Source organism: Desmodus rotundus, chromosome 6 (genome assembly GCF_022682495.2).
Source record: "Desmodus rotundus isolate HL8 chromosome 6, HLdesRot8A.1, whole genome shotgun sequence".
In the NCBI taxonomy this organism is placed as follows: Eukaryota; Metazoa; Chordata; class Mammalia; order Chiroptera; family Phyllostomidae; genus Desmodus; species Desmodus rotundus.
In genome coordinates, this window is record NC_071392.1 from 818,640 (window position 1) to 952,169 (window position 133,530).

At 63.8% G+C, this 133,530-nt stretch overlaps 1 protein-coding gene across 7 annotated transcripts; it reads right to left on the reverse strand.

Moving 5' to 3' along the window:
- Positions 1-8,651: 8,651 nt before the first annotated feature.
- On the reverse strand, positions 8,652-115,085 carry TNS3 (tensin 3). Of its 7 annotated transcripts, none has more exons than XM_053926990.2 (30): positions 114,814-114,962; positions 89,237-89,348; positions 83,952-83,989; positions 59,279-59,331; positions 57,665-57,836; positions 56,470-56,520; positions 55,168-55,290; positions 54,849-54,913; positions 52,672-52,755; positions 51,749-51,861; positions 51,454-51,514; positions 50,699-50,774; positions 47,017-47,146; positions 46,676-46,741; positions 45,714-45,818; positions 38,729-39,982; positions 36,263-36,435; positions 35,400-35,526; positions 35,226-35,309; positions 23,533-23,680; positions 22,774-23,417; positions 22,114-22,200; positions 19,865-19,996; positions 19,334-19,429; positions 18,781-18,858; positions 17,952-18,032; positions 12,166-12,334; positions 11,885-11,953; positions 11,768-11,794; positions 8,652-10,720 (listed from the first exon to the last, which is right to left on the reverse strand). In XM_053926990.2, the coding sequence occupies exons 5-30, from the start codon at positions 57,812-57,814 to the stop codon at positions 10,576-10,578; spliced, it is 4,338 nt and encodes a 1,445-aa protein (XP_053782965.1). In that variant the 5' UTR covers positions 57,815-57,836; positions 59,279-59,331; positions 83,952-83,989; positions 89,237-89,348; positions 114,814-114,962; the 3' UTR covers positions 8,652-10,575. The 7 variants fall into 7 exon arrangements, with proteins under 7 accessions (XP_053782965.1, XP_053782966.1, XP_053782968.1 ...); XM_053926991.2 differs by lacking the exon at positions 114,814-114,962 and adding an exon at positions 92,070-92,255; XM_053926993.2 differs by lacking the exon at positions 89,237-89,348 and having other exon boundaries at positions 114,814-115,085.
- Positions 115,086-133,530: the final 18,445 nt, after the last annotated feature.

The window sequence follows — 133,530 nt, forward strand, 5'->3', positions numbered from 1 at the left end:
CGCTTGGGGACCCGGCCGAGGACACGCCTCAGTTGCTGGCTTTCAGCTCTGGGGCTTTTTGCTGCAATTTGTTTCTGCCATAACCTCTGAGGGTCCGTTTATTCTGTGTTAAACACACTTAACCCTTGTGACTCTGCCGTACACGGTCTCCTCCACACTTCTGACTGACACTGGGCCCTTTCCCTGGTGTTTGAGTCTGTTTTTACTTCTCCCCATCAAAAAATATTCCTGTTTATTGATTTGAGAGAGATCAACTTGTCGTTCCAGTTACTGATCACTCATTGGCTGATTCCTGTTTGTGCCCTGAGTGGGGATCGAACCAGCAGCCTTGGGGTGTCGGGGGCAACGCTCCAACCAACTGGGCCACCAGCCAGGGCTCCATTTCTCAGATCACCTGTTCACAGAGATCAGCCTCGTCTCCACGTCTCCAGTTACTGTGCACTCACTTTAGCTTCTTCAGCCCCACAGGCGCTTTCCTCTGCCTTCCCGTTCTTTTTCTTTCACGACTGGTTTTTTGGGCCAGTTTTCTGTTGTGGCAGCTTTTGCTCCCGTTCCCTTGCTCTTAAGAAGTTTATTGAGCTGACCCTTATTTTAACTGGTCTTCCTTTTATCATTTATTCCCACGTTTCCACTTTTCGACTCAATGTTTAAAGGTTTTTGGCTGCAATGATTTTTTTCTCCATCTTCCGTTATTTTGACATTTCTCTTTACTGTTTACTCTCACATGTCCATCTGTCTGTCTCTGTGATGTGAAGGGCAGGCCAGGGCAGGGTGGGGACAGGGGTGGCTGGGGGACGTTGGCCGCGTTCCTCTTTGTCTGCGTCTTTATCAGCTTGCGTTTTCCCAGTCCTGTTGGGGCTCTTCCTAAATCCCGGATGTGGGCCCGCACGGACGCAGGGCAGGGTGGCTGTGACCACCCTGCCGGGGAAGAGGCCCCCAACAACAGTGAACAGTGTTCCTCACGTGGGCACGGGGACCGCGGCCCAGCGTGCCTGGCAGCGCCCCCACTGCAGAGCCTTCTGGAACGTGCAACCCGCTGACCTGAGGCCTCTCTTTCCCTCCAGCTGCCCGGGGCTGGGTCTGCACCAGGCCCCGGGAGCAGCCGCTGGTGCGTCGGGAACACCACGCAGGGGACTGGGTGAGAGGGAGCACGAGCCGGGGTCTCCAGTGCGGGCTGGTGGCGCCTCCGGGAGTCTCTCAAGTAGGTCAGTCCCCCCCCAACTCCGCCCCCTCTTGGCTCTCTGCTCCTTGCGTGGCCCACGTCCCAGCGCCCCTGTGCCCTCCGCCCCGTGCTGACCCAGTTCCAACCCGACTGCCGCCCAGCCCCGCTAGCAAAGTGAGCTGCGCTCCCTTGGTGTCCTGCACTCCGCGCAGCATCCACGGGGCAACCTGGCAACGGGCATTGGCAACGCGACAAGAAGGAAGATCGCCCCGCACCCTGATCTCCAGGATCCTTGTTCTGGTCCCTGGAAGGGTGCCTGGTCTCGGAGGCTGTGTGGCGGGGGCCGGGGCAGCCAGGCTCAGCCTTCCCACAGGCAGGGAACTGTGCACACGGTGAGAGCTGAGCTCGTGGCACCGCATCAGCCCCCTCTGGTCCGGGCTCATCTTCGGTGCAGCGGGAGCTGAGCGCAGTCCCTCCAGCTGGCGCCCTGCCCCTCCCAAGGCCTCACATGGCCACACGGTCACTCAGCAGTGCCCCGGCCGCCTGCGGGACCCACGGAGTCCGAGAGGAATGAGACGGAAGGCTCAGGCCTCCCCTCCTTGCAGCAGATTTTCACAGACCCCTGTTAACGAGCAGAGGTGGCCTTCGTCCACGTCCACGTGGGAACTTCGTGTGACCGAGGAGAGGAGCCATCCCGGCAGGAAGGAGGCAGGCCAAGGGGTGGGGGGAAATCACTTGTCATCACACCTCGAAATCAGGAGCTCCCATCTCATACCGTGTGTGACAAGAATTCCTGATAGATTCGAGAGCGAAACCTGGAATTTGCTAAAGCAGGGACTGTTTTTCTGGTGGGCAAAGGACTTGGCAATCACAGGACACTAAAATAAATGAAGGTGGGAATGAAAAGATAGATTGGACATTATAAGAATTTTAAGCATGTTTACAGACCATAAATAAAGTATTTTAAAATGTACTGAAATAATTTCCTATTCGCCTATCCCAAAATAAGGCGCTAATCATGTTGAGAAATCTCAAATAAAATTTGTTACAGCCTAATATTTTTTGAAACACACACACAATTACATGGAAACGGGCCGTCAGCAGAGCAGAAACTAAAGATGGTGATAAATACGGGGCGGTGCGGCTGGTCCCTCGTGTGCGGCCCCCGCCTGCCTCTCCCCTCGGAGCTGGCACCCGACGTCGCCGAGGGCTTACGAACGTCCGCTGCTCCCGCTTCATCCACGCTGCTTCTCCTGCGTCCGCGTTGGTCCCTTGGCAGAGACTGAGCGGGGTCCTGAGGGTGAAGCACCCTCGGGCACCGGGGCCCGAGGTACTCCGGGCCGTGGGATTCCCAGCTTCCGGAGGCTCCTGTCTGTCTGACCGAATGCGTTGAGGCCCTGAGTCCCTGTCCCTCACCTGCGTCTTTGTGACGCATCGATTCACGGCCAGATCGCCCTCCTGCTGTTCCCCCAGTAAATGTTTCCTAGGCAGAAACGCACACCGGAACACGCACAGGAAGAGCTTGTGGCGGGGCATTCACAGCGGTGAAGCGGCGATACCCAAGCAGCCGCAGGGGGCAGGCGGTCTCCGATGACCCAGGACTCACGGCCTTTACGTCCCGGCGAGCTTGTTGCCCAGATGCACAAGACTGGAGTGACGAGTGTGATTCCCAAGCTACCACGTCCCCGCCCACCCCATCTCTTGGAACGTGGATTCTTGGAGACGCCTGCTGCCCTACGGAAAGCCGAGTACCCTGAGGCCGCCATGGTGCGAGGGAGCCCGAGCAGCCCCTCCAAGGCCGCGTGGAGAGGAAACGGTCCCTGGCGCGCCCCGCTGTGGAAGCCGACCCCACCGAGGTGCCACACACGAGGGTGAACCTCCGTCGACACCCAGCCCTCTTGCCCCTCAGCTGACGTCAGTCCCAGTCACCAGCCCAACCGCACCAGAGACCCGGACTGAGAGCCCACCCCCGAGAGCCAGCCGCCCGACGAACCTGGGAGAGTTCACCTTTAACACGGCGTTGTGAGTTGGTAGGTGGTGGCAGCAGAAAAGCAGAATGACATGCCCCCCCCAGACAGGACGGCACGCAGCCTCTAAAACCATCGTGAGAACGAGTTTCCCGGCACCCAGAAAATGTGGGTGGAAAACCACCGGAGCCGAGGAAGCCGCACACTGGTTGTCAGAGCGGCATCACCCCACCTGCGCAGAGAAAAAGAGAGATTCAGGACAGACCCCCTGTCGTCGTGACAGCAGCAGTCTCCGGGAAGTGAGGTCCCCAGCGGCTTAGACTCCACCTCGTCCTGTAGTTGACAGCTTCAGCTGTCTGCAGCCAGCGTGCCTTTGGTTAGAGCACGGCGGCGGGGGGGGGGGGGGGGGGGGGGGGGGGAGGGGGGCGGGGGACGACTGTCTTTGTTTCCAATGCAGAATTAGAGACCCAAAGAAACATCGGGCGTTTCCGGCCTCAACGTCAGAGACATGCCTTCGTTCTTTCTAAAACTAGTCGTGGGACCGGCGGTCACGGCCTTCCTTCAGCTGTTTTGTCCAGCCCCTCCTTGCGGCCTTCCCATCCCTTGACCTTGTAGCACTCAGGGCCTGGGCCGGGGGCCCGCTCCAGGGACACAAGCCATGCCCTGGACCCCAGGCCCGGCCTGCCCTCCTGGCTTCCTCGGTCCCCAGCATGAGGCCCCCCGCCCCGGCTGCGTGCCCTGACACGGAGCCAGTCCTGAAAAGCCCCTGCGGCTCTGAGCCCAGAGCACACAATGACGAGGAGCCTCGGCCGCTGAGCCCCGGCCGTGGCTGCCGGCCATTCTCCAGAGACCACGCTGCCTGGTCACTCCGCTGGCACTGCCAGGAATGACCCACGCCTCCCACCACACTGCTCCTGGAAGGGACGCCAGGTGCCGCCGAGGCTCTGCCTCCAGAATAACAAGTGGCAGCTCTGGAGAAAGAGAGAAACCCGAACAGATCCCCGGTCTGTCCTGCTGTCTCAGTTTGGACGCCCTCGGGTGGGGAGAGTGGTGCCAGGCCCCACGCCTGGCAGGGCCACGCCCAGCTGGTGCGGTCTGACCCAGTGTGGGGCCAAAATCCCCTGGAAGGCCTTTGTCCCTGTGCAGGTATATTGGTGGCCACAGGCGATGACCCGGAAACAAGAACTGCGCGAACCGGTTGCCTGACGCGGGTCTGCTCACGAGAAAAGCAGGAGGAGAAGGAGACCGCCCTCTGCTTGGCCGTCCAGGCCCTGCGCCCAGCAAGGGGTGCACCGTGCTTTGCCGCTCACCGCAGCCTACGGGGCGGGCGCTGCTCTCACGTCGTTCAGCGGAAGCAGAGCCGCGGAGCCCCGTTAGCTCAGAGGGCTCCTCCGCCCGGGAGGTCTGCCCGGGAGGAGCCCCACGGCGAACGTGTGCCTCTGGCCTCCAGGAGGCCTGGGAGGGCGGGGACGGGCCGGCCGCAGTGCAGCCGCCCTGGTCCGCGCACTGATTCGTTCCGCCCAAGTGCGCTGCGGCCCCGGGGATCGTGCCCCTCGGCGTGTACCTGCTCAAACCCCGGGGGCGTGGGCGTCCGGGGCAGGTTCCCACGAGAGCCCCACAGCCGCCCGCCCTGTGACCTGGGTGGGGGGCGGGCAGGCCCCGCTTCCTTGCAGGGAAACCAGGGCGCAGAGCCCTTCTCGTGGGGCGGCCGTTGCAGCTCCACGAGATGAGAGCGCCCGGGGCATCCGGCAGGCGGCCGTGTCCTTCCCGCCCAGAAGCGCCACGCTGGGCCGCTGGGACCAAGCTCCGGAGCGACGGCTGTGGGGCCAAGGGACTGTGCTCACGTGCCGGTCACTTTCCGGACAGATCCTGGCACAGCCCGCCAACCCTCCTGGTCCCCGCGTTTGCCTCTGTTGGGATTCTAATGGCCATTCCCCAACTGTTGTGACAGTTGACCTCTTTTTGTTGATTTCCAGAGAATCCTTGTTAAAAAAAAAAAATGTCTAGGCAAGTTGCAGATATCCCAAACTAAAGTGATCTGTTATTTCCAAATTTGTTATTTGTAAATGTGCTTCCCCCCCTTCCTGAGCTCTTCTTGAGGGGTTGCAGGGCTCCAGACCCCCCAGCACTTGGGACGCAGTGAGGCTGTACACTTAACATTCTTCTTCAGTGATGGAGTTGAAGTAAACATCCGTGGACGCCAGGCCCAATGGCCAGTGGGGACAAAAGTGCACGGCCGTGGGGAGAGGCGTCCCCCCTCCGGCACGGCTCAGCGCTCGGAGATAAAAGTGACGGATGGGCCTGTCATCGCCCTTTGAGGGAGGACAGGGCTAGAGAGGCTTCATTCTGGCAGTTCCCTTGTTTACAGAAAAGGGAAGGAGAGTGTTTGGTAACTTCTCTGAAAAGCTACTAGGAATCTTGGCCTCCCCTCCAGCCCACGTGTGGTGCTGGCGTGGGCCCCCGTGAAGACCCTTGCCAGCCTGCCCTGGCCTGGGGGCTGCCCGCCGGAGCTGGGGGGCAGGGGCAGGCCTTGGAGGGACCGCGAGGCCCCACCCAGCCATCAGGCTTGGGTCTGCAGGCAGCATCGCCCTCCACCCCAGTGCTCCTGCTGCAGCCCATCGCGGGGCACCCCAGGCTCTGCAGGGGCAGCCTCTCCCACATCCCGGCTCCGTCCTGCAGCCCTGGCCCGGCCCTGCACCCCTCCTTCACAGCCGGCACCCCACCGCTCGATAGCCATTGTGGACGGACTGCGCCCCCCGCCCCACATTCCCAGGCGGAGTTTCCGTTTTAACGTCCCAGGGGGCAGTGTTGGGAGACAGGTCTTTGAAGAGGCGAGTAAGGGTGATGAAACCACTAGGGTGGGCCCTGATCTCATGGGACGGGGCCCTTAGAAGGGGAGACGAGACGGACACACGGGGGACGGCCCTGTGGGACGCGGGGGGCAGATGGCCGTCTATGCGCCCGGGAGAGGAGCCAGCCTGAGCTCAGACTGGTGGCCTCTGAGAGGTGTGCCCGAGGTCTTGGAGAATTGGTGGCCCGACCGTCAAACTGTCCCACGCCTACAGGCCGTGGCCTTTCCACTGCATGGTGCCACCACTCGAAGACCCATTTGTTCTCGGTCCCTGGTTTTTATGGAGGTGACAGATATGCACCACGCATTTCACCACCGTAACCACTTTAAGTGGGCAGCTCAGTGGCATCGTTTTCAGTATTCCAGCAGAACAGTATTCCACTGCGCCAACCCGTGGCTCAGGGTGGCTCCGGTCACCAGCCGGTGGGCAGGCGGGCTGCTGGCGCCCTCTGGCGGCTGTGGGCGGCGGCGCCGTGAACACTCGCGGGCGATGCTCACTGACACCTGTTCACTGTTCCTTGGAGCGCAGACCCAGGAGCGGGGCTGCGAGGAAATGCGAGGGTGACCTCGTCACACGGGGTCGTGGCGACGGCCGCACAACAATGTGAACTTATAAAAAGTCACTGGACGCACGTTTCGATTGAGTAAATTCTACAGCACGTACACCAAAACAATGAGAGACGTCCTTTTAAGAACGACGGTTTCATCACGTGGGCGTGCCGCATTTCACTAAGCTGGGGAACAGGTACGGGGTGACTATTTCACTATTTAAAGGCTTCAGCCACGATCTTTGTTCACAAAGCTGTACTCAGGTCCGTGTGTTAGTGGCTCTTTAGGGTGAATGCCCAGAAATGGGCACACACGTGTTACAAATCGAGGAGTTCGGGAAAGGCACTGAAATAGTGTGACTTGTTCGGCCTTGGAGGAGGCGAAGAAACACAGTTGTTGTGGGAACTATAAAAATAAAAGAGGGGATGAAGCCCGTCCCCTGAGTTCCTGGAAAAGCTATCTTCCAAGGTCATCGGATCGGGTGGCCCAGCGCTTCCAGGCCTAAAGTAAACAAAGGAGCTGGTCCAGAGCTCGCGGAGTCAAAACAGGACTTGCCCCCCTGCGACCCCGATGTCACTGCACGTGAGGTCTCTCCTTGCCTCCCGAAGGGATGGTCTCAGGTATTGCCGGGCAATGTTTACACCAAACTTCTCGGACGAGGCGACACCCTAGGACTCTCTGTCGGCGCTTGGGGGACAGAATAGCTGAGGGGCAAGTCGAGCTCAGCAAAAGTCCCCGTGGGACGACGAGCCCCACCTCCGGTGCCTGCCTGGTCACCGTGGGGTCCTCCCCTCCCCACTTTGCCCTTTGTGGGGCTGGGGACAGACAGGGCCAGGGCCACTGTGTTCCCTCCTGAGGACAGAGGCGGCCGTGCAGGAAGACGGGGGCGCCGGGGTCGCACAGCCGGCCCTTCCTGAGGCCGGCAGGGTGGGGCCAGACCGCTTCGCGGCAGCGCCCCCTGCGGGTGTTGCCCGCGAACGTTGGGACGCGACAGTGACCGGCGAGCTTGGGACCCGCGCCCCGCGCGCCCCCTGCCGGCCCGGACGCGCGCGCAGCCCCTACGGGCGGGCGGTCCTTAGACAAAGGGCTTTAACCCTGGGGCAGCGTCTGAAAATTCACAAAAAGGGAATCACCGATCGGTGCGGCACAACGGCCATTGCGCTGCCATTTCGGGCTTTTCTCTCGTCTCCTCCCAGTGCGTTCGTCTTCTGCAGCGTGGCGCAGCGAGGACGCGGTGGGGCAGGAACGCACTCCCACTCCCTCGGGGAACAGTGGGGCGGGCGCTCAGGGCGGCGTGGGGTCCCCAGGAGCCCGGAGAGCGCGGCTCCCGCCGCAAAACGAGGCTGCCTGGCTCCCCGCCCCGCGCGCCCCGCAGTTCGGCGCCTCGAGGCAGCAAGACGGACGGCCGCCAGGGGGCGGTGCTGCCCGCGCTCTCGGCTGCACTGCGCAGGCGCCTGGGGCCTGGCCACCCGCTCTGCTGGGACGTCCTGTCCAAACAGAGGGCCAAGTGCGGAAGGAGGGACGGTCCCACGGACGGTGTGCCGGGCAGAGACGCAGGGCCATGAGGAGGACACGGGTGGTGTCCACCAGGAAAGAAATACTGTAAAACCAAAATGAGGGGCACCTGTGAAGAGCCAACTCTGCCCTGTGTCCCAGCCCGTCTCCCAGAGTGTCACGCTCTGCAGGTGAGCGCCGGCCACCTGCTGTCACCGCCAAGTTCGTGCCAGCAGCTAAGCCCTAAACTGCGGGAGCTGCCAATGCGCTCACGACGACAGAAGCCAGCTCCAGGCTCTGCGGAGGCTGTGGCTGTGTGTGGTTGTCATCTGCACCCTGGGGGACCCGTGTGGGCCTGTCCCAGCCCAGGTGGCAGGAGGTGCTGGGAGACGCCCCGGGCTGGCAGCACTGGGCCGCTTGGACCTGAACTGTAGCTCATGGCATGGACTTGGCACCCAGGTGGCAGCCAACTGACGCCTGCCTCATTATCCCCATGAACACTGCCTTGCCAGGACCCAGGCCGCCTGACTTGGTGGTTGACACAGCGGGCTCCCCAGACAGACGCTCACACACACGCACACTTGTGCACACCCTCAGGCCTTACAGCCACAGAAGCAGATGCCTCTCGGAGGGTTACGAAGGTTAATACTTTATTATACTCTGAACAGAGATGGCGTTGGAGGAGCAGACAGTGACTATACAAAGGGCTTACAGAACCTTCATTTACACACTGGCTGTGCTCCTTACAACGGACCAGAAGCGGAAATGCCCGCTAGCAGTTATGGCAGATCAGGGGACGCGGGCTGTCTTTGACACTGAGGACATGGAGAGGCTCACAGGTGAGCACTGGAGGGACCCAGCGTAGGGTAGTGAGGGACCCTGGCTGTGACGCTTATGGCACACTTCTGGTGAGCACCCAGGGTGCCTGGGGGAAGGGTCTACCCCTGCGTGGAGCCGGGTGGGTGGTGGGGCTCACCCACAGCCTGGCGCCAAGGTCACGGGCATGTGGTCCCGTGTAATGCATGTGTAACACACAAAGAGCCCCGTCATACTAGCTTGTCAGAGCCAGGTGCTGGCTTCCTCAGGAGCCGTCTGCTTGGAGCAAACCTCCGGGGCCCTCGGCCACTGGGAGGACACGCTGTTGCCAGATGCCCGGCTTCTTGGCATCCAGGATGCGACTGCACGGGAGACCCAGGTCTCCGGGTCCTGGAGTCGTGCGTCTCAGCCCCACGCCCGCCTCCCTCTGCCTGAGAGATGAGGGGCCTGGCCTGCCTCTCTGGGTCAGACGTGGGTGTGAGCCACCTCGAGATGAAGCGTCTCCTGGGGACAGCACCAACCCGGTCCCCTCCCAGATTCTGACAGCGACAAGCCTCCACAGGGAGTAGGACGCGGGATGAGGAGATGCCGGCTGTGTGAGGGGCAAGGTCCGCCTTGGAGGACGCGACAGACGCTCGGCACAGAAAGGAGGCACTTGCAATCGGAACTGAGTGGCAAGCCCCCGCCCCTCCCAGTCCTGGCTCCTCGCCCCACACCCTAACCCACTGCACACGGAGTCCGCCCCACCGCAGCCTGCGGGCCATCACTGCCGACTCGGGGACAGAGGAGCTGGCGCTCGGGGTCTGAAGTGGAGAACCAGAGTTCAGGGTGAGCCACGGGCTGCCCCCACCTGTGACCACGGACAGGGCAGGTGACGGGCCACAGCCCTGCCACAGGTGTGCCAGCGCATGCAGTGTGGACTGTGGCTGAGGCGAGGTGGGGCCCAAGTCCCTGTGAGACTGAGATGCCCTCCGCCCGGCTCAGGGAGCCTGAAGCCCACGGGACCCTCCAGGAGCCCACAGGTGTGGACATGACAGACCAGAGGGGAGCTCCTGGAGCTCAGCGTGTCCCACCCTTCCAGAACCTTCCACTCTAGAAAGGATGTCACCTGAAGCCTGGAAATGACACCCCGATGGTCACCACACACAGGAGCCAGTCCGCAGTGTCACCCTCTCTCCTGGTGCCTTCGACATGCGGGGGGCAGTGGCTGCTGTGCTGAGACACCACACAGGCCGCAGTGACAAGTGTGATCACAAGTGACTTGGCAAAGAAACTACAAAGTACGTGGAAATGGCATTTTACTCCCGTTTTTGCCCTTTCTCCTCGCAGATGGTGCACCTTCGGATCCAACGGGACTGGAGGCTGGAGCCGTCGCCAGGCTGGCTGGGGCTCTCGGTCACAGCAGCCCCTGTCCTCACAGCTCATCCTGTCGTCCCCTTGTCCACGCCCCGCAGTCCGGGAAGGACCTGCACTAAGCCGCATCACACGTGCGTCCCTGTCCTGGGAGGCACACAGGACCCCGCGGTTCCTTGTGTGGTCCTGGGTGTGGAGCTGGGTGGGCCACCCAGTGCCCAACCAGAAAGGGCCGACCTGCAGACGGACCCGGTGCCGTCTGTCTCAGGAAAGGCGCAGGGCGTGGCGTGGTGCTCAGGAAGCTGAAGGAGCCGGAAGGTCAGAGCCACCGCAGGGACACGGTGGGGCCGCCCAGCCCTCTGGCATCTCCAGCTGCGAGGGGCTCAGATCTTCTTGGAGGAGCCAATCATGACCTTCGACACAAAGTTGACGATGGCGCTGGCGGGCTGCTCGGGGTCGTGCTCTGCGAACAGGTGGCACACGTTGTCCGAGGCGCTGCCCTGCTTCCGGGCCACGAACCCGAAGGCTCTGCAAAGACAGGTGGTCATAGCGTCCTGGCCCGTCTATCGAGGCCGTGAAGGCCAGAGCTCCGCTTCCTGATGCCGCCTCTGCCCCCTCCTCTGAGACCGTCGGGGCCCAGCGCCACGCGGACGGACACCTGCCCCCCTTCACAGGCAGGACCCTGTGCGTGAGCACGAGAGGTGGGGCGGTGGGGCCCTAGGGCTGGGCCCAAACCGCAGCACCGCCCCATGCCTGGTGCCGCCCTGCAGAAGCCCGTGGGGTGGGGTCCTGAGCCCCACCCCTGAGTCCTCAGGGAGTCGCAGCCCACGGGAGCTCAGGCCATGCGGGTGCCATCTCCCCATCGGCGGCTCCTGCGATCGAGAGGGATGCACTGCCACCCAGACATCACCCCCCACCCCCCATGGGGCCAGGTCCCTCCTTGGGGCTCACAGCCCATTGCCCTGCGTGCCGCCCGGAAGGCAGGAGGCAGCAGGCGCGGGGACTTCTCGGAAGAACCACAGCCATGGTCTGAGCAGGCGTCTGGGAGCCCAGGCCCAGGACAACGCCGCCATTGTCTGAGCCCCAGCCCCGGCGGAGGCTCCCTTCTCCCCCTCAGCGACGTGAAGGGGCTTTTTGTTGGAGTTTAGCGGCCCCCACACCACGGGAGGGAGCGGCCCAGGGCACTCGAGTCACCGATGGGGTCACACATTCCACGCGGTGGGGGCGCAGCCAGTTCTGCAGCCGAGCATGGGGCTCGGGAGGCCTCTGAGCCCTTTGTGAGAGCCCCAGACAAGGGGCTGTGAAGCGGGAGCCCTGGGAGAGGACACTGACCAGACATCGCCGAGGTCAACTGCAGGTGATGGGGCCGTCCCCCTGTGGGCGCGCACTCCCCCACCAGGGAAGGGCGGGAAATCCTGTCCCTCCGTGCTGACCCTGAGCGCCACCTCTCCCGGGGCCCGCGCCCGGCCCCACCCCCCAGTGCAGACCCAGCCCACTGGCTTCGCTGAGTCACTTCCTCAGGAGGACCCCTTGGGAGGGGGACAGGGACAGTGTGGGGTCGCGCTGGCAGCTCACCTGGAGCCCACGCCGTCCGCAACCCACCTGGCAAATTCAAGAGAATGGACATCAGGTTAGTTTCTTTAGGGACTGAGCAGGCGGGGCCGCACGCGAGCCGGGCCACGCAGTCCTTACTTCCTGCCCTGCGGGTCCAGCGCGCAGAAGATGACGCTGCTCACGGGGTAGTGCCTCCGGAAGAAGAGCCTGTGGGGACATGGGGGGTGACGATGGCGTGCGGGCGGTCCCCGCAAGGACGCCTCCTGGAGGCTTGCAGACCGGCGGGGCGTGCGCTCTGCGTGGCGGCAGACGCGAGAGGCCGGTGGCGGGCGTCCTGGGAGAGGTGGCGCGCGGACAGAAAAGCCACACGGGAACCGCCCGCCGCTGCCCAGACGGGGGCCCACACCAGCCGCACTCACTTCCTCTGGTTGTCCGTCAGGGTGATGCCCTGGGCCGACACCTTGAAGTGCACGACCGTGGACAGGGGCGGCGGCTGCTGGGCCAGGGTGAGGCTCAGGGCCTTCTGGATGGCCTGGTGGCCGGTGAGGGACTCCATCTCCACGGAGCTCAGGTACCACACGTTGCAGGCTGCGGGGCGGGGGGCGGGTGTCAGCATGTCTGCGGGATGCACAGCGGCCGCCGGCCCGTGCCAGGCGCATCGACACAAGCGCTCCTCGCCCGATTCCAAGGGTGGGGAGTGAGTGGCCCAGGTCGATGTGGACAACGGACCGGCCACCGGGCCACGGGGAGGCTCCCATGGTACCTTCTGTGCCCCGTGTCCTATGGGAGGCTGGGGCACCCCCTCAGCGTCACTGTGATCTGGGTGGGACAAGAGACCCCCCTCCACCAGGTGGAGGAAGGGGCACGCGGCCTGGACCTCAAATCACGGCCCCACCGCGGGCTCTGAGCCAGGTGGATGTCTGGGAGCAGCTGAGACTCGGGGCCGGTGGCCGCCCAGGGCCCCTGCCGGCAGGCCGGTGACACCGGTGCTTTCATGGAGCCGGGAGTCCACCAGGGCACGGCTCTCCCTGACCACTCGCCATGTTTATTGGATCAGAAGAGCCGACCGCACACGCTCAGTGATCTAGAGGTGTTGCTTTTGAGAAGGGACAAGGGACACACCCGTGACACGGAGGTGAAGACGTCAGCCACGTCACGTTACAGTGGGAAAAGCTGGCAACAAGTCATGTCCCGAACGGGAAGAGCGATTAAATCCCCCCACGGAGCACTGAGCCAACAGCCAGCGGTCACCACGGAAACCGCAGCCGTGTGGGAACCACGCACAGTCAGTGGGCAACGCAGGGTAAGACCCGTCTGTGCGGGGCTTCGAACCGGGAAATAAAAGGCACGTGTGCGCATGCGTGCGGACAGGCGCTGGACTGCCGCCTGGGAAGTGTAAGGCCGTTCGCTGTCATGAGGGTGAATGTCTGAGTTCTATTCCACGGTGGCTGCTGGGGCGGCCGCCGGGCAGTCATGGGAGGGAAGCGAAGGAAGCTCTGGTCTGATGTGTGGGGCCAACAAGGACCCATGGAGCTGGCACCACGTGAATCGGGTGCGCGTTGGCAGCCACAGGTGGCCAGGCCGGCATCCCGGCTTCCGGGTGGCGTCGCCGAGACCTCTGATGAACAGCCGGAGGCTGCGTCTGGGGCCCGCTCCCCACGGGGTGCGCCATGTCGGGCCGCCCCGAGCAGAGAGGTGCTGTCCCCAGCAAGGCCTGGGCAGCTCTGCGGAGCTCACTCCTCCCCCACAGCGCAGAGCCGGGCCTGGCCCAGACGCACCGCCCCCCTGGGGTGCTGTCATCCAAGGGGGGCTGAGGCCCGTGTGACACCACGCAGACAGCGCCATCGCCCCAGCATGGGGCGCTCTGTTCGGACGAAAGCGACCCGACCACATGGAGTGCGGTCCATGCTCTCCCGCCAGCCCCACCCTCGGACTGGGGGGTCGTGAGGCAGCAACACAGAATTCAAAGAAGAAAATAATTCGGGAGGGTGGCCTCCCAGCAGGTCCAAGGTCCTGAGACGCCAGAGACAAGCTGGATGGACAGCCGGCCCCAGGGAGCCAGGCCGCACGTCGCACCGACCGCTTCTCAGCCCTGACGGCGCGCCCCACGGCCTGCTCCAAAGCCACGGTGACGTCATCACTCAAATGAGGGGCCGTCATTTGGGGTCCACATGTGGCTGGTAGGCCCACGACTGAGTCATTGTCCCTTTCTCTCCTGCATCTTCCTTTTTTAGCTTGAAGAACGTGTATTACTTCATACGGAAAACACACTTTACAGTCGGCTAAACCACAACCCTGAGCCCCGCGGGCAGTCGGCCAGAAGTCTGGGGAGAGGCCTCTTTGCAGGGCTGTGCCGCATCCCGCCGCCTCAGCGACAGCCCCTTCAAGAACCGAGGCTGCCGACGCCAAAAGGAGGGCTTGGGGGTCGGCGCAGACCCACACCCGGGGCCCAACGAAAGGGGCCACACCGGGGAGACTCAGAAGTAGTGCGGCCTCATGCTCCAGGCTGCCCCGCCCCGCCCATCTTCCTGACTCAGCCCCGACCTCACCACGAGGAAACGGCCCGGCAGAACCCCGAGGACCGGCGCAGACCCAGGAGCTGGGGGTTCTGAGTGAATCGGGACAACGGAGGAGTTTAGTTTAAGAATATCCCCCTCAGTCTCCTATGGGGGCCTCCAGTCTCCTTTGGGGCTGGGCGGCCGGGGAGTGAGGCCACCGGCTCTGTGCCTGTGGGGGAGCTTGGGGACAACGTTAGGCTCCTCTGTTGAAACAGGAATGAGCCGGCGAGCCCAGCATGCCAAGGTCGCGGGGCTGAGCGCGTGCCTCTGCTGAGGGCGACGGGCCGGGGCCGCGACGGGCCGGGGCCTCAACGTCCTGCTGCAGGGGGTGGCGGCCCCGCGGTTCCGGCCCCAGTCCTGTGTCCTGATTCGCTTGTTTGTCTTGTCAGCCACGACAGCATCTAGACAGTCTCACGCCCCAGGTGTGTTTTACAGCAGAGAGATTCTAAGGGGACGCGAGCGGCACAGAGTCATAATGTGACCTCCCCTGTGATCACCCAGCTCAGGTGGCTAAGTCAGACCCCCGGCTCTGACTGAAGTCTTTTCCCTTGAGAGGCCCGCCTTGCAGAGAAATGAAACATTTGGAGTTATTAATAATATGTGCCTTATATTATACAAAAAGATGATGAAGTGACTCGAAAATGGTAAACCAGAATAGAACAAGAAACGTTAGTACCCAAACACAAAGCCTTCGAGGAGCCCTGTGGCCCAGGGGCCACCGACTAGAGGCCGGGGCAGTGAGCTTGTCCCTGGCCTGGGGACCAGCCCTCCCAAGGGGGCTGCGCAGGGGAAAGCTGGCGTTTTCCATGAAGGCAGAGTGGCAGGAATGCAACGGCAGCTTCTGTGGCCACGGTCTCCGTCCACGTCCTGGTCGCCTGGTCCTGCTGACGCTGTGCGGGGGGAGAGCGCATCACCACCCACTCCCGGACGGACACAGGTCTCCCGTGAAAGCGCAGTGCGCACAGCCACCTCTCCAGAAGGCGGGGCCACTCCCTGCCTCACGCCGCCTTGGCTGGCGGGAGCCTTCGCAGGGGTGCTCCGTCTGGGCAGCAGGGACCTGTGTTGTGCTGAGGTCCACAGAGCTGAGTGACCGGCCAGAGGTCAAAACCCTGAGGCAGGGCCTGGCCTGGAAGCCAGTGCCGACACCACCACAGGCCCCAGCACCCCTGGGCGAACTCCTTGGCTCTGCCCTGGCCACGAGGAGCTGACCCTTTTGAGGGAAGGCTGACCGGAGACGAGCGCACAGAAGGGGCCGCTCCAGCCCGGTCCTGTCCCCCTTTTGGCCCCCACCTCCGCCACACCCGACGGCGAATGTTGACACCTGTGCAAGAGACTCCCAAAGGGGACTCAGGGCTTCCGAGCTGTCCCCACCTGCTGCGTCCCTCGTAAACTGGGCCACGGGGCCAGCATCTGATGCTACCAAGCGACCAGACCTGACCCTGAGCAGCGGTCACAGCAAGGACACGGGCTGCATGCACAGAAGTCCGCTGCTCCTACACACCAGCGGAGACCACAGCACGCACACTAGCGCCCCCACACCCAGGGGTAAATCCAAGAGCACACGCAGGAGACCTGTGTGGGAGAAATGGCAAAACCGACAAAACCACCAAAGGCCAAACAAGTGGAGAGAGACTCCATGTGGCCCCGGTGCCGGCCCTTCCCACCGACCTGCGGTCAGCCCACGCGATCCCAGCGCAGCTGCAGCGGGTTATCGGGCAGGGAGTGACCAGCAGGTCCTGAGTTTAGGAGGAGCCAGAAGACCCAGGATGGCTGCACGGCATCGAAGGAGAGGAACGGGGAGGAGGGCCGACCCCACGGGACTCTCAGACTTACAGAAGCAGGTCAGTGCGGCGTTGGTGAGAGAGGAGGCACAGGGGTCGGGGGAGGGGACAGGGAGCCCAGAACTGGACCCCCGAGAATACAGACAGTAGGCTGGTCTCCGACAAAGGGGCAGAGATGGTCTTTTCAACATGGTGCCGGAGCCACCGGTGCCCACATGCAGAAAATACGTCTCGACACAGACCTCACCCCCTCTCAAAAATCGACTCAAAATGGATTGCAGACCTAAGTACAAAATGCAGAACTCTAAAACTCCTCGAAGACGACACGGCAGAAAACCCAGATGACCTTGGGCTTAGCGATAGCTTCTTAGATAACACCACCCAAGCCCCGACCCAAAAAGAAAGAATTGGTGAACTGGTCGCATTAAAGTGGGAAATTCCTGCTCTGCAAGAGACACCGTCCAGAGAAAGAAGACAAGCCACAGACCAGGAGAAAGTATGTGCAAAAGACACACGCGATAGAGGACTTTTATCAGAAATACACAAAGAACTCTTAAAACTGAACAGTAAGAAAACAAACCACCCAATTTTTTAAAAAGACGACTTCAGACCTTACAGACGCCTCACCAAGGAAGATGTAAAGGTGGCGAACAAGCCCGTGAAAAGATGCTCCACCCCAGATGTTGTCGGGAAAGCACACACCCCAACAACAAGGAGACCCCCCCAGAGCACAGCGCAGAACGGCCACAGTCCGACGGCCCGACTGCGTGCGACGCAGGAGGACGCAGCCGGCAGGGCTCTCCCTCCCCGCTGGCCGGGGGCAGACGGCGCGGCCACGTCCGAAGGCGGCCGGAGGCTTCTTACAGAATCAAGCATGCTCGCGCCCTGAGGCCCAGCAGCCACGCTCCTCGGCACTCGCCCCGTCGAGCTGAAAGCTGAGGTCCACGCAAAACCCTACGGGGTGTTCGCAGCCGCTCTGGCCGCAGCTGCCAAACCGTGGAGGCGACCGAGACGCCCTGTGGTAGGTGACGGGTAAAGAAACTGCGGTCAGGGCAGATGTGGGGTGTTACTTAGCCCTGGAAAAAACGGGCTGTGAACCAGGACACGGAGGGACACTGAATGAGGCTTACGACGTAAAAGAAGCCCGTCGGAAAGGCCACGCACAGCGGGATCCCTACCCCACGCCGCTCTGGGAAGGCCGCACAGTGGACGGCAGTGCGGTCAGTGTTTGCTGGGGCTGAGGGAGGGACCACTGCCGACACCGCGACGGGGGTCCCTGTTACTCCACATCTGTCCCAACCCTGAGAATGCACACCTCCAGGAGGGACCCCAACAGAAACCGCGGGCCCTGGGTGACCGTGACGCGCCAGCGCAGGTTTGTGGACTGTGTCAAACGTCCCACCTGGGGGGGTGTTGGTGGGAGGGGGTGGGGAGTCTGTGCATCTGGGGCCGGGACACACAGGGGAACTCGATGATTTCTGCTCAGTTCTGCTGGGAACCTGAAACTGCTCTAAAAATAAAGACCGTCAGTAACAGTAAGCGCCCGGAGAGCCGGCACGCGGATGGGGGCACACTGACCAGAGGGCTCACGGGGTCACGCCTCGTGACCACTCACACCGCCGCCGCCGGGGCCTGTCCCCCCATCCCGTCTCTGTCCGACCCCCAAACCGGACACCGGACTCGGCACATCCCGCTGAACTTGTTCCTGTCTGTGTCGGAGGGGCATCTGCACCCTGAGGCACGGCCCTCCCACCAGCCACACACGCAGGGCGTCTCCAAACACACAGAAGGAAAGGCCGGGGGGTGGGGTGCGACCCGACCCCGCCGCTGCCCGCGACCAGGGCGAGGACCTGAGCCGGGACTGACCTGCCCCCTGCTTCAGCAGCTCGGCCGCGGAGTTGGCCGCCGTCTGGGGAGAGCTGTCCGCTGCTGCTTCCTCCAGCGGATCTGCAGGAAGGAACAAGGGAGCAGGAGGCTGAGTGCGGGTCGCCGGGGAGGACAGCGGGAACCGCTTTGCAGAGCCGGGAGTTGGCTCAGCAACGAGGGTCCAGCCCAGAGACGCGCCCACCCCTTTCTGAGCCAGAGCTGGGAGGACCGGGCCAGCCAACATCCTCTGGACCTCTGTGTGAACCCAGGTGACGTGATGGACGGGAGGCGAGCGACGCTGACCGGGACTTGGACGACGTGTCCTTCTGGGACAGAAGGCCCTGGGACACACGGGGGGCAGGGGCTCCCGACACACTGCCCCGTCACGCGGTGGGTGTGTTCACTGGCCATTTTCTGCTGTGGGTGTTCTCAGGCCACCCTGAAGGCAGAGGGGAGGCTCAGGCAGCACCTGAGCTCAGCAACGTCAGCACTTCGCCAACTGCGCAGAATCACCAAGACAAGCGTCGGGGACCCTGAGGGCCTCTTGGTGCTGGCACCTGATTTGTTTGGGCTACAGGACCCCTCGCAAAGCCCAGGGTGGGACAGTGTGATCAAGGATGTGGGTGCAGCGAGGCCACCTCTCTGGTCCCTGACTCGGGCCCACTGGGCAGCACCCTCCCGGCTTCACCCGCAGAGAACAGGGAGGACGTGCCTCCTGGCCCGGCTGTCCCCACCGAGCCTTTACGGAGCTGACCCTGAGTGCCCGACACGCCACAGGGGAGGGGAGACCCTCTGAGAGCCAAGGTGGCCCGGGGACCTGGCTTCATACCTCTGTCGGGAATGAGCAGCTTGCAGGGCAAGGCCAAGGGCGTGATGGAATGCTGGCACACCAAGGCTGTCAGGCTCCCTGCGGAATGCGAGCGCAGACAAAGGTTAGCAGGGCCCCGCAGATGGTGTCGCTCGGCAGGCCGGCCAGCTGGGGGCCGCGCCAAGGAAGAGCCAGTTCTCCCAGCAGCTGACACGCTGCACCGTCAAGGGACTGTGTGCAAAACCTCAGCCAAGCTGGGGAAGGTTGGGGATGGGGCCATGACGGCCCCCAGTACACGTGTGTCATTACCGCTCTGTGTGAGTGATGCTGACAGCGGCGCCACCCAGGCCTTGCCAGGGGCCTCCCGCAGCGTGGGGCGCCGCACTCACCGCCCCACCCGCCCGCCTGCCTGCGCAGGGGCCCAGCACTGCTTTTCAGGAGGATTTCGTGTCCGGATTGCATGAGCTCAGGGCAGATCAGGGCAGAGGCACGTCAGACATGGGGACTGAAGGACACGGCTGGCGTGAAGCTCACGGGTGTGCGGGCCCCATCCTCGGGCCCCGCAGCCACTCACCGAAGTAGGGCTCGTTGGAGCAGCCTTTCAGCCGCACGCCCTTCGAGGTGCACTCGATCAGGAAGTGCCGGACCAGCTCGTTGGCCAGATCTCCCGCTGTGGTTGGACAGTTAACGGAAAGAAAAAGAATTTTTAAAAACCGAGCACGAGGGAGGATGGGAGTGAGGGTGGCAGTCGGTGCAAGGAGAGGCTGCTCGGTGATGGAGGCGACCGTGCCCGTGCCCATGCACGCAGCGAGCCCTTCATTCGAGACAAGAGGGACACGGGCGGCCAGCGCAGGGCACGGTCGCCGTGGGGCCGGAGGGGAACCAGCACGCCTGGCGGCACTGTCCCCACCCGGACAGCGAGAGGGTTGCCCAAAGCAGCAAGGGCAGGACACTTCTGCAGAGTCCACCCTCCGGAATGAGGGTGGTGCCAGTGACGCGCAGCGGCAGAGTGAGCCCCACGAACACCCGTGAGTGCTGCTCTGGGCAGGGCAGGCACAGAACCGAGAGGCATGGGGCGCGTGAGAGGGCGGCCCTGGGCACCCACCTTTCTTGTTCAGCTGCAGGACGGAAGGCGGGGGGGTGGCCACCTTCATGGCCAGGCCATAGGCGCCTCGGAAGGAGTGGCTGTCTCGGACGATGAACGCCCCGGGCTCCTTGTCCTTCAGCATGGCGATGGCTGGGGGGGCAGAGAGGCGTGAGGGCCTGCTGGGGGCACGCGTGTTCCCACACAAGCCAATAAAGTGCCCGCCTCCTTTGCACACTGGGCCAGTTGTGACACAGGTGGCGGAGCTTCAAGTCACAAAAAGAAGGCCCATTCTCGGGCCCAGGGCTTCAGGGCCGCCCAGGGAAGGCTGGTCTCCCCTTGAGAGCCTGTCCCGAGAAGCTGGGCGGCCCGGGAGTGAGGCCGCCAGCTCCGTGCCCATGGGGGCACTTGGGGACAACGTCAGACTCCTCGTGTTGAATGAGCCAGTGAGCCCAGCCTGCTGAGGTCACGGGACTGAGCGTGTGCCTGTGCCAAGGGCGACGGGCTGGGGCCTCAGTGTCCTGCTGCAGGGGGTGGGGGACAGAGCCGTCCTCGGCCCCCCTCTTCCCATCGCCTCTGGGGATGGTGGGACAGGCCAAGTCCTCAGGGACTGCAGCTGGGGCAGCTGTGTCCGGTTCTGCTCGACTGCAGCCTGTCCCCTTAGAAGCTCCCCGGGGGACACCGGCCGTCCCCTCAGTGACAGGGGACAGGTGTTGCTCCAAGGGAGACTCAGCATTTTCTCTCCCGTGTCTTCCTGAAATGTCACTGACGCTTTGACTCGGAAGGCACATCCCCACAGTTAGGTCACATCCAAGCCCAAGCCCACAGGCAGCGCCCTGCCGCACGGTGACACAGGCACGAAGAGGTGACGTGGGCACGCCTGCGGGACATGTGTCTCTGTGGCCTCGTCCTCACAAAGGAACCTCTCTGCTGTGCGCTAGGATGGCAGACGGCGGGGGCTCCCCCAGGCACCGGCTCCCCCACCCACGGCATCCCCATCCTAGTCAGTCACCTGCCTGCGGCCACCCATGCCCACTTCCCACGAGCCATCCCGGCAGAGGAGGGGCAGTCTGGCCGGCCCAGCCCCCGGTCTACAAGCTGCCCTGGTGGAAGACGGGGTCCACACGGAAGTGTCTAGAACACGGTGCTTGACTAGCATGAGTCAGAGCCCGTGCTGCTGGTGGAGGGCCGAGGCTGCCACCCCAGCCGTGGGGGTCCTCCCACCCGGGACAGGGAGGGGTGGGCCTGGAGCCCGGATGTGCAGTGCTCGCTCAGCCACAAAGGCCGATTCAGGGGGTGAGAAGTCCCAGGGCCTCGGACCACCCCCGTATTAAGTGACAACAGTGCCATTGAGCCCGTGGGGGAAAGCACATTCTTGCCGTGTTTATCACCGACTTAGCCGAACACAAGGATTCCAGTGAGGAAGCTGGCAGAGCTGTTTGTGGCCACCTGCCTCCGTGCGCAAGCATTTCTGGGAAACCCCGAGTTTGAGACCGAGGCACAGAGGGGCCTGGCATGGCCTGGGGGCCTCGGTGGCTGGGGTACCTACCCTCACCAAGCTAAGCCGTGACACCCCCTTCTCAGCCGCCACCGGAAAGCCCCTAAGAAACTTAATTTCTGGTGCCTTAGCTGCGCCTCCGAGGCTCTTGGCCAGTCACACGCCACCCTCTGAGTGACACCCGGGACAGACAGCCCCCACGTGGCTGAGTCACAGCCTCTCCCAGAAGAGCGGCCCCGTGAGTCGGGCCAGCAGGCTGTGGGGACCATTGAGGGAATGACTACTCATCAGCCCGGGGGGACCCCGTCTCAGCTCCTTTGTGGACGCCTCGTTTGCTCACGTTCCCGTAAAAAGTGACCGGTGACTGAGCTGGTCGAAGTCACGGGTGACTTCACTTCCCCAGGTGCCTGAGGCCGCCCCAGATATGGGTGGCACAGGTGGGAGCTGGCCAGGCCCTCAACGCAGGTGTGCGCCCAAAGCGACACTGGGGGACGCTGTCCTTCCTCCTGACCCCCGGCCCCGACTGCTGGGGAGCGTCTCCTGCCACGGCCTGCAGTCGTCACTGGTCAGGCCTCGAGCTGGGCTGGTGGAAGTCTCTGGAAACCATGCCCTGCATGCTGGAAGAAGCACGGCGGTGCCCGTTCCCTGGCAGCTCCTCCCGAGGACCCAGCTTCGGACGCAGCGCTCCTAGATGTCTAACAGGGCGCAGGCCTGCTCCGAGTGCTCCGTCCCGGGCACGCCCCCACGGCCCCCGGCCCCACCTGCCACGCACCTTGCTCTCGGGAGATGTCCGCCTTGTACCAGAACTTGGAGGTGTCCTGCACGAAACTCACCGACATGTGCTTGTCGCCTGGGTCACCTGCCGACCGGAATGCGAGCCACGGCTGTGAGGGGTGCTGTTTACCACGGGCTCACTGCCCAGGGGACTGAGGGTCGGAGGCCCCCGGGGCGCGGACGGGTGTCTGGGGAAGGGTGCTCTTTGGCGGGGGGCGGGGGGCAGGAGACAGAGCAGTGTAGCACCCAGAGGGATGTCTCTGCGGACATCCTGGAGCCGTGGCCTCAGCCAGCACAGGGCGAGGCCGCGCTTCACAGTGCGGGGACCTTCCTCTTGTAAATGGTTCATGATTAAGTTTCAAATGAAGTCATTTAATTCAAAAGACAAAGGTATTTCTGGAGGGCACTGGTTCCCAGTGGACGGAGGAACACCTGCGTTTTGGTGGTCGGGGTGCAGCCCATGTGGACAGATGCAGAAACCGAGGGGGCAGAAGAGCCGGGTCGGCGCCCCGGCCCAGGAGGTGGGCAAAGCCTGAGTCGCTCGGACGAGTCTCTGAGGTGCGCCACAGTAGAGGCTGTGCTGGCTCCCAGGCCCTGTGTGACCCCGGGGGTCCCTCCCGAGGGGACACAGGGGCCCCCCACGGGGAGATGCACGTACCCAGAGAAAGGGCTGTGGCCTCAGGCGGCCGGGAGAAGTCCGGGAGTACGTTCGGGAAGGGGATGCTCACGGTGCTCCCACTGCGGGGGCTGGAGAAGCCGCTGGAGGAGGGCGAGGCGGAGCCGCAGGAGCGGTCCCCCTCGGACGCCCGCTTCTTCTCGGGGAGGGGCGGCTGCCCAGGGAGGGGCGGGCCTGGGCCCTGCAGGACGGGGCTGTGGTGGCCGCTGTGCCCAGGCGACACCGTGAGAAAGCTGTGGGGCAGGAAGCCATTGTCGACAGCCACTGCGGCTGCCCTCGGGGTGCCGAGGGGCTGGGGCGCTCCCTGGGAGCTGGCCAGTGGGGCCCCTGGGTCCTCCCCAGGGGGCAGGCCAGTTCCCACGGAGCTTCCCACAGGAGCTCTGCTGAAGCCCAGGAAGGCCTGGCTGCCTGGGGGGCACAGAGCTTCTGGGGGCTCCGCCAGTGACAGCGAGTGGCTATGCAGAGAGGCCTGGAGGTCGGCAGGCAGGAGACGCGGCCGCCCGGGGCCAGGGCTGTCCTGGAACTCTCCGGTGCTGAGGAGGCTTCCTGAGGGCCGGCTGCTCCCCAGTGGGGCCATTGTGGGTTTGGGGCTGGTGTCTGCCCACTGGAGCTCAGCAGACAGGGGGCTGTTAGGGAGACAAACCAGTCAGAGCAGACCCAAGGCAGCACGGGAGTAAAACACAGCCCGGGCCACGGGCACCCCGCTCCCAGGGCCACGGCCAGGAACAGGCCCCTACCAACCTGTCCCTCTTGGAGCCGGGGCTGCTGCTGGTGCTGGCGCAGGAGGACACGAAGGCCCGCGGGAAGGGTGGTGCCGAGGGCCTGGGTCCCACGGGGCTCTCTGACATCCCCACGGAGTGACTGAGGACCTCGGGGCAGCCTCGGGGCTCTGCAGCAAGACACGAGAGCAGAGGGACCCGGTCACTCCCTCGTCTGAGAGGAACGGTGTCACTTCCTGCTGCTGAAGCAGGTGCCCGGTCCCACCAGGTGCAGGCCACCTGCTGTACGCGCCACGCTCGGGTTCCTGATGTTGTTGCCCCATCGGCAGCTCCCAACACGGAAGCGTGAGCTCCTGTCCTCTCTGTGCAAGCCGGGGAAGGCCTGCGACCCCGGAGGGGGCACGGTGCCACCCCCCGAAGACCAGTTCACCCTGAGTGACTGGCTCCGTGTTGACGACCGGGATGCTCATCACTCTGGCAGCTGTGGGCGCCGGCTGGGAGGGCACGTAGCCCCCACGTGCCTGTGGTGCTCACCTGGCTCACACCTGAGGCCCGCCCCGTGCTTCCCAGGAACACCTGCCACCTCCAGGTGGCCCTGCCCACTGGCGCGGGGGATGAGAGCGTGGGCCTGGGACACCTGCCGGTGTGACGCCCGGCCCCCATGCTCCACGGAATCCACACGCTCCCCCGACGAGAGGCCCCTCTGCCCTGGCCCAGCGACTGCGTGGGTTCTGGGTGTTTTGCAGTCTGCCTTTTTTTTTTTTTTAAGTAAGCTTTGAGAACGGACAGACCCACCACAGTCAGGCGCATACCATGGGGGGTGGTTCTGCTGTAAACCACGGGCAGACCCACCAGTGGTAGAGGCAGGACATCGAGGAAACTCCACGTCCCTCGGGGCCTCGGTCCCGGGCCAGGGATGGCGCGGCGGAACATGCGGCCATTGCTCCCCAGCCACAGACTGTGCCTCTGGGGAGCCCGAGGAATCCTGGCTGCTCAGAACCCCAAGGTCAGGGCTCTGGGGGGGATCAAAGCTGGGGTTCAGAGCTACCCAGGCAGCCAGGACTTGAAGGGCCAAGGGCTCAGGGAACAGGGGTAAGACAAGGGGTGAGACACCAGGGCACTGTCCCCGGGACACGTCCGACTCCTAAGCTCAGGCGGCGAGCAAGGCCGGGAACCGGGAACAAGGCGCCGCCGAGGGGCCAGAGGCAAGCCTGGGTTTGGGCGCCCGGCGTGGTGGGGCTGGGACAAACCTCAGGAGCTCAGGTGCTCACCTGGGGGGGGGCCTCCGGCAACACTGCCAGGGTCCAGGTGAGGCCCCGCAGGGCCCAGAGCAGGTCAGCCCTGATGGGCCTAAGTCTGCCGGAGAGAACATCACGTCCGCTCTGGGGGCACATTCCTCCAGGGCCTGCCTCCCCGTCAGTCCGTCCATCTGCTTTCCTACTTGTCGACCCACCTATCACTTACCTGTCGTCTCTCCACCCACCCACCTGTCCATCCGTCCTTCAGTCCTTGTGTAGGAGCCTCTGCCCCTCCCTCCCATCCTGCAGAGCCCGGATGCCCCCCAAGTGGGGCAAGAGCTCTGCCCCTCGCCCCGTCGCCCGTCCCTGGAGACGGCAGGCACAGCGCTCTCAGCAGCAGCTGCCAGTTCACAGCTCAGCGCCGTTCCTGGGGCTCGCCGAGGTTGTTCCCTCCCTGGCCCGGCACTTCGCCCTTCTTCCCAGAAGCAGGCAGTTGAGGACCTGGGCATAGAGACACAGGCTTCCTGGCCCCTTGTCCCGCCAGCCCAGGCCCCAGGTTCTCAGAGACGCACGCAGATCACGGCCTGTGCCACACACCCAGCGGGAGTGTGGCCTCGGGGTGGAGGGGGGACCGGGGCACGCCCTTCACTCTCAGAGACGCAGGCGCCGGCCACTGTCCCTGCTGTGGGGGTTCCCGTTCCCTGTTTCCAGACGCGTGCTTGCCTCAGAGCAGGCAGAGGGTAGGGTGGCTGGGTTTTGCACACTTGCTGTTCAGTTAAACTAGGGGTGAAGTTTCTAGAAGAACAACTGTCCATGGCCCTAGAGCCTGTCCCGGGGGTCAGGCCTCTTTTCTCAGCTCTGGACCCAGCAGGAGGCCCAGGGGCGATCGGCACAGGGCTCAGATGAGGTTGCCAGGCTGTGAGGGGCTCCTGCAGGTGTCACTCGTGGAAGCTGCCTGCTGCATGAGGCTTCCACGCGTCTCCACCCTGGATGCCACTGTGGGCACACTGGTCCTCCCCAAGTCCACGAGGGGCTCCGGGGTCGTCACACAGCTCCCTGGGCCACGGCCCCCACTGGGACGAGCATCAGCAGTGTCGGGGGGAGGAAGCCTACATACCCCGGCATGTGAGAGCCCGGCCTGGCCAGGGCCCAGCAGATGCTTCTCTCGGCGCCCCCCACACAGCTGCCCACCCCTCCTGTTCTCCCACTCCGGCCGCCACCGAGGCAAGGGGCAGCCTGTGGGACCCGGCTTTCCCGGTGCCAGCTGGCGCCCCAGCCTGTGGGATGAGGGTGCCCTGGCCCTCCTGGCGGCTGGCTTCCCCTTCCTGCACTTCCTGTCCCCAGAGCGGGTGGGTGCGGGCGGGCCGCCGGCTGTTCCTCCAGGCCTATTTTTACGCTCACGATGCAGGAGGCCCGTGGGGGCCGGATGACAGCGCCACCGCCGAGTGCTGTTCACAGGGCTGGACGTGAACAGGAAGAAGGGGACCCGGGGGCTCCGGGTCCTCAGAGCCCGCGGCCCCGCCCGAGGCCCGGGACCTGCGCACAGGGAGCAGCCCGAGGGTGCAAACGGGGGCGGGGCCCCGGCCTCAGGTTTGTCCCGGTGGGTCGGGCACTCACTGGCGAAAGTTAGCGTCTGTGACCTTTAACCGAAAAAACAAAAACAAAACCCACCATTGCCCTGCCTTCCCGGCGACACAAAAAGCCTGACAAAGGCATAGAAATTACTCACTCCTGCATCAACTACAGTGAATAATTACAAGTGGCCATTAGCTTCTTACGTAACCTTTAACTAGACATAAAACCAATCTGGCTGAGGCCAAGATCACACTTGCTTGTCCAGAGGAAGAAACTGTGGTTGTTATTTACCTAAGAAGTCGGCCTCGACCTTTGACCCATAACACGCAGGCCTACTTTATCCCTAAAAACTTGGGAGTGACTGTCTTTCTCCTTTTCCCCGCCCTTCCTCCCGTCTGTCACCCTCATCTGTCTGTCACATCTGTGCGTCCTCTCCAGGCCTGCACCCTCCCTCCCGGTCGCCCCGGGGCTGGGCAGTCCCTTAGAAAGGCCGCCTTCACCACTTGAGAGCTTCCTGCACAGCGAGACTGCCCCGTGCTTTGGTCTCTCTCTTTCTCACTGTATTTTAGGGCGGAAGCTTGGGGCTCCGGGACGCAGAGCCCCAACCATCTGTCTCAGTCCTGGGCCACAGGCCACGCTCCCCCTGGGGCCCTCAGCACCTCCTCTGACAGCCCCGTCGAGGAAACCCAGGGGAGAGGGTGTCGGGGTCCGCTTGGCTCGGCACCCCTCTCCCCGCCGCTCCCTCTCCCCTGCCCCCCCCCCCCCCCCCCCCCCCCCCCCCCGTGCCAGGGCGCTTTGCTCCGTCTCCCTGTCCCAGGTTGCTCATCTCCGCTCCAGAGATTCGCTTTACGGTGACCACGAGGTTCACACAAAACCTCCTGGAGATAAAATACTCCTTTTTCTGCTGGTCGGCTCTAAGTTGAAAGTGTTATTCTTTAAAAAGCGGGGCTTCACATGGGAGGTTCTGTAGCAGTTTTTTTAGGGAGTCCTCATTTTATAATTCTTTTGGGAACTGCCGCGGAACAGCAGGGCATTGTGTAACCGGCCTTCCGGAAAGCCAAGGAAAGAGGGGCTGGCAGCCCCACGAATGAGAACCAATTAGTGAAAACCCTGCAAGTCTGGAAGAGCAAGCGCCGCGGCTCCAATGAAAATCAGAGTCCGCATTTCCGGCCACTGATGCTCCGCAAACACAGAGGAAGCAGCGGCCGGCCCCGTGGGCGCAAACACGCACTTCTCGGCCTCCAGCTCTCTCTCATAAACCCTTCCCTCCAAACCAGGCACCTCGGCTGCGTCCAGGGAGCCGACTCGCCGTCCCCAGTGGGGGGCGCCCGGCCAGCGCAGGACTGAGGGTCCCAACTGCCGCCCCTTCCCTTTCACCCAGCGACAGGGAAGACCTAGGAGACGCCGACAAAACAGGACCATCGGGACCCTGAGGGGATCCGTCCCTTCTCTCTGCTGAGGTCTGACTCGCACCCCTGGCAGAGGACACGCTCCCTCCCATTCAGCGGTGCCACGTCGGGAGTGCTAAGGTGGATGCAGGGGACAGTCCCGTCCCTCGTGGCGGCCGTGCCCAGCAGTTCCACACTTCAGCTGCACCGAGCCAGCCCCCAGCACCCCGGGAGCCTGCGCCTGCTGTTTTCAAGGCATTTCCACTCCCCCGCCGGGGCTCTTGCCCACAGCGTGCCTCCCCCAGGACCGCCACAGCACCCTGGAACGCGGGACGTGCTCGGGCGGCTCACTGCGCCATGGGCCACGGCCAGTGTTCTACGCTGGACTCTCCCAGTGCGAGCCCAGAGATTCAGAGATTCAGGACACTTGCCTTTTCTTCAGGAAAGGCAAGCGTCCATCCTAAACGGCCAACACATGGCTGATAACGACCACCCTCTAGGTCCCTGGTCTGGGTGTGAGCACCACCGCAGACACGCTGCAAAGAAAAGGCTCCGCCCTGCCTTCCCGACTTGGGCTCGAGCAAAACCTTGGTCCCTGTCGCTCTGGCCACCCCCACCCCCGCCCCGCTGGCTCTGCCAGTCCCTTGCCACCCCGATTCTTTACCCCTTTATGCAGCGCCACAGGGACAAGGTGCTGGCGGGACTGAAGCTCGGTGAAACCCGAGGTGGCGCCGGGAAGCTCTGACACCTTGAGGACGTTGCCTTCCCACCCAGGAACGTGACTTTCCCTCCACTGGCTTGTGCCTTTCTGGAGGTGCCCGCCCTGAGGGGTGCGGCTCTGTGGGCTGGGCGTCCTCCCACAAACCCAAAGGTCACCGGTCCGATTCCTGGTCAGGGCACAGGCCCAGGCGGCAAGTTCAGTCCCAGTTGGGGCACGTGTAAGAGGCAACTGTTGGACGTTTCTCTCCCTCTCCTTCTCCCTCCCTTCCTCTCTCTCTAAAATAAATGAATAAAGTCTTTGTAAAAACACAGCGAGGGAACCTGAGGGCAGAGTGCCCGTACCGGCCCCAACGCAGGAGCCACCCGCCCAGAGTGCACGCTCCCCTCGCGGCTGCAGGAGCGGCCGCAGCAGCCCAGGCGCTCTGACTCGCAGGGGCTCTGACACGCGCTGAAACCCTGGCCCCAGTGTGTCACTTGCTTCACAGGGAGAAGAGTAACAGAGATCGGAGAGACAGCCGCTTCTGGCTGAGCCCCTCGCAGGCCTCACCCGGCCTGATCCCCACCCAAGGGTGCCCACGCGCCCATGGTGGCCCCCACTCTGAGAGGCCAGGTGAAGAAACCTGTGCAGAGGCCGACTCAGCTCCACAAGCTGGGGAGCTGTACGGCCCCCAGGAGACACCCCGGCCCCGAGTTCGTGAGCACGGCAGGAGGCACGTGGACGGACACCACCTCCCTGCAGCTGCAGGGAAACCGGGGGGGCTGGGGGGAGCTCACGGGCTCTCAGCTGGAAGGAGGTGACCCCCAACTGCTGGGGCCCGTCTTCCAGCCCCCACGCTGCTTTTCACAACGCACTGTTGTGGGGTTCCCGCTCTCTCTCCCTGTTATTCGTCCCCATCTTTCCAGTGAAACCACACACTGTTCCCAGCCACAGGTCCCGCCCACGCCACCCTCAGAGCTGGCTCTGTGGGTGGGTGGGGGGCTCACCTCGGAGAGGTCAGAGGTGAGATGCAAGGAAGGACCAAAACTCTCTCCCTTCCGGAAGCTCTGCAGACATATGTCAGCAGGTCGTTCTGGGGCCGGAGGTCTTGTGTGGAGCCCTCCCGCTGGCCCTGCCGTGGGGGCCGGGGGGCAGCAGCTGCTCAGTTTGAACCCCCCACTTGGCTTCTGGCCCCTGGTTTTAGCGTCTTCAGGAGGCGGCGCAGGAGCAGGCGCCCAGGGGTCAGTGCAGCCACCGGACGGGCAGCACCGCTGTGCCGAGGAGCAGGCGCGTTTTCCTGCATTTTCTCGGTTTCAGCAAAAGAATGTGCCGCACCGGGGATCAGCAGCCCGGAAGGCCACACGTCTGCCAGCCGGGGTTTCCTTGCCCCGCGGCCTCGGCACGGAGAAGCGTGGAGTTGTGCCCCGCAGTCTCTGGGACCGGGCCGCCCCCACGTGACCGGGAGGCTGGGAAGAGTCGCCCTCCTCCCCATCTTGTCCCCCAGCTTCCTGGCTCTCCACCCTACAGCCCCGCTCGTCCCACCCCCTGCGTCCCCTCCCCCACCACCCCGAGATCAGGTTTCAGCTTCGGCACCCGATCAGCCAGCAGCTGCTGGCTCAGGACTAAGTGCGGCTCACCTGGGTCCCCCGGGGGTGGCTCCATCCGCAGAAGGGCCTGAGACGTCGTGGGCCGGGCGGAGGCGCTCCGCGGGTTGTCCCCAGCGGCGTCCCACACCCACCCGGGCAGGGCCACTCTGGATCCCGGCGTCTTGGGGGAGCTGGGGCGGGGCGCTGGGCGGCCACCTCCCTGGAGGCCCATTCAGAGGGCGGCCGGAGAACCGGTTGGGGGGTGGGGGGGGGAGTCTGGACCGCTGGCGCAGCCTGGGGCTGCGGTGGGCGGGCCGGCCCAGTCAGTGCCTCCAGGCAGCGGCTCCGCCTCGCTGGGCTGCGTGGTTTGCTTCCTTTTCATTCCTTCCCCCCTTTTCCTTCCCTCCCTTTAGTCTCTTGTAAACTCCTGGCTGAAACCCTCCGACACTGTCAGTCCCGGGCCAGCGTCTCCCAAAGGACAAGCAGTTGGTACAGGGGAGGTGGCCACTCCTGGGAAGACACCCAAACTGGCCTGGGATGGCCGCCTCCCCAGAAGTCGGACCTGATTCCCTGGGATCCCACACGCACACGGGAGAAGCCTCCAGCAGCCACCAGAGCCCCTGGTCAGCTCTGCAGCCAGCCAGCTGGGGTCCACACCCTGTCCCTCCCCCCAGGATGGGGGCCTTGCCTGCATCTGGCGCCGGGCACCAGCCCTGAGGCCCCTCCCTCCAGCCCTGCCCAGGAGTGCAGAGGACAAGCCTGCTGTCACAGCCCACTCAACCCTGCGGGTCCCTCCCCACCCAGGTGGGCTCCACCCGGCCCACAGACCCGCCTCTCCAAACCCTCAGCCCATGCCACCGCCTGGCGGCTCTCAACACGCCCTGGCCCTGCCTGCCCTCCTCTCCTGTTCCTCCCTCTGTTTGAAAGGCCGACTGGTGAAGAACTCCTGAGCAGCCTTCAAAGCCCACTGCAAGCGGCCTCACGCTTTTAGAGGACTTGGGGCACCGGGAGGGGGTGCTCCCATCCTCGTGGCCTGCAACCTGACGGGGACACGTCTGTGTGGCAGAGAGGTGGGGCGGTCCCTGGGCCACCTTCACGGTGGGAGCCCAGAGTGGACAGCACGTCCCCCCGTGCGGAGCCACCATACTCACCCCTCGCCGCTCCTGCCTCATGGGCTGGGCACAGTCCCACTCCACCGTCAAACCCTAACACCCTCCTGCAAGAGCAGGCCCCACGCCCACCGCTCCCAGACATCCCCTTCTAGTCCACAGGCCAGAGCTGCCTCCAGCACATCGGAAATGAGACCGGGCGCAGGCTTCCACACGGGCTGCCAGCAGCCCCGTGCAATCTGCCACCCACTCGTCACTTGGGGGGCGGCTGACAGGCACATGCCCCTCACAGAAGACACGGCGCCCGGAGCCCTCGGCCACCTCTAGGCTGCAGGCCAGAAAGATCCTGGTCCCTCCCCTGAGGTCGCGCAGGGCGCTTCCCCTGCACTGTTTACGCGTCTGTGTCTCGGGGCAGAGAGGGTCTACCGGAAATGCAGGCTCAGCGGAGGGTGGCCCGGCCTTTCCCACGGCCCATAGCCCCTGGACAGAGAGGAAGGGGAGTGCTGAGCAGCCAGGCCCAGGAAGCTCTGGGACAGACGGACAGATGGTGCTCCCAGGGCGGGCCCTGCCTCTCCTTGGCGGGGCTGCAGCCTCATGGAGGAAGAAGGGAAGGGAGGGGAGAGGAGGGAGAAGGAAGATGGGCAGAGGCCTCAGGAAGGCCTGTGGTCTGGGGTGTGACAGGGTGGGGAGCTATGGGGGGCTGGGGGAGGGGTGCCACTGAGGCAGAACTGTTGGCCAAGGTACCTGCAGAGGGAGGGTTTGGCGTTCCCAGGGGCTGCCCCTTCCTGGCCCCCACCACCTGACAGTCTGACGCAGCCTCCCCGCCCCCAGAAGCCCCACGGTCTGTGGGGTCCTGGTGTGGCCCGTGCTCCGTCACCTCCCCATGCCTGCCTGCCTGGGGGACCTCGGTGAAAGGGCACCCAGGCTCCCCTAACCCGGGGCTGGCACGGGGCACACTCAGCACTTAGCACAGGGCCGGGCGTGGGAGCTGGGGCCTCTCGTGCGCGTGCCGGGGGAGACAGGCTTCTCCCGTGCCCGCTGGAGGAAGGGGTCCGGGACAGGGGCCTCCCGTGACCGGCATCTGTGACTTCAGCAAGAGCTCCGCAGCCCCAGAGGAATCTGAGGAAGTCCCCCAAAGGCCAGGGATCAGACAGGAGCCTGGGGGCCACTCTGACGCCCCACCGCCACTTTCCTGGGGGCCGTGCACCCCCTGCAGAGAATTCTGAACAGACAGAAGCCACCCCACGGCCTCCGCTCCGCTCTGACCACACAGGGGCCCAGCCGCACGCTCCTCACGGAACCAAAGCCCAGCAGCAGGTCACACACACCTCCGTCCTTGTGACCCACCAGGTCACCACAGCGCCTGACCGAGCATGCACTGGCAAAAAGGGCTTCCTCTGTCCACACTGGGGAGCTCCCATTCCTCTGGCTTTTCGTTTCTCACCAGCCCCTCTTCCTGGACTTGTGGACGTGTGTAAGTGTGCGTGTGTGTGAGTGTGCACACATATAAATGTGTGTAAGTGTGCGAGCGTGCATGTGCGTGGTGTGCATGTGTGCAAGTGCGTGAGCACCCGTGTAAGTACTTGGAAAGCCAGGTGCCATGACCAGGCACAACCATGAACACACGCATGTGTGTGCGCACCGTCAGGGGTCTGTGAGACCTCGAACTCGAGGAGCCCGAAGAGAAACGGGTGCTTCTTCACCGGCCCGGGCGCGTGTCAAGGAGGCTCCCTCACCTGGGGCCACCGGGCCACACCGTGAGCACCCCAAAGGCCCCGACCAGGCGGGGCCGCAGACAGCAACAAAGGATGAGAACCAGGTGACACGTCTACACCCCACGTCCCCCAGTGACTGGGGACGCCTGACCCTTCTCAGGTCTCACCACCCAGACTCTCCCCAAGTGGCTGCAGCACAGCGTGGTGCTTGGAGCCGGCGGGCGGGGCGAGGGGCACTGAGAGGGAGGGGGGGCGCACTGCCCACAGGGCTGGGGCGCTGCGGGCCTTGGGAAGGAACGTGGACCCTGCGAGGCGCTGACGGGCTCTTCCAGAAGGGAAACACCCCGAGTTTTAGACACCAGGACACCTGCACACCCTCAAATCCCCCCAGGGCCCTGGACCGTCCCGACCGCCACCCCATCCTCCCCAGGAACAAGCACCAACCAAGGATCCGTGGGGATCCTGCCCCCCATGGTCCCGACCTGCACCTGGCTGACCGAGTCTCTGCCCCAGGACAGAGCGCCATCTCGAGAAACAGCGTGGTTTTAGCGGCTTCGCTGAGGACAGAGCTCTGGGATTTACAAGCTGCCCCTCACGTCTTTGTGTGCACGAGGGGACATCTCCCTTCATTTCTGACTGTCCCCCAGGGCTGCACGCACAGCCCTGCCGTTTTCACTCAAGTTTACAAGACGTTTCAAGATGCAGAGCTCTGGCCCCTGTGCCTGTCACCCCTGGCCGGGGCCCACTGCCTGCCCCCCCACCCCCCCACCCCCGCCCCGCAACCCGCCTGCAGGACCCGCACCCACGACAAGCGCTGACACCTGCTGGCCACACAGGGGAAAGACGGTTCGGTGCTGAGATTCCAGAAGAGCCCACCAGAGGGGCCGCAGGAGCTGGTAGATAAACCAGAGGCACAGAAGTCCCTCTAGGCCCAAAGCAAGCAAACGGCACATGGCCTTCGCCTACGTCGGGAAACGGCCACTCGGGGGGTGGGGGTGGGGGGGGGACGCAGCCGGGTGGCCGAGGTGTCAGGTCTCAGGCTGTCCTCTGGTGCTCTCTGAGCGGTATCTGCTGGCCGCGACGGCTGACCGCATGCCCACGGGCCCAGGCTGCCCGCAGACTCCACCTGCCCACCTCTGCTGCTCCTTTTCAAATACGGTTCGAAGCGGCCCACTCTCCCATGCCGTGTGTGACCTGGTGGGGGCGCAGCAGGCTCCACGCCAGCCGCTTCGGGCCCCCGCTCACCCCTGTGCTTCCTTTGCACAGACACAGGTGGGCTGAATATGAACACGCCGTGTCATGCACGCACTGGACTCGCCTCTCAGCTTCTGCAGATGCAAAGCCATTGAGGATGTCTGCGCACATCACACGTGCCACCCCTGCCTGGGCTTTCAGTCCCGGTGCAAACGTTCTCGTTAGAAGCTCACAGAAATTCCAACGGGGAAGCGAGCCGGGCCCAGGAAGGAAGGTGGGTGCGAGTGGGTGGAAGCGCTGCAGTGTATCGAGCTTCGAGGAATGACGGTTTCAAACCCAAACCGAAGGGAACAAACGCGAAGTGTCCCTCGCAGCACTCTCCCCCCCCCACCCCGGGCACCCGTGGGTTCCCCTCTGCTTCCCGCCTCTGGCAAACTCTGCCCGTTTCACCCTCTGAAAGCAGCTCCCAGGGCCTGGTCTGGACTCGGGACGGCACCAGCCTCACCAAGTAAGTTGGGCTGCGTGCCCTTCTGCTTTCTGGGGGGACTGTGTGGCCTTTCTTTCGTTCTCCTGTAGGTGTCGGTGAGAGCCCTGCCGGGAAGCCACCTGCATGCTCCTGGCCTCGCACCTGCCGCAGGGCCTCCAGCTCATCCCCAGTGCTGGATGGGAGGTGGGGCCGAGCCACCTGGGCAGACAGGTGTTCCTGTGACCCGCCCACCGCCTGCCTCCGCTCTTGCCTGTGCCCGTGAAGGGCCTGGCCTTGCTGCCGTGGGACCCGGCTGGGTTCCGGTCCAGGCCCATCCCATTCAAATCAGCCACCAGCCAAGGTTGCTCTTGGGGACGGGGTGGGTGGGTGGATGGAGACGAGCCCGTTTGCTTCCATCGAAACGCTGAGCTACAGAAGAGCGGACCCTTGGGAACCGACCCGTTGCCCATGGCCTGCCCACACTGCATGGGCAGGTGCAGCCGCACCGCCCCCCGCCCCTTGGGTCTGTCCCCCCATCGAAGAAAGGCAGCAGCCTAACCACCACAGTCTGTGCACAAAGTGGCGTCTACGGCCCTTGAACCACGAAAGAGGCTGCTCGCTCGGCAGACGGACGGCCCCGCCAGGCGGAGACACATGGTCTGCGTGTCCCTCCTGCTGCCCCGAGCCACGCTCACTCCTGAGGCCGAGACGGGGCACACGACCCAGGAGAAGAGGTGGACTGCTTACCACGAGCCGCTCTGCACAGACTGCCGGCGCTTCCCGTCTGTGGCCCGGGCAGGCTGAAGGCAGGGTGATGCGGGGGCGTCGTCACTGGAAAAGACAGCAGAGCGGGCGGCTGTCCCAGGGTCCTCCCTGAGGGCAGGCCGGGGACTCGAGGGGCGAGCTCCGCTTCTTTCTCACCGTAGGGGGTCTGTGGGGACACCGGGAACGCCGGTGTGGCCGGCGAGGACTCACTGCTGCTCTTGCTTGGAGAGAAGACCCCACCATCAACCCTGTCGAGGTCTGGGGGGTACCCGGTCATCACCGTCTGAAAGTGACACGGGGGGGTCAGGGGAAGGCCACCCCAGAGTAGCTCGCTGAGCGTGGGGACAGGGAGCATGGCAGCCGCCCACGCAGCACAGGTGAGGAACCCTCGCGACCTGCACACGGTCACAGGTGCGTGAAAACGCCTCACGCGTGAAACACGGGAGGACAGCCACAGATGCTCGTGCAGGTGTGCTTGTGTTAGGACCGAGGGTGACTCTTCTGGTTTGTCCTGGGTCCCCACCTCTCCACCCCGAGACTCAGCGAAACCTGAATTTGACAGGGCTCCTGGTCTGGGGATTTGCCGGCCTGTCTGCCTTCCGTTCTGGGTGAAAGCTTCACTGTACTTCCTGGCAGATGCTTGCTCCGTGTGTCCCCGGGGTCCCTCGCCCACGAGGTCCCATGTCCATGCTGACCTCTGCGCCCAGCTTCCCTCTGTGGCCCTTGAAGACTGGGTGGGGGTCCGGGCTGCCTGATGACTTTGGGGAGTCTGTTCACCTCTGCTGCCGCTGACCTCCCACTGACCCCCCCTCCCGCAAGCCCTGACCTCACACAAGTCCGCTGCTCTGCTTCTCAGCCACACTCACGGGTCAGAGCAGAGGCTCAGGTGGCCGTGTGGCCTGGAGTCGCCCAGACCCAGCAGACGACACACCTGCCTCTCAGGTGGAGCCCTGTCTGTGTGATGACGGGTGTGGGGGCCCTGCTCTCGGGGACGGGGCTCTGGGCAGGCGTGGCCGTACCTCTTTGGCATCGGTTGGAGACAGGTAAGGAACCAGGCTCGGAGCCTGCTCCACACCCGGGGGCTTCCCCCACGCACACCTGGAGAAGGCCAGCTGCCCCCCAGCATCGTTGTCATACTGCCCGAGGCTCAGCTTCCGGAACCTTCTGCGCAGCGGCTCGTCCCCCGAGGGGCCTGCGAGGAGAGATGCGTGGGGCTGCCTTTGAAATTCCTCGGACACCCGGTCTTCCGGTCCTGCTCAGGCCCCCCACCTCTCAGTGGCTGCGGTGTTTGCACTCGCGACCCAGGGCCGCCCACTGGCAGGGCTGCCTCCAGCGGATGACGCTGTGGGTGGGTGTGCGCGCGGCCTCAGTACCGAAGCCGGGGGCCGTGACTCCCAGGCCCGTCCCTGACCTCTATCCCGACGTGGAGGTCTCCTTGCCACCCCCAGCCCTGTGTGAGAGGAATCAGGCCTTCCCCTACCCCAAGTGTCCCTCGGGGCCTCTGTGCAGACCAGCCAGTGCCCCTGGGCCAGCGTCAGGAAACAAGCCACCCACCCCGAGGCCAGCATCCTCGAAGCCGACCCTCAGACCTCCAAGGGGCGGCTCCCCAGCCTCCCAAACAAAGAATCGCCTTGCGGCCCCGCGGCCCCGCCGGGTTTCTGCTCCAAAGCACCGAGGACAGGTGTGCACAGCAGGACCTGTGCGTGAACCCTCGGAACAGCACCATCGGGGGCCAGAGGGTGGAAGCAGCGCGACCGCCCAGCCACCCAACAGACGGGCACGGCCCTAAACCGGGACGGAGCCCGGACGGGCAGCGCTGCTCTGAAGCCGGGAGAGCGTGTCGCTCAGAGAAAGAGGCAGACTTGGGTGGCCATGTGTCACGTGATTCTGTTCATGGGAAATACCCGGGGTGGAGACAGACAGCAGAGGAGGCTGTGGGTGCCAGGCGTCTCCGGGGAAGGTGAGGACGTCCTGGACCCGACGGGGTGAAGGCTGCATGGTGGCGTGTGCCCTTTACAGCGGGGACAACGGCCAGTGTCCCAGTACGTGCCTGCTGGAGGCCCGCCCAGGCTCAGGGCCCATGGTATCCTGCGTCTCAGCTCGGTAGCTCCCAGCCCAGCACTGAGTTGGCGCGGGAGCCCCCGGGGGGCGCGGGGGCTCAGGGCCCAAGGCCGCGAGCCCTACCGCTAGCTCAGCTGTTTGCTGCCCAGGGTCAGCTGTGGCACCGGCTTCCCGATAGGAGGTCATTTCCAAATTCCAAAAAAGTCTTGCAGACCAGTGTCCAGTTTGCTGATGCTGCTGCGGCACTAAAAGCAGGAGGAACCCCTCTAAGGCCTACGATTCCCCTGAAAGCGAATGCAATGGCCCCAAAAGCACTCGAGCGAAGTCACGCAGTAACAGCCAAACCCGCTGAACTCTGCTGGCTTGTTCTTCGTGTGCTCAGGTCCCTTTTCTTACAAAGCGTCATCAACTTGTTTTTATAACACGAGCAACTAAAGACGGTCTGAGAGCGAAACTGAAGTTCCCGTAACGACAGCGGAAACTTCGTGAAGCAATTTAAGGACGGCCCCCCGAGGCACAGCACCCGAAGTCACCACACTCTCAGCCCCAGGGGGACCTCTGGGTCCAGGCCCTGCCAGAGCAGAGCAGGTAGGCTCCACGGCCACAGACCTCAGCAGCCTTGAATGCCCGACCCGGGCGCATCTTCTCTGTGTAGAACCTTCTAGATGCACATTCTCCCTGTGGCCTTCGCACACTGGCCATTGACCCACGGCCCCCAACCTGACACGGCAGCCCTCTGCCCGCGGACGTCCGTACAGGCCAGGCCAGCCAGCTCTCCGGGCCCTCAGCCTCGTGCCTCCACAAGACAGAGGGCCACAGACCGACCCTGACACGGGCCCATGTCCACACCGCCCTGTACCCGTCATCACAGCCTGTCCTGCACTCGGAGGTCCCTGCCCGTCCGCCACAGCACCCCTGGCACCCCCAGGATGAGCACCTGGGCAGAAAGGCCCGGCCTGGCGGCCCCCACCCCCCCATCCCACATCCCAGGGGCAAGGGCCGTGCAGCCCACCTCCCGAGCCAGCGCGGCCCCCTGCTGCAGGGGTGCACATGGGCCCCCAGCAGCTGTACCCCCGCTGTGCTGGGCCCTGGAGCTGGGCCTCAAGGCCTGGACTCCACCACTGCACCCCCCAGCCCCATCTGCTGAACCTGCCCCTCCTCCCCTCCCATCGTCTCTCTGCACCCCCACCCTCCACCCGCTGGCACAGCCCTCTGTCCTGTACTCTGCCATGGGCCCCCTGCGTGGCCAGTTCAGGGACACCTCGCACACCAGGGCTGTGCAGTTACCTCCCTGTCCCATGAGGCTGCGCCCGGGGCCAGCTCTCCACCCTGCTCCTCCTCCAGCAAAGGACCTGCGTGCTGCTCTAGCGCTCTGCTATGGAACGTGGGCACAGTAGGTGCGTCCCCGTGAAACGCCAGCTCACCTTGCTGCGCGGGGCCCCGGCCGGGGTCCTCTCCTCGGTCCTGCAGGCGGCTGCTTGCCCGGAGCCCGCCTCCCACGCCGTCCAGGGCTGCAGGGCCATTGGCCTGGCCGCCCAGCGTGCTCAAGTGGGTGGGGAGGGGCTCGAAGGTGGGGTCCAGCTCCAAGATCAGCCTGTTGAGCTGCTCAATGGACTGGTCGATGTCCAGGGTGGGCGAGCCTGGGGAGGGGTCTGGGCTGGGCCCTGGGCCTGTCCCATTCATGATGCTGCCATCTGGGAACCTGGCTTTCAACGCTTTGCTGGGAGGGGGCCGCTGGGTGTCGGGCGGAAGTGACCCAGGGCCTGTGCCCCTCTGTGTGGGCGCCCTGCTGCTGGCCCCGTGGGTGAGGGTGACCAGGAGCCTGGGCTGGGCCTGCGCCAGGCGGGAACCGTCCGCTGGGCCGCGGCCGACAAGCCGGGCCTCCCCATCGAGGGCGAAGCCATACTGGTGGGCGGCCACCATCTGCTGCTGCCGCACCCAGGTCTGCGTGGAGTAGCCGCTCTGCTCATAGGCCTGTGTCTGTGCGGACGCGCAGGGCGTCCCCAGCACGGGCTGCCGCTGCTTGGGCTCGCAGCTCCCGAAAGCCTCCCGCTCACACGGGGGCCCCACGCCGAGGCCCAGGTCCGGGGCCAGAGCGCCGTGTTGGTCTTCGCCGGAGCTGCTGCCGAAGCCCTCGGACAGCAGCGAGTTGTGGCTGCTCTGGGGGCAGGCGAAGGGGCCCGAGGGGGCCGACGGGGGCCCCTCCGAGGAGGACAGGGTCCCGACGCTGTCCGCACTGCGCAGGTCATGGCCGGGCAGCTCGTCGTCCAGGATGTCCGTCTCCCGGTCCTTGGGCGCCGCGTCTCCGTTCGCGTGGACCTGGGCCGGCACGACGTGGCGCGTCCCGCTGAGCTGGCTGCGAGCCTCAGTCATATCCTTCAGGGGGCTTCCGGAATCGTCCAGGCCAAAGCCGCTGAGCAGCTGATCCAGCTCAGCCTTCTCCTGGGCGCTCAGGCCCCTCTTGGGCCCCGGAGCCAGGTGCTCCTCGGTCCTGTCGGTCCTCACGGAGGCGGTGGAGTGGCCCGAGTCGCTGCTGACCGACAGGGTGTGGTCGCTGTGGTCTGGGCTGCTGGCGGTGGGGGCGGCCGGGGCCCCGCCCGGGACGCTGGGATCCGAGGCGCTCTTCTTCCTCACCTTGGCGTAGAGACTGCCGTCCACCGGGCCCTGCGTGTGCGGCACTGCGGGAGAGAACAGGGGAGGGCGGTCAGGCAAGGGTGACGGCTTCGGGCCCTGGGGTCGGCGTGGCCCCATCTACGCCAAGAGGTGAATTTGCAACAGATCACTCACAGTAATTAGGGGCCAACACGCCTCTAGGGTCCCCTAATTCTGTGTGCCTGAACGGCAACGAAAAGCAATTCCCAGGACCAGCTGCAGGCCCTTGCTGCCTTTCCACCGTGTCGCGCAGAGCGGGCCGCTGGGGCTCACGTGCCGTGAGGGCACCCGGGTGATCCCATCTCAGTCTGAACGCTGAGCTCTCTCAGCATGTAAACCCCCAGGACCCGAGAACGAACCGGCATGTCGGTCGGGCCAGGGTGGCCTCCCTCCACCCGCATCGGTGCCTCCCGAGCCTCTGCTGAGGCCAGGCAGCGAGTTCTTCCGACTCAGCGACACAGGACCACACACACACCTGCTCGCGTCTGAGTGTGTCGCTTGATGGAAACAGGAAGGGCAGGGACCCGCCCCGGGTCTTCCTGCAGTGTCTCCGGGCCAGAAGGGGCCGACGCGAGTGCGGCAGGGCTGGGACACCGAAGCAGACCCCCAAACCACATCTCCCCCCGCTGCCCGTCAGGAGGCACAGCGAGGCGGGAGCTGCGGGTCGGGGCTCCTCCTGCCGCTCTGCACACAGTCACTTTGACCAACTGTCTGCCCTGTGGGGATCACAGTCCCCACGACACGGAGGGGGTCACACAGCACCAGGCCGGGGCGGGCAGCCAGAGGACTGGCCGTGGCCACAGCTGGGGAGCCCGAGAACCCGACAGATCACTCGCTGCAAAGACCGTGAGAGTGTGACATCCACACACCCTCACACAGCCTGCTGTCCTCCCTGCTGCTCCTGAAGGGGCTCCTTGTCCCAGGCAGAGCCAGGTGTTCTGCGGCTGCTGGGTGGACGGTGGCAGTTTTCCGTCCCTTCCCTGGGCTGAAGCGGGTGCCGCGGGCTGTGCGCTGTCTCTGCCATCAGTGCCAATCAGCTCCTTCCCCCATGCCCAGAGCCCCCGCCCATCCTGCCCCACCTTGGGACGGGCTGCTTCTCCACCCATGGCCCGCTGGCCACTGACAGTCACTGTGCCCCCGGCAGCCCCTTGTGGACACTCTCTGGATGACTCCCTCACTGGGCTACCCAGCCACGCCACTCAGCACCTCACAACGTCCCTCCAAGCGGAGGCATGGACTGAAACAGTCCCCGCAACTCCCCGTGGCCACAGAGGGCAACCACAACGGCGCCGTCCCTGGAGAAGTGCCCAGGACAAGAGGGAGGAGACGCCTTCACCCGCCCCTGCGTCCAGCAGTCTGAGCAGACGCAGCCCCACAGGCCCGAGCCCACCTGGCGCTGGGGTGGGGGTCAGGGACCCGCAGGGGATGTGCAGAGGGAAGGGCCCTTCTTGCAGGACGGGGAGCGAACCCCTGGGACTGCGCACCCAGCGGAGCGAATGCGGCTGCGTGTCGGTCGCGGCTCCATGCGCTCAGGGTCGTGAGGTCGGGCCCGAGACCACAGGGCCCCTGTTCCTCGGCGTGTGCCCGGCGGCCCGGTCATCGACCACGGGGGCCCTGCAGGGCGCAGAGGGCATGGCAGGTGGACCGTGCCTTCCTGCAGCACTTCCTGCAGCACCTTGTACAGACACACCTGTCCGCCTGACCCCGGAGTGCACCCGCGTGTGAAAACAGTGGCCGCGAACTCATGACAGAGGAGACACGCGGGGGACTGAGCCCGCCCTGCTGGCGCTCCTCCCTCCCCGCACCCTGCTCCCGCCCTCTTCCAGGACCTGCCAGACCCCTGGATGGTCACCGTGTCCTCAGGGCGACTGTCTTGGTCCCTTGTGCCTCCCTTGTGGCCTAAGCTTGCTGGCCTTTTCCATTCAAACTGCTATTTTCAACCTTTTTCTGTTCCCATTTCCTAAACTCGACCTTCTAAGGAGAAGAGGCCAGTGTCTCTGGTGAACAGCTGGTTGGGCCCCACACATCCCACAGCTGCCGGCGGCACACGGGCTGAAGGCCGTCACCTGAGAGTGACTTAGCTGCGTGTCTTCACTCTCCTTCTCGACTTTCTGGCACAATCCACCTGGGCTGCGGCCTGGCTTGGCCACAGCCGGCTGACCTGGGTGAGTTACTGGATGCTTGGTGCCTCACCTTCCTTATCTGCAGAGAAGTCACCTGGCCAGCGGCTGTCCCCAAGGGCTGCCCCGGGGCACTGTGTCCGTGCAGGGACCCAGAGACTGGGGAACAGGAACGGACTTCCAAAACCTCACCCAGGTTCCACAGGCCGCTGTGCTGATTCAGAGGCCCCGGCAGCCCGTCCGTCCTTTCTTCACACCCGGGCCCGCCACCACCCCGCCACCGGGTCTGCTGTCACTCGGCTGCAACAGGGCCCCTCTGCATGGTGCTAATTACAGACTCCCCTGCTTCTATAGCAGATTACTCCCCGCTGCAGAGAGAGCCCGGGGCGGCGAGCTGCCTGCACTCGGGCCTCTGAGAATCTGCAAACACCGGACGTTGGGTGACAGACGGTGACGGACATGTCTAGGGTTAGAGGACAGGAGCCCTCTGCTTCACTTTCTCTTTATTCTTTTTTTGGGGGGAGGTCAAAGACAGTGATAAGCCACTAAGTCCCCAAGGGAGTAAGCACGGCCCGCACCCCTGGACAGACAAGCCCTCTGCTCTCCCCCGAGGAGTTCCAGGAACGCCTCCGTGCTGCAGGCAGCGCCCCTTCCCCTTCGGGTGCAGCTGGGCGCCCCAACAGAAAGGACGCAGAGCCCTCTGAGCTGCAGGCGGGTGGCCCCAGGGTGCTGGCACCAGCACGCCTGCCTGCCGGGGGGCCGCTGAGAACCCCCGCCTTTGGAGCCAAGCTGCGCTCTTGGCGAATGTTTTCCAGAGACGAGCAGGCTCTAAATTCTTGGAGAAACACAGATCAGGAAAGAAAAATAGAGGAAGCGGAGGAGTGAGGCGTTCCAACCAGAAGCACATGTCTCCTGGGCAGGGACACGCCCCACTGCGGGACCCAGCTTCGGGGAGGCTGCAGTGCTCCCGGCGGCCCCGGGCTCGGCTCTGGAATGCGGCGGGGATTCAGCATGGGCGGTGGCCAGCGTGTCCTGGACGCAGTGACCACCCAGATAGCCCACACGATCGTGATTTCGGCCAGCACGGGCCCTGTCCCTCGCCCCACACGTCCAGGCACTGCCCCCGCCCGTGGGTCCTCTGGGACACACCTCATTTGAACATTCCGGTCCTCTGCCCGGAGCAGAGGCAGCGACACCGCCGACCCAGACTGCCAGCCCCCAGGCCCACTCGTCCCTCCCTCCACCGGTCTGCGGTCACTCAGCTCCCGCCCGCCCCGCCCGCCCCCAGCACTCCTGCCTTCGGGAAGCTGCGTCTGCTGAGCAGCTCCGACCGTGGCTCTGTTGCAGGTCTTTGTGGGTTTGCAGAAGCTACACACACGCACACGGGCACGCTCCGGCTTACCTTTTTTCCACCCCACCCCACAGCTCCTTCAGTGTAGGACTGTGGGACCCGACTTTGCAGGAAGGGGAAAAGCATCCCGGGCTGGGCGTGCCTCCCTGAGGCCCCACCCCGCCCCCTGCGAGCACAGAAGGTGGAGGACTCGGTTGGCTAAGAGCAGGGGATGTTGACTCCGCCAAAAAGGCCAGAGCGGTGTAAACACAGGGGTGGGGCTTGCTGCAGCCAGGTTTGCTGGAGTCTGGACTCGGAGGCCCAGGAGGCGGAGGAAGGACCTCTCAGGGCAGGGCCGGCAGCCAGGCCTCCAGCCCACTCGGTCCACAGCCCACTGCCTGCTCAGAGCTCTGGCCGGGCCTCTCCGCCTCCTCCCCCTGCTGCTGGGCCCTTCGCGCTCCGCGGGGTGAGCGGCATGCGGCGTTTCCTGCACAAGCTCTTCCCACCTCCCTTTTCCTTTGACTCAGAGCCACATCCCCCCAGGCAGGAGGCCTGGGTCTCCAGCACCCCGCACACCTTCCACAGGGAAGAGCACGGGGCAAAGGCCTGTCCGGGCAACGGACGAGAGGGAGGGCAGAGGACCGTGCACCCGCGTGGGGCGGGGGTTGCACTGTGGGGGGGGCACTGGCACGGGTGTCCTGGCCCGACGCGCTCAGCCTTCGGGCTCCGAGTACCAGACGCGTGACTGACATTGCTGCTTTCCTGTGCTGTGGACGCTGCCAGGGAGGCTGCGCCCGGCTTGGCAGAAACGCAGCCGCAGCGAGGAGCCCACAGTGTGTCTCCCACTAGGAAGGACGGCAAGGGTCTCCACGCAGGACACGGCAGGAAGCCAGTGTCCCCAGAGAGTGTGCCTGCCAGGAGGGACGGGACAGTGGAGAAGGGCTGGGCCGAGGGCAGCGGCCGGACCCCACCCAGGACGGCGTGCAGAGAGCCCGGGCCCGGGCCTGAGGGGGGTGGGGGGCAGGGAAAGGCAGCGTCTGCCCTGAGGCAACATGGCTGAGGCCCTGGCTGAGCGGTGCCCGCTGGGGCCTGACCTCTGGGGCGGAGGTGCCCCATGCCCTTGTGCAAGGACCCAACCTGGGGAGCGCTGGCCCGGGGACAGCTAAGGGTACCGGGAAGGGGCTCGCCAAGCTGCCCGGCCCCACGCCTCGAGGCGTGAGGAGTTTGGAGAGTCGGGGGAGGGGATTTGGGAAGGAGACATCTTCCATCGAGGGACACGGGGCACCTTCTAGAAGGTGGCGGCCTGGACACCAACGAAGCTGAGGGTCTGCGGGGCTTGGGCGGCCGTGAAGGTGGCTTTGTAGTGACAGTGAGAACGCAGGACAGATCACGTGCGTTTCGGGGACCCTCTGCTGGGACCCGGTGTGCTCAGGGACCCAGGCATTCAGGAGTCGGGCAGGTGCCCACATGGGGAGGTCACACAGCACCTTGAAACCACGCCCACGCTGCCCAGGACCATCTGTGGCGTCAAAAATGCTGCCAGAAGCCCAGGGGGGACGAGGATCCACGTGACTCCTGGAACGTACAATCAGTGACCCCAATACGGGCCACCGACGTCCCTTCCTGCCCTGGAAGCGCAGGAGCCTTGGAAATGAGCGTGGTCGCTCCCCCCCCCAGACACAGGTTCCTGGCTATGTGATGTCAGGAGGGAGTTCGGGGGATAGAAGATGTGTTGACTGTCTCTCCCTCAAACTGGGGACGAGAGGGACCACCCGTGGTCTTACAGGCCTGGGGGCACCATAAGCCCCCACTGCCATCAGCCTCCAGCGGCCCTCCCCTCCTTCGCCTCGACCCGACCCACACTGTTGGCTCCAAGGGCGAGCTGAGCAGGAGCCTGGGCGAGAGGCCCTCCCAGAAACAGACATGAGGCGGCCACAACACCAGGACTGCAGGCCGACAGGCGGATGGACAAAAGGCCGAATGAACACCTGCTGCCCACGGGGCCGGCCCCATCCTACACCTGGTGACCGTGTTTGACGGGAGGGGACGGGAGGTGGGAGCCAGCCCCTAGCAAGGAGCAGCTATGACATTGGGCAGGGAAACTCCCAGGTGACAGCTTCACCGACTGGCCACCGCCCACAATGGCTCTGCCACGAGCCGCACCGGCCCCGACGCCCCAGGCCTGGTCCCACGAGCATCCCAGACGGCCAGGGGGCGGGCCGCCCCTCCAGAGAGACAGCCGGTTCCTGGCACTGGGGGGACACTTTGGACACAGACATGTCACCGAGGCAAGACAGCCCAACGCACCTTCACCGTCGGCGCTCAGGTTCTCGTAGGAGTCCCAGCGGATCAGCGGGTCGGCCGTGTTGAAGTCCACGCTCACCCCGTGGTCGTTGCGCAGGTGCTCGCAGCCTGCGGGGGGCGGGGCAGGGGGACACCTGGTGTCAGTCTGGCCGAGCCGGCAGCGTGTGCCCGAGGCTGAGCGCAGAGAGCCCGAAAGGCGAGCGCTGCCCTCCCCCCACTGCGGGGCTCCGGGCTCCGAGGGCCACGTCCACACACAACGTCATCCAGGGCCTTTCCCAGAGCCGGCCCAGCCTCAGGGCGGCTCAGAGCCCACGGGCCTGGTGCTCCTCCGTGACTCCGAGCACGGAGGTGGGGGCTTATTTCACACAGCCAGGGAAACAGAGTCAGGCCCTGGCCAGTGTGGCTCAGTGGTTTGAGCGCTGGCCTGAGAATCAATGGGTCACTGGTTCGATTCCCAGTCAGGCACATGTCTGGGTTGCGGGCCAGGTCCCCAGTGGGGGCCACGTGAGAAACAACCACATTGATGTTTCTTCCCCTCTCTTTCTCCCTCCCTCCCCATCTCTCTCGAAATAAATTTTAAAGTCTTAAAAAAAAAAACCCTGAGTTAGAATGTTCATGCACAGGGATCTCGGGGACAGAAATGAGCCACAAGCCTCGATGATGAAGGGCTGATGCCTCTCAAAATGTTTTCAGAAAAAAGGAGAATCTATTTTAAGCGCTAATGTTTGCAGACTAAATAAATTCTAATCTTCTTTAGGCATGTCCAATTGTTCATCAAGGAGAAGAGGAAACATCCAGCGCGAAGGAGGGACAGAACTTCAGGGGCCAAGGCCCGGCCCCGTCCCCCCCCACCCCGTGCCTGACACCCTGTGGTGGAAAACTTCCCCATTGTGGGCAAAGGCAGGAGACAGGACAGAGCCCCAGACACACCGTCACCAACCCGGCCGGCGTCCGCCCTGACCCACCTTGAATCCGCTCGGGGGTGGCCGAGAACACCAACTCGACCTTCCCATTGGCAGGGAAGCGGCCATCTGCAACAGAAGCCCCTGTCAGCCCATGAGGAGGTGAGGAGCCGGCACAGCAGGGACAGCCAGAGTCCCCGCGGGCTGACCGGGGCGGTGCCCCCGTGAGGGAAGCGTCGGTGGTTCGCTGTCCCTCCAGCACGTGTTTTTGCTGGATCGACTGTCAGTCTTTCCTGAGATGGGCCATCACCCTGCCCCCTGGGTAGTGAGCGGGCGGGGCAGGGGGTACAGGGAAACTCGGGGGGCCCACAGGCACCCCGCCCGCCCATGCGGCGGGCCCTCACCGCTGCAGGCGCCATCCAGGTCCTCCTTCCCGAACACGAGGCTGCGGCCCTGCACGGCCCCCGTGTGGAACTGCAGCCGGAACACGACGTCGCGGGTGGCGGAGCGGTACTTCTTGTGGTAGCACTTCACCTGCGGCGAGGACAAGCGTGGCAGCTGTGGGGACAGCCCCTCCTGGGGTGGCTCCGAGGGGGGTGCACAGGACGGCTCTCGGAGGAGGGGCTGCTGGTCCTCCCCCCCCCATTCCTGGAACCCCGGTGCCCAACGTCATAGTCCGCAGCCCTCCAACGGGCCACGCCAACGCTGCAGACCACCGGAAGGGGGTCTCCTTCGGGGCAACCGCCAAAGGGAACCCTGTAGCTCTTTGCTAAACCCGGACGGCGGGCTGTGAGGATGGTTTTCTGTCGTGGACACTGTGTTCCGACCCAGGGCCTTTCCGGTTTTCACAAGAAAAGCAGGTATGCTTTTGTGTGGGCCACGATGTAGGGACAGATGGGATGGGGGCAGTGAGAGACACAGAGAGAGAGGAGGACAGGGGAGGGGGCGGGGCAGAGACAGGGAGGCTGGCCCGGCTGTGCACACACCCTGGGGTGGTCGTTAGAGACCAGCCTCGGAGTCACCAGGGACGCCGTTGAACTCAGGCCCCTTCGGGGGCCCCCAGGGGTCCCTGGCCCGGGAAAGCAGAGCGTGGTGGGTGCGCCCTCCCTGGTGGGGAACAGGAGGCGGGGGCCGGGGGCTTTCAGAAGCAGTGACCTTCCCAAAAGACCCGCCCTGGACAGAGACGGGCTTACAATGCTGTGTGGTCACTGAGGTCCGTGACAGCAGCTGTCCCAAGTGGCCCAGCGACCCGGGGAGGCCGGTGGGGAGCCTCTGAGCCACGGCCCAGAGGAGCTTTCACCCACAAGGGAGGGCGAACCCGGGGGCCTACCTCTGGGCCATCGGCCAGGATGCAGACCGATGGGAGTGGGAAAATGCACACCAGCCGGCGGGCGTGTCCCGTAGTGACAGTCGAGCTGAGCCGTCACCACGGGACGTAGACCCGGGCCCAGCTGGGGCCCCCGCCCAGGGCCTCTGCAGCCACAGAACAGGAGTTTGGCAGAGTCGCGCAATTCCCACTTGCTCGCCTCCCTCACCTCTCTGGGGGCCTCTGACTCCGCAGGAGACCTGGCCAAGGACCGTCCCTTGGGTCCCTCCAGGATGTGCTGTGTCCCTCACCCTCCGGGTGCCCCTCATCCCGAAGGGCCCCTGCCGACTGTTCAGCAAGGCCCCCACTCCACGCTGCAGAGGAGACCCCACACAGAGGTCCCCCATCGGCAAAGGATGAAGGGAACCACCTCCATGTCTGCTGCTCCCCACTGGCGCCTGGGACGTGGGGCCCCAGGGGGGGACGACAAGAACAGGAAGTGGGGTCCAGGCTCGTGGCCATGCAGCTCCCCAAACTTTATAAACACCGAGGAAAACAAAGGCTTTAAGAAACGACAGGCTGAGAGGGAGGCAGCCCCAGGGCAGCCCACGAGAGGGACCCTGGAGAGCCGTCAGTCCCGGGGACCCAGGCAGCGCAGGACGCCACACCGCCACCCTTTCCTGCTGAGTCCCTCCCTCTGCTGGGTCACCCCAGGAAGAGTCCCCGGCCGGCCCCAGTCCCAGGGTCCCCTGGCTCCCGGCCTGTCACCAGTGCCCAGCGTAGCTGCTATAGCAGGTCACCAATGATCCCGTGGCCTGCTGGGACACACGCCCAGTGTCCCAGCCTCGCTCCCCACCACGAGCTCGCCTGCCCATGCCCCGGAGCAAACCCTGCACTCTCGGTGACCACGGCCTGCCTGTCCCCTGCACCTCGGTTTCCCCCAGGTGAGCACGCACACAGCGGCCGCGCTCCTGCGTGAAGGGGTTCTGACTCAGGCGATGCTGATCTGGTGTTTACGGAGGCTTGTACGTGAGCAGCCTGCTTACTCCTCAGGCTGCGCAGGGGAGTTTTTCCTTCAAACCTCTGTCAGCAACGGAAGAGCACTCAGGCTGGGAGTCAATGTTTGGGAACGAGCCCCAGGGCCACCTGCCCCAGAGTGCCCAGGGCTGCTCCCTCCCCAGACCAGCTGCAGCCACAGCAGGGGCCAAGGCCCAGGCAGGTCCGGGAGACTGGGGACAGTACGTGAGAGACACACACACAGAGGCACAACAGCACAGGACGTGGTGGGGGCCCTACAACCACCTGCCTTGGAGCAAAGTGCAGAGCCAGAGGGAAGGACCCGCCGCTCCCCTGGTCCTGCACAAGGGCCTCGGGAAACCACACACAAAGGCACTATTTGTTCACACAGACTCCTGGGGGAGGTGGCCCTCCACCTGGGGTCTGGTCAGAGAGCCCCTCGGCCTCGAGCACAAGCTGCAGTGGCCACAGCAGGGGCAGCAAGACCAGGCACGCAGGACGGGGTGTGTTTCCCGGGCGAGCGGGCTCTGGACGCCTGCCAGGCTGTGACGGGCCTGCCCTGTACATTCCTCCCCAGGTTACATAACCCTGGTGTGTTTACCGAACACCTGAAGCCCCGCCCTTCCTGAGGGCAGACTGCAGGCCGACCTTGAGTGCCCGCTCATCGCAAGGCGGTGGGTCGCACGTGCAGGGGGGGTGGGGGGAGAGCCGAGCTCCGACAGTGGCACATGGGCAGCTGTCACCTGCCTCCCCAGCAGCGGCACCTCCACTGGCCCTGAGCTGGAGGATGACAAGCACAGCCCCCCCCGCCCCCAGTAAATTTCCAAGCCGGTGAGGGTGGACACAGCCACAGCTCCCGTGGCCCCACCCGCAGAACCCCGTTAGGGTGCAGCAGATGTACCTGTGTGCAAGGCGGACTCTCAGCAGAGCCACGAAGGGGAGGCCACAGAGCACAGGAGGCCGTCGGGGAGGCCCACGACCAAGGACGCTGGGCAGCCTTGGGGCTGCCGCCCATCCCCCAGAGGCCAACACTGCACAGAGGGGCCGGGGCCTGAGGAGCGGTGGGCGGAGCTACAGAAGCCTCACCAGCAGCTCAGGACCTTTCCTGAGGCAGAACTGTTGCCGAGTCCTTGATGAGAAATGAGAGGCTGCACATCTGAACCTTGGCACAGAACAGGCCCTGAGCCTCCTTCCCCACCCGCCGCCTTCCCAGCGCCGTGCCCTGGGGCTCACCAGGCTACCCGCTGAGCTTGGGGGAGCAATGCACGTGTGTGCCTGGCAGGTCACCGACCGGCACCAGGAGTGGCTGGACCGGGTCTGGGTAGCAGCGCCCTGCCTCTCAGAGGCTTAGCAGAGCAGACCAACCCCTGGCAGGGGACTCGCCCCACCACTCGCACAGGGACCTCTGCCAACATCAGAGAACATTCCTGGCATTTTTTTCTGGTGTGTGGAGCCCCGAGGTCATTTTCAGGAGAAACCACAGCCCTGGGATTCCGAGTCGCACCCCCAGTCCCGTCCTCCTTGGACTCACTGGAACTGTCCACCCACCCAGGATCCTGCAGCTCACCCTCCGGGGCAGGCACACCAAGCTCCCCTGGCCCCACAGACCTCCGCCTGCAGCTCCCCAAAGGCTGGAGCCGGAGCTCCCGGGAGTGGAGTCTGTGTGGGACCCACCGGCCCTGGAGCACACGCCGCGTGATGCCGGGACAGACCCCGGCAGCGATGCTGGTTGACAGGGCGGAGGGGTGGGGCCGGGCACTCACCATGATGTCCCCTTTCAGGAGCTGGGCCGGCTCGATGGCAATGTAGATCCGACTCTGGTTTTCCGGGCTGATGTTGCTTTGGACCAAATGAGGAGATGCGTCGTTACATCCCCCCAGGGTTTACGGGGAGAACACGATCCCAGAAAAGTAACCCGAGAACTGGAACCTCCGGAGGTACACAGACACCTGGAGGGGCCCAGGGTCCAGCTCCTGAGGCTCCCCGTGATAGTGAGGGGAAAAAGTGAAAGCTGCCGGGCCAGCCAGGTGCTGACGACATCGGCCACCCCGGGGTGCGCGGCCGCGGGCTCTGTGGGCAGCGGGGGGAACAGCTGTCGCCTGGGATGGGGGCGTCGTGAGCCCAGAACCACGACAGAGGCTGCCGAGCGGCCACACGGTGGGGAGAATGTTCTTCACTTCCCCTCACTTCCCGTTACTGCCCGTAAAAAAATGCTTAGTAGCCCAACACCAAAAAAGCCCCAAACTTCATAAAGTTCTAAGAACGTGCATCTCTTCCTCTGAAGTGCAAAGGAGCCGAAGGCCAACGGCAAACGACTCTGTCACGGGGCTGGACGTGCCTCCTTCCTGACCTCACGGGGCTCCCTCCGCCCCCAGGCCCGTGGGCCACGCCCCACGGTGACACTGTCACAGCCAGCCAGACGGTGGGATGGCAGCGAGGCCAGAGCGCCTGCCGGCTGGGGGTTCCCTGCTTCCCCCCATCGCGCCCGCCCCCCGCCCCAGGAGGCCCACGCACTTACTAGATGCCTGAGGTGTGGACGGGCTGCATGGCCTGGTACAGCTTGAGGAAGGGCCGGCACGCTGCGAGGGCGAGGCGGGGGCGTGAGACAGGAGCCCCGAGCTGCCGTCCAGCATGGGGAGGCAGCCTCGGCGAGCACAGCAGCGGAAGGGACACTGCGGTCCCTCACAGTCCTGCCCCCGATGAGCAAGCAGCCCCGCCCCACGCAGACGGCTCTGTCCAGTCAGGGACCGAGAGGGCGCAGGCCTGCCCGGTGTGGGGACAGGGCTCTTGACACGGCCGCGTGGGGCACTCACCTCCGCCAGCGTCGAAGGTCGGGGTGCCGTGCAGGACGACAAAGTGCAGGAACAGGGGTGCGGCGTTCATCTTCACCGTCCCTGCCAGCAGCCCGCTCAGAAACTGGACGTACCTGTCGAGCACAGCCAGCTGAGCGCCAGGGCACGCGCCGTGGCTCCCGAACCCCAGCGGGACGGAGAGGGAGACGAGCGCCAGGCACACGCCGCCTCCTGCGTCCAGGACGACCGCAGGCCCTGCCTGTGCGTGCGGCCGCCAGAGAGACGTGTCTGCACGGGGACTTTTCCTCCCGGGGGCCGGCGCCCGAGGTGGCAGGTGGCGGCAGGGACCTCAGACAGGGTGCAGCCGGCCACCTGCCCTGAGGCTGCCTGGCCTCAGCCGCCCCTCCTCCCCGAGAGCCTGACCGCACACAGAGGGGCGCCCCGTGGTGCCTGCTGTCCTGTGTGCGTCCAGCACATCTTCCGTGACTGCGAGGAGCCCGGCAGTGGCCCAGGCCACTGCCCCCAGTCAAGGGTGGGCCGCCTCCCACCTCCAGCCACCAGCAGGCTCAGCCTCACTTATGCTAAAAACAAGAAAAATCTGTGGTTTACGCCTGCGATTCACACACTGGGGTCCATTGTTCCAGGCTGCTGGGTTTGTGCAGCACACGACGGCAGCGGGTCCTGCCACGGGGACCTGCGGGCTCACGGCTGCGGAGGACGATCTCAGCCGAGCCCCGAGCCACCTCGGTGTTGCCACCACCATCCCGGGAAGGGTACAGCCACCCCCGTGAAGGGGCGTCTCTCCTGACCAGAGGCGCCCAGCCTGGCCACAGCAGGGAGAGGGGCTCACCGCTGCACCCACGACCCCGCCCTCCTGTGCTGCCCGTAAGTTCGCACACGAGAAGCCTCGCTCGCCTCCCACCTGGGCCTGGAGACGTGCCTACCGTTTCTGGGACGGCTGCATCAAGGCCGAGACTTTGTCATCATAGTACTTCTTCATCGCGAACCTGTCGAGGGCCTGGTCGGCGCTGGGGAGGCAAGAGAGGCAGAGAGAGTGTTAGGTCCCCTCGGACGCCGCTGGGGCCCGGGTGCCCACGAGGAGCTCCATTTTTCCTGCACCGGTAGGGTCCACTTCAGCATCTCCTCTCGGACCCCAGTCTTCCACAGACACACGCCGAGGCCGCAGTGGACACCGGGAGGCAGGGTCCCGTTCCTGCAGGACACGGCAGCCACGGCACTCAGCTGTGCCACACGTGTGGCTACCGGGAGTCCCTGCCAGCCCGTCCCCATAGGCAGGCGCCGGCCGGGCCCCTGAACAGGGAGTCTGGTGCCGGGGGGCTCTGGCAGAGCCTGGCGGAGTTCGGGACGTGACGTCTGACCCCGAGCCCGCGCCACACCCTGCGGGGCAGCGCTCGTGTCTGGCGGGAGCGCCATCATCCGCGTTAGTGCTATTCAGACTCCACCTGTAGCTCCAACCCCGTCTTCCCCAGGGTGCATCTTCCTTTACGTTGCTGATTCTTCCTGCCGTGACCAAGGTTTCTGTTTTGATCCTGGGGCAACGTTTGTGACCAAGGCCTCCCGGGGATGATCCCCGGAGACAGCGTCTGAAGAGACCATCGCAGGGACAGTCAGACGGTGGCAGCTCGTCACAGTGGGGTTGCTGCAGTTCTGACGAAGCCTGGAAGCAACTTGGAGAGGCAGCACAGCACGGGGGGGAGGGCGACGTCTTCAATGGCTGCCGGTGCAACGCAGAAGAGGGTGGGAACTCAGCAACGCGGGTCACGAACCACTGTGCCTTCACTGTGCCACCGAGAAGGGCCTGATCCGGCCGTTCCTGCGGGTGCTGAGCACCAGCCCCGTCCCAGGGCCTCAAAGCAATGGGCCGATGAATGCCGTGAGCGCCCGTGTCACAGGCAGAGGTGGAGGTGGGAGGGTCGCGGAGACAGCCTGGACGTGCGGCGGAGGGGGCATGCCTCGACTGCCCGGGAAGGCGGCATTTAGGGCGCGTGTCGGTAACGTGGGAGAAAGCTGTCCGTCTCCACGCCTTGGAGACCTCCAGGCCGGCCTGAGGGCACAGCCAAGGCTCCAGACAGAGCTGCGGGGCTGCGCAGGCATGCAGGAACATGGGTGCTGTGTGGAGCCCCACAGGGGACCTGGTCTCCATCCAAATGCCTCCGACTCCGCTGAGGGACCCGATGGGACCAGAACTGGCACAGACACAGGGCGCTTTATCCCGGAGAAGGGTCTGCCTTTCACCGGGGGGTTGGGTTTCCTCCCTGGCAGGCTCGAGCTCCCAGTTTGCTCCCAGAGAAAACACTCCGAAAGTCAGGTTTCACCCGCGGTGCCGTGCGGGCGAGGAAGGGGCTGTCGGCTCCCAGGAACAGGCTCGTGTTTCCTCAGGACGGAGCAGCTCCGGCCGCACGGAGTGGCCATTGAGACACGTGGACCCGGACAAGGCCCAGCCCGAGGACGGTGCTTGTCGCCGGACATCGGGGTGAGCGTGGGTGCTCTGGGAGGTGTGCCGGGCGCTCTGCATGCTGGCTCAGAGCCCGCCTGGCCCGCACGGCCCGAGCTCGCTGACTCCCATGGACGGCTGACCCGCGCTCCGTGTTGGCAGCTCAGCGTCTGAGGACTTCTCCACATCCGAGAAGTGGGCCAGACCAGGCTCCGCTCTTGGTCAGGAGAGCTGGAGCAAGCCGCTGACCCCGTCCAGCCTCAGGTCCCCCCCACCCGCCTCGAGCGGGAGGCTTGACAATTGTCTGCTGCTGACTCGAGGGGCCCGAGGGGCAAGAGGACGCAAAGCGCTTCCCAGTGCCAGAGACACGTGCACCCCAGCGACAGGGCCATTTCTCTTCGAGGGGTGAGCGGTTTCCATGGAGACTGCACCATGCCCGCTTTGGATAGCGCATTTGGGCTGTCCTGAGAGAGGGGCGCTGCACTCCCGGCATTCCCAAGGCCTCCGCAAGGCCGTCGGAGCGCGGCCCCGCCTCGGCGTGCGCCCCTGGGAGGCGTCCATCTCACGCAGCACGGCCCCTGCTGGAGCCGGGTTCCCTGGGACTCGCAGGCCCCGCGCCACACCACCCCCCATCCTGGGTCCCAGGTGCGCTGCCGCCGCCCCTACCTGGCGGAGACGTTGGTGAAGTGCATGTAGGAGGAGATGACGACTCCGATGCGCCCTTTCCCGCCCTGCGGACACAGAAGAGGAGCCAGTCCCCTCGGCGCCCGCGGCAGAGATGGCTTCGCCGGGCCGGGGGCTCACTCGGGGACGGGGATGGGAGGACGGAGAGCCCCTGCAGACCGCCCCCCCACCCCGGAGGGAACAGCTGCAGAGGCAGCCGGCGGGCTCGCGGCGTCCCAGTGAGGCCAGGAAAGGCCCTTCGCGAGGCTCAGGCCACCCAGGGGACGGAGCCCCGCCCGGGGCCCCAGGGCAAGGGGCTCACCCTGCAGTGGATGACGACCACGTGCTGGGGGTCGCTGTTCAGCCAGGACTCCTGGGCCTTGCAGATGGTGCACACCTTGTCCAGGGGCGGTGCGTGCAGCTCGGGCCAGCCCACGTCCAGGGTCTGCAGGGACAGGGCTCCCTCAGCTCCCATCCCGGCCCGGGGGTGCCCCACAGGAGGGCTGCCTCCATGACGTGTGGCGCTCGAGGGCGCAGACCCAGCAGCTCGGGCCAGGAAGGGAAACACAAGGACCCCGTCGCCCCGGAGACTTCTGCCCCAGTCTTATCTGCTGCCCTGAGCTCACCGCAGATCCCAGGAAGGGCTCCCAGGAGCCGCAGGGCTGCGAGATGGGGGGCGGGCGGGCTGGCTGCTGCCCTCGCTCCTGCACTCTCAGGCCCTGTTTGGGACATTACAGCCAGCCTTTCCCCCCAGGACCCAGGCACAGACGAGCCCTCAGGGGCCCCCGCTGGGGACACAGGCACTCCTCAGGGGGAGGGACGCCTCCCAGCCGGGTCCACAGGAGGAAGGACAGTGGGTGTCCAGCACCAACCGGTCCTGAGTCACTTCCCCTTTTCCTCTCTTTCGGGGGTGGGGATGGAGAGGGAGACAGACCTCTATCTTACTATAAAAGCACTAGAAATAGTGTAAAATGATGGAAGGTTCCAGAAAATGGCTGGGAAGCAGAGTCACAGAACCCGAAAGGCACGCAGTGGTGACGGGCGCCCCAGGCCTCCGGCACAGTCAGAGCCGAGACACTCGTGCCGTCCAGCCTCCTCCTGCCTTTGTCCGCCAGCGGACGGGCGGCTCACCAGGCTGCAGCCTCTCGGTCCTGAGGGCTGCGGGCCAGTCCGACAGCCTGAAACACCTCCCCTCCGCCCCTCACAGCCACCAGGGGGCAGAGGGGAGCCCCGGGCGGGACAGCGCCCTGTGTCCGATGGTGACAGGCATGCCAGGGCTGCGCCTGTGCCCGGGAGGGTGAGTGCCTCTGGAGACCGCACTCCCGCCGGCTTCCCGGCCTGGGCGTCTCACTCTCAGCTGCGCAGATGTCACCACTGGCGGGGACGGGACCAGAGGCCCAGGAATCTCTCTGCATTATTTTCACAATTTCCTGTGTATCTACAGTTCTTTTAAACTCAAAAAAACTCAGTTTGAAAAGGAACCAGCGGACGCGAACAGTTCCTGACACCCGCAGCCACGTGAGGAAAGGCCTCAGGGGACCTCGGCGCCCGCGGGACCAGCTTCCCCGTGGTGCCCCGGACTCGGGGTGCAGAGGGCTGCGGGCCTAGCTTGGGGTTCGCCTACCTTGGGGTTCAGCTTCGTGAGGTCGTATCTCTTTTCCGACAGGTTCAGCACCTGCAGGGGGGAGGCGAGAAGCTGTCAGACAAGCCGCAGTCCTGGGGTCGGAGAGAAAACAGCAGCACTTCTACCCGCAGTTGCCCTCCAGGTGCGACACAGAGGACTGACGTGTGTATCACTGTCAGGAAGTAAAACACAAGACAAGCCCGCCCGGGTGGCTCGGCCGTGTCTGGGGATCCTGCAGGCGTCCCGAGCCCACGGCCCGCTGTCAGAGGACACCATTCGGATGTGGTGGGACAGAGAAGTGCCCCGGGGCCTTCACTCAGGGTGTTACGGGGCAAACACATGTCACGCAAGGTTTTTAAAAAGGTCCTTGTCCCTATGTCTCTGAACCCAGCGAGGTCCGACCCAGAGGAAAGGGGAAGCTCCAGATTGCAGCCCCTGCTGTTCAGGCCCAAGAGCTCCCCATGTGGAGGGGACTCAGAGTGGTCCCCGCCTCAGTGAGAAAGGGAGACGCCCCCAAGACCCCGAGGACTGGCTGCGACAATCCCGGGGGCATCCACACACTGTCCCCCCTGTGGGGCGGGGGCACCAGGGGCCAGGGAGCTGCCTCCACTCCACACAGACGGCGCTGTGAGTCAGCGCAGGCGTCACCTCGTGCTGCTCGCTTAGTCATCTGAGGGCCGATAAGGATGACAATGAGGCCTTGTCGGCAAAGATTAGCGGCTTTGCTGCAGATAAGGAGGGCTCACACACCGGTCAGGGTGGGGATGGGATTTCAATAGGCAGCAAGGGGGGGCTGGGCCCCTCTGCGTGGTGGCACCTGGGCGCACGGGGAGGACATGCCGAGGACCTGACTGAAACGGCGGCCCTGCCTGTGGAACGCCCACCCTGCCCTCGGCTGGCCCGTGAGGAGGGAACTGGCCGTCCCCTGCAAGGCGGAAGACCAGCTGCCTTCCCTGCGGACACCAGGACCCTCCACAGCACTGGGGAGTGGGCAGCAGGACGCAGGTCACCGTGCCTCCGCCCAGGCCCCCAAGCCCCAGGGTCTGATCACTGAGACCTGCAGGTGCGCTGCACCCCCGCCGCAGCGCATGAGCCCCCAGACGCTGGGCACACGCAGGTCTCAGCACACTCGGGGTCTTCTGGCCACGCCCACGCTCACGGTCCCCTCACCGTCCCCAGGCTCTGCTCTGCTCACCAGGTAGTTGTCCCCGTGCTTGGACCTCAGCATGCGCGTCACCTCCTGCAGGTTGCGCAGGTAGGACTCCTCGGAGCAGCCCGTGGGGAAGGCCACCGCGATGATGCGCTCGGTGACGTAGGTGAGGTCCAGCTCATGACCGTCCTCCATGGCGGGGCTCAGCGCTGCCGGCCTAGGACACAGGGCCGGCCGGCTTTAGGCCCGGCAGCAGAGGACAGCGTGGAGGGCGTGGCTCACGGGCCCACGCGGACCCTGAGCCCAGGTGCTGGGGGGCCCGTGTCTGCATGTGAAGTGTGGTCTCGTCATGGACGCCCTAGCCCACTGTCCCTCACACTCACGGCTGGGACCACGCACTCCCGGCAGCGAATAAGCAGAAGGTCCCTGGCCGTGTGCAGGGTACCCTTCCTGCAGGGACACGTGGGGCCCTCACTGTCGGGTTGGCCCCAGGCAGCTGAGAACAAGCTCGCCAGTCGGAGCACAGGCCGAGGCTGGGAGAGTTGGTGCCCTGCAGATGGCAGGTGTGGGGAGGGGGAGGGCCCTCAAACCAGGGAAGAGGCCGGCTGCCCCTAGGACTGGGAAGGAATTCATTGGCTGTGGGAAGGGCTGGGGCAGGTGTCACCTGAGAGGAGGGCACAGGTGTGAGGACAGGGTGTGGGGGAGGGGGCAGGGCAGGACGCCAAGCACCTCCAGCCAAGAGTGTGCTGGGGGACCAGGCCCGTGGGTGGCGTCCAGGATGGAAGGGGAAGAGCCCAGGCGAGGTCACCCCCAGATGAGACAGGCAGTGGTGAAACCGCGCACCGCACGGGGTGCGGGACGTCGGGGCGAGGGATGACGGGGGTGGCCGTTCAGGTCCCTCAGGACCGTTGCTACCAGCTTCGGGGACCTGTGGCTGCTGCTGATTCGTTTACTACCCTGGTTATCTGTGTCGGTCCTCATTTTGGGAAAACTCAACAACATACGAAACGGTTGAACAGCCCACCACGCGCCCACCCTCTCTGCGGCCGACCCTCCCCACCCACTGCTGAAGAAATCCCAGGTGCCGATCGCTTCGTTTCCAGACACTTCTGTGTTTGTTTCTGGCAGAGAGAGACGCCCTTTAGAGGGGCTACGATGCCAGCACCTCGCCTGGAAGAGGCGGTGCCACCGATAATCCAACACCATAAACTTACTTTTGAAGCTAATTTGTTCAAATCAGGGTGCAAACCACTACGAGCATTTTCCCCTCTAACCTCACGTACCAGACATGGGTGCAGAAGAGTTTGATTGCTCTTCGATTCCAAGCCCAATGCTTCTGATGTAAACTAAATACTGCGCCCCCTCCACCGTCACGGTCTCCGAGGGGCGGTCCACGCGCCAGCTCTGGGGGAGCCCGCTGCCCTGCCCGAGCCAAGCCTGGGGGCCCTCAAGACTACACTCTCACAGCCGCCCCGTCGCACGACCTGGGCTCCCAGGGCCGGGAGGCCGCACCGGACACGCCGAGGTAGCACGGCGTGCATCGCCTTTGGGCGTTCGCTTCGAAAATCAAAGCAGGAGGGCAGGTTACTGCAGAGCAGACTGACCGCAGGCCCCGGCCTCTCCGGCACACGCGGCCAGGCGAGGGTGGCGGACACTCACCTGGACGGCCTGTCGCAGCAGGGAGCAGTGGACGGCGAGGCACCCCCCGGAGCCTGCGGGTGACAAAGCACAGGTCACTCTGGCGTCTCCCGCCCTGGAGGCCCACAGCTCGCAACGCCGGCGGGGAGGCCGGCGGCTGCTGCTCCCTGGTTTACTCCTGGACGGGCGGTCTGCCCATCATGGAGTCTCAGCTCCGGGGGCAGCGTCTGGAGCCCACGAACCGGCAGCGGGCCGGTTCCACAGAGGGCGTAGGCGCTGGTCTCTGAACGCAGGAGCGGCTCGGTCAGCGTCAGCTGCTGGTAGATACGTGAGGGAACCGGTTCGGACGTTGGGAGAATTCTGTCCCTGCCCTTACTGACAGCCTGTCCCGCAGGGAAGAAAGCTTCAGGTTGCACAACCCTTCCCTGGGCGGATGTGCAAGTGTGCGTGTGTATGAGACACACTTAAGCCACACCAACCGCATTATTCCAGGAGACGACTCCAGCAACCTATGAGTCAGACTTATCCCCACGGGGAAACCGAGGCTCATGGAGGTGTGGAGTGCTGTCCAGCACGGCAGAGGCAGGGAGACCCCTCAGCTCCCTGACACCCCTCCCCTCTCTACCGACTTCTGGGAGCAGCTCCACCCTCATCCCCTGCTGGAAGCCGAGCTCCGGGGCCTGCTCTGTGGACAGCCAGGCGGGCACAGCCGGTGGGGGACACTGGGTCATGTGGACAGGGTGCCCAAAGCCTGCCTTGGTGGACAGAGCCCCTTCTCAGATGGGACCCGACATTGGCCTGCACCTGGTGTCCACCCACCCCGGGCCCCAGCTCAACGGGGCTCCCACAGAAGGGACAGAGAGTGAACACCCCGGCTATCTCAGGGGTCAGGAAGGCAGACCTCTTCCTGAATCGCGACAACACAACTCCTCAGCCGACAGCAAACCGCAGAGGCTACCATCTCAGCCTCTGCTCCTGGGGTGACCCGGACGGCCCCTCCCCCACCTGCCGGGTGAGTGAGGGCGGGGGCGGGGCAGGGGTGGGGGATCCACACTGGAGAGCTGGCCTCCCCTGGCCGGACACGGCCTCTGGTCGTCTCGTGGGCTCGGAGGTGCTCGAACCGACTGGGATGATGCCATCCGAGCCCTGACCGGTGCTCTCAGGACAGAGGCCACCTTCCCTGCAGCCGCGGCCTCACACCCATGCAGTCACCAGGGTCTCCACACCCACTAGCCGACTGCCCCCAGGCCCTGCCCCCAAACTTGAAGGGCTCCGACTAGACCAACTCCAAACACTGAGACGGTTCGGGCAGCAAAGACTACCCCGGCCGGCCGGCACGGCTCAGTAAGTTGGGCCCCGTTCCGCAAAGCGGAAGGTCACTGGTTCGATTCCCAGTCGGGGTGCAGAGAAGAGGCGACCAGTCAGCGTTTCTGTCTCACATTGGTGTTCTTCTCTGTCCCTCTCTCTCTCCCTCCCTACCCCTCTCTCTAAAAGTAAAAAAATAAACAGAATCTTTAAAAGCTGGAAAAGACGAAACACACACACAGATTGTAAGTGCTAGTGAGATGTGAACGGATCCAACGTTTCAGAGGTCAGCTCGCCGGCCACACAGAGAGCACTCAGACGACTGAGGAGTTGTCCCGAGGGAAGGACCAGGGAAGCGTGTGCTGTGGACATGAGCCCCTGCGGCCACCTGCCAGCAGAGGACAGTGGCCCGAGGTGTGCGTGCCACCACACTCCACTTCTGTGAACAGACACGGCGCCGGGGGCAGCTTGCAGGGCGTCAGCCACGGGCAGGAGGCAGGCTGCGCAGGGGAACGGGCTCACTTTTCACAGACCGTCTGGCTGCTGCTCAGGCTGCCCGGCCCACACCTGTCACACTGTGACCCTCAGCAGGGACCCCATCTCTGCATCACCAGGGCGAGGCAGCCTCCCCAGAGGCCAGCGGGTGGCTCCGGAGCACTGGAGGAGGCTGCCGGTGTCTCTGAGGGGCAGGCACTGTCCCTGACGGCCATACCCTTTCAGAGGGCCCTGGGAGGCGGGCTGGGGGTCGCGCCTGCGGGAGCAGAGGCCACCAGGGTGGCTGTCCAGCAACACCCCGGGTGCCACGCTCTGTCAGGTCAAGTCCTCGCTCTGGGTGCAGGAACACAAACTCTGCCGGTCAGCGGGCGCGTGCCTCAGCAGGGTGGCCGAGGGTCAGAGCAGGCCTGCAGGGGCAAAGGCCTCACTCCACCTCCACAACCTACCGTCACGTGACCTCCGGGAACTGAGCGCTGGGTAACAGGAACTGCGAACGCCCGAGGAAGTGCCCGGTGGGGGTCACACAGTGTCACACGCCAAGGGACAGGGCGGTCGCTTCGTCCCGAAGACGCGGATACGCAGGCCTCGCCTGGGGGTGCAGCCCGCAGGCCGACGGGAGTCCCCAGGTCCACTGCTATGGGCTGAGGGGCAGGGCCCCGGCCTGGCCCACGAGGGTGCGGGGGAGCCAGCCCTGCCCCGCAGCTGTCCTCCTCGTCCCCACAACATGAGGCCTCGTCCAGGGCCTCTGCTCCTGCCCACCCGTGCGAGCCTCACCTGGCCGACTCCTCCCCATCCTCCACCCCTGGCTGGGACAGCATCCCCCAGCAGAGCCCTGCCCCGTCTACACACCCCGAGGCCCTGGTCTTTGCTCTTCTCCCCTCCCCTGAGGGTGAGTTTACTGATGTTCAGAGCGAAAGGGAGTGGGGGAGAGAGAGAGAAACATCAATCGGCTGCCTCCCATACACACCCCGACCGGAAATCGAACCCACAACCCAAGTATGTGCGCCAACCAGGGATCAAACCCCGCAACCTTCTAGTGTACGAGACGACACTCCGACCAGCTGAGCCCCGGGCCGGGGCCCCCCTGCCTTGGTCTTCTTCATGCACAGAAAGGACTGCGTGCTCGGCCTCCTGTCTCCACTCTGCGTACCCTGAGAGGACACCGCCTGTCTGGACCCCGTCGGCCCCTCAGCCCCTGGAGCCGCGTCCGCCCAGAACTCGCGCCTGCAGGGTGGAGGGAGGGACCCACCGACCGAGGACGCCTGTGTCGAACATTTTGCAATAAATACCCAGTTAGCTTTCCTCTCCGGGTAACAGAAAGCCACCCAAGTGGCTTACACGGACTTGCCCTCTAACAGGAGGACGAGAAGCAAGGCTGTGACAAATCTGTGGGGTGAGGGGAGGGTCTTCTTTGAGAAGAAGCATCCAGGGAACAGAGCGTCAGCGTCAGGCACCACGGAGACACCACCCCCGGCCGGCTCCCACCTGCGCACACGTGGGTTCTGCTCCCTGACGGGGTGGGGCTCAGCCGCTGTGCCCGCCAGGGTTTGGCTACAGCCCACGAGTTCTGGCTGTAGTCTCCTAGCCTCCCCACCTCCCGGAGTCGGGCGCTGGAGCCGGCAGTCCCAGGCTCACAGCCGACCTCTGCCAGGCCACCCCTCGCTCCTGCTCACCTGGGGAAGGGCAGCACCGGATCCCCGGGCCGGAGGGGCTGGCGGCTGGCCCCTGCCGCCCGCCCGCCCCCGTGCTTTCTGGCTTTTGGGTGAGAAGCAAAGAAAGACCTCTGGCAGGTGCCATCCCCGGAATCTGGGCAAGGCCCAGGGGCGCGAGGAGGACGCCAGCTTCCCGGAGCCACTGGGCTGGGTGCTGCTGTCAGTGTGCCGGCCGGCCGGGACGCCAAGGGAACAGTCGCGCTGACTGGAACAAAGGCGAGTTGCGAAACCTGGGCCGGACTGATGAGGAAGCACGCTGCCTGGGGCCTGGGGCCTGGTGGGGGCCGGGCTGTGGGCTCGGGGACAGGTCAGCTGGAATGCCTCTGCCCCGGCAGATGCAGGCGGGCGCGGGCAGGGTGGCACATGCGCCCGCCGTGGAATTCCAAGGCCTGGGATCGAAGCCGCCACCCCCATCCCCCAAACTGTCCAACCAGGGAGTTCACTCGACCTCCTTGTGACTCAGTCCCCTCGGCTGGGAAGCGGGCTGCTGCAGGGCTCAGTAAGGACACCCGCGGGCAGGGCCAAGCACCTGGCCTGTCGTACACGCTAAGTACACACCAGCCAGGAACTCCATCACTGTGTTTGGGGGCCTGGCGGGGACGGGCCCTGAACGTTGGCTTCCCCGCATCCACCCTGAATGTGGGACCAGCTGAGACGGCACCGTCCACAGCCAGGGGAGGAGGACAGACAGGGAGCGTGAGTTTCCAAAGCCAGGGGCCAGCCCCACACCTTCCCTCCCAGCACAAGCACCAGGGACACGTTCACGCCCAGGACTGCCGAACTCGAGCTGTTTGCTCTTAACACCGAGCGGTGACTGAGGAGCACGAGTTACCAGCAAGCTGTCAGACGGAGCCAGGAAATCGAACGACCTCACTCTGCCCCAGAGCTCAGCCGGGAGCCAGGGGTGTTTGGACCCAGACGTGCCTGTGCGCATGTGTCACCCAACCCTGGGAGTTCTGAGCCATGTGGAAGGAGCTGCTGGTGACGGCACGCCAGTGGGGAGGAAGGGACCTGTCCCCAGAGCTTTTGCAATCAAGTCTGACATCCCTGGAGAGACTGGTGGGGCAGTGGCTGCCCGGGGACGCAGGTGGTGGGGACAGCATCAGGGCGGCACTGGTTGGGGGGGCTGTTACTGCCCCTTGGGCAGAGCAGAGGAGGAGCAGCTGACAGAGCCAGGGACGAGAGCACCTGAACTCACTGCGCAGGGAAGTGGCCGTGGTGGCCACTCCCTCCTCCTGCTGCACTCCTCCCCTGCCTTCAGCCCAGCACCTCCTCCCTGCACTGGCCTGACGTGGCCATGGCCAAAGGAGCAGGCCAACCAGTGGGACTGCCAGCCCCGCGTGGGGAGGGGAGCTCAGGGACAGCTGGGTGCAGGCGGGCGCTGGGGTCCCCAGGAAAGACTTCACAGAGCAGGGGCCGAGCGGCTGTGCCCTCCCCAAGGTGCAGACATGGGGGCACACTCGGGTTGTCCTGTCTCCCCAAGTCCCCCCAGGACAGACACCTGCTGCGCGTTCCCGCGTGGGCAGGTGCTCAGCCTGTACCTCAGAGCCTGCAGGGTACCTGGTGCCCCGCTGCCCGCCTCCCTCCTCTGTCCTTTCTAAGTGATGCAGAACCAGGAAAGAAACACAAAAACAAGGCCAGCGAGTGGAACCAGCCGGAACAGGAGGCGGGGGAGGGCTGTCCAGCTCTGCTCACTCCAAAAGCACCACGTGCTCCCCAGCTCCCAGATGCCTGGGCACCTCAACTGGAGGGGGTGGGGACAACGGTGGCCTCACAGGTGCCCCTACCTGTGTGAGGCTGGTGTAATCGGTCACCTGACACTCAGGTCACACTAAGAGGGAAGGACAGCAGCCAGGAGGAGCCACCAGAACCAGACCTGTCTCCCCTTGTCCCTCACGCACCCAGAAGCTGGGACAGGAGGCCCTTGCTGGGTTGGCTCCTCTCAGCACAGGTGTGCAGCTCAGGTCCACAGGCCCGGCTCACGGCTGCACCTGTCACCCTCACCAGCCCAGGCTGCACGGAAGGTTCTCGCCCGGCTCCTGAAGGTCACAGTGCAGTTTGGCCGAGTGCAGACCAGAAAGTGATCTTATTGTAGACGGTTCAGACACTAGAGAAACACACCCAAAGAGGGACTCAGCCACCCACACCGCCCCACCCCCAGGCACCCCAGGGAGCGGCTTCCTGACTGCCCCGCGCACACTGACCGAAACAGACCTGCACCAGGGGGCCACAGCCGCTCACCGCAGTTTAAACAGCACCGTGCCGCCCAGTGCCAGGCGGAAGGGTGGTGTCCCCTGCACCTGAATGCTATCTGGTCTCCAGCACCCTTCGGGGCTGCCACTGGGGACACACCTGCACTGTCATCTGCTCTGGGATCTGGTCACGAGAACCTCCGGGCCCATCTCCTGGGAGGGAGAGCCTGTCCTTTCCAGGACCCGCGAACTAGGCTCAGACGGGAGCCAAGGTCCCGAAGGTGGGCAAGCTCATTTGGTCCTTTTCCATCTAAGAGCAACTGGCCGCTTCCCAAGAAGGCGTCACCTCGGCACAGTTCAAGAGGGGCTTCAGGTGTGTGTGTGGCTCTGAAACCAACGTCCCAAAGACTGGGAACACACAGACGATGTGCCTCAGCTCCTCTCCACACGCAGCCCCCTCCCCGGGTCAGTGCCGGACCACTGATGGAACACAGTACAGCCCAAAATGGGAACCCGGTAACAAGAGAGTCACACCCCCACGCCCCCACACACGATCCAAGTCTGGTGCTCCAGGGGCCTCAGGGCAGGAGTTTGTAGACAGACAGAGGTGTTCGCCCCCTGGCCCCGGCCAGCCCCCGGCTCTGTCTCCCTGCAGGAAAGGAGGGCCGACGGGCAGCTGGACACAGCAGGTGGGAGGCGCACAGGTGCAGAGCGAAAAGGGGCCCCACGTGAGAAGTCAGCTGTCCTTTCTGACACGGGACATCCACCCCTTTGCGCTGTTCCTGCATCAGGCCAGTTTCAGATCCACTAAAGCAGATCGAGGACCGTCTCTGAGCTACAGGCGGACCAGGAGGTCTCAGGTGCAAGCCTGGGTCGTGTCCTCCACAGCCTGGGCCACCACGCAGTCTGCAGCGGCCTCCGTGAGAAAGTGAGCCACCGAACCAGCAACCGCAGCAGCTACTGTCCCAGCACTTCCTCTGTGGGGACCCGCTGTGGCTGTGTGGGCACATGTCTCCCACATCTGGGAGACTTGTGGTGAGAGAGACAGAGGCAGACAGAGAGAACTGTGAGTGTGGCCTTGAACGCTGCCCGGCGCAGGGTCACGTTCAAGAGCGGACAGACGCGTGCTGACGGAAAGGTGAAAGCCACAGGAGAGCGGCAGGGCTTACCGCCTGCCTGCAGCTCCACTCCGCCCGGCCCTCGGTTCTTGCCAAAGTCTCAGGGGAACCGCCCGGCGGGCCTCCCCGCCGCGGTCCAGCCCACACGCTCTGGAAGAGCACGCCTGCTGCCCAGCCTGCTCACCGGACGCTCCACGGTCCTCCCAGGTGCTCCGTCACCCTGGAAGCCGACCAAGAGCCCACGTATGTGCTCCCAAGCCTGTTCACGCCAGAAGTGCCGGCTGCTACCAGAGTCTGCAGGACACTGTGCACACCAACGGGGCGTGAGCCTGGGAAGAAAGGGCTCCGCTGTCGCCGTGGGCACAGACCCAGGCCCCAAGAGCCCGGGGCTCCGCCCTGAAGCAAGGTCTGGAGACAGACGCCACACGGGCAAGTGCGGGCGGTGGGCGTGTCAGGTCAGCTCCTCGGCCGCCGCAGCCTCTCACAACGGCTCGAGGAAGCCCAGACGGGGAATTCTAGAGGGTTCACTGCGGGTACGGGTTGTGCAAGAGCAGGGCAGGGGAACCCCAGCCCCGGGACTGAACCCAAAGGCAGATGGTGACTGTTGTGTCTTCAGACACAATGAAGTGCTGAAGTTTAGCGTGAAAGAAACCCGTTCTAGGATGCTGAACGTTAGCTGACACCTCAGTAACCACCTCTAAACCCCGATCATTTTTCAACGTCAGGCTCGATGGAAGGGGCCCGCAAATAGGGGGCTGGTGCCGTGCGAGCGCCTGCCACCCTCATCACTGGTGTCACCTAAGGGGACAGTAACGGTCCCAGCAACGCCCACCCCCACTACACTGACCCAGAGCCCCATGTGGTCCCTCACCATCTCTCCAGGCTCTCACACCAGCCCCTGAGCTGGGACCCCCCGACATCCCCCCTTTGGCAAAGGGGCCTGAGGACCAGGCCGGTCGAGGTGAGGCCTGGCGCCCAAAGTCACACAGCTGGCGAGTGGCTGAGCTGGGTCCCAGAGCCTGACTTCAACTCCTCCACGGTGGCCGTCAACATCTCAGCCTCCCCCGTGCCCAGGAGCCAGCCTCCACCAGCCCTCTGCCAGGGTCCTCCCGCTAGGCCCCCTGCTCCCCGCCTCCCAGGCTCGGACGAGAACTGTGCACCAGTCACCGGAAGGCGGTCGGAACGTAGGCCTGGGTCTGCCCTCTGTGACAGACAAGTCGGGGGGAGAGTTCTTACCCAGGTGGTAACAAGGGAGCAGTCTGAAGACCCCTAATCAGCACCTAATCGATCCCTAATTGATCCTCAGTCCGTGCCTAACCAACCCCAAATCAACACCAAATCAATTCCCAGTCAATCACTCATCAAACCTAGTCCATGCCTGACTGACCCCCGACCAAGCAGCATCTAGTCAGCCGCAGTCACGGTGTTCCCAGGGGTCCCCGAGGGCACAGACAGCGTCTCGCGCTGACGAGCACCACGAGACCGCCGTGTCCAACAGCGAAATCGTCAACGAGGCACCAAATCACAGAAGCAAGAGCGGCACTAACGGCGCCTCACAAAGGGCACTTGTCACGACTCGTCTGGGCGCCAACAAGGGTCTAACCCCAGCGGGCGACCTGCCCACGTCCCGAGCACACGTGAGCGACCCTGTGCTGGCCTGGGGTCGCAGACACACGGCAGGGAAACCCGCAAACACCGGATCCACAGCCGGGGAGGGTCCGCTACAGCGTCAGCTCCGTAAACCTGTAGATGGCTCCATCTTTGACTCACTGGGCACCTGAGAAGTATCTGGAAAGCTTCCCAGTCCTAACGTCCCCACGAAAACCTGCCACCTAACACCACGAAAAGAACACCAACCGCAGCCCCAGGCGGTCCCACTGCTGCGTACGTCTCTCGGCCCCGTCACACCGAGGACACCAGCGCAAATGGTGTCCAGGCCTTGGCAAATGCAGGTGTCAGGGCCGCGGCCCCCCTTCCAGGGACAGGCTGTCTCCCAGAGACGCATCTCCACCTGACATGCCCCCATGCCCCCCCCCCCGGTCATCCTGCCCGGCTCCGGGACACCGAAGGTGTTCCAGACAGAGTCTGCAGGACTCGGGGCCCACCCAGGAGCGGGACAAGAAGACCACGTGGCCATCCCACCCGCACGGGGCAGAGGAGGGGGAAGCAGCAGGAAAGCAGAGGCTGCTCCCTTTGAGAGCAAGCTGACGGCAGTGAAGCACCCAAACCCTCGAGGCTGCAGCGTCCCCACCTGTCCCTATGCCTCGCTCCCACACGCTGCCAGGACGGCCAGAGGACCCTGCCCAGGAGGAAACCTCCATCATGCACAGGGTGTCTGCACTTCAGCTGGCACCCTAATCACCTGGGCGGCTTACAGAAAGGGAGGTCTGCCCTGGCTGGCGTGGCTCAGTGGATTGAGCACCGGCCTGTGAACCAAAGGGTCGCCGGTTTGATTCCCAGTCAGTGTACATGCCTGGGTTGTGGGCCAGGTCCCCAGTGGGGGGCACACAAGAGGCAACCACACATTGACGTTTCTCTCCCTCTTTCTCCCTCCCTTCCCCACTCCCTAAAAATAAATAAATACTTTTAAAAAAAGAAAGAAAAGGGAGGTCTGCCCTCCCTCCAAAATTTCTGATTCGACAGGTCTGGGGTGGGGACAGGGAACCTGTGTTGTCAATGCCCCAGGTTTATGCTGAGGTGGGACCACACTTTGAGAACCACTGACCGGAACTAGGCTGCTGGGTTTTCACTAAAGGCCTGTTCCCACCCGGTGAGACACGGGTCTCATTCCAGCAGCCATTGGTATCACTTTCAGCCCCTCAATCTCCCGGGCACCTTCCGAAACACCACTGCAGCAACAGTGTCAGCTTCTACTTGAATAGCCCCAAGGACAGGGAACTCACTACACCTCAAACATATCCAAGTCTATTTTTAGCTCCCAATTTTTTGAAGCTTTCTGTGATATTGCATCAAAGTGCATCCTGCGCTCACGAGACTGGTGAGCCTTGGCCCGGTTTCTTCCCGTGAGCAAACAACCACATTACAGTTATCGTCGGGGAGGGCAGTGCAGTTTCCCAAGGAGACAGCAGGACGCACTTGGCTGGTTTGAAACCAGCCTTCCGGCAAAATGATTGTTGAGAACAGGCTTTGTGGAGCAAATGTTGCCATTTTAGAAAACAATGTGTCAAGTCTGCGTCAGTACTGATGAACTCAGCTGGTTTTCCTGAGACACTTCACCCAGCAGACACGTGTCTCTCCAGGTGTCAACAGTGTGGAAGCTGCCCTGCCCTGGGGGTGGGCCTGGGGCCTGGGCCCCAGGTCATGGCGGACAACTGGGGGGCCCTGGTTGGGCTTTCGGACGGACTGTCTGGTGATTTGAGTCCAGACCCAAACAGAGGCAGTGTCCCTTAACCCATCTCTTCAGCTTGTGAATGGCACAGGCTGTCTCCCCTTGTCTTGCAGTGCATTTGTTTGGAAATGCTGGGGTGCTTCCGCCCACAGAAACCGCCCCCCCCCCCCCCCCCGCCCTGTTCTGGGATTTGGTGAGCCTGGGATCATCTCAGGCCGCTCTGGGCCTGTGTCTCCCGATCCCTCCCGGCACCGGCCCACGTCCACGTCTGGGTTTGGTGTTACTCCCCCAGTGTCTGGTCTGGCCTCGGCCTCGGGGCAGCCTGTCCTTCCCGTAAGGCCCCCATGACCCTGCCAGCTTCCTTTTCTGACCATGGAGGGGTCAGAGGGTCAAGGCCAAGAGTGAGCTGAAACTTGATATTCTAATTCTATCACTTTCTCAGCATTTGTCAGTAGGAACTCCTCATTACAGAAAACTTTCCCCATCAATGTTTAACCCTGAGGTACACTTAGTACAAGAAAACAAGGTTAAATGCTTGATCGCTTCTCCTTACTCACCAGTTTCAGAACGAGCTAGTTCCCCAGCATCTCCCAGAGGTGACTAAGGCAGTTTTGCTGGGGTTTTTTTTAGTAAGCACTTTTTAAAGTCTATTATACAGATCAGAAAATGACATCGCTGTTCCTTGGTCCAGGCCTTGTCCACACTCCGAGCTCAGCCCCGGAGCCAGGGGGCCAGGCCACTGAGCTCCGCATGCTCCTAGGCACCTGGGAGGGGCCCGTGGGGATGGCCCCTGGTCACCACTGTCGAGACAGCAGTTGACACCGGAGGCCCAGAGCCACACGGTTCTCCTGGTCTTTCTGACTGGCTGAGTCTCCAAATGGGACACGGTTTCCACTAAGGACAAAGTTCCCTCTTTTTAAAATTTGCTTAAAGATTTATTTATTTTTAGAGAGGGGAAGGGACAGAGAAAGAGAAAGTGAGGGAGAGAAGCATCCGTGTGAGAGAGAAACAATGATCAGTTGCCTCTACGCCCCTAACCCGGGATGTGGCCTGCAACCCAGGCGTGCGCCCTGACTGGGAATCGAACCGGCGGCCCTTTGGTTCACAGGCGGGTGCTCAGTCCACAAGCCACACCAGGCAGGGCAGTTTCCTTTCGTTTTTATACAGAACTGTTTCCTTACCCCGGGGGGAAAGTGTGTGTCGTAGGTGACCCTGTTTCAAATGCCAAGGAGGGTCCCTGAGATGTGCAGACAGTCGACTGACCGCCAGGTTTGGGGAGGGCGGTGCCCGCGGCCTGGCCACTCCCCCCCCAGCACACGTCCCCATCTGGAGGTGAGAAAGAGTGAGGTCTGAGAGCGGGAGGGGCCGGGAGGAGCCTGAGTCCAGAACCCCGGACTCCCGAACTGCAGGCCGGCCACCCTGTCCACGCCATCATTCGCTGTCAGAGACTCAGACCATGGCGGGCGGTGGCGGGGGGGTGGGGGGGGGGGAGACATGCTGCCGTGTCCCTTTTGTGGGTAGGAAGAGGCACTCAGGGTTTGAACGCTGTGTGGACCCGCGGCCACCTCACAGTGCGCTGACTTCGCGGGATCAGGGCCGTGAGAACAAGCGCTGGATTTTCCGTCGGTGCTCAGCCCTCCACCACCGAGCACAGCGACCACGGCCTTCCAGGGCCGCCCTGAGCCCATGGGTGCTGCACCCTCTGCACCCCTGCAGGCTGCCACCTCGAACCGGGGAGCAGGCTGGCTTCAGCCACCCCAGAGGGCCTGGGTGCGGTGGTCTCTAGGGTCAACAGCAGCCCCCAGGCCATGTAAGGCATGTGGCCAAGACGGTGGTGAGAACTCTGAACCGTGGATGTGCCGGAGACGACCTCTGACGCAAGGATGGGTACAGAGCCGGCGAGTCCCCCCGGGGGGAGCGATATCCATAAGCCAGGCTTCTAGCCCCCTCACCCCACCCCTGCTCCAGCACCACCTGACACCAGGTGACCCGGCCGCTGCCATCGAATCCTGGCTGCAAAGTGGAGGTGGGTTGTGGGAGGCTCAGCAAGGCGGGGCGTCTCTTTCACCTGTGGGGGGTTTTCCCTTCTCAGCAGGTCACACAGAAGGAAACTGGAGCCGGAGTTCCCGCAAAGGGGAACCAAAGGCTGCCGGCACCTCCCACCACACGGTGTTTCCCGGAACCCTTCACCCGCCAGCACTGATGAAAGACCGAGGCAGGATGTTGCTGCAGGCGTGGGAGGGGTGGTTAATCTGTGCAGGAGGTTGGCCTGTGGCTAGAAAGGGTGGGGCAACTCCAGTTTCCTGGGAAACCTAGGCCCAGCCAGGGTTAGGGCCCCTTCCTGTAGCCTGGGAGCCAGGAACCAGCTCCGGGAACTGGCCTGGGCTCTGACCGGGGTCCGGCCTGGGTCCTGCCTGTCCCTAGAAGGATGGGAAGGGGGTCCCTGACTTCACGCCAGTCCAGGGCCCGCCAGTCAGCACGGAGGGCTCTGTAGGGACTCCCTCGGGGGTTCTGGGTGCTGGAGACCCCCTTACCCCGCCCACCCACACGCCAGTACACACCCAAGTCTCCTCTACACGGTTTCCAAGAGCAGTGTCCCCTGCCCCGTGCGGTCAGAGACCCGACCCAGCACGTGGTCTGAGGCATCTGCTGGGCTGGTGAGGAGAGAGGCTCCAGACCAGCGCCCACGTCTACGTCCCTTCTCCACAAGCACCATTTCGGGTTTTTGTCTGAAAAGCCAACTATGATTCTAAGGAAGCAGCCGGACACCTGCCCTTCTCCCTCCGGACTTCTTGGGCTCCATTCAAGAGAAAGCTGCACGGGCCAGACGACCTCGAAGGGGATGTGGGGGGCGGGGCGCACTCACCTGGGCTCCTTCAGGATGGGTGCTTCACATTGCCGCCCCGCAGGCCCTGCAGCTTAACTGGGACCCCTGACCTCACACAGGACCCCGAGAACGGACAAAAGGACAGCACCCGGGTCACTGAGAAGTGGGGCTGAGCAACGAGCCCCAGCACCCCTGCCCAGGACAGCAGCCTGCTCCGAGCTGCCCTCAAGGGGCTGCTGGGGACTGGACCACAGTGCGGGGGAGCCCCGGGAACAGGAACCCCGGCCACATCTCTCCTCACCCTCAGCTAAACGCCTCACTCTTCCCCCATGTCGAGACACCCAGGACACCCCTGAACCGGCCGGCGTGGGTGCCCACGCAGACGCATTGGCTGGGGGTGAGGGCCTGAGGCCACCCCTGAGCAGACACCCTCTGGCCCCACAGCCCTGGCCTACCACCTGCCCTCCTTTCCAGCGGTGGGACCTTTGGCGTGTCCCTGCCTCCTGCACCTCAGCATGCTCGCCCCCCCAACCCCCCTCCCCAGCCCCCCACGTGTCCCGCTAAAGCAGGGGTGCTCCGTGGGGTCCTGGGCATGCACGCACACACGGTGCGTACATGTACCCACACCGTGCATGCGCGCGCGCACACACACACACCCCCAGACACGTGCACAAACACCAAGGGGCAGCCAGCAGAACCCGGCTTGGATGATCCGGCCATGGCGGAGTAACCTGAGACCCGGTGCCACCTTGCCCGGAAACCACCACTGTCCTCGCTGTAACTAAACAGCAGCAGCGAAGCCGCACGAGTTCAGGAAGCTCTGACTCAAGTTTCAGAAGCCGTTCTTAGACAGCCTCTCCTCCAGGCCGAGAAACCACAACGCCGGGGGAAACGGCCACGTGCGCACGCCACTGCCAGGTGAGGGCTCGCACCTGCGTCCCAGGCTGCGCGGCACCGCCCTGCCCACTCCCACACATGGCCACTGGAAGGCGGGGACAGGGCCTCCTTCAAGGACGGAGGCGACTCCGAAACAGCGAACTTCTCAGACACGGCGCCTCCGCCCGGCTGGCCACTCCCAGGTACGCCCTGGACCCAGGCCACCTGAGCCTCGCGGGAGCGCTGGCCGTGTGGGTGTTCACACAGGTGGGCTCGACAGCGACCCGGCGAGAGCCCCACCTGCGCCTGGGAACGGGTCTCCACTGGCGCACAGGTCAGGGCCAGAGCTCTCGGACGGCACATGAAAGGCTGAGATAAGGCAGAAAAACAAACACCCCAGCGCCTCGGGCCTCGGTCCGACCACTGCGTCCTAAACAGGCCCAGCCTCCCACCCAGGGCTGCCTGCCAGCCACCGGCTCCATCTGGCGGCTTCTCGGTGTCCGCCGGGTCTCCAGACGGGGGTGGGGGGAACGAGGGCCCCCACGAGCACATGCGTGCTCTGGGCCTGACCAGACCGGTTCCCTCCCTCCAGACCGCGAGAGGACGGCGAGGCTTTCCGGGCCACACGTTTCCTCCGTGCACCACGGCGCAGGGAGCTGCCACCTGCTGCTTCACCCAGCCTCACGGCAGCCACGAGGGGCCTGACCTGACTGCAGCCCACGCGTGTGACCACGGTCACGTCCATCTTGTCTGTGTGAGACACACATGTGGTGCACATACATGTCAATCTGCAGAAAGGGCTGGAACACACGTGTGGCTGCCATAAGGAACCGGACCCCCGCCCTTACCTCTAAAGAGCATGGTGACGCTCGGCTCAGCCACCCACAGACCGCGTCCCACAGAGCCGTGTGAGTGGGACCCAAACTGGCGGTGAGCCCCCGGCTGTCTTGTCTAAGTGTGGCGCCCATGTGGCAGCCACAGGAAGCCACAGGCCCCAGCGCAGCGGCACTGAGGGTGTGGGGTCCAATTCCCTCAGCAACAGCCCCCGGCCCCCAGAGCATGGCTGCGGTTCGGCATGTCCCGGCGGGGCGACCCTGCGGGACTCCCCAGCACAGCTTCCCACCGGCCGTCTCCTCCGTCCTCACAGAGTAGGGGCCTCCAGCGACAAGGGAGCTCGGAGCCGGCCTGCATGTGTCCCGGTGGGCGGACGAGACGCAGGCGGACGAGATGCAGGCGGTGCGCCCCAGGCCTTTGCCAGGGCCCCTCATGGGGCACTTCGGTCTGTGCGTCACTGAGGCCCCGCACCCCATGCTGGAGCCACCACAACAGACGGAAGCAGCAATTGGCACATGGCCAAGGGCCCAGGGCTGCTGTCCCTCGAGTGTCCTGTCGCCCAGGTGTTATGAGGTGCCGGCAGACGGCGCTGCCCCGGGAATTCAGGAGGGCCCACGGTGCAGGAGTTCAAGAGCAGAGATGCGGGCTCTCTGGCACCGGTCAGAGGGCTCACAGCATTCTGCAGAGCAGGGGTGTCCCTGCCGGGGAGATGTCCCCTGAGCAGGATGGAGCAGAGCAGCATCCAGGCAGAGGGCAGGACCCGGAGTTGCTGGAGGGACAGACGCACTCCAAACCCACTGCCACCCACAGCCTCAGGTGGGCAAGGGCGCAGGCCGCCTGCTCCGAGCCTGGGAAGCAGATGAGCCCCCCGACCACGGATAAACGAGAAGGCAGAGGGAAGTGAAGGGAGCAGGGCAGACAGGGGGACAGTGTATAGCTCAGGCAGCCCTGGGGCCGGGGTGCGGTGGCCCAGGGACACCCGAAGTCCATTCCCCAGGTCGTTTGCTCCCTGGGAGCAGCACCGCCGTGGGGGAGGTCCTCCCACTCACAGCCCCGACGTCACCTCACGAAGATGTTCTCGTGCTAAACGAGGCACCAAGGCCCAGAAACACCCTCCCAGGGTCTGACCATGGGGTGCGGCATGCCCGCTGGTGTCCTCTCGAGCTCCAGGGACGGAACATGAGGACCTGTCCTGCACAGGGGACCCTGACTTAAAAATGCGGCAGAAGGAGCCTGAGAAGCAGCAGCCACAGAGCCGCATGCTCTCCACAGCCGAGCGCCCGGCGCCGCTGACCCTGGGGCGTCACCTTGTCTCTCAGCCCTGGGCTCCTCCCCTCTCAGCTGGTGGCAGACATCCAACCAAGCGTCCTAGGTGGGACAGGTGCTCCGTGGGGGTGGCAAAGGAAGAAACAGAGGTTGGGTCTCGGGTGGCCTGGCTGGGACCCACCCACCCGCACCTCTGAGTCCCCAGGTCACGTGTGGAGTGTGGGTGTCGTGCCATTGTCCAAACTGCTGGGCCCAGGGTGCCGGAAGGTTCTCGGCTGAGGCAGGGCCAGGAGAGGAAGACTTCTGCATGTCCTGCCCCAAGGAGTGACAGCATGGAGCCACAGCTCCGGGAGACAGAGGCGGTCCTTCCTGGGGGCGGGGAAGGATGGGACACGGAGTGCAGGGGACGAGGCGGCCAGGCTGCCCACATCCATCTGACCGCTCCCTCCTGCAGCAGCCAGCCTGCAGGCAGCACCCCACCCCGGGGTCTGGGGGAGAGCCACACTCAGCAGAGCAGCCAGGGAGCCGGGGAGGGAGCCGCAGCCACTGCAGAGAAGAGCAGGCCGCCAGAGACGGGGCGCAGGACGGCAGGGAGGACCCCCACCAGACCGTGGGTTCTGTGTGCAGCACAGCCAGGGCCGACGGCGTGGAGCCACGTCCACTTTGGGGTGCGGGGAGATGCCCGACAGACACCCTGGGGGAGGTGGCGGGCACACCTGGGCTCCCCCCACTCGGGAGGGGCAGGGAAGGGCAACCCACAGTGAGTCACTCCCACTGCAACTGGACAAGACGGCGATCAGCGTTGGGCCGTCCCCGCAGTGCACGGAGCCATCCAGTGCCCTCCCAGCCACCAGACCGTCCCTAAAACAAGGCTCGACCGTCCTCTCCAGGAGGCAAAGAAACACCCAGACGGCCCATGACATTCAGGCGACATTTCCACTTAGAAAGCCGCCGAGCCAAACAAAAAGTGCCGTTCCCGACGTCAGTCCAAGGGAAAGGTGCACCCGTCGGGCCTCCTGCTGCGAAGCCAGGCGGTGTCCTAACAGGCACTTCCCCCACTCTTGTCACCAATGTGTGGACGCCTGGCCTCTCGCCTCACAGAGAAGGAGGCTCGGGCTCAGGCAGCTGAGTCCCTGAAGGGCAGCGACCCCGAAGGCGGTTCCCACATTGCGTGCACGTGGCAGGGCAGGCGGTCAGGGGCCCGTGAGCACCCGTGACTAGAATCGGGGCTCGGACGGGGACAGGGCCCTCGGTGGGACATCACGACGGAGCGAGGCCCCCCACGCCAAGGCCGATGCTGACCACGTTCTGGCCGCCCAGTCCTACCACCAAGGGAGGCAAGGTGTACACTGTGTCAAGGCCCCATCCTTTTGGGCCGTTTAATGAGACCATGCGGCCCCCACCCCGTCCCAGGGAGATGGCCGCCGCTCCCACAGAGAACTTCACACCCTCAGTTCCCAAGAACCACGGACCCAGCTTTGGCGGTAGGGCCCAGGCAAGCCCTGCCCCCCGCGCGGTGTGCAGAGTGGGGTGCTCTGCCCGGGACCCCAGGCTGCCCATGCCTCCCAGACACACCCAGGCCCCCCGTCCTCGACAACACGGACCGCCACCTCCAGGGCCACGTCCACACGTGGAACTGGGCGCAGCATCTCAGCGAGGCCGCGTCACACGGGCAGGGGTGGTGGGAAGCTGTCCCCCGGGCGCTGCCGCTGCCCTCAAAGCCCAGGAGACACACTCACATGCACCAGGTGGACCAAGGCGACAGAGAGGAAGACCCAGCTCCCAGTGCGCCCGGAGGCCCTGACCTGCCGTGGGACCTCGGGCTTGCATCACGCAGGACCTCGGCTCCTCCACCTCAGAGCCGAGGTCACAGAAACAAGGGGCGCCCAGGGCACTGGGCAGGCTCGCCACCCACAGGGACGCCTGGCTGTCCCTGAGGAGGAAGGGCTGCTGGCAGTGAGGGGCCGGCAGGACTCAGCCCCCCCGCTCTCCTCCCGGACACCTGCAGCCCAGAGTCCTCACATCCTCAGAGACCCCTGCGACGAGCGGAGCCCGGCGCGGGAAAGCCCCAGGGCCTGACTAGCTGTCCTTGCCGGCTGCAGTGGGCGGCAGCACGGCCGTGGTGACTATTTATAACTCCCTGCTTATTTTACTAAGTTCCTCAAGGAAGATGACACACGGTCACTCACTCGTCTGGGACCTGTTATTACTGCTCCAGGACTCTGACTCATGCCCGTCTGGGGCAGGGGCAGTCTCTGCGGGGCCCGACCCCCCCGCTGACACCCACGCAGCAGCCGCTCTCGCTCTCCGCCTGCTTCACGGCTTGTGGGTCCTCGTCTGCGTGTCCTCAGATCCACAAGGGCAGTGAGTGAAGTGGGACGTGGACGAGCGCACAGAACAGAGAAAACGGGTTGAGAAAGCAGACGGCTTTGGAAGCAGAGGGAGTTGGCAGTGGACAGGGACCCGTGGTTAGTGGGGCGCTGAGATTGGCTGCAGCCCCTGTGCTGCGCCCCCCGGCCACCTGTGCCCGGGGGCGGGGGGTCACGAAATGTATGATGCACTGGCGAGAAACGTGGGAGGAGTCAGAGCCCCTGCCCCACGGTCTCGCTCGGCCCCAGAGAGAAATGCGCGGCCACGCCAGGCACAGACACCGAGGAGCCTCAAATGCACGCTCGACAGAGAAGCCAGTGTGCACGGCCTACAGTCCCTGTGAGTCCCGCTCTGCGGCTCTGCGGGAAAGACAGAGCAGAGGCAGCCAAGGCCAGTGGTGACCGGGGAGCAGAGGGGAGGACGGGCAAACAGTGAGCTGCACGCAGGGTGCTCGGGGCCGAGGAAAACTCTGTGTTACGCTGCAGCGGGGGACAAACATCGCCGTGCACTCCTGCAAACACAGAGAACGCGCCTAACCCTGAAGCAAACAGGATGGCGGCTAGTAACAACGTATCGGCAACCGTGTCTGAGAGAGGCTTCGGCGAGCTGCTCAGTTTCCCTAAAGTCAAGCGTATGGTTACTTTCTAACTCATTGTCTGGGGCACACGCTTGCTGAGAGCAAACGGAAGCCCTGTGAGGTGCCAGGACCAGGAGGGTGCAGTCAGAGCCAGGCACCCCCCCCCAGCGCCCCATGTCCCCCTGCGGCCACATGGGGGGCAGAGGCACTGCCTCTGCGTCCTGGCCCACGGTGTCCCCCAGAGAACCAGCGTGCTCTGTGGGGCCCCCAACACATCACATGGAGCTGGCCACATCCCCGCCCCATCAGCCAACCTCGTGCCAGCCGGGCCATTTGGCCCCCCGCATCCACTGCGCACCTCCCTGGCCAGGCAGCCCGTCCCTCGCAGTGATAAACAAGACCTACACATGCTTGGGAGGGGCGGTCCCCACCAGGAGCTGCAGGACTGCGGCCTGCCTGAGGGAGAGGGACCTGGGGCACGGCACTGCGTCCCCAGCTCGGCCACTCTGCCTCTGTGTCCCCGGACCTGACCGCAGCCCCCGCGTCGGTCTGCACGTGCGCTGTGCTGAGACACAGACGCTGACATCAGAGGAGAGACCTCCCGTTAGAGCCAATTTGCCCTGAAAACGCACGAGAGCCACGCCAGAGTAAGGGGACGGTCCGGGGGACAAGACACCTGCCGGCCAAGAGATAGCAGGGCTCACACCAAGAGCTGTGACACCTCACCGATGGCAGCAAGGGGACACAGCGGCCTGGTCCCAGGAGGGAGACCACGTGGAGCTAGGCTGGCGCGTCCTGTTTCCGCCCCCCCAGAGAGAGGGGGCGGCTGACCGCAGTGCAATGGGTCTGTGAGGAGGGCCAGGACGCACGCCTGTCGTTACTGGGTCGTCCCGTCAGGAATGCGGGTGGCCAGGCACCGGGACCCCCGGCTGTAGGTCCTGGCTCTCAGTGTGCCTCCGGCTGACCCGAGGGGTGGAGTACACGGCTTCTGCTGACACCCTGCACCCAAGCTGGCACCCACACAGGCCCGGGCCCTCTGCCATGGCCGGACACCTGCCCCTCTGACTGTGGCCCACTGCCCCTCTCCCCTGGAGCGGCACCTCCAGATCGTGGAGACACTCGGTGACCCCCGGGGGCAGCGGTGGGGTCAGGCCAGGTTCGCAGCTGCTGACTGCTTTCTCCCCGCTCCAGCCGGCTCTGCCCCCAGATTCACAGGGCTATGGCCCCCGCTGTGTTCAGTGGACAAGAGGAAATGCCCTGGGGCATGTCCAGGCCAGCTCGGCCTTCCTCCCCAGCAGGACTCTGGGGCTCTACAGGCGCCCCCCCTCTCCCCACGGAGCTGTAGACCAGCACTCAGCCACACCGTGGGCAGGGGACACCGCCGGCCACGGCCCGACACGCAGGCTGCCACAGAGCCCAGCGCACCCGGCCCTGGGTCGGGCGGGATCCCTCGCCGAGCACCCTCCCTGCTCTGTGAGGAAGGTCGGTGTGCACACGCAGAGACAGCCAGGCCCCTGCCCCCACAGGGCACACTCACAGAGCTGATGTCACAGCAGGGCCCAGCGCCGTGTCTGCGGGTCCTTCACCCGGGCTCTCATCCCAACTAGAGAGCGCAGCCTGCGGGGGCCGCCGCACAGGCAGGTCCAGGAAGGACAGGGGACTCCGCTGGGTCCAAACTCCATGTGCCTCCCCTGGGGGGAGTGGCTCCTCTCTCAGCAGAAGGAGCCCCCGGGGAGAGGGTTGAGGAGAGGTCACAACGGGGCCGAGGCAGGCAGGCAGAGCTGCACCCGCTGGGGAGCAGGAAGGCCCCCGAGGCCGACAGGCCTGGGCCAGAGCCGCTTTATGGCCTTGTGGAGGCTCCGCACGCACGGGGCCGTCACGGTTGCCAAGGACGAGCACAAACAAACAGGCCGCACCCACGGCACCTGCCGACGTGGCACCTGCAGCCGCCGCTGCCAGCAACCGGTCCCCGGGGCCGCAGGTGCACAGGCGAGCGGGATGGGACGGGGCAGAGGAGGCCCGCAGCCCAGGGTGACCGAGCCGGGAGTGGGGGTGCGGGTGCCAGTGTGGGTGTGTGTGGGCATGTCCGGCAGCGTGTGTGAGTCGGCAGGAGTGGAGTTATGAGTGTGCATGTGGCTGAGTGTGTCCTCCATGCTCAGGGGCCCCCAGGGCTGAGGCTCGTTCTGCAGGAGCAAGACGCGCCTCTCACCGCCTGACCGAGTCCCCTCCCACTGTGAAGGGGACGTCCTGGGGTGAGACCGCAGCTCGGCTCTGCGTGCACGTCACAGCGCCGGCAGCTCTCACTGGAAGGCCCCCCGCACAGGCGATCGGAATGCCCCCCCATCCACGTAGAGGCCTGCCTCGCTCAGCACACCCCCCTTCTCGTTACAGAGAAAGCGTAACGAGCACACCTGCAGTTTGGGGCGCCGGTGCTGGGAGGGGCCGGGTGGGAGCGCTGCACTTCCTCCGGTTCTGCCCTCGGTTTGGGGTGACTCCCTTGAGTCCCAGCAGCCTGTCACCTGGGACGGTGGCGAGAGGAGCACGGCCTCTGGGGGCTGTGGCCCTGAGCACGTGCGGGGTCGTCCCTCAAGAGTCGGGCTGACTGTGGCTACTCCTAGTGGGTGCCGCCTGCCAGCCCTGGGCCAGGACCTCACGTCACCCCAAACCACCTGGGCTTCGGCTGAGGTTGTCCTGCCTGTGGGGACAGAGTCTGGGACCCCGAGCTTCCAGCAACTGCACACAAATTATCAGACTTCCCTAAACCAAAATAAGGAAGATCCCCACAAAGAGGAGCTAAAAGCATGCCATCTACAGGTGGATGGCGGGAAGTGCTGCTCACCCACCTCACACCTGAAGAAACTGCGGCTCCCGGTGCTGAACTTGCCGCAGACCAGCCCGTGTTGGGGTACTCCCAGATCTCTGCCTCTGGACCCCCCAACAGCACAGCCTCACCGAGGAGACATGCTGCCTGGGGGCCAGCAAGAGCGTGGTGACCTTGGCCCACACTCTAGCATCCAGCCCACAGACTGGTCTCGCGCCCGGCCCCCAGCCACGGGCAGCCCGGTCTCTGCAGGAAGGCTCTCTCCCCGATGGCTGCTCCCCAGACGGCATCCCCCCGGGCCTGGTCAGGCGCCTCCGACGGTGGCTGCTGCCCAGAGGGCAGTGACAAAAGCATGTCACCAGACGCTAGCGTGCTCTGAGGAGCTAGCTGGTTCACCCTTTCCTTCGATGTTCCCACCAGGCCTGGGGACCATCACAGAGAGGACCCAAGGCAGCACCAGCCCAGGGAGGCAGGGCCTGGACCGCGTCCGACGCGAGGCCAGGGCTTCACCGTCTCCGAGAAATCTGGCCCGTTGGCGCTCAGGGAGGCACTGACCATGGACCCAGCCGTGTGGCAGCGTCTCAGCTGCACCCACACCGGTCTCCAGGGGCAGCCGAGGGTTTGCGGCCCTCCGTCCCCCAGCGGCAGCGACAGGGTTCCGGAATAGGGTCTCTGTTACAGCTGGTGGCACTCTCCCTGGCCACCCAAAGCTGCATTGCCGAGAAACACGCACAGGGTCACGTCTCCCGACTGCGATTCGGTGACAGTAAAAGCTCATCTGCCGCTCAGCGAACCGCCGGCTTCTGCAGCCAGGAGCGCCACTCTCAGCGACAGCTCGGACCTCCGAAACGTCTCGGAGCCCAAGAACGCAACCCCTCAGTGGCTGGCTGGGCCTCCGACAGCAGCGTGGTCAGGCCTGTAGCCACAGGTCAGGGTGGCCAGGACCCCAGTGCCGTCACAGGTGTGCACGCCCCCCCCCACACCTGGCACGCACACACAACAGTGCACACACCTGCACACACATCACACCCACACGTGCACTTGCACACACATCACACCACACCGATGCACGCCCATAGGCACTGGGATGCACATCCGCATGCTAACACACACTGCACACCCACAAACGTGTGATGCCATGTACACTCACACGGCACACTGTCATGCACACTCACAAACACACGTGACACATGCGCGCACACACACACATGCACTGGTGTGTGCGCTCCACACAAGTGCAGGAGTGACAGGGAAGGCAGCACCACCGGGGTGGCTCCCTTGCGGCCCCCACTCCCCGTGGTGATGAGTCACAGGCTGTGCGGGAAAAGGCCACAGAGGAGACCCTCAGAGGCAGGTTTCGTCCAAATGCCAACAAGAAAGTGGGGAGAGCCCTCTCTGAAAGCTGAAGCCTCCCCCAAGGGGGCATTTACGCCACACCCCGCCGCACACGGGGACCTCTGCTCCCACCCAGGACTCGGGCCAGTGCAGAGCACACAGCAGCGGATGTCCTTGTGGGCACAGCCGGCCTGGACCAGGCTGGCCGGAAGGCGGTCCCGCCCACGAGTGTGTGCGAGCCGGAACCTCCTGCCCAGAGGGCCAGCCTTCCCACACGAGGCCGCCAGGGACAGCAGAAGTGCCCTAAGCCCGCCACAGACGCCCATGCTTGCAACGGCCGAAATCGCAAATCACGTGACATCGCAGAAGAGGCCGCCAGGGACAAGGAGTTTGGAAGAGGACAGGAGGGGCTGCGGGTGGGGGGCTGGGTAACAGGACAGCGGGGGTTCGCACTGCTCGCTACTCCACACGTGTCCCCAGTTCTCCGTGGTGAAAAGTTTAACACAAGTCATTTAATCTCTTCCCTGAAGAAAGTACAGGCTGGACCTGCTCAGAGTTCCTCTAACTCTGGGTGTGTGCACACGACGGGGCTGTGCGCTGTGCGTGTCTGTGAGCGTGGGAGTGCATCGGTGCCTGCACACGGGCACATCGCATGTCTGTGCGTGTGACATATGTGTGTGCGTGTGCGTGGTGGGGAGGGGGGGAAATCAGGCCCCCGGTCCTCGCCTGCAGGGTGCCCCCGTGAAGCCAGCTCACGGTGCCGTGAAGCTGCCTCCTGCGCAGGTCCCCCCACTCAGCCGAGGACCAGCGGGAATTCTCCGGAAGGGCAGGCCCACTCGGTCCACCGCGGTGGCACACCCCCAACACTCCACCCCACCCCCTGGGCCCCCAGCACAGGGGAGCCTGTGGGACAGCAGATGGGCCCCCACAAAGGCAGGCGCCCTGCAGGGAACATCGTGCCTGGACAATGTTCAAACACGGTGATCGTGCAGAAGACCGGGGCCCCACCCAGGGGTGCCAGCAGCTTCCCGTACGCCATCCCCAGGCCACCTCATTTCCCGATGAATCAGACCCCTAAACTACCCAAGCACACCAGGCCTCCGGGGCTTCCTGGCGGCCACCGGCAACTTAACCCTCCAGGGAACACGCAAAAGCAAGACAACTACCCCAATTCAGGGCCCCCAACTTCCGTGACAGCCTGAGAGCCCAAACCACCTATGACCCACTACCCAAAAAGAAGCCAGCCAACTCCTCAGGGCCAGGGGTCGACCTGGTACCTGTCCCTACCCCCTTGTGCCCTGAAAGGCAGAGTGTCGGCATCACCACAAAAGGGACAGCGGGTTACAGAGGAAGGGCCATGATGTGGCCAGGACCAAACGAGCAGGTCCCGTAGGAAACCAGACTCGAACGGTATTGTCTTATAACTCAGAACATGAACTCCGCAGCTCTCCAGCTCATTCTGGAGATGAAACGCCCACACCCTCTCAGAAAGCCCTGAGCAGAAGGAACTCCAGCCCTTCCTGGAGTTCCCTCCGGGGGCCGCAGTCCCGAGGGGCCCCTCCCAGGCGTGTCCTGCGGGAGGGCAAACGGAGGAGGGTCCGGGGAGCGGTCGCTTACCTTGGCTTCACATCGCCTGTGGCAGGAGTACTTGCAGTCTGGAAGAGAAGAGAGAGAGCGCGTGAGCTCGGCAGTCGGGGCAGCAAGACCCGCTCCGTTTCCCCGGCCTGTCAACACTCGGAAAGCCAGGTCGGGGGAGGCTCCCGCCTCTGAGGCAGCACCGGAGCTCGCAGCGTGCGGGGACGCGTGTGCAGGGACCCGCTGCCACTGTGCGGGCAGCTGTGTCCAGATGGCCCGTGGGGACCGTCCCGGGGGTGCAGGCGGCCGGACCAGAGCCCTGAAGCACAGAGGCAGGAACCCTGAGCTGCAAGACGCACGAACGTTTGTCTGGAAATCACGGCTTCTCCCAGAAGGAAGAGGAGAAGCTTGAAAACGCCCCAAAGAATGAGGCCTGAAGTTGCCTCACCCTCCTGCCGCTTCCGGGGGACAGCTGAGGACCGACTGTGGGCCTGGATCCGCAGCTAAGTTCCTGCGGGACCCTTCCCGGGGCCGCCGGTGAACCCAGAGCGGCAGGAGTCAGGCTGGAAGCCTGACAATGCAGATTTCCAGGCGGAACTGCCGTGACCTCACAGGCCCGCCCCCCGAGGCTGCAGCCGGGCTGACGCTGACTGACACCCCCACCCCCGAGGGGGGCCACGTGAGCAGGGGGTTCCCGGCCCTCTACAGCTGGGCTGCCCTGGGCAGCGCCAGGGACCTCTCTGGGTCTGCTCCAGCCCCAAGGTTATTGCGATGCCACAAGGGGACCGTTCAAGGCACCTGCTTTGCCAGGACGGGAAGCGTGCGGGCTCCTGGGAGAACAGGGCCTCACAGCTCAAAATGTGCCCCCCAAATCTGGTCAGCTGTTGTCTGGGGCCCAAGCTTTTCACGCCCCTCCCCTCTCCTCCCGAGGAGCTGGGCACGGCAATGCTGGCCTCACACAGGTCCCTGGGGAAAGGGCCAGTGACCCTCCATTCCCAAGTCGCAGGTGGGAAATGCCCGGGGTGTTTTCTTCACGGGAGCTACTTTCCGAACTGTCTGTGCCTCTGAGGTCTGTGGGACGATGGACTCTATACCTTGTAACGCAAAGGTGATGACAGAGCCTAGTCAAGAGTTTGCGGCTGGAGCGAAGGCCTTCACACCAGGCTGGCGATGCAGACGAAGAGCGGCCAGCCCCGTCCTCTCCGGGCACAGGAAGGGCCACCGCCCCGACCGCCCCTCCACACAGCGGGGCCCCAGGAAGAGGGGAGGGCAAAGCGCACCAGAACTCCCCCCAAAACCGCACCTCCAAACCGCGCAGGCCCAGAAGGACAAGATGTCCACGGTGACTCTACCCCCTCCTCTTCCCAAAGCCGACACCAGCCTGCACTGGGCGGCGCTTCTTCCCCCTGAGGTACGACCGACCGGCAACACGACGCAGTTAGCAGTCACCGCGTGCGGCGTGGCGGTTTGACAGGGCACGTCGGGAAGTACTCACTGCGACCAAGTCACCGCCGCCACCGCACACAGAGGAACATTTAAACATTTAAACATGGGACGGGGGGAGCAGCTGTCCCCCCGCCCCGATGGCCGCAGGCTTCCCCCGACCCAGCCTGGGCCCGGATACTGTACAGGGTCAGGGAAGAAAAGGCTCTTCTCCCTGCCTGCCCGAGTCCAGGCTGGAACACGGGTCTCCTCCTGCGTTGGGACTTGGGCTGGAACTACGCAGGGGCTCTCCGGGCCTCCGGCTTGCCAGCTACAGATGGTGGGGCTTCTCAGCCCCCATAATGGCCGGTGCGCGCGTCTGAGTAACGTGTCTCCTTCTCCGTGGGCACCCCAGCGGCCCTGTCTCTCTGCAGAGCCTGCTCACGCAATGCTGGGGGGCAGACAATGCAGGGGCCGACAGCACGATGCAGCCCCGCTGCCAGGTCACACGTCGCAGAATGACATGCACAGCACTGCTCCCCTCCCTCCCGGGGGGCGGCTCCTCCAACAAGCCGCTTCACCGATTCCTGTCTACCAGGAAAACCGGAAGTTACCCAAGCAATAAAAAAAGTACTATAGCCACAAATAAAACACTGGGCAGCTAGGAGAAACCACCTGTTCTAAAAACTAACATGGCGGTGATTATAACAGGCAAGGGGAAAAGACATAAAAGTATGTACAATACAAGACAAACTGTGAAGGCAGGCACGAGTGACAGGCCGGTCACACGCGAGACCTCGGCAGCGCACCTAAGAAAGGACGGGCCGCACGGGAAGGCAGGCCGGGAAAACCGGCGCACCCAGGAAGAGTCACGGAAATAACATGAATTCCCGAGGAGATCAGCCCTGACACTGGCCCAGCACGGGAAACGCAGAAATGAGCGTTGGGACAGGACGGTGTGCAGCACCTCGATGTCCACGGACAAGGGAGGGCGCCCTTGAAAGGGAAACGACACGGAAGCCAAATGAAACAGTGGGCAGGTCCGAGCAAGCCGCGCCCTGAACTTCCACCGCGCACACCCGCCACAGACGGAGCTGGACCAGCACCTGCCGGCGCGTTCGCAACGTCTGAGCTGACGTTTCTGTAGGTCGGATCCCTCAAAAATTGGCACCGGTTCTGCCTAACATTGCAGATCGAAAGCTTAGTATTTCTAACACAATGAGTTCTTCAAAACCAAAAAGGAAAACTCGGATATTGTAAATGCGCAAGGATCTGAAAGGCTAGTTCCCTAAATGAACACTTGAGGCGTCTTTTCTACACCTTTTCGGATGCTCGACTTGCAGGACGACCGGAAGGGTGAAAACGGGGATTAAGGGAGAGGCCACTTTTATCCACCACCTTGCAAAAATGGAGAGCTGAGCCCTGGCCGGCGGAGCTCAGCCGAGCATCGGCCTGTGGACTGAAAGGTCACGGGTTCAATTCCCGGTCGGGGCACCTGCCCAGGCTGCAGGTTGAATGGGGCATGTGGGAGAAGACAAATGACTGATGTTTCTCTCCCCCAGCAAAAAAATAATGAAAAAAAATATCCTCAATGAGGATATAAATTTTTTTTTTTTAATGAAGAGCTCAGCAGCATCAAGGGAGAGAGAGGGTGGAGTTGTTGGGAAGGCCCTGGCTCCTCCTGTTAGGGCTTGCTTCCCCGCCCCCCACCCCATGGCTACGCAGCCAGCCCCCCCACGGAGGCTCCCTCCTCCAACAGGGGCTCCGCGGTCACGGGGAAGAATCCCGGTACCCACGGAGGCGGCGGCAGCGCCCAGAGTCTGGCGCTGACGCGGCCGACATTTTTCCACGTTGCCCTGGAACTACTATTCTTCGTGCGTCTCCGGGAGCCCGGGGAATCCAGGCCCGTCCCACAGGCAGTCAGAGCTTTACTCAACACTCTGCACATATTTACCAAGCAAGAGACGGGCCCTGGGCATCACGGCTGCTCTGCCCGTGACACTCGCGAGTCTGCCTCACCCGCCTGTGTCCTCAGGACCTGGCTTCATGGGACACAAGGGGACCCGGTGCCCGTGCAGAGGCAGACTGTCCGATGGCACAGTCACTGCCTGGCCACCTTGTTCCCTTCGCGGCCTGTGGGCTCTAAAGGCCACCTCGCCCTGGGGTTGCAGAGGGTGCTGAATCACACACTCGCACCCGCCTGCCGGTCCGCCGTGGCCTCCATCTGTGTCCCTCCGAGTGTGGTAGCCTGTGACAGCCCCACGGGCGGGACATCCCCCCCGGGCGGAGAGCTCCCCATGGGAGGGACACCTCCCTGGATGGAGAGCTCGCGCAGGGACACACTCCTACCTGTGTGGGGAAGCTGGGCCACAGTGTAGCACCGCGATGCCCGCCCTGCACGGCGCCCCACGCTCAGCCGTGAAGGCTGCAGGGCCGGAGGCAGCACGGGAAGCAGAGAGATCGGGAGCTGGCTCATCCTGGTTCTGCTGCGGACACACCAGACCACCTTCCGTGTGCCAGCCCAGTCCGAGAGCGCTGGTTTGGCTCCCCGGCGGGGTGAGTGGCCCCCGTGCGCCGGCTGCCAGCCCCGGGGTCGCGTGCATGTCCAGCAGAGGCTCTTGCCTCACGCTCACCTTTGCACACGTGCACACTGGCCGATACACAACGTTCTGTGTTCACCCCTCCCAGCTCCTGTGTCCCCACGTAAGGCCGAGTTCTGCTGTGAGCCCTGCAGCCTGGAGGACACGCGTACACTGTCCCTGCCGGGCCCCAGGTCCACCCTTTGTGGCCGGGCAGAGGCATGCGCTTCCCTGAAGCTCATGGCTGATTCCTGCTGAGCGCGCTCGCTGGCAGAGGCCATGGGCCGGTCCAGGACGCCCATGGGTGACCTTTCTGAGCACAGGGTGACAATTCCCGGTGAGGGAGAGCCCCCGGGGAAAAGTAAGACGGTCCCACACTCTCCGAGAAGCAGGTGAAGGCCCCAAGGAGCATGGATTCCAGTACAGAGACATCTGGGAGTTCAGGTAGGGAGGGGACTTCTCCCAGGCCCCCAGGAGGCAGCAGCTGGGGGCTCTCAGGCCCTTTACCTCGGACAGAGGCCCCGAGAGGCCCTGGGGTCGCATTCTCGCCCCACGGGAGTCTGACAGTACTACTCACCCAACCCCCCCCCCAACAGCCGCCCGACCCGAAGCAGCCGCTGGCACGTCTGCTGGGGGTGCGCCAGGATTTGCGAGGCCGTCCCAACACCACAGACCCTGCAGATGTCCTAGGTGGGAAATCCCAAACCCACCAGTAAGATGCCACACAACAGCCCCAAGTGTCCTCTACGACCCGTCCCCCAACCCTCCTCTGCTCCGTGACGCAGACCCACGCCCCCCAGCCTCGATTCCGGGGTTCAGGGAGACGAGGCGTCCTTCTCACCTGTCCGTCTCACCCATACGTCAATGTGCATAAAAATGTGCAGAAACCAGCGAGTCCCAAGGACCACCTGGTGCCTAGCGAGGCTGGTGGCTCTGCCCAGTGACGGGAAAAGGGCTGGCAAAGGCTGACGGGGCCGTAACTCACTGAACCCTGACACTGAAGGGCAGAAGCATCTCATCTGTAAACTTTGGTAAAAGACCAGAAGGTGAAGATGAGTCAGCTGAGCTACTGAGACCACAGCTCGGCGGGAGGACAAGTCCTGCTGTCCCACCCCACCCCCGCCCCCGCGGGGAGATTTCCTCCTGAGCACCAGTCTGGGTAAACACGGTCCGGGGGGCCGGGGGAGGGTGGGGGGCGAGCAGGCTAAGAAGGGGAATTCCGGGGTTTAACTTTTGGAAACCCCCAAAAGGTTTTCATTTTTGTTTTGTGTTTGTTGCTCGTCCTGCTTTGGTTGAATCGGCAAGAGAATAAAAACACGGACTCACCTCGGCACGAAAGCCCTTGCCTGTCAATGATTTGTCTGCAGACCCCACAGACTTTGGCCTTTTTGAAGGCCTTGCTCTTAAAACTGTGCAGACTCACCGCCGACTCTTCTGGCTGAAAAGGCAAAGGAAGAAATGGTCAGCTCCTCAAGGCCTCGCTCATGTGCTTTTCCTTCCCCCTGTCAGGGGACAATAAATCTAGCAGACTTGTGAAGGGGCTGGAACTGGAGCTGTCCCAGGCAAAGAGGGAACGAGGGGTCTACCAATGCGGGGGTCCCCAAGGGGCCTCGGACGCCCTGCCAGCAGCCGGGACGCCGGGGCCCCTGGCGACAGTGCACACGCGCCCAGCTTGCAGACCCCGTGTAAGATGTGTGAGCAGCCGTGCCCGAACCAACATTGCTCATGGGATCGTGTTTTAGCTTCCAGACCAGAGGCTCACAACCACCCACTCCCACGACAAAGTAATCCGCGTGCGCTCCCAGAGTCATCACGCTTCTTCTCCTGGAAAAAACAGTGAACAAACAGCACAGTTCTGTGCAGACACAGCTAAGTCACTGACTTCCCCGCCCCCAGCTGCTTGGAGCTGACGGCTCTCCAGAGAAGGAGAGGCAGTCCCGAGGCCAGCGGGGTCAGATACGGGCTTCCTCCTCCAGCCTGGGATGACATCAAATCCGTCACTGGGAGAAAATGAGTCTCACCACCCACTGAATTCGTGCGTATAGACTCAGGGCCACAGCTGTGAGCTGATCTTAGACAAATTCAATTTGCTTTGGAGTCCGAATGCCAATCACTGTCCCCATTTCCTGACGCGGGACAGTGTGTTCCACCAGTAACGGGCATCCACGTGGATTCTCTGAGGCCATCACTCACCACCAGAACAATTGTAGTTTCCTGGGAAGGGGAACGGCTAGCAAGAGCTTAGTGAACACACCGAACTCACAGGGAGAACGGGACAGACTCACAGATGGAGAGCACAGTGACAGCTAGCGGGGCAGCAGAGAGGTTGGGGGGAGAATAAGGAGAATTTTTTTGGTTATTTCTAAAAATATATAAATATAAAAAAAGAACACGAAACAAATAGTGCAACTACTTTGGAAAACTGTTCAGCAATTTCTCGTAAATAGTTTTAAATCTACCCCAACCCCCTGACTCAACAATTCCACTCCTCCAGACACCAGAAAAAATACATGCAAATGTCCCCGAAAGACTTGCGGGAGAGTGGCCACAGCCACCTGACGTGGAAGGGCTCCTAACAGAAAGTAACCCACACACCCGTCCCGAGAAGCCTGGGCAAAGCCCCCACGGCACGTGCATGCAATGGACACTGCTCCGACATACACATGGATACACGCCGATACACGTGGATACACACGGATACATGCCGGTAGATGCAGATACACGTCGGTACACGCCGGTACACACCAGTACACATGGCACCACGGGCGAGCGCCAGACGCGGCATGGTGCTGCGTGAAAGAAGCCAGACACGTCAGCAGAGGGAACGGTGCTATTTCTAGGATGTTCACCAGCAGGCAAACCATTCTATCCAGTTCCTCTGGGGCAGAAAAAATGAGGTGAGCGTGACGACTGCCCCAGATCCCTGCATGGAGAGCATGTCCAGGACGCAGGGCGGGCAGCAGGAGCCAGCACCGGCCTGGGCCGAGGAGGAGCGCAAAGTGCCGGCAGAACGGGACAGCGAGGACTCAGCAGACAGAGCGTCGGGCAACGAGCGCCGAACTGAGGACGGAAGGTCTCCGTGAAGTCCCTCTGGAGCACGCCGCCGAGGACTGACAAGCACACACATGTGCGTCTGTGCATGTGTGTGCACACACGTGTGTGAGCGGGCCACACCGAGCTCAGAGCCCTGCAGAGCAGGCAGCAGTGCCGGTTCCCACAGCCAGACCCGAGGTTTCATGCAGCGTTGCCTGGACGGAAGGACCCTGCCCTAACTGAGGGGGAGAGCGACCTCCAGCCTGCAATCAGTAAGCAAAGCATCAGACCACCTCCGAGTGACTGAGCCGCGTTCTAGCACAGAGCAAGAGCACCCGCAGGAATTTAAAAACGCGCAGTGCGCAGCGAGGTAAAACACCCCGAGCCTGGTGTCCCATCAAGAATTGCCAGGCCTGCAAATCAGCAGGCAAACACCGCCCAGGATGAGGCCCAGTGGGTAGAAAACGACCCCCGAGCTGGCAGAAGGAGCAGAGGGGATGTTAAAGGGGCGTTATAATTGTATTCCGAACGCTCAAAAGGCAAACAGGGACCTCGACGGCACAAAACCATCCGAATCAGACATCAGTGGAAAATGTGTAACTGTCGGCGGCGACAGTACCCGGGTGGGGCTGCTGGCAGACCGGACCCTGCCGAAGACAGACGGGCGGCCTTGAGCACATCACGGCAGACACTTCCTAACGTAAGGCGCAGAAAGGGGAGGCAGCCGAACAGACAGACAGGCTCGGTGGGACAACTGTAAGAGGCCTCACACGTGCCAAATTAGAGTCTTGGAAAAAGTAGGGGCGGGGGAACAACATCTGCAGAAAAAGTGGCTGAAACTTTTCCAAACCATCAACCCACAGATCCAAGAAACTCGACAAATCCCAAGACCAGAAACGTAACAACTACACCAAGACACAAACAATTAAAGTGCTCAAAACCAGCGACAAGGAGAAAAACCATGAAATTACCCAGCGAGAGCGAAAGAGACACATTGCATCCATGAACAAACCGTCAGCAAAACAGCAGGTTGCTCCACTAAAAACGAAAAAAGCAAAAAGCAGTGAGAAGCCAGCGGATTGGTATCAAGTACTAAGAGAATCTCTGCCAATCTGGAATTACGTACCCAGCAAAAACGTCTTCCAAAAACGAAAATGAAGTCAGAGATTCTTAACACACTCGAAAGCTTCAGCCACTGCAGCCTTCCTGCCCGCACCGGCCACACCTGTCCCCCGGCCGCGGTTCCAGCTCTCCGCTGGCCCGCCACCCCCAGGGCCTTCCTGAGCACGAGCTCCTCGTGTCCCGTCACTAAACTGGCATCTCCCGGTGTCTTGGTGGACCTTGTTCCGGGCAAATGAGGGAAGGCGTCCAGCACCAGCCACGAGAAGCTTCAGCCACCGGCAGCACAGCTGTGCCCACAGAGGCACCCTCCCCTCCTGCCGACTCGCAGAGCCAGGGTGAGGGACCAGATGACAAAGCGGGTTCCAGCTGTGGACACTGGCAGCCTGTGGGAATCACCGGAGCGGAGATTTTAGAACAGCCCCACCTACGCCGCACCCCAGACAAACGAAAATAGACTCGGTGGGGTGGGGGTGGGGGTGGGGGCAGAAAGGAACTTTTTCAAAGCTCAGCCCCCTACCCCGGGAGTCTAACGGGCAGCCGGGACCGAGCACCACCACCGGGCAGCGGACTGTAAAAGCAAAAAGGTCTCTCCTACAGACACGCTGCGGGAGTCTTTCCACACGTTTCTGGTTTCTGCAGGAGCACGCACGCTGAGCAGGCCAGGCGCCTGTGCCCTCCTGAGCCGTAACCGTGGTCCTCGCCCCCCACCCCAGTGGGGTGGTCACATGCAAGACCAAGGCCACACGGCCCAGGGATGAGGGGTGTGGCCGCACACAGGAGGGGCTCTGGCATCTGGCAGATGCAGCCCCTGTCTGTCCTGACCCCCTGGCAGGCACACACGCCCCTCAGAGCCGGTCACTGGGGTACAGGCTGCCTCTCCGGTCTGCACTGCCACCTCCCAGGACAGCAGGTCCTTGTGCCTCTGTCCTCTGAGGCTCCGCCCGGCGCCTGCGGACAGGGAGCTGTGGGCCTCAATTAATATTTGTTGACCGAATGAATCGGCCACAGTCTGTGGGCCAAGGCAGGACACTGTGACCTTTTGTTCCTCACGAACACTTCCCTTCCCCACGGGGAGAAAGAGGCTGTGTTCCCCCTGCCGGCGGGCCCCAGCTGGGAGGCGAGGGAGGAAGCTGCGGGCTGCTGTGGGGGCCGGACCGCTTCGGGGGCTGGGTGCCCAGGAGCCACCGCGGACAGCCTCGCAGCATCTGCTCCCGGCTTCCGCACAGAGCGTCTCCGCGGGGAGAGGAGCGGACCGGATTAGACCGCCTTTGTTCTCACCTGAGATCTGCTTTCATTTCTCCGCAGAGGTGGCGCCCATAAGCGAGGGGGAGGGGAGGCTGCCTCAGCGGAGCCTTTGGCAGGCCCCGTTCAGGAATCTAAATGGCATTTAATTGTTCGGAGCAGACAGCTTCGGGGGAGAGAGCTAGTCTGCTGGGGCCGCAAGGACTCCCTGGGGGGTGTGCAGCGAGGAGTGCTGGTCTCCACTGTGAGTTTGTTTTTTTTTTTTTAAAGAAAAATCTCTGCCAATTTGAGCAGGGAAGTGCTCGATGTGAGTGCAGAACAGGCCCCCGCTGCTGTGCAGACACGGCACCAAGGACCCCCGCGCTGCCGCCTCCCCACCGACCCGTCACCCTGCAAAGGCTGTGTCACACAACCCGGGCTGTGTCCCCCTCTCAGGAAGGAGGACCGGGCGTGCGTTCAGGTACCTGGGAGACCGGCAGGAGCATTCCAGGGGGGCAGACACTGAGCAAAATACAGACCAGCTTGACTCTGAAGATCAAGGCCCCCAAACCGTCCCACAAGGGCAGAGCGGACCCCAAACCTGTGGGGTGGTCCTGCCTGTGGATGTGTCCACTCCTGGCGGCCACAGGACCCAGAGCATAGGGACATGCTTTGTCCCCAGCTTCCGGGCAACAGCACCTGGCTGTTAACCTGAAAACCAGAACGCAGCGAGGAAGAGCAGCTGGCACCCTGACGCCCCTCACCCCTCAGAACCTCACAGAGGTTCCCTGGAAAATGGACGTGGGAGAGGCCTAAGTACTGGACTCAAAGAAAGGGCTGCGGAACCTGGTGGGGAGCCCCTCCCGCCTCTGTTGGGTTTAAGTTAAGCCTGGGAGGGTGTTGTCTGGGGGGAGGCGGTTTGTCCCAGGGGCCAGGAGACTGAGTGTGCCCGGTGAGCCTGCACTCCTGCGACAAGCCTGCACACCGCAGCATCTGCACAGGGCCCGGCGCCTTTCCTTCGCTGAGACCCGGCTGCCAGGGGCGCCCGCGGAGTGGCCAGAGCCCCCCTTCCTCGCCGAGCCTGGAGCCCGGGGCGGCGTGTTCAAGAGGCAGCTGGGTTAGAAAGTTAGCCCTGTCAGCCGCTCACCAGGGCGCCCGCCGCCCACCAGGCGAGCCCCCCCTTCTCTCCACGTGCCCCCCCGTGCACACACACGCGCGGGCACACACAAGGACACACTGGCACACGCACAGACTTGCACAAGAGCGCACAGCCAAGGGTTTGAGCGCACCGGGGACACGCGCACCAGTCCGAAAGAGCTCCTCTGAGCGCCAGGAGACCGCCCCCCGCCCCCGCAATCCCCACTCCAAGCGCCCCGCGCCCACTCACTTGGCGCCGCTGCCGGCGCGCTCGGGCCCCGCGCGCGCATCCTCCAGGAGGCCCCCGGGTCAGGGCGCGCAGCCGCATGGTCACTCCCGGCGCCTGCGGAGAGCCCAGCCGGGCCAGGCAAGGGGCGGCAGGGGGCGGCGACTTTCCGGCGGTGGTGCCTGGTAGGGGTGCCTCCTGCGTCGCTGCGTCTGGGAGTCCCAGGAAAAGTTCGACGCCTGTAGGCCCGAAGGGACGCGTCTGCTACCTCCAGTTCACTCCACACTCAGGAGTCAGATGCAGGGAACAAAAGCCAGGCAGCGAGGAAGCACACGGCCCCCCCAGCGAACCTCCATCTGACACGAATTAGCCCTCCCTCCCCCACCCCGGACCGCAGCTCCTGAGAAGAGGCTGAGGCTTCTCAGCCAAACCCAGGGCGAGTGGTGCGGAAACGCCCCAGGGCAGGGTGGGGGCGACCCTGCTCGGACGGTGTTTCCCAGAGCCCTCGGCTAGGGTGCAGCCTGAGCAGGACTCCGGACGCTCCCAGCACGCAGACCCAGGGGCTGAGGATCTGCTCGCGGGGGCCCTTTGGCCTTGAGGATTTTAAATCTCGGGTGTGTCCAGTCACCCCGCACGGGTGGTGGCCGGCACCACTGGTGAGCGACTCTGCCCGCCCCGGCGGGCTCACAGAGAAAGAAGGAAAACCCTCAGGTGGGCAGGCTCTCCTTTCCAACTTGCCCCTGTGCCTCAGGGAGCTGCCTCACTAGGAGCAGTGAGGACCAGGGGCCTCCAGGAAGCTCAACGCAAGGGACTAGGGGGGTGGGGACCCCCAGCTCCCTTCCCATCTTCACCATCCCCAGTGCCACCCAGCTTCCCAAAAATCACGTCCTGTTTCCAGTCCCATTCCTCTCCAGGTGGGCAATTTTAGGGGGCAATTTAAAGCCTGGAGTTTGGGAGGCGAAGGGGACCAGAGTGAGGGGCAGGCAGTCACTCGATGAAGCCAAGCCCCTGGAAAGCGGAAGGGTCACTGCGTGAAGGACAGCCACAGAGAGGGCAGGGTCCACAGAGAGCACAGGTCTGTCCACTGCCTTCAGACCCCACGGGACGGAGCTGTCACAGGCTGTCGTCACCGGCGCCATCGAGAGCTGAGCTGTCCACTGGGAGAAGCTCTGGCACTGGTGGGGGAGGGGAGGAAGGAAAGCTGACCGCATGGTGGACGTGTCAGCTGAGGCCACCTCTTGGCTTCTGTGTCCCACAGTGGCCCTCATGGCCCAACCTGCCTCAGCGCTGGCTGTGGGCAGCTCTAGCGACCTGCGATGCCCCTCCACTCAGGCCTGCGCCCTCCGACTAGACCTCAGATCTGCCACTCTGCTCGCAACTGCCCAGGTCTTAGCTCCGCGGCACAGTCTGGGTGGGCTAGACAGGCCTTTATGGTTAACACATGTGCGGATTCCAGCCGTGGACTTGGCGGCGTTAACCTCTCAGGGTCTGGCACGGAACACCCGTCTCTCCGTTTCCGCCGTGGGACAGCGAAGCTGCTGGGGGCCTCCAACCACAGCGCGAGGGGAGTGCCCGCCGCCCCGTAGACACCGGTCCCTTCTGGTGTCCTCCCCGGTCGTTCGCTGGTTTGCTAGACGTGTCCGTCACCCTCCACTTCTTCCAGTGTGTTCAGACTGCAGTTCCCACCAACGCCTCTCAGTCCTGTCTCTGCAGACACAGCCCCACCCCCAGACTGCGGGAGTCCCCGGACTGGAGTGGCATTCCTGTCTGACCCCCCAGTGTCGCACGCAGCAGCGCAGACAGGCCAGTGGGGGGCGCCCAGTGCAAACACCCTTCCAGGAGTCAGCTGGGTCCCGCAGACGGCAGGTGGCCCCAACATGGCGAAGGCCTTGAGACCCTGGACCGGGTGGGGCCGGCCCAGGCCTGCCAGACGGGAGCCCACCTGGTTGCCTCCGCTTATTTAGAAGGCGCACCATTCAGAAAAGCCCCCACTTACCAATGGTAGGACCCATGCATGGGACGCGCCTCCCAGATGGGGACACCAGACAGGGTGTCACACCAGCAGGGGAGAATTAGCCATCGGGACGTGGTCTTGGGGCCAAAGCCCAGCCTGCAAAGTGAGTTTCCCCAAATGCGAAACTGGGAACTCTGCCTGACCCCGCGTTGCCAGCCCCTTCCCCTTCCCCGCCCCCACACCGGCACCCACCCCACCAGCTCTGCTCACCCCTCCGGCTCCCCGCCCCCCGCTCTGTGCTGTGCCCTGCAGACTGCTGGCCCAGCCTGCACTGAGGTTCAGACCCGCACTCCCCCCCACCGACCTCATCCCCGCCCGGCCCTGGAGCGTGGTCCTCTGCCTCCTGCCTCCCATCTGCGAGTCCTGACCCTTGTCTGGGGTTTTCCACACGGGAAACAGCGGGGGCCACACACGCTGGGCAGCAAATGCTCTGCTCTCGTCCCACACCGCCGGACGCTGGCTACTCGCAGCCTGTCTCCGGTCACCCCTGAAGTTTGGGGGCTGCTCAGTCTCGGGGCCCCTGGAGGAACCAGGGCAGCTATGAAGCCGGCTCCTTCAGGCGCAAGCAGCCCGCCACCCCGCCCCCGCTGCAAGGGGCTGCCCGCCCGGCCTGCGCCTCCCAAGGGCGAGCCCTCCATGCTTCTCTCTGGCCCCACATCTACCTCTGGCTTCTGGGTCCCCAGCACTAACGCGAGACTCTCCTGGCAGGGGACGGACTTCAGGGTGCCGGGGCCCAGACTGAGGACAAGCTCTGGCCTCAGGCCTTGGGCTTCGTCACCTGTCTGGGGCTGGGAACCCAGGGCTCTGGGGACGGCAGCCCCGAAATGCGGCTGACTCTAACACCCATCAAGGGCCAGTGACAGATGACACTGGATTACAAACCGGCGAATCAAGTCGGCATCCGAGAGCCCACGAGTGCCACTGGTAGGAATTAACGAGCCCAGGGAGGAACGGGGAGGGACAGGGAGGGCCCGGGAGGAGGCTCGGAGGGAACTGGATGGGGGGTTCAGCTCCCACCAGTCCTGGGAACTCAGAAAGCCACATCTGCCATCTGTCACTGCCACTCCGGAGGAGCTCTGCACAGTCTCAAGTCACCTCCCTATTTCCTCCAGAAGGAGAAAGAGCATGTCTGTGTCTGCGGCACAGGAGGCTGGCCAGGCTGCCGTCACCAGGGGCGGGACTGACCTTGGCCTTGGGCGGGACACATGCACAGCGGCAGCACAACTCTGTAGCTGGTGCTCCTGCAAGGGCACAGCCTGACCCCTGCGGTGAGCAGGCATCACCAGACCCCACGCGGGGCCTGGGCGCTGAGCTCCCCCAGCCCCTGCACTGGCTCGGTCCGGTCCCTCCAAGCTCCCAGCCCGGTGTCTGCAGGGAAGCCACCACATGCTGAGGGCAAATGCCTCCCGTCTGTACCTCCCAGCCCCCGAAGCACGGACATCTGCCACGGGCCACTGGCATGCACCACGGCTCCGTGCCCAGGAGTGCCAGGGAGTCTCCGAGAGCCACCGTGAGAAAGCCCCGAAGACGGAAAAGACCCCTCAGCTGAAGGAGTTCCTGCCGATCCACACAGATCTCTGCATGGGCCTCCTTCCTGGCCCCGTCTATGGTGGGGACACGGGCGTGCTGGTCGCGCCCCTGGCCTTGTTCAGGCGCAGGCCTCGGGCACAGGCTCCCTCACCCTCCCTGCCACCGCAGGCTCCGGCTCCACGCCACGCCTGGGAGCACGGGCCACGGGTCAGCAATTCCTGCTGGGACCACCAAACCTGAGGGGAAAGCAAGGCCCCAGGGGCCTGGAAGGCAGGTGAGCCAGGGAGCTGTCAGGGCCCTCGGGGGAGTGCAGGCACGTCCCCTGACCCAGGACGTCCTTGGGGACAAGGGGCCACTGCGTGGGACGTGTTATGCACTAAAGGAGCTGTGTGTTCCGTGCCAGCCCCTCGGGGACGCCACAGGCCCAGGTCAGACCCCTCCCAGAGGGCGCAGGACAGAAGGCCACGCCCCCACTCCTCGTCCTTCACATTTCTCTGCTTCTCACAAAGGTCGTGCAGGTGCCCAGCGAACCTGACAAGGATGCAGGAGTCCCGTGGCCTCAGAGGAGGTCACCTGGTCCAGCCAATTTAACCAAAATGGCTTGGATGTTGGCCACAGAACTCTGGGCAACTCCCGGGGGGCCTGCAGCCCCACCCACATCACGTGGCTTCACAGAAGGAACACGGTGGTGACTTCAGACGGGCTCAGCACCCCGGTTTTTGCTCAGGATGCAGCATCTGTTCTCATTTCCCATCTTCATTTCCTTCCCCCACCTTCAAAATACAGGAAAAAGGCTTTCTCTGCTAAGTCAGCTTCCAGTGAGTGTTTTCCCCCTTCCCTGATCCAAAACAGCAACTGTTTCATTCAAGGACTCCCAGAGCAGAGCAAAAAAAGGCGAAATGAAAGGGCACCCCCTGTTCAGCGACGCCCCTCCCATCCCAGCCAGGGACCCGCCCCACTTTCCTCCTGGGTCTCCCCGTCTCCCGCCAGCCCACGTCCAAAGGAAGAAGGAGCCGGTGGACCCGGAGCTGCCTCCCTGTGGGCAGCACGCAGGGGTGAGGCCTGCCGGTGTGCCCACCAAGGCCTCACCCTCCAAGAGGAGAAAGCAAGTCGCCCCCCTGACACCTTCATGTCACCCTCAGAGGCTGGCCTGAGGTCGCAGAGCTGACCACCAGCGCCCGCTTGCCCACTGCCCCTTACAGTCCCGGCCCGAGCAGGCTGCACCAGCCAGCCCCGCCCTGCCCCGTCCTAGTTACCCTCAGCACTGAGCCCCCCACTCAGTCTTAGGACGTGGGGGTCACAGATGTCCAGGGCTTGGCCAAGCGTCTCTGCACCACCGTTGGCTCCACGCACACACACACGCGCGCGCACACGTGTGCACACACAACGGGAATCGGTTAGTTCCTCCACAGAACTGCAAGGCCCGCCACGTGGGGCGGATTCTGCTGCTCCCAGCACCGGGGACCCCGCGGCCCGTCCACGGGCGGCGGCTGCTCTCTGGCCTCTCAAACTCTTCCCGACAGATGTCCAGCCGAACGACTTCACAGGGACTTTTGCTGAACTCGAAGGAGAACCAGCAGGCTGGGCAAGGCCTGTGGGGGGCAGGGTGTCCTCCACACCCTCACCCAGGAATCCCGGCTCCGGCACGCTTTCCTGCTTCTCACAGACCAGCGGGGGCTCCGGGGCCACAGCGGAGTGGGTCCCGGGGAAGTGGTCGGGGCACAGTGAGGACACAGGGTCCCTGTCCTCCCCCCACTGGCCTTGTGCTAGAGGCTCCTGGCCCAAGGCCCCACATCTGCCCCGGCTCTGCCAGGGCCTGGCTTAGACGGTGACGGGGACAAAGGGAGACACGTGAGGCTGGCCGAGTGCCCTGAGTCACCCAGCCTTTCTCCGGAACCTCCGATTAACCCCAGCCTGTCGCTGCCCCCAGCCACTCCCAGGCGGAGAAGGTTCCACCATTCCCAGCTTGGAGCAGACACGACGTGAAGGCTGCGCCAGCTCCGGAACTCGGGTGGGACGTGGCCCTTGGGGTCCCGCCTGGCACCAACCATTCTCAGCCCGACCCTGGAACCTCTCCCCAGCCTCCCTGTGGGCCTGTGGTGGGCAGCCGGCTCAAGGAGCACTGCCGGGTAGGACATGTGGGGACAGAGCGCGTGGCCTGGGGTGTCACCCGGGCACCGGGGCCATTCTGCCACCCGCTGAGTGTCTGCAGGTCCCCTGTCCCGGGGCTGACAAGTCAGCACCACCCCCTCCCCCCCGCCGCCCCTACCCAGAGTGCTGGTGAGATTCCTGCAGATCACACACAGGGGCTGTCCCGTGACGTCACCGACACTCCCGCTATGGGGGGCCCCTCCCTGGACACGGAACAGAACCGCGCAGACGCTGAGGCAGTTGGGTGTCCCCTCAATGAGCAAGTTTTAGCTCCTTGTTCCTGACGCCTTTCACTGCCGCCCCTGTGAGTCCACGTTTTCATTCTCCGGCAGACACCACCCGGATGTTCGAAACCTTTCACAGTTTATAGTTTAAAGAAAATAAAGTGTTTTTTATCGTGAGACACATATTTTATCCGAGTCACGATACTTAGACATTTCTTTTTGTCGTGAAGCTACCAGCTTTTAAAACCGACCGACCCTATCTCACGTTTACAGACAAGGCACGTACAGAAAGTCCCGAGGGTCGAAGTTTCCGTTCACCCTGTCACTCCGCTCCCGAATCGGGACCGAGAGGAAGCCACAAAGTGCCCTGACGAGGGGAGCGTGGGCTCGGCTCCCACTGGCACAAGCGCCCCCGAGGCGCTTTAATGAAGCCGTTGGAGTTAATGCCACCGAGAAACAAAACACAACGTCGCAACCGAACGCAGCAGAACCGCCGGAACCTCTGCCGACTAGAGGGGACGGGGCCGGTGGCGGATGTCAGCCCGACGGGCGGCCCTTCGCAAGGCGCCCAGACGTCGTGTGGCACGCCTGAGGCGGAGGGAGCTACGTCCGTGATGCCTTAAGTAAAGTAAACGTAAAAACAAAGGGAAGGTCAGGGCGGCGTCCCGACCACTCGGTCTGCGCGAGGCCAAGGCCTCCCCCAGCCCCAGGGGGCGGGGGTCCCGGCGCTGTTTTCTGGGCGTCCCCAGTGACTGCCTCGGACACCGAGATGAAGGTCAAACGAAGGCAGGGAAGGTGAGGAGGCCACAGACGTTCTGGTTCGGGTAAAACAAGTTAAAGTTGGTGAGTGTGAAAGTGTACATCCCTCTCACCACCCCCCGGATGAGTTTTAAGTCGTCCCTGCCCCAGCACGGGGGCCTCTCCGGTGCCGGTTGAGTCCCAGCCCCGCCACTGTCCCCGCAGGGCAGGTGGACAGATGGGCGACACAGCGGGGCCACTGCCCGTCACCGCCCTGTGCTCAGGGATCCACTCAGGCCGCACGTCCCCCAGGGCCAGACCTCGGTTTCCCTGCACTGAGGGTCTCCCGGGATGCATGTCGCTTCGGGAAGGAGGGCTATGAACCCACACAGATGCCGGGCACCGGAGACCACTCCCTGCGGTCATACCTGGGCTGGGCCCTGGGGCTCAGGCCTGGTATCGGGCTGCCCTTTGGTTCTTGATTAGCTGCTGGGCGGTGGTTCACGGCCGGTCCCTACGCCCATCCACTCAGTTTCAGTTCCCAGAGGACACAGCCTGAAGGGGGAGGTGCCTGGCTGACAAGGAGGGAAGGGCTGGGCCGGCGGAAACTGGGGCTCTAGGCTTGCGAACCTAAGGCGGGAGGGTGGGAGGCCAGCAGAGGGGTCGAGGGGCAGCAGCAGGAAGCTGGAGGCTGACCCCTTCTCTGACCTGGGAATTGTGGGAGAAGGACCGGTCTGGTGAGGAAACGGGCTGCTGGGGGCAGAGCCTCCAGGTTACCAGCCCCAGGGAGCACAGGGGAGACGGGCGGCCTGCTTTTGCTGAAACTGAGGTGGGGGAAAGGGCGAGCACTGGACACCCCTGCTCCCAGGGTCCTGGCCACCACCAGCGCAGGCCACAGGGGTCACCTACTTACTGTTCCCTCAGCAGGCCAGGCCCACACTGTGCACCTGCTGTGTAAAAGGTCAGCAAGACAAAGGTCAGGGACACCCAGCAAGGTCACAGCCAACAAGACAAAGTCCCTGTCCTCAAAGAACCTACGTTTTCCTGGGAGAACGAGCCAGGACGCAGAAGGGACAGGAGATGTGTGACCTGCTCCCAAAGAAAACAAAGCAACGAAATTGTGCCAGAGACAGGGGAGGTGGCAGGCAGGGCCATCTGAGGTTTCACAGCCAGCACTGCAGTGGGGACAGCGGGGCAGAGGACACTGAGCCAGGGGTGGGGACCGTCACTGCAGGTCATGCCCGGGGGGGAGGCAGTGGGGTCTCGAGGTGGGAGGGGACCGGCTGGTGGCCCCGGGAAGGACTTGGTCTGTGGCAGGGAGAGAAACAAAAGTGGAGGGAAGGTTTGAGCAAAGGAGCAATGAGGCTGCCCGGGGTGGGAGACTGGTGGGGGGGCGGGGAAGGACTTGGGCAGCCCTACAGGGCCCTTGGCCAGTCAGTGACCAGAACTGTTGCAGGAGACACCCCGGGAGGGACAGCCAACGAGTGGGGAGCACTCCGCCAAGCCCTGCACACTCCACAGTCCCAGGAAGGAGAGGTCCCAAGACCGGCGCAGCAGGAGGCTGGGCCACGCCTTCTTTGTGAACAGCAGGAGGGACAAAGTCCACCAACCAGGGGAAGGCGTAGAGACGGGCAAAGGGAGGGCGAAGGGAGGGCGGGTCCCCAGCACCCAGCCCAGGGACACGTCCCACAAACGTGAACGCAGGAGCGGAGCAGACCCGTGAATGGGACGTTATGTAACTGTTAATCCTCACGCCGCCCAGACGGTGTAGCAACAGAGAATGATGTCTGCTTTGGCATGTAAGGGGAAAACACAAACTATGTTGCAGTTATGAAAAGAGACTCAACAATGTTTCTTTGTGAGGAAGGCAGGCAGCAAGCCCTCCCACCCTCGCAGGGGGGCAGCTGCGCCTGGAGACCCTAAAAGTCAGCAGCACAGAGAAAGCAGCAGGGTGCTTCTGTGTTTGCAGACACCCCTGTCCCATCAGATTTTCTGATGCCCCACCCCCGTTCATTTTTTTCTTGCGTTTCCCCCTGAAGTGATTGTGGCTGCGAGACAGTTCGAGCCGGGCAGCAGGGACTTGACAAATCGAAGCACCACTTAAGGGTGCGCCCACGGTCCTCCCACCAAGCCAGGAAGCAGTCTGGAACTCAGCACCGACAGACGGAGCGCGAGAATCGGTTTGCCTGGGGACAGAGAAAATAGCGGCGGACGACAAAACCCCTGCTCTCTGCCCCCATCTAAGGAACCAGCAACATGTGTGTACACGATGAACACACACATGCCTGCACTGCTGTACACACGCGTGTCCCACAGACACGTGGGGCTTGTGCACATGTGCCCACATGCTCGCACATGTGTGCACGCAGCCAGCTGTGGTGTGTGCATGGAGACATGCGTGCACACGTGTGCACCGACAAGAGGGGGGGCAGGCAGGCAGGCGGGGTGTGTTCGGATCCTCCCAAACCCCAGTTCGCTCTTGTACGAAATAAACCCCACTGGCTGTACATCTGTAAATCACGGACTGTTTTTTTAAAGAGCAGTGGCACCTCGTAGAATACTCTGGAAACTCATCACCGTTCATTTTTGTACGTACCAACTGATCGCTCTGCCCGGCCCGGTGCGGCTCGGTGGGCTGGGCGTCGTCCCGCAAAGCGAAAGCCAGTTCGCTGCCAGGTCAGGGCACAGGCCTAGGGTGCAGGTTCAGTCCCCGGGTGGGGCCCACACGAGATGTTTCTCTCTCACGTCGATGCTCCTCTCCCTCTCTTCACCTCCCTTCCCCTCTCTCTAAAAGTAACAACTACAATCTCACACAGGACACTCCAGGGGCATTTGGAAACATCGGGAAACGTTCCCCTTGGAACCCTCACCGTGACTCCCAGTGGGGGGGCGCCACGAAAGGGTGGGCGACCCTCCAACACGGGGCTCTTCCACCCTGAGTGCTATGAAGCGTGCACTCGAGGACTAAGCAATCCTCCACGACTCAAAAGCAGGTATCATGGAATTTTCCAGAGAGCCGCCAAACAGAGGGATGCCGGGCTTCGGGAGACTGAGTGAAGGAGGGGCGAACCAGGCTGCAGGACTCTGCCCCGCCCGCCAGCCCGCCCTCCTGCCTGTGGTTCGGAGTCTCGGGACTGCTCCCACGTCCGTCACTGAGGCCCCCACAGGTGGGCTGGGCCCGGCCAGACCCTGTCCTGTCCCCTCCCCACCCCCAGCCAAGGCACATGCTTCCTGCAGGCCAGAGCGAGCAGGCTGCCAGCCTCAGAGCCCGTGTGGGCTCCTGGCGCGCACGAAAGCGTATGGGGTGTCAAGCCACAGCAAGCCCAGGGCGCGGGATCAAAGCGGCGGGGCCACCCCAGGTAATCCCCGCCAGGGACACTTCCTCCACTTCCTTCGTTCATGGTTCTCCCCTCTTTTCTTACCCAAAGGCAGAGGCGGAGCTCTGGCTGCTCCCCTGCTTTTGAGATGACCCGACGCTCTAAAGAGGGTCCCACGCTGCCACCCGAGATGCCCCCCAGAGGCCGCACGGGGCTCCTCTGGGCAGCCCTGGGGGGCGAAGCACCAGGGCTTGATGCCAGGAAGCGGGGTTCATGCCCGCCTGCCCCCGGCGGCTCCCCTTTTCTGTTTCCTAGCTGAGCAGCTGGACTGGGTCACTCCAGCACACTCAGCAGGCCTCCTGGGCTCAGGGACAGGGCGGGGGCTGCGCGGAGGTGCTGGCCTCGCTCGTGACCTGCCTCTGTGCCTCAGCGCCCAGGGACCCCAGTGTGGGATCACCGGCCAGACGCCTCCCAGAGCCCAAACACCCCGTGGGAGCCGGGGAAGGTGGAGGTGGCGGAGTACACGGACAGCTTCCCCGCGTGCGGGCGACGTCCCTCACGCGTCAAGGCCTGAGCTGCGTGTTTCCTCGAGTCAACCTGCAGAGGCGGGACTCACTCTCCGACTTTAATACTAGGGCTAATGCTCCCCGGGGACCGCCGAGGCACATCAGGACAAAGACCACTGTTGACCTCAAGGATGGCCTGGTCCTGGGGTCACGCCCCGAGCATGGAGACCAGAGGCAAAGACCCCAGGACACGCAGGCGTCCTGCCAGCCAAGGAGACCAGCCTTCCTGCTCTCCCCATCGCAGGCCTCCGCCAAGGTCAAGGGCATGACCCCTCACCCACCCTGATATCACTTCCCAGCCCCACCCTGGCTGTCTCTGTAGCCTGGACTCGGGACAGGCCTCCACCCCCAACCCAGCGCCTCAGGCCTGGGGCCTGGTTTGCTCAGATTCTAACAGGCTTCGGGCAATCAGGGAAATCTGAATACAATACAGCAAGTGGGCGTGACCAGCTGGCCGGCTTCCAGGTTAGACACCTCGGTTGTGCAAGCAAAGACTGTGACCTGCAGAGAGTGCTGCCCTGAGGTGTGCAGGGTGACCCCACACTGGCCCCTGATCCCCGAGGGTCCTGTCCCCTCTCCTCTGGGGGCTGCTGGGAAATTGCCACCATGAGTGACTTCTCAGATGGAAAGCAGCCCCGGCACCAGAAGGACAGGTCGGTCTTAGGTGCACACGGAGCTCCGGTCAGGGGCCCGTCCTGCGGCTCACGGCAGCGTCCCGATGGCCCTGCACGATGACCTTTATGCAGAGTCTGTGCTGGCCGACCTGGACACAGGTGGCTGTCCCACCGGCTAGCTGCACAACAGCCTCAAGTGTGCAAACACAGCAGAAACAACGGAGCCGCTCTCTGACCGCCGCAGACGCATCCCGGGTTCATGCGGCCCCGCCCCCGCCCCCCACCCTCACGTGGCACCTTCATCCTCAGAGACAAGCCTGAGGTTTGTGAACCCACCCCCCCCCCCCCGCCCACGCTCGGAGCTTGGCTGGAGCAGGATTCCATGGGGGCCAGGGCGGGTGACGGCAGTCCTGTCCTACCAGGCCGTCCCCAAGGCCACAGGCAGACACACGGGCTCACAGCAAGGCCGCGAGGAGCTGCTGTCCTTGGGCAAGGACAGGGACCAGCAGAGGAGAGGGACGGTGCTGGCCGGGCCTGTGGCCTCCAGCAAAACCACACGCTTGGGAACAGCGAGCCACAGGCACTGGGCACATCACGCGGCAGATGGAAACAGCTCCCAGACTCGGCCAGTTTGTACATGTGTCCAGCCGCAGAGAAAGAACTTGTGAGCACCATCCGGGCAGCGAGGGACCGAGGCGACGCATCCGCTGGACACCAGCACTTCACGGGAACAAACCCTCATTTACATGTGAGACAGGCGGCCACACAGCGCTCGTGGGCCTGCGTCCAGGCCGGACCCAGTTCTGGGCACGAGACAAAGGAAGGGCCCCGGGCCCTGGCACGGTGTGGGTTCCCAGCCCCCCGCCCCACCCCACATACACACACTCTGTCCAAGGAACGCTCTTCTGCCTCGAGAAGAGGAAAGTGGAGGCTTTGTACGGCGGCTTTCGCCAGGGCTCCTGCGTTCCCAGCAGCCTTTTGCCACCAACTTCAATCATGTGATAACTTGACACGTGGCTCTTTCCCAAGAACGAACCTCGGGCGGGGTTCTCGCGTCAGTCAGGGGCAACCAGGGCCCTCCTCTGACGCGAGACGCCAGCAACACGCCGTGGTGGCCCCGGGGAGGTCACCACACCCTGAGGACGCGGCCCGCACCTCGCTCTCTTCCAGGAAAGGCCCGCTCCAGCAGGTTGCCTCGGGCTGTGCACCAGTCTCCTGCCGTGGGGCAGAGGGGGAGGCTCCGAGGGGTGTCCTGCCTGGCCCAAGGTCACGCAGTTCCTTCCAAAGCAAGTATCAGGAACAGACAGGCGCAGCCTTGGTCCTTGTCCTTGGAAGAGCTCAGACGTGAGTGAGGGCAGAGGGGGCGCTGCGTGCCCCACCTGACCCCAGGCTGTGTCAGAGGAGGCAGGACAGGCTCCCTGGGCAGCAGGCGGGGTGGCGTGGGCCCAGGGTGCTTGGGGCCCCGCCCGGCCCCGGCCAGCTCCAGCCCCCAGCCCCCGGCCTGCCCCAGAGGCCCGTCTCAGGGACCTGTGTTCCTGTGACAGAAGGGACCCTCGGTCGTGGGCGGCCATCATTCAGCTGTGCGTGTGTCTCTGGCAGAACACAGAGCGATGTAAAAGTGCATGTCTCTTACACGTGACCTACATGCTGGATGATGCTGACTTATTCACTTTTTAAAAGACTTTATTTATTTATTGTGTATTTTTAGACAGGAGTAGGGAGGGAGAAAGAGGGAGAGAAACATCAATGTGTGGTTGCCTCTACGCCCCCTACTGGGGACCTGGCCCACAACCCAGGCCTGTGTCCTGACTGGGAATCGAACCGGCAACCCTTTGGTTCACAGGCCGAGGTGCTCAGTCCACTGAGCCACACCAGCCAGGGCAGGTGATTCTGATTTAAACGGAGGTGGGGAGGCATAAACCCACATGAACGCCTCCTGTTGCTGCCACTCTTCTTGCCCAAAGTTTTCGTCCCTGTAACCGGGTTGAAATTGCCACCTCACAGGGGGCGAGGACAAAAGTCTCCGAGGGGCCCGGGGGCAGCCAGGGCTGCTGTGGAAACCGGGGCGCACATGCTGCCGAAGCTTCTAGAAAATGAGGCTCAGGCGCCACCCGCGTCTCTCCATGGGGCCCCCACACTGGGAGCCCCTTCTTCAGGGCAGCCACCCCGGACTCCCCATGGGGAAGGGGGTCGGACCCCGAGTGCTGGGCCCCCCGCCGCTGCCCGCCGCCCTGTCTCTCCACAAGCTGGCAGGACCCAGCGCTCAGCCCTACCTCCTGCAGGAACGGGGGCACCCTGGCTTCTGCTGCAGCCAGGCCCACAGCCCCGTGCCCACCCCCCAGCTGGGTGTGCCTCCTTCCCAGCCTCAGCGTCTTCACGTTTTCACCCCAAACAGCAGAAATGAACACCTCCTAGCCCCACGGTGCTCCCTGGACCTGGTCCAGCGCTCCACCCATCCCCTGTGGGCTGCATTCTGGGCCACCCCTGGGAAGCCTGCCTGGTCCAGGGCGCCTGTGGCGGAGGACGGAGGACCTATGTGAGGATGGCCCTGCCTGCGCCCTCCACACCTGAGCGCTTCTGCAGAGGCCCAGGTGGGCGCGAGCCCTGGTCCAGTGCCTCCGGTCGGCGGGGGTGGGGAGGGCCGCTGGCTGGCGTTCCTGGCTGGCGACTGGGAGCACATTCTCACGGGTAAAAATTAACCAGTGGCCTCTGTGTGGGCCTTGGCCCCGCCCTCTGGGCCGCCCGGCCAGTGCTCTCCGTCTCCCTCCCAGGACAGGCCTTCCTCCCCACGTGGCCATGTCACCAGGGCCAAAGCAGAACACCGGGGTCCCTCCCCCCGAAAAGCGGCGGCAGGGCCCCGAGGAACAGCTCTCACAGATCACAGCCTCTGGCAGCGGCTCCCAGACTGAACCTTTTTACCCAAATTAAAACCAGTCTCCAGAAACAAAATCAGGCCCTTTTAATTGAAAATAAAACCAAGCAACCCCGAAGGCTGGCGCTCTCTTCTCTTTAAATGAAAGACATTCTTCCTGCTTTCTCGTTGCATCAGCCACTGAGTTTACACAATCCAAACAGCCAGGGGACACAGTCCCTCTTCCCTCTCGCAGGCCCCGCCCCGCCTGGTGCCAGAGACACGGGGTGGGCAGGACCAGGTCTGATGGCCACAGGCTTTCTCGGCTGCACTGGGCCACGCACACTGAGGGCCTTCGGGAAGTCTGTGTTCACTCCTAGGCACAAACCCAAAGGAACGCGAAGCAAGGACTCCAGCAGCCAACACACGGAAGCTGCCCAGGTACCCGCCAATGCCTGGCCGGACACACACCCGCAGTCTACGCACACGGTGGAACGGCACACGGCCCTGAAGAGGAAGGCGATCCTGACACCTGCTGCCACCTGGATGGGCCTTGGGGACACCGTGCTGAGTGACATAGCCAGACACAGAAGGACAGACGTTGTGAGCATCCACTTACACGAGGGACCTAAAATAGCCGAGTTCACAGAGACAGAGAGTGGATGGTGGGCACCAGGGGCTGGGCGGGAGGGAGCGAGTGTTTGGTGGGACAGAGGTCAGCGCTGCAGGGTGACGAGCTCGGTGGGGGGACACAGTGATGGCCGCACAGCAGTGGGAACGTGCTGGGTGCCGCTGCGCTTGAAAATGATTAACACAGCGCGTCCCTCACACGTGTTCCCGCATTCAAAGTCAGCGCTGTTTGACCTCGAGCAGCCTCCGAAGTCCCCACGAGGACGCGACCAGCCAGGCTCTTGCCCCACGATGACCATCAAGGGCTGCGCAGGCCTCGGTGACCGGGGGAACAATGGTCACCGTGCACCAACCGCACGTCCACACACCGGGCGCCGGGCTGCCGTCACCGGGGTGTGAGCGCAGCGGCTCACGGCGGGGAAATGCTCTTGCTGCCCCGCCTATGCAATGCTAACCTGCAGGACCTGAGTGACACATCTGACCTCAGCGTCGTCGACTGCAAAAGCACCCTGTGTGCCCGGCACACGGCAGCGGCACCGCTGCCTCCGTGTGAGGAGGTCGGGACACCTGGGCCACGTCCCGAGTGTTTCTCTGCTTTTTCTAAGACTACAGCAAACACGTGCCTCTCCATTGCAAATTGCTCCGCGGAAAATTCGTCGGAGAACAACTCGGAAGCAGAGACAGGCCCATTAGCTGTGACTCTCCTGCTGCCCCTGAGCCACGCAGGTGACGAAGGCCCCTCCTGCTCCCCCACAGCAGATGAAGTGGGGACACACCCGTCCCAGATCACGGCCCGGCCCACTGTCCCCGGGTCCTCCTCCTGCTGTCTCGCAGGCTTGCCTGTGGGGACCAGGCAGAGCGGAAGTGATGCTCCAGCAGGAGGCCCGGCTGCGGAGACGCAGCAGGACCCCAGCAAGCAGTGGCCCTGCAGCTGCAAGCTGTACCAGCACCCCCATGACACAGAACCACAGCCCCCAGGGAGCACCGGTGTGAGTCCCTGGAAGCCGGCCCTGCCCCCCCCCCGCCCCGCCCCCTGCCGCTGCAGGTGGGAACCTCGGGGACAGTCAGGGTGACCAAGGGTGGCTCTCCCCCAGGTCCATGGCCGCCAGAGCCCCGCTCTCCCTCCCAGCTGCTGCCTGACCGGCACCTTTGATCTGCGTCCAGCATTGCCCGCAGTGAGGGCTGGGCGCTCAGGAGCCTGGCGAGGGGTGATGGATTACACGCGGGGGAGAGTGCCAGGGCCCGGTCAATGGGGCCCTTTTGTTCCCGGGCTCTGGGAGGAATGTGTGTGTGCCGGTGCCCCCGCAAACAGCCCAGCCTGGCCCCCGGGAGACGCACAGCCAGCTGTGGGTCTGCTTGCCGTGCCCGCGGCTGCGGTGAGTGAAAGGACACCCCACAGCTGTGTCCAGGGCAGTGGGGGAGTGGACCCCCAAGGCCCCCGGTGACAGGACGGCCAGTGCACAGCCTGCGCCTCCAGCACTTCTCAGGACCACGTGCCTCTCTCTGTCACCCTGGAACCGGTCCGCTCTCCTGTCTCCCAGGCCTCGGGGACTGGGTCCCATCGCTCGTGACCCGGTTCAGGACGTCTACGCCCACAGGCGCTGAGACACAAGGGGGGCAGGAGCAGCCCCTGCACTGCCTGGCCTGGAGGGGCGCCCACGGTGTGCCCTGGGGAAGCTGGAAGGAGCGTGTCTGCAGACGTCCTTCTAAGCCAGAACAGCCGGCCACTGCGAAGGGCGCGTGGGGTTCTACCCTCTCTCCCAGGAGAAGAGGAAGAGGAAGGCAGGCCGAGACCACGTGCCAGGATCAGAGCCAGAATTAGAGCAGAGGGAGGAAGGAAGGGGGGCCTCACAGAAAGGCCCAGGTCCCGCCTCCAGGAAGCAGCTGTGCCCAGAACCCTGGTCAGCTGTGGCTGCTGTGGCTCCCCGAGAGTGGCCTGCGTGCCCAGAAAGGGGCGGGGAGGGTGGGAGGATCTTGGGGACCCCTGATCTTAGGAAGAAGCCCCAGCACTGCACAGCGACCTGGGTTCCGATCGGGACCCCACCCAGCGCCATACCCCCACACTCCCTTGCAGACTCGAGCCCCTAGAAACTTAGGAGGTGCTCACCCTCTGTGGACACAGGCCCAGGCTCTGTCCCCGACCTCTGGGCTCCAGCCCGACCCGGACGCTCCAGCCCTGTGACGGGGTAGCTGTTTCGGCTCTGGGAGTCTCAGAGCCCGGATAGGAAGGAGACAAAGCTGTGTTGTGAGAGGTCGGGGAGCGGCCCGCTCACGTCGACCCCCAGTCAAAAGAAGGCTCAACTCCTGCAAGGCTACTGGGCTGGGAGCCGGGAGATCCCGCCACTCACCCCTAGCCCAGGAGGGGAAGTCACAGCAAAGGTCTACCTCCCGGGGATGGGGGGGGGCTCTAAGGAGCACATCCGTCCCTGCACCGCTGGGGGCTAATCCACCAGAGGGGGTTTTCGTGACCACGGACAGGGGCCCCTTAAACACGCATTTTTCATTATTTAGCCCATTTGGAACAAAATACATTATTTCCAGACCACTGCCTTCTTTCTTCTTAATTAACATAACTCTTTTTAAATGTCTAAGGGTCACCACGATGGCCATCAGCCAACCCCTCAGTGACACTGACGGCTCCTCACGGTGGCCTAGACGGCAGCCGCCTACCTGCCTCACTGGCCTCCTCCCTCCCGCCCAGCAGGGACAGCCCTAGTGGGCCTCTGGGACACCAGGTAGGGGTCGCTGGGCGGGGCTGTGTCCTGGAGTGCACGGGGGACCCTCCTCCCGGAGCTCGGAGCCCGGAGCCCAGAGCCGTCCCAGGTACAGGGCGTCCGCGGAATGGTCCCCTAGTGCAGAGCGCTATCCCGTGGATTCTCGTGTTCTGCGCAGGCAGGGACCGGGCACACAGCAGCACTTCGCCGTCACTCGCTGCCCGGAGCTCACCGGTGGCACCCGCCTGTTCTGAGGACATGGCAGCCTGGGCGGTGGTTGTTACGGCTGTGCTGGCGTGGAAATGCAGGCCCTTTCAGAGCGGCAGGCCGGGTGCAAGGGTGCAAACCCCAGTCCTGTGTGGGCATCCCTGGGATGAGGGGGCCACACGCCACCCCCCTTCCCGGGAGGCTAGCAGTAGTGACCGCACCTCAGCAGCCGGAATAGCACGCAGACCCGAGAGGAGGCCTTAGACAGGGGCAATGCCACGGCGAACAGTCAGCCAGGCACCCACTTACCCAGCCGCCTAACCAGAACCCCTCCTCCCGGGTCCACGGAGGCGGCTGCAGAGAACTCCAGTGCGCGAGCCTGGCTCCTGGACACCAGGGCCCCCTGTCTCCCGCCCGGGGAATCACGGGGTCCTGCAGGAAAGGGGAACTGCACCCCCTGGACGCCTCCCCACCTGGCTCCAGCTGCCTGAGTAGACCCAGCCACAACCCAGGGCCTTGTGCCCCCAGAAAGCCTCGCTCCCCAGGAACTTTCTGCAGCTTCTCTGGCAGGAGAGTCCTGAGCCTCCCCCACCCAGGAGTCCGGGGGGAGGGGGCGGGAAGGGAGGGGACAAAAGGCCCCCCAAAGCCGTGGTGGTGTGCGCACAGCTGAGGCTGGAGGGTGGCAGAGGGCTGGTCCGGGTGTTCCTTCGCTGGTTCCCTTGCCAGTAACACGGGCCTTCACTAGTGCAGGGTCAGAAATCCCCCCATCTTGGCCTCTCCCCTCACCTGTCTGGCTTCTTGCCCCCTCCCCAGGCCATCTGTGCCCCACCCTTAACAAGGCCTGCAGGCCAGGAACAGACTCTGACCCTGTGACCTCTAGCTCCCAGGGTCACATTTGCAAGTGGCTCCATTTGAATCGCTGAGGTGCCAAAGCTACTTAGTGAGAGTCCGTCTAATTGCATCCCGGGAGCAAGAGATCCCCTGAGGCCAGGCTTTCCTCTCCCTTGGCGGTTTGCAGAGGAGGGATTCCTGTGTGGCCTCCACCCTCCGCCCCTCAGCAGGGGACTTGCTGCAGGCCCAGGATCCGCTGCAGCCCGACAGGGGCAGCCCCAGCACCCACCGTCCCCACCGTCCAGCTTCTGGCTCAAACCCTGGGGGCGGCACCCCGGGCTTCATCCACTCTGCCCGCTACCTCTCGTCCTTTGCCTCAGTTTGCACATCTGTGAAATGGGTCTTAACCCGAACTACCCCCCAGGGTTGTTGTTATCTGGGTGAAATGAACGTGCAGGCAGGACTGGGCCAGACCTACCCCCCCACAAGCAGGGTCCCTCCAGGCTCCCGATTTGTGTCTGAGGCCCCACCTTGCCCTGTCACAAAGCAAAGTCACCGTGGCTCGTCTTTGAGGTTGGGGGTCTAGCCACCTGCCAGTTCCCGTCCAGGCCAGCTCAGCGCAAAGGGGTCCCGATCTGCCCAGCCCAGCAGGCCCCTCACAGAAATGCCTTTCTCAATACTTGTTGATTGATTTGCAAATATGACCTCCCAGGGCCCAAAGAGGGAAGGGAAACCGCAAGGAGAAGCAAATCTAGTTCCAAAGGCCCCTCCAGAAGAACGTGCACAGACGGAAGCCTGCCTCCGGGGAAACGCACCGAACGTCCCAGAAGTCGGTTCTGGAGGGCGTGCGATGTTAGTGCGTTCTCTCTGCTACAGTTGTTTCAGTTAGTTGTAAGTCCTCAGAGGGGACTTGCCTTCAGTTACAAGGAGTGAAAAAACACGGAGGAAACTGCCAGAAGGTCAAGGCCTGTGCAGGGTTCGGGCACCCTGGGTCTGGGGGCTCCTCAGGCGTCAGCCACACCCTCCGAGGTGTCCGGGTGCCCCCCCCCCCGCTTTTATGTTCGCCCACTAAGAGAGTGGGGGTCGCCCGCTCGCCCTGACTCGGAACGGAGGGGGCTCTCTGTCCTTCCCGCCACACACAGACTTTCAGGTCACTTCCAGCAAAGGAGCTGGCTCAGGCGTCCGCGTGTACGCGCGGGACCCCGCGTCCCCTCCGCCCGCTTGTCAGCGGCGCGGGCAGGCACATGCCACAGGTGGCCCCGCCGCCCCCGCCCGCTCCCGCGGCCCCAGGAGAAGGCGGGCAGCAGCCGGGACCCTGCCTCACGCCCACCGCAGGGAAAGGGGAGGAGAGACGCTCCGCGGAGACTGCTGGCACCGGGCGGAAGGGGTGCCCAGCTCTCCCGCGGCGGCCCCAGCTCGGCTCGCCGCCCTGCAGTCCCGGGACCGTCCGGGAGAGTGAAGTCCACCCCGGCGCTCGCGACAGTGCGGCTCCGGCCTGCGCCCCAGACCCGGACCGCGTCCCCCGACCTCCGTCCCTGGCCGCCCCGGCCGGCGTCTCCGGAGCCCAACCCCGGCCCAGCAAAGTTCCTGCGCGCTTGATCCCCCTTCCCGCGGCCCCGGACCCTGTCCCCGCACCCCACGTCCCCGCACCCCGGCCGAGCACGGTTCCCGGGCGCCGCGATCGCCCTCCCCGATCGCGCTCTCCGCGCCCGAGGCGCAGACGCTGGCGCGGGACCCGAAACAAAGGTGGTGGCGGCGGCGCAGGGCCCCCCCGTACCTGGGCGAGCGGCGGCGCGGTCCCGCGGGGCGATGGCGCAGCAGGCTGGGCGCGGAACAGCTCGCGGGCGGGCCGTCCTCCTGGCTCGCGGCCGCCGCAGGGCCCCCTCGAGGCGGCGAAGGGCAATCGCGCCGCCCGCGCCGGGCCGGCCGGTCACCTGGCCTCGCCGCCCTAACAATGCGGCCGTTTCGGGCGGGCGGAGGCCCCGTGGGCCCCTGGGGCCTCCCCGCCGGAGCCAGGTGGACCGGGGACTTTCAGACTCACGGAGCAGCCGGGCTCCAGGTGTTCACCGGGCTGCGTCCGGGTGGGCGGGCCAGTCCTGGTTCCTATACAACTCCCTCCCCCACCTCCCTCTCTCCCTGCCTCCCTCCTTTCCTGCCTGCGCGCCTCCTTTCTTTCCGGTGTGCACTGCCCGCACTCTCAAGACAGTGAGGCCTCCCTGCCCGCCTGCAGCTTCCACTCTAGTCAGGGCCTTGCACACACCGAGCAGCACAGCAGGACCCGGGGAACCCAAGATGCTTAGGACCCCGCCCGTGTCCGGCCAATGGAGGAGGGAGGCAGGGCAGAACTTCGGAGGTCACACAACTCTGTAAAATGAGCAGGACTCAGGCCAGGAGCAGAGGGGATGAAGCTCCCAGGCGGAGGGCAGCTCGGAGGAGGAGAGGCAGGGGATGCAGCACCACCCCGAGGTCCAGAGGCCCCCACTCACCTCTGTGGCGGTTTCCCCACTAAGGAAATCTGGGGAGCAGGCAGCACACTCGGGAAGACCCCCTGCGGAAGGAGACGTGCCCTTCCTCCCACTCAAAGAGCAGCCTCACTGACACCTGTGGACGCCCGAAGCCCCAGGGACACCCTGGAGACACAAGGAAGGTGTTTGCAGGAAAGCAAACCCTGCCGACCGGGGCCGGGACTGGGGCTGCACCCCTGAAGGAGGCTGGGGGCCAGGAGTGTTCCACCCTGAATGGCCCCAGTGCAGGGAAGCAGCACCCAACCCACCGCTGCCCTCAGGGTCCGGCCTTGTGGGTGCTCCCCGGGCAGGGAGAGGGGCTGTCAGGAGCAGCGAAGAACGGGAGCCAGCAAGCCACGGTGGAAGGGCTTGTTTCCACACAGGGGCCCCGGGCTCCTCCCAGAGAAGCCAGGCCCAGGCCCGCTCAGCTCCCACTCGGCCCCGCAGGGCCCCTTTGGGGAGACTGGAGGCGCCCTGCCATCGAGGGGGCAGCATTATCACCCGCTCCTCCCCTGCCTGGGCTGCTTGTTCATTCCCTGAGGCAAAGGCTTCCGGAGCCCCAGGCCGCAGGCCTCGGCCGCAGACAGACAGACGGCTTGCCCAAGAGGCCACCAAGGAGGCAGGAAGTCCCAGGGAGGGAGCCTCAGGGAGCTGCGGCTGGCTGACCCCTAAACGGGGGTAAGGCTGGCACTTTTTCTGTCCCCTCCTTATTGGCAGGGAAACACTTAAAACCCTAGGTAACTCTCCCAAAGCCCCCCACCTGAGCAGCAGCAGGACACAAGGACCCAGGACCATCAGGCCAGCAAGCTCTTGGGTGTCTGCGGAGCCGCTCTGCACCGCCCACTGACCCCACACGACGGAACCGGCTTGCCTCTGTGGTGAAACACCTCTCACACTAAGATGGGGGCCTGCGGACCCCGAGCCCACAGCGCCGGCCTGTCTGGCATGGCAGAGCCTGTCAGAGCCTGTCACAGGGACTGGGTCCGCTCAGGCTGAATGACCAAGTGAACTTGAGCTTCACCAGCTACTAAACTGGCGAGCTTGCCCAAGATCTCACAGCTCGAAAGCTGAGCAGCCTCTCCTAAAATCTCCACCCTCTACTCACCCCCCCTCCCCGCCCCCGCCAGCTGGTCCCACCTCCCCGCTGTCCCCTGCCGGGCTGGCTGGGCCCCCCCACACCCTCGTCGCTGGGCCCACCGAGTCTTGGACGCCCGTGCTCACAGCGCTGTCCTCACACGCCGGGTGTGCCCGGAAGGGAGAAGGCACGCTGCACGCCGCGTCCTCTCACACCGGCCGCCAGCCCGAGTAGCTGCTCCCCCCACAGTCCCCCAAGCACACGTGCCCCCCCCCCAGAGCGGGAGCTTTCGGGGCCAGGCCTCCCCACCTCACAGGCCGCAACTGTGCGTTTCCAAGAATTCAAACAAAAACAGGGCACACGGCAATTATCGGAAGGAGGGAAAGCACATTTTTTCCATTCTTACCGTCCAAAAATGCCTCAAATCTGAAAACAAGAGTCTCGCACCAGTTTAGCTGAGGGGAAGCAGCCATCCCAGGGCTGCGGGCGGGGGAGGGGCTGGCAGGACCACCCCCCTTCCCCCACCCCCATCTCCCTCCCCGCCCCTGCCTCAGCCCCTCTTGGCTCCTCTCCCCAGGAGCTCTGAAAGAATTCTCTGGAAGCTTGTCCCTGCCATAAAGATGGCCAAGGCCTGATGATTTTGTGTCCCGAGGTCAAAGGAAGTGGGTGAGCATGCCATGGATATTTTCTTACTTTTTCTTTCTTGCACTGAAAATTGTTTTCCAAAGAGCCGCTTAAAGAGGCAGCAAGAAATGGGACCGTAGGTGGGTTTCGTGGCTCCGTGACACTGGCGGGCGTGAGCACCTGTCCGCATGGTCCCTTAGGACACCTGACCCTTGACAGTGCCCGGGGACATGCCAGCCTCCCCTCCTGCCCCAAACGCACGAGTCCTCACCTGTCTATTCCAGAGCCTCCCGTCAGTCTGGGGCGTCTCGGTCCTCTCTCCCCTCAAGGGCCCGACACCCCGGCCTCTGCAGAATGGGCCCTGGGGGCCATGGCCTGGACGCAGGTGAGTCCGCCCTGCTGGCAGGGTCCAGGGGTGTGAGTCCTGTGGGAGGGGACGGGTCACACCGAGGGGCCGTGCTGTCCCACGAGGGTCGGCGCTGCATGCGAGCCTGCAGAAGCAGGTGACCTCAGACCTCCCCTCGGCAGCGGCGGCCGTCAGCAGGGGAGGCTGCTGCCCGCGTTGCCGAGAAAAGCATCGTGGGGCCGTTCAGGACGCACGGGGGGAGAGAGGAGTGCGGGCGCCGGAGCTGAAGCCTGCCCGTCTGCTCCAGGGAGCGTGGGGGCTTCCTGGCAGTTCAGAGTCCAGGGTGGGCGAGGGTCCGGGTTTGCAGCCGCGAGCGCGCAGATCGCAGAGTTAATTCTCGTGCTGCTGTTTATTGATTATTGTGTTACTTTCCATAATGCAAACCCTGTACAGCAACATCCGACTTTCATCCTGAGGAAATACGAGGACAGTTACAGTCATCTGACCCGCTACATTCTACAAAGTGAATCAGTTTACAAGCAGCATTTTATAATAATAACAGCAATTGAATCACGAGCAAATACACTTCCTTCTGGTTCCTCTATCCTGTGTGTATCTAATTGGCAAAACCGACTGGATTAGTGACGTCAGTAAGAATCCGATCGTGAGGCTGCGGCTGCTTTCTTCTCGTTGAGCACCGAACCCCAGAACACTGTGGGGAGAGCGGGTCCCGCACAGCACGGGATTCCTGCACGGCGCAAGGGCCTGCGGGAGGGGAGCGCACAGTCAGCCCTTGGGCCTTGGACCTGTGTCCTCAGCACTAGGGAGCTCTGCCACCGCCCCGCAGAGCCGGGTCAGCTGAGAGCTCCAGTCCCCCACCACGGCCACAAACAAGGGCCTGGCAGAGTGGGATGCCCTAGGCTCGCGCACCGTCCTCGCTGACCCGCAGTGTCCTTCCCAACGGACATTGGGGATGGGCCAGGGGTGCTTCCCCTCTGAAAAACAGAAGGATGAAGCCGTCCAGGACAGGGGGCCCGGCTACCACCCACCCACGGACAGGTCCTGTGCCCACAGCCCCCCCTGCAGGGCCCGGACAGAACCGCCAGCTCCCACCCTCACGAAGTCCCTCTGCTTGGCGAGCTTGGTGGGCTGGGTTGGGCTGGGGTGGCTGTTTGCAAACCTGGCTGCATCCCAGGCTGGGCCTTCAGAGGGGAGTCAGGCTGCAGAACCAGCCTGCTGACACCGAGGACCGAGCCGGAACTGGACCGACACTGGCTGCACAGGGTTCCGGCCACCAGAGCCACACATGTCGACGTGCACAGGAGCCCCTAGAGCTCTGGGTTCAAGCAGCTGCATGAGGGGCAGCACGGGGCTCACCCGCCAGGAGCCCCACCCAGCACCTCTTCCCCACGCATCCCAGGCACCTCAGGTGCCTCCCTGCATCTGCAGCCACGTCTGGCTTGTGGCACCGACCAGTGGCTGTGACGGACGGAGCTGTGTGCACAACACCCACATGCTGGGGTCCTGACCCCCAGGACCGCAGAGTACGGTGGTGTTCAGAGACGGGTCTTTACAGAGGTGCCGAGTGTAAGATGAGGCCAGGGGGTGTCCAGTCTGACCGGTGTCCGTGGAGAGGAGGAGACTGGGACTCCGACACACAGCCGGCAGCCACGCGAAGACACAGGGAGCAGACAGCCATCTACACGCTGGGGGAGAGGCCTCTGGAGGAACCAGCCCTGTGACACGCTGGCCTCGAACGTCCAGCCTCCAGGACCGGGAGGGGGAAGGGTGGGTTAAGGGCTGGGCGGACAAAGACCGTGGACTTGCACCGAATCACGGAGACCCAGCTTCCCTCCTTCGTGCTCACGGGCGTCAGGTGCGCATGCGACCTCCATCTAGCAGGCAGACACCTGCTGCGTGTCGGCACATGTAGGTGAGCAGGTTAGGTGCCGGCTGCACAGCAGGCCCAAGACTTCAGAGCACGCATGGGCCACCGAGAAATGAGCATGAAGCAGGCAGCCCGCCAGCCTGGGGCCCAGTGGGTTCGCTTTGCTCTGCGCATGGTTACGAACCAGAGAAGGAGCTGCTCAGGCGCCACCCAGCAGCTCTCTGAGAGAAGCCCTGGGCGCTGTGCAAGCGGGTGATGCGGCTGGAACCCGTCACCTTGCCCGGCAGGGCCTCTCCTCGCCCTGGACTCTCCTCAGATGTCCTGGTCCCAAAGGTCCTTGAATCCCGTCTGCCCACTGAGTTCCGTCAGGCTGTGTCTGCTCCCGGCCTAGACCTTCGCCACCACAGAACTCCCCACGACTGGGAATGACACTCGTCCCCACGAGGGCCTTCCGACATTCACGCTCGGTGTCCTCTGCACAGCGACCCGGTCTCTAAGACTCAGCCCACAGCCGCAGTGTCCTGGGCAACAGCAGCATGTCCTACTGACAGGCGGGCCCTGGAGCGAGGAGATGCGAGCCCACAGCCACCCATGCGGCACCGTCCCTGTCCCCCAGCGCTGGCCGGGCCCTAATGACATCACCGGCAGCTCTGCGACGACGAACTTTAACCTCCCTCGGTTCTAGAGCTGTGTAGTTTCTCTTCACAAACACCCGCAGCAAGCACTCTGGGCGGCCGGAGCTCTCGGCTCTGCAGGGGTCTCACCCTCAGCAGCCCTCAGGAGGAGGTGGAGAGAAGCCCGGGGAGGGCACTGGGTGGGTGCCACCCTCGCTCAGCAGCCGGCTGGCTCTCTGTGTCGCTGGGACCCAGCGGCCACAGCTGGGGAGCAACTGGAGTCAGGCACCTGGGCGGTGAGACGAGAGGCATCTGGGAACTGGTGTCGCCCGCTCTCTCTCTCTCTCTGTCCATATTCACACACGCGCACGCACACACACGCGCGCGCACACACCTGGTCCAGGAACGACATATGAAGTCATGCGAGGGTACAAAGGGTCAGTCAACATAAGATCCCCCTAAGCTTCTATACCTTCCTTTGAGAAGGAGACACATGGCTGATTTTTAAAAACACAGGTGCAGCCTCTCAGGAATGCATCTGAGCTGCTTGGAGCCCCGCCCCCCAGTGTTGGTACCTGGGGAGGTGGAGCCCGCACCTGCTCACAGACCGCCGGGGACACCTGCGACCGCAGGCCACGTGCTGCGCGGCCTCGGTTCTGGTTCTGGTTTGAGAGCGTCCTCACGCCGGGCAAGTGGGCTGACCTATGAGAAGGAGCAGGGCCAGGGGCTCTCCCTCCGGCCCACGGGTCTCTCTGCGGAGCTGGGGCCCCCGCACCCCCTAACCAGCCACGCAGTGTTTTCATGCCTGAGGGCCCCAGGTCTCACGTGTGAGCTCTCTGGGCCACGGCCTGGAGCCGGCAGCCCGCCTGGATTTGAAATCCTGGTGTGGCCATGGTCTGCTGTGTGGCTTTGGCAAGTGAATTAACCTCTCAGTGCCTCTGTTTCTTTCTGTAAAAAATGGAGTGGCAATAGAGCCAACTCTACGGGGCTGTTGTGAGTGCGTGCTGCGTGCTGCGTGTTGGGTTTACGGCCCTGTGCAGCGCTCAGGGCCGCCCTGGGCCCGGAATGTGACCCACACTCAAAGCCTCCACCTCCCCCAAAGGGAGCTGCTGGCTTCTTTCAGTCGGAGCCTCACCTCGGCCCCTCCTCCCAGATGCCAGAAAAGCCTCTGGCCGGAGATGCGGATTCCAGACCTGCCGCTCAGCAGCGCCGAGGGGGGAGGGGCGGCTGAGCGGGCAGATTCCTGAGCCGGGCGCTCGGGATTCCAGGGCTGGGTCCAGGAATGTGCTCGATTGAAGGGGCCTGCCTGGTTTTGTCATCCCTGCCTCGGGAAGTGCGTGGGCGTGCGGGAGGGTCGGGCTCTGCCACCCGAGGGTCCCGGGGAGCCCCCATTTCTCTCTCACTGGGGGGAAGTCTGTCGATGCTGAAGAAGTTAGGGTTAGACAGCCGAGTCCCAGCAGGGCCTGGTGCCTGGGCCGGGCTACCGCCACCCCCACCCCCACCCCCTCGGGGCTTCGGCCTGATTCAAGGCAGCAGGGGGGCGGGCCTTCCAAACCGGGCACCGGAGGAGGGACTGCATGTTGGGCTCAGAAAGGCAGCAGAGTGTCCCTGTGTGTGTCCCTCAGGCAGCCCCTGGGAAGCCCTCTCTGTGGCCCAGGCTCCCACACTGCCCTTCCTCAGCCCCCTGCAGGGCATGAGCCCTGCAGCCAATTACTGTGACAAATGGCACTCAAAGTTGTGGTGGTCCACAGGAGGGGCTCTGTACCCCGAAGGCCTTAACCGTGCAGGTGGGGGCGCTCTGTCGGCTGCGGGACAGAACAGCGAGGGCGGCTGGGAGAGTCGCCCCAGGAAGGAACGCCGGAGACTGGGGTCATTTACTGGGGGCAGACATCTAGGTTGGTTGTTGGGACTTTCCACGCTCTCTGGAAGAATCTCGGCGTCCCAGCTATGCGGCGAGAGCTGACCAGGGCGAGGAAGCTGCTTCACGTCCAGTTTTTACAGATGTGACTTCTGCTTTACCCAGGAAGAGTGTCCACACGTGACCCAGGGGCTTGCGGGGGGACGCACAGCCCACAGCTGCCCTTGTCTGACCTCACAGTGAGGCCTGCTGGGAGCTCCGGGTCGGCCTCCCCGCCATCCTGGGTCCACCCACGGGAGCGTGGCCGTCACCCCCGTGAGTGGGCTGACAGTTGAGAGTTCCCACTGACAAATCAAATGCTGAGGAGGGAGCCTGCCCCCTCCAGCATTCTGTCCTGTGGCACTGGAGCGGGGGAGCAGGTAGACCAGATGACTGAGAGAGAGAGAGAGAGAGAGAGAGAGAGAGAGAGAGAGAGAAAGAGAGAGATTCTATTTGTGGGGCGGATCTGCTGGGTTCGGGGGCACGGGACAGAGGAGCCAGGGTGTGTCAGGGATCTGGGAGAGTGGGGCGGGGTTCGTCAAAGAGACCACAGCGCCCGGGCGCCGGGGCGGGTGGTCGGGGAGCGGCCCAGAGCTGGCGGCAGCTCGGTGACGGCTGCTGGGCTTTGTTTCCGGAGGGCTTTCCTGTCCTCGCTGAAGATGGGCCAGCCCGAGGGGCCGGCCAGGCCTGCAGCGGTGACGGCCGAGGGTTGGCTGCCTCTCGATTAGGTTGGGGACAGATGTGCCAGGCCTCCTCTTCTAGGTCCCCGTTGCCAGAGACACAGAGTCCTCTTTGGCCACGCGCTTACCGACGTCTTACGATCGTAGAGCTGTCTTACTGTCAGCCTTCTGAACGCGGACTTTCACGCATCAGCCCCTCTGACCCTCAAACCCGCCCACGAAGAGCCTTTCATCGCGACCCACAGGGCGAAGCCAGAGACTCAAGCAGGGGCACCGAGGGCTGTGCTGCGGGCTGGGCCTGGGGAGCACACCAGGAGCCAGGCCTCCCTCCCCCTGACGACTTTGGAGACTCCGCCAAGGTCAAGCAGTAACCAGCATCCCCCCGGGCTCACGGTGGACGTTTCCCACCTGAGAGTGAGAAGGGGTGGCCCCTCCCCTCGAGCTTCCCAGGCCTGGTGTGGACTTGGCTCTCAGGACGAGGCCCAGAGCAGCTCCGTCAGCGCTGAGTCGCAGGGAGGGCCTCGGGGCGGCACGGAGGGGGTGCAGGCACAGCGAGAGGAAATACCAGGACAGAAGGGGGCTCCACAGCAGCCCCCGGGGGGCCGAGGCCCTGACCACCCTGCTCTCAGCTTCAGGAAGGAGGTTGGGGTCCTGCTCCTCCCTGTGTCCGACTCTGCCCGTATTGGACACAGAGAAGTGTCCACAGCCCATGTCACGGGCGAGTGACAGGGAGGGACCCCCACTCATTTCACACTGGCCAGCGGCTCTCGGGCAGTCCGGGGCCCCTGGTCTTGTCCCCACTGCTGGGGGCTCCGTGATGAGGCTGCAGTACCAGCGGCGGCTCCGCGGGGAAGCAGGTTCTGCCCGCCGGGGGGACGGTTGTCGATTGGCAGGAACTTCACCTGGGGCTCCATTTCCTTCCGCGGCCGCCCCCTTCAGCCAGGCCAACTTCTTCCATCCCGTGGGCTCACCACGCCACCCTGAGTCCTGGCATCCTGACCATGTGTGCGACCATCCGGCAGGGACCACAGCCAGCGCCCTGGCCCAGAGAGAGGAAGCCAGGGGACCGGCAGTCACGGCCCCTCAGGACGGCTGTGAACCTGCCCCGTCCCACACCCCTCCAGCTCCCAATGCGCCCACACGGGGCGGTGCCACCTCCCAGAAGAATTCCTGGTGAAAGCCCACTGCAGGACAGGCCAAAGCCACGGGATGCGCCAGCCAGGCTGTCCGAGCAGGAGCCCGTGCTGTGTGAGCTTTGCCCTCGGAAAAGCACATTCTCGAGGTGTTAGCTTCACAGCTGCGGGCGTGTCCAAGAAGTGAAGTGAGCAATCACAGGGTGCCCGCTCTCACAGGGACAGAAATGGCCCCAGAGCTGTAGGAAGGGACAGGCGATCAGCCCAGCCTTCGGACCCCACGCCCCGGCAGAGAGAAGCTGGGGCCCGGTCGCGGGCTGCGGCGGGGATGCACCCTCAGGGCTGGAAGACCCTGCCCTGCACCCACGTCCTGGTCCGTCCTCTCAGACCTGACAGCCCCTAGCTGCCTCGTCCCAGAAGGTCCTGAGCATGTGCAGGCGTGAGTGTGCATGCCATGCGTCCAGTGCACCCGTGCACACTCACACACGCATCCAGAGACAGACCCGCCGGGTGGCATGGGCACACCAATGCAGGGTGCCCGGGTGAGGGGCCTGGGCGCTGTCCCCAGTGTTCTTCCCTGCTGGCAGCTCAGCCGCAGCATTTTCCAGGTCCCTGGCAGCCTGGCCTGGACCGTGTCCCTCCTCCCCCGTTAGCTGGCTGCCCCTGGGCGGGGCAGCAGGGGCTCCCACCCAGCGCCTGATGGCCTCGGGCGCTGGCTCGCTTCTGGAGGAGGTCTGGGCAGACTTAGAGAAACTGTAAAAACGAAGTCTTTCATGTTCGAAAGTCTCAAAAGGAGCCAGAGCCAAGCCCAGAGGTGGGGAAGCCATCGAGCTGCCCGCATGGCGTCCAGCAGGCGGGAGGAGCCCGCCAGGCCCTGCCCACACAGCCAGCTCACCCCGGCCTCCTCGCCCACCCTTGGCCGCGTCCCCGACTCCCACCAGAGCTTCTGCTGTGACTCAGGAAGGAAACTGGTGACAGACAGATCTCGGAGACCCATGTCCAGGGCGGGACAGCAACCGGCCGGCGTCCATTAAATGTCTGTCCTCTCTGCATCTGCTGCCGCCTCTGGTCACTCCTCCTCCCGTCTTCACCCTGAGAAACTTCCCACGGGTAGAAGACGTGAAGGGACGGTGCAGCGTGGGCCACCTGTCCCCACCTGTCCCCACCTGTCCCCACCTGTCTCCACCTAGAGCCCTTAACAGGATGTGTTCTGTATGTGTCTTCTGGGTTTTTTTTCTTGAATCTAAGACACTTGTCTGTAATTTTGCTTCAACCAAGTACAGACCGTCAACATTTTACAGAACTAAATAAAGTGATTGGATTCATTTTAGAGTCACATGTTCAATACAAAAAATTGTTTAAGTGAATATTTTTCTGTTTTCCTTCTTTCATTCTGTTTTCCGGACCACCCAAAACTAAAGTTCGAGGTCCGTGGCACCACACACCGGTATGTTCCAACCTGCCTCCCCTGCAGGTAAGAGGATTCTCTTACGTAACCCAGGCGGCACCTCCACGCAGGAGGAGGACCGTGATTCCCTGTGCTGCCCGCCCTCCTTCCGTCTGCAGACGTCCCCAGAGCCCTCTGAACGCCTGTCAGAGGCATCCCCTGCTCCTCCACCCGGAGCAGAACTGAACCAGCCTTCACGAGTTGTGCTGGCTGTCTCCGGGGGCTTCAGGTCCGGCAAAACCCCACACTTCTGTGATACTGTTTCTCTAGAGATCAGGTCCATCGTAGCTGACATTTTGCTCACCCTAGAAAAAGGCCTGAGTGTAGCCCACTGCACCCCCAAACCTCCAGGCGTTCCTGCTCTCCATTCCCTCTGTCAGTCACCTCGGGGTCCTCCAGGCACAGCACCTGCGCTATTTCCCTTAAACATGGCCCCGGGGTTTTCACCCTGAAAACTCAGCAGCTCCCCGTGGCAGCTGCAGGGAGGTGGGAACCCCTGGGCTGGCGCCCCCAGCTCTCCTGCTTTCTGGACCTGCCCTTACCAGCCCCTCATTCCTCAGAAACCCATCACCATGAGGCTCCCTCCCGCCTGCACCTTCGCCAGCCCAGGCGCCTCTCACTGGGACCACTGCCTTTCCCTCCTGAAACTCCCTCTGCCCTTGGCCCCCATGAGCTTCTCCTCGCTGCAAGCACATGTAGCGTGGGGCTGGATCAGGTGCTCCCACGGGCAGGGCACAGCTCCCGGGCTGTCGCTCAGGAGGGTCACTCAGACACAGGTGTGGGGCCACGGGGCCCTTCCTCCACCTGTGGATCAGCTTTTGATGCTGGCCCAGCAGGTGGGCGGGAAAGGGCTGCCACTGCAGGCCACAGAGCCAGCAGAGAGACTCAGACGCAGGCAAGCGCACGCAAGGGCGAGCAGGGCGGAGCCATGCTGGGGACTGGCGCCTGCACCTGGGCTTCTTGGATGGGAAAAGAGGAGTTCGTGGTGCTCACCTCGCAGGACAGAACAGCCAGGGGAGCAGGGGGAGGAGCCAGACAAGCTCTCCGCTGAAACCCTCTTCCCTCCTGGCCTGTGTTGTGTGTCCTGTTCTGACAGAGCCCTGGGCACTGTCCAGGGCCCAGGTTCCGGGGGTCCCCTCTGCAGCTGAGACCGTCACTTGCTTACTCAGGTGGGCCGGCCCCTGCGCCCGGGGCTCCTGGCGCTCCCTCAGCTGGATGCAAAATTCCTTCTCACTCCGGCTGCATCTCCCTGAAGAGGAAACCATGGGGCGGGGCAGGGGGCACAGCCAGAGACCCCACGTCCATGCCTGTCACCGGCTCCTGCCAGCAGCCTCTGGGGGCCTGGGGCCGGGGAGAGACTGGCCTCGTGAGAGGGTGCAGGGTTCTGCCACATCTATCATTCGAGACGGCTGCGTGGTGTTTTCCATCCGTTGATGTGTTTGTAGGTGCTTGTCTTCAAATTCTGGGACTTTTCTGTCATTCTTCCTTCAGGAGACGTCTCTGCGCCTCACTCCCTTCTCCCTCGGCGACTCCCGTCGTGCAGGCAGTGATTCCCAGTTACCTGTCTGTGTGCTAGCGAAGGCGTTCGGCTGCACGCTCGCCGCTCCCCACCTGCACCACATCCCCCCACTCCCTTCTCTTATTTGGGCTCCAGAATGTCTGTGTGGTTTCGTTTTGTGACTTCTACCTCCTTTTGGTGCTGTAACGTTGTTCCTCTCTTGTTTTTCTGGCTTCCGCTGTTCCTTCCCAGCTCTTCCTTTTACCCCCTGCAGCCTGTTTGGAAACGTGTTTTGAAGGGTTTACCTGGCCGGCCCGCTGACTGTCTCTCTGCAGGGGTGGCCTACGCACTGCATCTCACTCCCTCAGACGGGCCGCCTGTCCTCGCTCCTTCCAGGCCCTGTCGTTTCACTGTGGTTCGGAGTATTGGGCGTCGGAAACCATAGCAGCCTCCCCGCTCCATCTTTGCAGATGGGCTCTGGGCTGCGGGGAGCCTCCCTAACGGTGGAGTGTCCCGAGTTTCGGACCCGCCTGGGGCGGAGGCTGTGGTCTTCTCAGGCCTCTCCCCTGGGCCTGGGTGTGCTTTGCTCCCGATTCCTCCTGCATAAACCGCTGCTTTGAAACGTCTTTGTCTCTCAGAGTTTATGCCAGCTTCTTCTCGGGGTGCTAGATGTCCACTGAATTGTTCTACTAGCGACCTCTCCCCCAGGCACCTGGGGGTCTGCAGTCCCCCCGAAACGTGCACGAGCAGATCTACTGCTTCCGGGGCTTTCCCCAGACCGAGTCCCAGCTGTGCCACACTCTCCCTTCTGCGCCCCAAGGCAGGTGACATAGACGTCCTCCAGGTGGCCCCCAGACACGCCAGAACGTGGCACATAGAGGCTGCTCTGCTGCCTCTGGGTTCAGGGATTTGGGGAGCGGGCCCCGCTGTCTCCTGAGTGCGCTGTGCTGAGGAGAGGAAGGACCAGGGCAGCTGGAGACGAGATACAATTTCCCACCGTCTTGGGATGCGGCCTTTTCTGTTTGGGGTGTGTGGCCGATGGCTGTAGACTCTGACCGTTTCGCAGAACGTCCACGGAGCCCTCAGCCAGCCGGCCTGTGGCTGGTTTCGATGTTTCCCTAAGGGCCTCGGGCCCAAGTTTCCCCGGGTGCTGTCCTGCTTGCGTCACTCCGCGCTTACGCCTCCTGCAGTTCTGTTTCTGTTGTTGCGCCCGAGAGAGCCCTGATGAATACCTTCCTTGTACAGCCGAGCAAGTTCAAAGTCAGAGAGGTCGAAGCGTCCACCATTCACACTGAAAGTGCACGACCTGTGCCCCGGGCCGGGGCGCCCGAAGCCCACTCGGTGACCCCTCCGAAGTGGAGCCTCTTGAACTGGGCACGCACATCAGGGGGCAGGGGGCTCGGCTGAAGGCCGACTCTGACCCCCGAGATCCAGAGTGGGACCCGAGACCCGGACTTTCTCGCAAACGCCCATGTGAGGCTCCAGCTGCAGGTCCGTGCATCATGATGGAGACTCCAGCCGCCTGCCTGAGGGGCGAGGGCGGCCCCATGTTCTCTCTGGCCGTCTCTGTGGCTGGGCAGGGCAAGCTGTTTTGCTGTGAGATGTGCCTGAGAGGGGAGACGCTGGTATGGGGTGGAAGCCGGCAAGGACGAGAGGTTTCAGGCGCCCTTGCCTCGGCAGTGAAGGCATCCTAGTTCAAATGCAACCCCAGACTTCCCCAAGGCCCAGGCCACGCCTTGGAACCCCAGAGCACCCCCCTCCTCAGGGTCCGTGTCTCAAATAACTGATGTCAACATCTCAACTCTATGACTGTCCTGCCAGCGCCCTGAAGGCAGCCAGTCTGAAGTGACCACTGGAGCAGTGTGTCCCCCTCGAGATGTCCCCTGGACAGCAGGTAGGCAGCGGGCTCCCCGGGGAGGGCAAGCCCCACGGCAAGACATCACTCGAGACCGACTTGGTGCCGCGGGGTGAAGCTGCCACACTGGGTGTCAGAGCGAGGCCCTGGGGGGCGCTCCGTGCCCACGAGAGGCAGCCCGCCAGGGACCGGGGGTCTGGGTCCTGCCCGGGAAGGGTGGGCCTGTCTGGGCGTGGAGCAGCAGCGGCCGAGACAGCACAGAGAGTCCGGGTGCCCGCTGCGCCCAACGCGTGTCTGGGGCTTGGGGACTCAGCTGTGTGATCCCAGGTTACTAACAGGGCACGGAGCCACCCATGACACACGCAGGGAGTGTCGGCCAGTGGTGGCTGTGACTCGGGAACATGTTAGATGACGCCCTTGCTGGACACCTGCTTGCCTCGTGGGCGTACGGAAGCTGGGACAGCGTGAGGGACACAGGGGGCAGCTGCCATTCCTGACTGCCCCCCGGCCCAGGACTCGCCTCTCAGGAGTCAGCTGCAGATGGAAGGTCTGCCCAGGACCACGGTCCTGCCTGCCACCCCTACCAAGTGGCCTCGCTTGGGGGTCCTTCACTTTGTCACCTTTGGTTTCATCAGGGGACATTGTCACCGCATTGGGAGTGTCCTATGTGAATAGAGTCCTGTTATGTGGAGGAATTTAGAAATATGGTGTTGGCACATCTTTGTTCTAAAAACCCAGTGTAGGGACGGGAGAGGTCAGGACTGGCTCCAGCCCACCTTACGTTGTGGGGGCATGGGGGCCGGCTCCTTCACCCATGGAACCATGGAGTGGGCGAGAGACCCTCCCAGCACTGTTCAGGCCTCCTACACCGCCTGAGCGGGGCTCTGGGGTTAGCCCTGCGCACTCACAGCCAGAAGAAGAAAGCAAAATAGACACGAAAGAGACAAGCAGAGTAAACCGCCCCCACACCCACCCGTTCTGGAGGAACTCAGGGCCTGGACCCCCAAACCGGCTCCTTTCCAAAGAGAGCCTTTGCTTCAGAGCCGATGTGGTTTTTCATTCCGGCTTCTGTGCTGCAGGGCCAAACCGGGAGGTGTTCGCCTTTCCTGCCGCCAGAGTGAAGTGGGTCTTCGGGCCAGAGCCCCCCAACCCCAGGCCTGGGCCGGGCCTGGCTGGGCCTCAGCGGAGGGCAGGGGAGGCCCTGATCCGGGGTCCCATTTCCGGCTCTGAACTCTTGTGCATTCCACGGGGTTTCCGTAATGACAGGGCCCCTGTCCTCGTCTCCCAGGCAACGCCCCTCTGCAGGGGACGAGCGGGCGTGCGGCTGGATTATGACCTGGCCGAAGTCCACCCCAAACACCCAGGACAGAGACGGCTGCAAACCCACAGCTTCCCCGGCGGCCTGTGGAGGGAGAGTGGGGGCGTGGGAGTCTCGGACCCGCGGGGGCCCCTCGCTGGCGGATGTGGCCTGGACGTGTCCACAAGGCTTTCATCGCACCAGATCGCAGGGACAGCTGGCTTTCCTTCCAGCCTGTCTCTCGTTTTGCTGAGAAAGTCGCACTGACGTTTCGGAGCACATCTGGGCCCAGTCTGAAGATGGGCACCCAAATCCCAACGCAGCCGGGGGGCTCCCGGTCCTTCCCCGCCCTGGCGCCGGTCTCTGCCTTGACTCCAGACCCTGGGCTCCCCCGTGAGGGGCCTGGCGGCCCTGGAGGGCAGGGACCCAGGCCCCAGACCTGAGCTGCCCGGGCTGGCTCGCTCAGAGGCCCAGGCTCCCGGGCGGGGATTGTGGGGGGGAGTGGAAGGCGGCAATCAGTCCTCCCGCCTGGAGGCCCATGGGTGGCCCAGCGCCTGAGGCTGCCACTTCACAGGGGCTGTGTTTAAATTCCCTCGCTGTACACAGTGAGTCAGAGACGGCAGCCCTGCACAACAGCTGTTTTGGGGGGACAGATCCCTGGGGTGAATGGATTATTAAGAAGTGAGTATATAAAATACTAACATTCCCCAGTTTGGGGGAAGGGTCAGGTCACGGCTATGACATGCACCCCGAATCTTGACGATCGCAGAGATGACCTCTGACCTCTGCCCTTCCTCTCACACTGGCCACTGACCCGAGTCTTCCCTTCTTCTCACTCCTCACAAACTATTAACAAGGACATTTTTTGCTTAATTTTGGTGAAAAAAAGACCTAAAACCAATGTGACGGTGAAGATTGTTATCCATGCGGCTAATGGTTTTTAAATAAAAAAATACTCCCTGGACCCCGTGCCCCCCCCCCCCCCCCCCGCCCCGCCGACTGTCACGCCTGTCACGCGACACCCGGAATAAAGGCAACATTGTAAAACATTTGCACGAGCAGGTCCCTAAATAGCCTGAAAATTACAGGACGCCCGTGGGATTCAAGGACGGCTGAGGTTCCCACAGGCCAAGTGCCGCCTGGGGACGGTGGGTGTGGGGAGGGACCAGCACCCCCTTTCGGGAGGATCGCGGGGTGGCCCGGTCCTATGCCCCAGGGAGGGCTGCAGAGGGACCCCGAGCAGAATCCCGGCTGGGTGGCCTCTGGCTCTGCCCTGGGGTGCGGTGCAGGCTGGGAGCTCCTAGCCTCAGGCCCCCAACAGCGGACGGCAGGGTGGGGACTGCAGCGGCAGAGGAGGGCGGCTCTGGAGGTCGGTCATGGTCGGGACAGTGGTCATTTGTGGGGGCGGCGGGGGTGGGCACTGGGAGGCGGTCCCCTGGGTGTGTCCACCCGCTGATGGCCCGTCAGGACTCTTGCGCCCTGTCATGAAACTGTGCCCCCCGCAGAAGCCCAGGCTCCGCGCCCCCAGCCCACGGCCCATCCATCCCTGACGCCATCGACCCCGGTGTCGTCGGTCGCTTCCTGGGTGGCCAGCCAGGAAAAGAAAGGACACTTTAAAAACACGTATGAACAATGTTTTTGGAAAGCGTTTTAGCTGTACAGTGCGGGGTCAGAGGCACAGCAGATGAGCCAAGCTCCACACAGGGTGAGTGCGGTTAGCTGCCCCCACATAGGCACGGTTTTTAAAAAATAGTTTATTTATTTATTTTTAGAGAGAGGGGAAGGGAGGGAGAAAGAGAGGGAGAGAAACCTCCATCTGTGGTTGCCTCCTGTGCACCTCCACCTAGGACCGGGCCAGCAACGCAGGCCTGTGCCCTGACTGGGAATCGAACTGGAGACCCTTGGGTTCACAGGCTGGCACTCGATCCACTGAGCCACACCAGCCAGGGCTGGGCATGAATTTTTTAAAAAGAAAAAAATCTTTTTCTGAGAACTCCTAGGATTTCCTCTGTGGGCGACCTTCCTGCTCACCAGCCTGTTGACCACAGTCCCCTGCAGGCGACACCTGTCACTCATTCATCAGAGAGCCGGAAGTTTGTGCCGTGGGGTCCCTTCCTCCTGCAACCACTGTCTGTTCTCCATTTCTGTGTGTGTGTGCGTGTGCGTGTGCGTGTGTGTGTGAGTGTGAAGATTCCATGTGTAAGAGAGATCACGCAGGGCTTGTCTTTGTCCGTCTGACAGGCGTCTGGGAGCACAGTGCCCTCAGGGCCACCCACGTGGCCGCAGGTGGTTGATGTCACGCTTTCCGTGGCTGAGTCGTCAGCCACAGCACCTGCAGGTGTGTGCGCACCTTTCACCGGCCCCTCCTCCCTCCTCTGCCACCGGGGATGCCTAGGGGGCTTCCACAGTGGGGCCGCCGTGAATGACGCGTGCCATGGGGGTGCAGCCATGGGGGTGCGCGTGTTTTTTGAGCTAGTGTTCTCTTTTCTTCAGGTTTATGCCCAGAAGTGGGATCACTGGACCACCCGGTGGTGGTATTTTTAATTATCGGAGGAGCCTCCATGCTGTTCCCGTATCAGCTGCAGCAGTCTGCGCCCGCAGACGCCTCGCGGGGCGAGAGCCGCGGTCACACCCACGTTCTGCCGGGCTGTGGTTCTCTCTTCCAGCGTTGGGCTGCACGGTCCTCGGGGCGTTACATGCTTGCTGCCTGGCCCTTTACGGAAAAGCCGGGGACCCTGTGTTGGAAGTTCTCTCTCCTTCCTTCCCTGTTCAGACTTCAGTTTCCATTACACAGAGCCAACCACAGCCCCACAGTTTCTTTTCTCCCCCGAAACAGACGGGGTGCACTTTAAAAACATGTGAGAGTGGCTGGACCAAGGCAGGACCCGCAGCCACCTGCCTGCCACCTGCAGCGCCGCCCCCCCCCCCTCCCCAGCTTCCCGGTTCCTGCTTTCCCTTCCGGTGTTCGAGCTATTCTCAGCCTGGCCTTGACTCTCTGTCAGCAGCATGCAAAGTCAAGGCCGGTGTGTCAGCAGTGAGGAATTCACCGAGGGGTGAATTTCCTTAACTTTCTTGACTATGTTTTCTGAGTTTTCCATGACAAGGGGCATTGCTCTGTGAGGAGGACGCCTTGGCAGGGTGGGTTCAGGGGAGGCCGGCGCCCACCCCGGCTGCCGCATCTCGCAAGGGGGGGCCACATCTGGTGCTTTCCCCCAGCTCCTGCACCCCGGGAGCTGGGGACAGGGGTGGGACTTGCATGTGGGCCTGGCCCTGGAGGGTCTAGTCAGGGAGACAGGTGACCATGCACAACCAGCATTCAAAATGGCCCGTGCAGTGGCGGGGGGACAGGCAGAGGGGGTGGTGACGTGCCCCTGGAGGTGCCACGGGACGCATTTCTCTGGGCCATGGTGTCTGCACTGGAGTCTGCCGATGGGGGCTTCTGAGTGTGGGGCAGCGTGGACCCCCTCTGTCCATCCGTGGGGCGGTCCCCACCGTGGTGGCTGCGTCTCCCGTTCCCACCGAGGCGAAGGGCACCTCTCAGTACCCGGGGCCGTCACTGCCCTCGAGGCAGCCGTTCTGGCAGGTGCGGAGACACCACCCCTGGGACCTCCTGGGCCCAAGTGCCACCGCGTGTCC

Coding starts and splice junctions, on each gene's coding strand:
- TNS3 (XM_053926987.2), bottom strand. CDS start 63,183: ATGGGGGTGGCGGCTTCGATCCCAGGCCTTGGAATTCCACGGCGGGCG. Junction 46,742..47,016: donor CCTGGATGGCGCCTGCAGCG/GTGAGGGCCCGC, acceptor CTTCTGTTGCAG/ATGGCCGCTTCCCTGCCAAT. Junction 19,430..19,864: donor CCTGCAGCTGAACAAGAAAG/GTGGGTGCCCAG, acceptor GTCCAACCACAG/CGGGAGATCTGGCCAACGAG.